Raw genomic sequence first — 144179 nt, 5'->3', positions numbered from 1 at the left:
TGCAACTTTTTTCATCACAAAAGTTAAATAGTGCAAATTCATCATTTTTGGCAAAAAAGTGACAAAGTTGAATTTTGAGTGGGGACTTGGAAAAAATTTCAACTTTCTTCATCCAAAAAGTTAAAAAGTGCAAATTCATATATTTTGGCAAAAAAATTACAAAGTTGAATTTTGATTGAGGGCTTGGAAAAAAATGTTACTTTTTTCATCCAAAAAGTTTAAAAGTGCAAATTCATATTTTTTGGCAAAAAATTGACAAAGTCCAATTTTGAGTGGGAACTTAGAAAACAAATTCAACTTTTTTCATCCAAAAGAGAAAAAAATCCAAATTCAATTTCTTTCTCCAAAAAAGTGACAAATTCCCATTCTGAGAGGGGACTTGGAAGACTGTTTGACTTTTTCCAAAAGTTGAATCATTTTCTAAGTCCCATCTCATTCGGAGATGGGACTTAGAAAATAATTCAACTTTTGTCTAAGTTGACATGTTTGCCGGTTTCCATGTCAGAATGGGAGATTTTGAATTTTTGGATGAAATGATCAACTTAGTGAAAAAGTGTAAGTTCATAGTTTTTCTTCAAAAAAGTGACTAAGTCCCATTCTGAGTTGGAACTTAAAAAAAAATGACAACTTTTTTCATCACAAAAGTTAAATATTGAAAATTCATAATTTTTGGCAAAAAAGTTACAAAGTTGAATTTTGAGTGGGGACTTGGAAAAAATTTCAACTTTCTTCATCCAAAAAGTTAAAAAGTGCAAATTCATATATTTTGGCAAAAAAATGACAAAGTTGAATTTTGATTGAGGACTTGGAATTTTTTTTAACTTTTTTCATCCAAAAAGTTTAAAAGTGCAAATTCATATTTTTTGGCAAAAAATTGACAAAGTCCAATTTTGAGTGGGAACTTAGAAAAAAAAATCAACTTTTTTCATCCAAAAGAGAAAAAAATCCAAATTCAATTTCTTTCTCCAAAAAAGTGACAAATTCCCATTCTGAGAGGGGACTTGGAAGACTGTTTGATTTTTTCCAAAAGTTGAATCATTTTCTAAGTCCCATCTCATTCGGAGATGGGACTTAGAAAGAATTCAACTTTTGTCTGAGTTGACATGTTTGCCGGTTTCCATGTCAGAATGGGATATTTTGAATTTTTGGATGAAATGATCAACTTAGTGAAAAAGTGTAAGTTCATAGTTTTCTTTCAAAAAAGTGACTAAGTCCCATTCTGAGTGGGGACTTAGAAACAAAAGTCAACTTTTTTCACACAAAAAGTGAAAAAGTGCAAATTCATCATTTTTGTCAAAAAAGTGACAAAGTCCCCTTCTGAGTTGGAACTTGGAAAAAATGTCAACTTTTTTCATCCAAAAAGTTAAATAGTTCAAATTCATATTTTTTGGGCAAAAAAGTGACCAAAGTCGAATTTTGAGTGGGGACTTGGAATTTTTTTAAACTTTTTTCATCCAAAAAGTTCAAAAGTGCAAATTCATCATTTTTGGCAAAAAAGTGACAAAGTCAAAATTTGAGTGGGGACTTGGAAAAAAATTTCAACTTTTTTCATGCAAAAAGTTAAAAAGTGCAAATCATCATTTTTTGTCAAACATTTGACAAAGTCCCATTCTGAGTGAGAACTTAGAAAAAAAATCAACTTTTTTCATCCAAAAAGTTAAAAACTGCAAATTCATCATTTTTGGCAAAAAAGTGACAAAGATGAATTTTGAGTGGGGACTTGGAAAAAAAATTAACTTTTTTATCCAAAAAGTTAAAAAGTGCAAATTCATCATTTTGTGGCAAAGAAAAGTGTCAAAGTTGAATTTTGAGTTGGGACTTGGAAAAAAAATTCAACATTTTTCATCCAAAAAGTTAAAAACTGCAAATTCATAATTTTTGGATAAACAGTAAAAAGTCGAATTTTGAGTGGGGACTTGGAAAAAAAATTAACATTTTTATCCAAAAAGTTCAAAAGTGCAAATTCATCATTTTTGGCAAAATAGTGAGAAAGTCAAATTTTGAGTGGGGACTTAGAAAAAAGTTCAACTTTTTTCATCCAAAAAGTTAAAAAGTGCAAATTCATCATTTTTTTGTCAATAATTTGACAAAGTACCATTCAGAATCTGAACTTAGAAAAAATTTAAACTTTTTTCATCCAAAAAGTTAAAAGTGCAAATTCATATATTTTGGCAAAAAAGTGACATAGTCGAATTTTGAGTGGGGACTTGGAAAAAAATGTAACTTTTTTCATCCAAAAAGTTTAAAAGTGCAAATTCATATTTTTTGGCAAAAAATTGACAAAGTCCAATTTTGAGTGGAACTTAGAAAAAAAATGCAGCTTTTTTCATCCAAAAAAGAAAGAAAATCCAAATTCAATTACTTTCTCCAAAAAAGTGACAAATTCCCATTCTGAGTGGGGACTTGGAAGACTGTTTGACTTTTTCCAAAAGTTGAATCGTTTTCTAAGTCCCATCTAAGGATATTATGACTTTTGGGATGAAATGATCAACTTAGTGAAAAAGTGTAAATTCATAGTTTTCTTCAAAAAAGTGACTAAGTCCCATTCTGAGTGGGAACTTAGAAAAAAAATCAACTTTTTTCATTTAAAAAGTGAAAAAGTGCCAATTTATCTTTTTTGGCTAAAAAGTGTCAAAGTTGAATTTTGAGTGAGGACTTAAAAAAAAATGTCAACATTTTTCATCCAAAAAGTGAAAAAGTGCAAATTCATGATTTTTGGCATAAAAATGACATAGTCCCATTTTTAGTTGGGACTTATAAAAAAATTCATCTTATTTGAGGCTTAGAAAATAATTCAAATGTTGTCTAAGATGACATGTTTGCCGGTTTCCATGTCAGAATGGGACATTTTAACTTTTTAGATGAAAAGATTAACTCAGTGAAAAAGTGCAAATTCATAGTTTTCTTCACGAAAGTGACAAAGTCCCATTCTTAGTGGGAACTTAGAAATAATTTCAACTTTTTTCATCCAAAAAGAGAAAAAGTGCAAAATCATAATTTTTGGCAAAAAAGCGACAAAGTCCCATTATGAGTGGGGACTTAGAAAAAATGTCAACTTTTTTCGTCCCAAAAGTATAAAAATACAAATTCATAATTTAAGTAAAAAAGTGACAAAGTACCATTCTGATTAGGGACTTAGAACAAATATCAACATTTTTCATCCAAAAAGTGAAAAAGTACAAATGTATCACTTTTGGCAAAATAAATTAAAGTCTCATTTTGAGTGGGGACTTGGAACAAATGTAAACCTTTTTTCATCAAAAAAGTGAAAAAGAGCAAATTCATAATTTTTTAGGAAAAAAGTGACAAAGTACCATTCTGAGTGGGACTTGGAAAAAATGTCAACTTTTTTCATCCAAAAAAGTGAAAAAGTGAAGATTGTTCGTTTTTGGCAAACATGTGACAAAGTTCCATTATGATTGGGGACTTAGAAATAAATTCAACTTTTTTCATCCAAAAAGTGAAAAAATCCAAATTAAATTTGCTTCTTCAAAAAAGTGACAAATTCCCATTCTGAGTGGGGGCATGGAAGAACCTTTGACTTTTTCAAAAGTTGAATTTTTTTTTAAGTCTCATTTCTTTCTGAGATGGGACTTAGAAAATAATTCTTGTAAAAGTTGACATGTTTGCTGGCTCCCATGTCAGAATTGGACAATTTGTCTTTTTTGAAGAAAGGATCAACATTTTTGACCCAAAGAGTGAAAAAGTGCAAATTCATAATGTTCTTTAACAAATTGACAAAGTCTCATTCTGAGTGGGGACTTGAAAAAAAAATCTACTTTTTTCATCCGAAAAGTGACAAAGTCCAATTTGAACTTTTTTCTTCAAAAACGTGATAAAGCCCCATTCAGATTGACAACTTAGACAAAATTTCAACTTTTTTCTTCCAAAAAGTGGAAAAGTCCAAATATAACTTTTTTCTTCAAAAAGTGATAAGGTCACATTCAGAGTGGGAACTTAGACAAAATTTCAACTTTTTTCATCCAAAAAGTGAAAAAGTCCAAATATAACTTTTTTCTTCAAAAAGTGACAAATTCCCATTCTGAGTGGGGACATGGAAGAACCTTTGACTTTTTCAAAAGTTGAATTTTTTTTAAAGTCTCATTTCTTTCTGAGATGGGACTTAGAAAATCATTCTTGTAAAAGTTGACATGTTTGCTGGCTCCCATGTCAGAATTGGACAATTTGACTTTTTTGAAGAAAGGATCAACATTTTTGACCCAAAGAGTGAAAAAGTGCAAATTCATAATGTTCTTTAACAAATTGACAAAGTCTCATTCTGAGTGGGGACTTGAAAAAAAAATCTACTTTTTTCATCCGAAAAGTGACAATTCCAATTTGAACTTTTTTTCTTCAAAAACGTGATAAAGCCCCATTCAGATTGGGAACTTAGACAAAATTTCTACTTTTTTCTTCCAAAAAGTGGAAGAGTCCAAATATAACTTTTTTCTTCAAAAAGTGATAAGGTCACATTCAGAGTGGGGACTTGAAAAAAAAATCTACTTTTTTCATCCGAAAAGTGACAAAGTCCAATTTGAACTTTTTTCGTCAAAAAAGTGATAAAGTCCCATTCAGATTGGGAACTTAGATAAAATTTCAACTTTTTTCATCCAAAAAGTGAAAAAGTCCAAATATAACTTTTTTCTTCAAAAAGTGATAAGGTCACATTCAGAGTGGGGACTTACATTTTTTAAAACTCTTTTCATCTAAAAGGTGACAAAGTTTAAATTTACATTTTTTCTTCACAAAAGGGACAAAGTCCCACTCTGAGTGGTGACTTAGCAATAAATTCACATTATATTATAGGCCCTCGCAAGGTATTACATGTAGTCTCACACATTACCTGTGGTAGACAAGAGTTTTGGTGTTGGCCAGCCACTGAGACAAATAATGGGAGCAGGATTTCACTGTGATGGTACTTTTTAGGACCTATTGAGAAGGACTGTATATTGCTATGCCCCCTATAATTGTGTACATATTTGTAACTTTATAAATGTGTGATTGGTTGTTGCCAGCTCAAGCACAATTCATTACGCTTGAATTGAATATAGTGTCAAGTCATTATGAAAGGGTAAAGGCCTTATCAATTCTCTGGGAAAAGTTATTACAAATTAGTTAGCTGCGAACTGTCTATAATGAAAAGTTAAGCCAAAGCAAATAGGCCTTTCTTATTGTGAGAAGCATATGTTAAAAGTAATACATGTTTAAGGATGAATTGTATGACACTGTCCTAAAGCCTACAGGTAGCTATTTTGTTACCTGAAATCTCACAGATTACTGAGATTGACGTAGTAACAAGGATGTTGATGACCCATTTGAACAAACTAAAGGGACAGACAATGTGTCCTATGGTGATCCTTATTGGACTCCATTAGTGGGGATTTTTGCAAATAGATCTCTACTATGTTAAACATTAAAAGGATATGTACTGACAAAAACCAAGAGATTTGAATCCTACATACTGCATGTTCACATGCAAATAGTACCCATGCCTGCAGACTGAACATTACATGTACAGGTATCTATGCACACTTGTACCATCACACCTACAAGCACCCACAGATGCAGACCTTCCTTTACTATTGTGATCATACCAATAAATGTTGCGTTAGTTGTTTGAAAGTGCTTTTTGCCAGGAGGAGGCATGCAAAAAACTACAAATAAAACTGGTAGAGCCACCAACAATGGGCAATTGAGTACAATATGTAAATGTATATATATCCTACTGGCGGTCACTAGTAGATAGTTATAGTTAGATCTGCTTTTCCATAGATGGAGCATTTTTTGGTTTACTAATAACTTTGGCCCCATTAGATGAATCTTCACGAAGCTTCTGAAGAAGAAAATTCATGTATCTCAGCTCCTTCCTGGAAAGTTTCAGGATGATCCGTCATGGGGAGTGTGTTAATGCATTTTCCATAGATTTATTTAGACACGGCTACAGCAAAAACTGCTGAACGGAATTAAGACAAATTCAGCAGGATGCTAGAACTTGGTCCTCAGTTTGTACTTTTTGTGATTTGATGTAAATCCATTTAGTAGTTTTTGAGAAATTAAGGGTAAAAAATAATTGTATATTTGGACAGTTGAGCTCATGAGAGTCCCACTCGCCTCCTACGAGAGAGTAATTTAAAAAAAATGAAGCCCTGTGATTAGTTAAGAAGTCCTATCTGCATGCCATAACCCACCCACAAACGGAGACAGCTGGCTTACTGCCTTGAAGAGGCAACATGTCAGACTCATACGTCATCAGCCATGGAGGGTGTCACCGATGGGCCCCAGGTGTTGTTGCAGGTGGAGACCACTGTGCCATCAGAGTCAGAAGTGGTATCAGAGGAACTTTCAGATCACAAGGCCCCAAAGGGGTCATAGAGATGTTGTAGTACCCCCCTCTACTACCTGTGTGAGTTTTGAGCTGCCTGTTCTGAAGTTGGAGTAGATCGAGGCTTGCGTGGTCAGCACCATTGCAGTTGCGGTGTGAGCCAATCCTCAGGGTTGCAAGGTGGTATGGGCCTTTCCACCAGGCCCTTCACATGTAGCCAGGTCCAGGAGTACTTGGGAGTCAGGAAAAAATGAGTGCGGTCTTCACATGTGATGCAGACTTTGGTACTCAACAGGAGAGCATATTTAAGTCCAAGATGGTAGCTGAGTCTTCACTGCTGCATATGAGGTGCTTCGGTGCTGCACCTCCATGATGTGATCCGGGTGTGCTGTGAATTCACAGTTTTCGAAGCACCAGGGACCTTTCGCCCTTAAAAGATGGAGGATCAAGACCCATATTTATACTTTTTTAGCGCCACATTTGTGCCGCTTTTTGATGCAAAAGCGGCACAAACCAACAAAATACAATTGTATTTTGTAAGTTTGCGTCGCTTTTGCATCAGAAAACATCGCAAATGCCACGCTAAAAAAGTATAAATAGGGGCCCAAGTCTCTGCCCCTGTAATTAAGAACCCGGACAACCACTGTGCATGGGGCTCGGCACGGCAGGTGATGTGCTCACTCAATGGAGAACAATTTTGGTATCCTGCCAGCCAACACTGTGTCTGACAGCCATTGTTCCAGGTAGAGTTCTATGCTGGGGCCCTTGGTACATTCCAGGAAGCCCAAAAAGTTTACATTATTACACTGAGAGCAGCCCTTGGTGTCCTCCGCTCTGCATTGCAAGGATAAAATATCGGCCTTCATCTACTTTACTTGGGACTGTAGATCCTGCACAGTGGAACACATACCAGTCAAGGTGGATTCAGTGTCTTCAACCCATTCCACCAACTTACAGTGGTACGCGCAGAGCAGTCCAACATCCAGGAACACCAAATCAATCTTGGACTCCAACGCAGTCTCGGTATTCAGTATAGCCAGCAAGATATGTAATGTTGGTCTAAAGTAGCCTCCAGATAGCATAGAGCACCATCGCCCTCCACTGCCACATCACCAATGGCCTGAAGTTGCTCACCCATTGGGGCAGGGTTCTTGCTCATATTGGGCTTCACCATGATAAAGCAGTTGTGTGGGACTCGGGCACTATGCAGTTGAAGCTCCCTCTATCATAGGAGGCAGACATACAGACTCCTATGGGGTCAGTAAGCTGCATTGGGGGCCTCATGGGCGCTCGGTCAAGTAATGCCACCTCAGGTGCAAGGCACTGTCAACAGGTGGGGGCCACTCATCCCCAGCCACCCCAGTGTCACAGGCCGCAAGGCAGAGGTCCCCCACCACAAATAAGGGCCATTGGGCCTCAGGAGACCAGACGATCATCCCAACATCTAGCAAAGCATCACCATCCAGGGATCAGTGGGCCTCCCCAACCCCGCTCCCCTCAGACAGCAGTTCAAGGGCAGCAAGTAAGAGGAGGGATCCCTCCAAGTAACCAGTAACATAGGGCTCCCAGGGACCCCCAATAGGGAATTCATTTGCTGTCCCTGGCAGGCCCTCTTCTGTATCCCATCTACTAGGCACAACATCCTTGCGGGGGCGTCCACTCACCAGGCCCTGCGACTGCTCCAATAACATTGCAGGAGGCCTCTCTTGTCAGGGCGCCACTTTGCAATAAATGGGTCCCCCTGGCCTAATCACTCGGCTCCCCCCTTGGGTCTGCAGCCCTGAGCACCACCTCGATCATCCTCAGCTGCAATCTCCTCTGCCCCACAGGTGCTGCAGACCACCCTGTGTCATTGCTGGGGCTTGCACCCCTCAACGGCAATTCTGGCCCAGCCAATGGTGCACATTCCTTATGCGATCCGCCACTGCTAGAGACCAGGGGTGCACCTCAGTCGGGAGCCAGGTCCCTCAGAGTAACTGTTTTCCGTGGGTACCCACTGTGCCAGCGGGATCTACCAAGGTGGTCTTCAGCCCCCGGGCTACATGCCACTCCCAATGCTGCTCAGCAGCTGTGGTCCAGCACCAGCCCTCGCTGCCACTCAAGGGGACCTTCACGGGCCCATGGGCAACGCCGATGGCAACAGGTGCCACCAGATGTTGAGGAGGAAAATCAGGCATACCCACCAGCCTTCGTGAGGTCCTGAGGACCCAGAATAACAATGGATTAGAGAAGGCTTGTATGGAGCTAAGGCAAAGACATCTGCCTCAGCTGCCATCTTACCTATGCTCCCATGTCTTTTTGAAATATAAACATGAAGTTTATGGAAAGATACATACAAAGACTATGAAAACTATGTTGGGAACGTTTCTGTATATGTGAGTTAAAAAAACTAAGAAGTTGAACATTCTCAGAACAAAGATTGTTGGAGTGGTTAGTGTCTATGTAAATATTTGTATTTTAAATAAACTGTAGAAATGCATTGAAAAACCTAAAGTTAAAGTAATGTTACACTTAGGTGTAATAAAAATATCTGTTTTCCACTTTTAAAAACCTGGGAAATTCACTGAAAAAACAATGGTTAAAGTAACATTATAGTTAGGTGAATCTGTCAGTGACAATGTCAATGTTTTGAAGTAAATAAAAACTCAGAAATTCACCATTTATAGTTAACAGCTCTAACTATAACTTGCATCCTTCCATGCACTGCTTATTATCTCACATATGACATCACTCATGACGTGTTCTATGGCATTATTTAGGATATCACTGATGACATCACAAATTACATCCATGAACTCCACTGATGACATCTCAAATTACATCATCCAATCAGTGTGCTAGTTTGTTTAACAACAAACTATTACAATAGTAATTTTCTACCTAATTTTGTACAGCCTAGGCCCAGCTAATGGTTATAAGTGTGTACAAAATGCATGTACACTACACCTAATGTGGAGGTATTGAGCATGTTATAAGTCTTTGCATTGAAGAGTAACTCTGTGTGCAAAGAACAGTGAGATGTGTTCATTATGGTCTACAAAACATTTTGCTCTGCAGAAAAATTTTCCAACAGGAAAAACACTTTACGTAGTAGATAATAACTTCTAAAAACATCCTTGAGCTCTTAGAAAGAATTGTGCCAGGATAATAATTTTATTTATACTAGAAGAGTGTATGCACCAGATACTAATCTATGTATGTTTGCTTGTTTTGCTTCAGAAGATTGTCTATTTTGAGATATACAGTATAGAGTAAGAAAGGTGCAGGAAGCATGATCTTTAGCACCTTCAGATCTTTTTTGTTGACAAGTATTGTGTGCTGACAACTGTTGCACACAATGTACACTGTTTTTAGTAGATTGTTTGAATACTCTGTGGTGTATTTCCCATGAAAATTTCAGTGTTTACGAACAGTGTGGTATAGACTCAACCCTGTTCATGGGCTAAATACTATTTACAGTACTCAGTTCTCTAATGATTTGAACTTTATTTCTTAATCTAGCAACTGTGTGTATCTGAAGCTTGATACAGATAAAACCTGTCCCAAGTAGGGCAGTTGTTTTGAAATTGGTCTTACTATTTTAGCTTTCTTTGACCAGTTGTATAGATATTAAACAACTTGTGAAATAAGGATTTCCAAAATATATCTGTGGTTGATTGATAATGTGAACAATCCTTCATGTCAAGTACATGCCATAAGGGCAATGCTGCACATGATTGCTTTCAACATCTAAGGAATTTGTTTCTGTGTTTGTAGAAATTATGCCTGATCTTGTCCTGAGCTATTTTGTACTAACTACCAGACCTGTAATTTTATAGTAATGTATGCAATTATATGCATGAAAATGAAGTTTGGATGATGTCATCAGTGATGTCATTCGAGGTGTCACCAGTGATGTCATACATGCTGTCATAGAAATGTAATGAGGGATGTCATATGTGAGGTGTTAAGCACTGCATGGTGGGGGTGCAAGTTATAGTTAGTGCTCCTAACTAAACTTGGTGAATTTCTGTGGGGTTTTTACTTTAAAATGTTAACATTGTCACAGAGAAACTCACCTAACTATAACTTTATGTTAACCTTTATTTTTTGTGTGAATTTCTGTTTTTTAAAAATTGAAAACATTTATTTTTATTTTATTACACCTAACTATAACATTACTTTAACCTTAGGTTTTTACAGTAAATATATATATATATTTTTTCAGAAAACAAGATTCTCTTTCTGTTTTAGCAAGAGAAAACCGCACTCTGTCGTTGTGCCAAAAATACCTTAACTTTTAATACATTAGTGAGATCATAAACAAACAAACAAACAGGTATCCCCTGATGCGTTTTGGTCTCACCGGACCTTGTTCACAGGTGTTCACGCAGATCAGGACATCTTTTCTTTCATATATATATATATATATATATATAATGTTTGAAATGGCCTTCTCTGCAAGGTCTCTCCCCCAAATGTTTGCCTTTCTCCCTCTACTTTTTGCTGAAATCATGTCTCTTGGCTTTAGAACTGTGTGCTTTACCACTGCTAACCAGAGCTAAAATACTTGTACTCACTCCCCTAAACATGGTCTGATTGGTGTATACATAACTGGCCTATTTAATTTACTTATAAGTCCCTAGTAAGTGCACTACGTGTGCTCAGGGCCTGTAAATTAAATGCCTGCAGTGGGCCTGCAGTACTTATTGTGCCACCAATTAGGTGGCACTTTAAAACATGTCCCAGGCCTGCGATTGCAGCCTGAATGCAATGTTACACTGCCATGCTGACATGGCATTTAAAACCCATTGCCAAGCTTTAAACTCCTCTTTTATTACATATAAGTCACCCCTAAGGTAGGTCCTAGTTAGGCCATAGGGCAGGGTTCTATGTAATTAAAAGATAGAAATGCTGAAAAGTAGACAACCACACTCCTTTGTAATCCTGAGGTAATTCTAGTTGTAAACACCTAGCCACAGTTGTTTGGGTGCACCAGGGTGTCATCCTCTGATCGTGGGCATAAATCAGAAATGAATTAGTGCCACTCTCCTTGGTTGGGAGTAGTGTCCCCTTTATGCACTCTGCCGAAAAGGTTCAATCTCAGTCCAGCAGATTGCCCCCATTTCTTGTGTAATTCTTCCAATGTATAATAAATGTTTCTGCATCAAAGTTCAAAGTAGAAGTTTAGTTAATTCTTTTATTGATGAACAACAATACTCTTTTCAGGAAAAACGATATTGTAACATCACATTATATAGCCATATCATTTCATCCATCTTGTTTATTCATCCCAGTGCACTTCGGGCTTAGTCCTTCATTAGGGGAAGGGCTTTCTAAAGACATGGTAAAACAACCAAAAACAACACATATTTCTGAAACTGGAGCACACACCACAATTATGAAACTGGAAACATTATGAAACTACATATACAACCTTGTGTGTTTAAATAAGTCAGTTCTAATATTGAGGGATATACATTCTTCCTCATGTTATGCATTGCTAAACATGCTGTTACTGTCTGTGAACCCAACCTACTACATAAATACAACCTGAGTGTATTGATAATAAATGAGTGACAATGTTCAGGGATGTGAATGATGCCTCATACTGAACCTGCTGTTAATCCTGCCTGTGACGTCAAACATCAACATGGGTCATCACGCTTTCTAATGTGCGTAAGAAATGCAAAAGAAGCATCCATGTCATGCCTCCCATTTAAACATCGTGGCTCCAGAAAACACACATGAATTTGATTAACAAATACTGCAATAGTGAAACATGCTTTCCAAATTTCACCCTGATGGAACGTGATTTTGTCAGTGAAGCCGACTGTCAACGTAGATTGTCACGCTTAGGTGAAGGACCACACTCACATCATGCATCCCATTTAAAAAGCCTTAATGGAACATGGCTCCAAAAGCCGATCATCAACCTGAAAGTCTCTTGTCAGCGAAGCTAATGCCGCACATTAGTGGAGCATGCTTAACAAATTTTGCTCCAATCAAATGTGGCTATATTGAAGTTAGTAACATGCATAATATGTTTCCTTACATCTAAGTGAATGTGCCAAATATCACACATAATGTTTAAACCATCCAATGCAAAATCAAAACTATTAGCCATGAATTTTTCTTACCTGCCAATAGAGTACATTGGCTTATAAGGTCTTTTAAGGTGTTTATAGTTACCACCTTCTTGTTGGTTTTTAAAAACCATTAGTATACATGTAAAGCGGACATCTGTAGGGCGTTTTTGAAACCAGTGCGCGCCATGTTGGAGTGGAGCATGGCAAAAAAACATTTCATGACTAGTTATGTTTAGGGCATGGATGGTATTAGTAGGGAGGGAGATCCTTCCCCATTCCATTGGTGATTACCCCTGCACGGGGAATCACCAATGGAATGGCCCGGAGGAAGGGGCCAAGGCAATAAAAGGGTACGGCGTGTGGCGTACGGCAGTCCGACAGCAAATGAAATGCGTGAGAGTCTTCTGTTCTAGAGGCATTGTGTTTTCCCGCATCAGAAGGACCGCTGTTCACGTACAAGTCGCTGAAGAGGGCATTCACAACCCATTTTGAGCCTTTAGCCAACCCAGACTATGAACGTTTCCTACTACGTCAGGCTCGACACTTCCAGAGGAAACGGTAGACAGGTTCTATGCGAGATTGCAGGAACTAGCGAGCACCTGTACCCTACCAGATGCTGAGGATGAAATTAGGGCCCAGTTCATACAAGGCTGCTACTCCATCAAACTTTGTGAGAACATCTTACAAGTCCCGGGGATGTCGATGGCCAACATGCTCACGCTGGGGAGATCTAAGGAGCTATCGAAGGCTCGGGCAGCTCACATGGAGGCCGCCCTGCAAAAAACAATCAAGACAGAACCGGTGAATGTGGTCACCGTGACATCAGGCGATCGGAAGAAGTCACAAGCGAAACCAGGAGTACAGTCACGAGCATGCTACATGTGTGGTGGGTCCTACGCCCATCAAGGGCAGTGCCCAGCCCAAGGGAAACGGTGTGCAAAGTTACATCATTTTGCCAAGGTATGTCGATCAGCCTCATCTAAAAAGACGACTCAGCGTAAGACAGTGCAGGCGGCCCAAATACATACCTCGAACAAAGCTGAGGGGGACATGGATGACGATGAGTGAGAAGTGTCATAGGGGGTTATTCTAACTTTGGAGGAGTGTTAATCCGTCCCAAAAGTGACGGTAAAGTGACGGATATACCACCAATCATATTACGAGTTCCATAGGATATAATGGACTCGTAATACGGCTGGTGGTAAATCCGTCACTTTTCCGTCACTTTTGGGACGGATTAACACCTCCTCCAAAGTTAGAATAACCCCCATAGTGTCATACATGTCATACATGCCATGCAACCTGGAGGCAAGCTCAAGACACGAATCCCCAAATGCAGCATAATAGTGGGAGGCAAGCCAGTGACAGCATTAATAGACACGGGAGCTTCCATCAATATCACGGCCCTATGGGTGCTGAAGAACTTGCAATTGAAACCGCCCCTCCTTCCCACGACCATGAAAGTATTTGCATTTGGGTTGCCCACTCCGCTCCCTCTGGCGGGAGTGTTCACGACGGACGTTCAGCACGACAATCAGACGATCAGGACCAATATCTACATCACCAGGATGGGTCCGGCATGCTGGTGAGTTGCCGAACAGGCGAACTGTTGGGACTGGTGTCATTCACATCCAGTGTTCATCCAGAAAATATTGAGAGCTTGATAGCAGAGTATGCTAAGCTGTTCAAGGGAATAGGATGCCTGAAATGAAGGTCCATACGTCTTCATATTGACAAGTCCATACAGCCTGTGGCCCTGAAACACCGCCGGGTTGCTTTCCATCTGTGTTTCAAAGTAGGGGAGGAATTACCCAAACTGGAGACCGCAGGTATAATCGAGAAGCCGATTGTGGTCACCTGAAAGCCCAAGCAGCCTGGTGAAGTGAGAATTTGTGTGGACATGAGACTCCCCAATGCAGCAATCCGGCGGGAACGTCATCTAACACCAACCATTGATGGCATTGTGACAGAAGTGAGTGGATCCAAGTGGTTCTCAAAGATGGATCTGAAGGCAGGCTATCACCGAATCATGCTTGACCCGGAGTCCCGGGCAATCACCACATTCTCGATGCACGTGGGGATCAGGAGGTACACACGTCTCAGCTTTGGAATCTCCAGTGCTGCAGAGGTCTTTCAGGACACGATATTATTAGGGGCGGGATCCTTCCCCGTCCATGCCGTGATTACCCCTGTGCGGGAAATCGCCAATAGAATGGCCCGGAGGAAGGGGGCGAGGCAATAAAAGGGGACGGCGCGTGGTGCGCGGCAGTCCGACAGCAAATGAAATGCGTGCGAGTCTTCTTTTCTAGAGGCATTGTGTTTTCCAACTTCAGCCCAACTGGGAGAACACAACAACGACTCATAAATTTTTCTTACCTGTTAAAAGCGTATATCGGCTTACATGAGGTTGTTTGTTGTGTTTGTAGTTACCGCCATCTAGTTGGTTTTTAAAGACCATTAGTATACCTGGGAAATAGTGCACGCCATGTTGGAGTGGAGTACGACAGAAAACCAGTTTGTGACTCGAGTGGTCTTTACCAACCAAATCTGTTATCTGAACAGAGTCTAGCATGCTAGTGTAATGATCCGGTCCTAATTAAAAAAATGGTCCCTGCAATCCCTGGACCGGTTTATGTCTCCCATGCTTCTTGTTGCCAAGATACATTCACAAAACAATCACAGAACAGTGCTCAGCATGTAATCTAGACTATGTAATCAAACACATGGCAAAACAGTACCTAATCCCATGGCATAATATTGAAAAATAGGTTGCATCTCATGTTAAGACAGAGCCCTAAATCTTGGTTTAAACTACATAGTCCCAACTCAGTCTATCAGTCTATTTATTATAAATTGGAAGAATTGCACTAGAAACGGGGGCAATCTGCTGGACTAAGATTTACCCTTTTCGAAGTAGTGCACATGGGGGACGCTACTCCTGACCAGGGGGAGCACAACTAATTCATTTCTAATCAAAAGGTAGGATATGTAATTCTAGGTTCTGCATGTCCTGTTAGTAAAAAACTCCCAAATTTGTTGAGGCCTACCTCTGCAGCTCAGTTCAAAACTGTATTACATTGTACCCCTAAAGCTTATTGTTCAATACCTCACTCGAACACAGGTGAAAGTCCTGTGGCTTTGATGTTCAGGTGAGCAATTACAACCAAGTTACCTCAATGTACCAACAAGAGAGAAGGAAGTGAGTACTCGATTCGTACAAGGGACTTGGTTAACAAGCAGAAAATGAAAGCCTACGTGGACTGGAGGCACCATGCAAAGAATATCAGTTTTCAGAGAGGAGATTTAGTGATAGCCTAACATGTGATGCAGAACCTTTCCATGTGGTGTCTACCAAGGGACACATGGTAACTGCCCAGAGCCCTGGAAAGTCTGTTACCATAGACTCTTTTCACTTTAGGACTTTGATTTATCAGTTTTCAAATCGAGATGGTGAAGGAAAGACTGAACCTGAGAACTCAGTGACTATTGTCACATTTTAACCGTCTTCAAAAATCTCTCACACTAAAGCTTCCAGAAACCAGATCAGGTTGACTGATCAAAGTACCAAGAAGGCTGATTGAAGAGATGTAGTTTACATGGTTATATATATATATATATATATATATATATATATATATATATGTATTCCATCACAAATGCCACCATAGCGGGTGCTGTTGACGTTATAAATCACAAAACAATGCTCCAAAGGAACTTACAGCACTCATCGGGTTTCCAAATTGCAATTTATTCATGCCAGCAGACGCGTTTCAGTAAGAACTGCCTTTCTCAATGCCGGTTTTTCAAATAGAAAGAATCTCCTTCCTACTCTCATTTAAAATGTCTTTCAGTTATTCCCGTGATGAACAGATCATTGTCAGTGAAAGCGGACTGTTATTTCCTCCTTGCGTCCCTTATCAGCTTCCTGCCATCTTGTCATGATTGAAAAGATGTGAGTCATTCACTGCACCTGATGGCTTTCTTCATAGCTTTAGTCGATATTATCCTCAAAGTTTATACAAACCACCAGGTGCAAATATTTCAATACATACGGCTGATAAGTAGTTCGTAGCAACATCACAGAAGTAATTCTATCATAAACTGACCTTTGTTCCCCTCGTTCAAACCGCAATTTGCCATTTTAGGTTTTTCTGCACATTGCAAGTACAAGTTTAGTAACAAGCACTTCCATTATAGTAATGTTGACACAGTGTCAGCAGTTGCATTTCTCCTTCTGAGGCCGCGGTGGTTCTGGCTGCCTTTATTTAAATATTCCATCACAAATGCCACCATAAGGCTGCTGAACTCTTGTCTGAACGGGTGCTGTTGACGTGAAGGGTAGCTCTCACGTTATAAATCACAAAACAATGCTCCAAAGGAACTTACAGCACTCATCGGGTTTCCAAATTGCAATTTATTCATGCCAGCAGACGCTTTTCAGCAAGAACTGCCTTTCTCAATGCCGGTTTTTCAAATAGAAAGAATCTCCTTCCTAATCTCATTTAAAATGTCTTTCAGTTATTCCCGTGATGAACAGATCATTGTCAGTGAAAGCGGACTGTTATTTCCTCCTTGCGTCCCTTATCAGCTTCCTGCCATCTTGTCATGATTGAAAAGATGTGAGTCATTCACTGCACCTCATGGCTTTCTTCATAGCTTTAGTCGATATTGTCCTCAAAGTTATATATATACAGATTTTGTAAACAATTGTAATTTATTTAACAGAGGGGAAGATACAGGGCCTGATTCACAGAGGTAAACTTAGACCAAATGTCTAAGTTTAGACCTTAAATCTAACTTTACCTGTATTAAAGATAAACTTTTGGTTTAAGTCACATATCGGGCCCGTAGTGTCTTGCAAGTTTTATGACAAACACCTTTGGCTCCAAACAAACTCTATAGAACATAGTTGTTAGAGCGCAATGTAATGAGAGGTTGATTTAGAATATTGAGTTTGCAGTTACGTGTAAAAGAAGAAAGACGTGTAATATTCAGCTCTGTGTGTGACGGATACCTGTCCTGGGGAGGATGTTACAGTCTTGTTTGGAGCCAGGGCATGAAGAGAGAACCTCTGTGCACTTCAAAGACCTCTTTGAAGTCGCCCCCACTTCAAAGGCATCACTGAGTATAAGAACTAGACTTCTGACCCTTCCAACTCAGTACACTTGTGGACCTGTAGATGCTCTTCCAGGAAGAAGGACTGCTGTGCTGCTACAAGGACTGCAACTCTGCTGGATTGTTGCTCTGGAATAATTGTTTTCTTTATGTGCTTACATGTTACCTGCTGCACTCCTTTCCTGGGTTAAAAGGACTGGACCCACAGCACTTGAACCTAGAACCAGAGTCAATCCAAGGGCTTGCTAGCATGCCTCCTGTTTTCTGGGACACAAAAAACTTCGAACTCCTCACCTACAGCACCTGGACCCTACCAACTGTAAGTCTTGCCCTGCCAAGTGGTGTCAATCCAGTCCTGGACCCTTGGAAGTGGGTATAAGGTGCTGCTATAATCAAAATCGATTCATCTACACCATTGTGCTACTTGAAACCGGCATATCTCCATCGACGCATCGCCGCTGCTGTGAGAATTGAGGACATTGCATCACCATTGGCCCATAACCTGAATTTCCAATACATCTTCAACCTTCCATGGCTCAGAACTGTCGGAGGCAGCATGTTCTGGTTGGCTGGGCCCCAGCCAGACAGTAACCACCATTCCCATCAGGAATGGGTGATTACGCTCGCTGTATAACCTGCACTCCCCCTTGGGTAGCATGGTACTGAGCAGTCAGGCTTATCACATAGGCAATGTGTAAAGCATTGGCACAGCACTCTCACACAATAAATACACTGAGCATCACAAAAGAGACTTTACTTGTGTGGTAGGCAAACAAAGTTTTTGATCAACACACACATTAATTAACACAACATAAACACCATGACTTCTGGGCACAAATCAAACTTGGCAATATTACTAGCAGTACTAAGCCCAACCACGTTAAAATGACATCAGTAGCATGTGTAGTTGGGAGAAATCCTACATCACTCCCTAGCACCCTTATGCGGTGTGATACGTTGTCAGAACTAGGCCCACCATGGAAATTAATACAATGCAATTTCACGCAGTTATAGGTTGCAATCCAGAACATAACAATATCAGCAATATGTGCACACAGATAATGACAACACTTTTAGCAGCACCATGGGCCAAGGCCATACGGGTAGAACCAATGTCTACATAGTATCCACTTGGCAAGGGAATCAACATGTAAAGCAGCATTGCTAGTCAATGTAATCACTAGTAGGCGGTCTTCAAGCAAGCATTCCCACATGCAAATATTTAACTAGCACCACCATGCGGTGCTATGGATATCAGGCAGGTCCGAATGGAACACACCTAGGCACACACTCAAGCAGCACTGTAATGTGGTGCAACTGATATCCAGCAGGTCAATTGGTAGCACAATGTAGACCCCGTGGCTCAAACCCTCCTCCACCCTCTGTCTCACACTGACTACCCCACACCCACAAATTAGAAAGAGATCTCCCCCCTCCTTGAGATTAGTCAGCTCTGGGCCATAGTCACACTTAGTGGAGGTCCCATGGAAGAAGGTGAGGGGGGCTTGGTAGCATGTCTGATTAGGAGGCAGTTGACAACAAAAGGGGCTTGGTCACCGCTCAGAAAGATCACCCACAGGATGTGGAGCAGAAGTGTCTGTGGGCAATAGTTTGTTAAATTAACGGATTCAATAACGTGGAGAGGGCAGGTCATTTGCTGCACAGAGGGCAAAATAAGAATGATCAATGGAGGGGGGAATGTAAAAGGGGAGCCTCTTGGAAGGTAGAGGCTTCCCGTCAGGTACACTTTGATCAGAGTTGCACCCAGGCAAGCCGGGCACAACATCTGGTGCACGATAATCCGAGTCGCACCAGAAAATTCTGGTTTCACACCCAACACTAAGTTGAAATTCCATACCTCCCTAGAAATGAGGCACAATGACAGGTGCGCTTTGATATGAGTCGTACCAGACAGTTCTGATCACTTACGATGAAGAGTTACCAATCCTGTGACTCCCAGGAAATGAGGCACAATACCTGGTGGGCATTGATATGAGTCACATCAGACAGTTCCAATCACACACAATTGAAGAGATGCAAATTCAGGACCTCCCTGAAAATGAGGCACAATGCCTGGTGCATGTCGATACGGGCCGCACCAGATGATTCCAGTCAAACACACAGGCACAAGTTCAGTAGTGCTGCATGAGGCAGAATGAGGCACTACTATGGTTACACCACTATCTCCGACGGTCGCAACCTGTTAATCGGACACTGCACACAATGAGCCTGCAGTCAGCATGACGCACAAGAGAGATGTGGCACGATCGACAGAGCGGGCCATGCAGGGTCCCACAACCAGTGAATCTGCTCACCACCAACAACACGCTTATGTGTGCTGAGGCCCCATGATGCAGGGGCCATACTCTTTAGATACGGGCAATGCTTTTCGGGGCCCCGCTCTAGGCAATCCTACCTCCAGGCACTATTCTTAGTTTTACTTTCACCCTGTGCTTCCAGTTGTAATCCAGCAGACAATGTGGGCACTTATGAGGGCACTGCTCTCCTGGTGTCATAAGCAGACATTGTGGGTCCCTCACAGGAGGTCTTTGATGTCCCTGAGACCTCCAAAAGAGAACAGAAGGAAAGCCAACAAGCCCTTGGAGAGCACACTTCAGGGTGCCACATAGCAGTATGCAGTCAGCTCAGGCCAGCTATGATAAAGGAAGCGTGCACGTTCCCATCCAAGGGCAGTAATCCCCCTTGTGCACAAAATTCCTCTGGCAGTAAGCACCACGTGGTCCAAGGTCTCTGGTCCCATGTCCCTGCAAGAGCATCTCTACCCTGCTGTAGTATGGCACCAATAGTTATAGTGTGGTGTACCCTTGAAGTTGAGGGTGGTTCAAAGGTTCTCTGTTTAAACCAGAGATGTCTACCCTAAATTTCAGTTGTGTCTGGCATAAGGCCATGGAACACAGATCTTAATCTTTCGTGGGCCATGATCCCAGAGGCCAAGTGTCAAAACCTCTCCCTCCAATCTATCAAGCCAGGCCCTCAAATGGCAGAGCTCTGTTGTTCTAGTTGCGTGACGATTGTTTACAGCTGTTGCTGGGGAATCGGTGTCAACTGGAGTCATGCAAAAAGGCACACAATGAAGTTTAGCGCACAGAAATGCCCACTTTCTAGAAGTAGCATTTCTAAGCTATTAATGACAAAACCACTCTTACGATAGGAAGGGGTACACTACTGAGAATCCAATGATAGGGAACATTATTTACTATTGCACTTGGGAGTGATTTCAATCATTTCCTCATGTTAGCATATGGGGAGATAAACCCTAAGAGATAGTGAAAACACATTAGAAACACCCTTGGGGGAAGTGTGCACACACTAGCCTTCAATGGTAGGCTGAACATAAGTTAAAACACTATTGTGCAAGCGTGCATATAGTGGCCTGCAATGGCAGGCTGGACACATGTTAAAACACCGTTGTGCAAGCGCGCACACACTGGCCTGCAATGCAAGGCTCAGCCCATGTTTGAAAACACCATTGTGCAAGCACGCACATAGTGCTTAACACCACTTCCTAACATATGTAGGAAGGGCGCACGCACTTTCACTATACTTGCAGTGGGAAAGTGCCCAGGGCACTAAGGCCACTAAAAGAGGAACAGCAATCCTTATGGAAAGAGCCTATCTCCTAGGTAGGGAAAACCCATGTTGGGGTTCTTCACTACAAGGGCATGGAACACCCACGTGTACCTGCCCTGCCTTCCACCTACCACCTGCTCTGCCTTTCAGGGGGTGCTCTAGTGGTAGTGTAAGGCCCAGTCAGGATTGGCCAAGAAGTGAGAATTGCCTCCCTAAGTGCAAGTGCAACTGCGCCTCCACAAGCCTGCAATGGCAGGCCTGATACCCATTTGACAGGCCATTCTGGTGGGTGCCACACTTAGTGCAGCGTCCTACTAGTAGCCAGGGCTGTACCCACCCCAGGTATGTGGTATTCTTTCTACAGGGATGTCCTGGGTACAACACTTCAACCAATCACATAAGCATCCCTTCCTGGCATGCGTAGGAAGGGCATGCACCCTTGCCCCACTGTAGTACAGTGGGAAAGTGCAGAGAGTCATAAGGCCACGCAAAGAGAGTCAGTAAAAAAAACTGGGAGGAAAAAGCAAAATGTTACAGGGCAATCCCCTAAGAATGGCCATGTCCAACAAGAACCAACGCATCATCTACCTCCAAAGGATCGATGATGATGCATCGCCCCCTGCTCTTCGTATCGCCTTCGGTGTCGATGCAAGCAAGGTACTTCTTCTGTGGGCCTAGGCTGGTCCCTGTATCCAACCCATGCTCCATCGCGGTCAGCCTGACTTTTCAGACTTGAACTGCTCCAATGCAAGCAGATAGCCCTGTTTTACACTTTATGCATTTAAGCACTACATTTCAGTTTTTTTTTTTTTAAATTCATACCTTGAGTTCTACATGTTGGATTTTTGTTGTTTTGGTCTTGTATTTTTCTAACCAGGTGTGGTACCTTTTTGTGTGGTGTTTTCACTGTTTTACTGTTTCAAGTGTTGCACAAATACTTTACACATTGGCCCTCATTACAACCCTGGCGGTCGGTGTTAAAGTGGCGGTAATACCGCCAACAGGCCGGCGGTAATAAAAATGTGATCACGACCACGGCGGAAACCGCCAAAACATACAGCCACTTTAACACACCGCCGGCCACGGCGGTAGCAACAAACTCCGTGGCGGTCATCGCCAACAGACAGGTGGAAGACAATGTACCGCCCAATCACTCACCTCTCGACAATCAACGAAGAACCAGGAGGCCATGGAGCCTGAGCTGCAGGTCCTGCTGATGCTGGTCTACCTCCTCATACATGAGTAATATCAAAGGCGGCAGCGATGACCATGGTGAGTACTGCACCTAGCACACAGGGGAGGGGGAGGAAAAAGAGAGTGACACACCTGCAACATGCAACACCTCCACCCTCACCCTCACCCACAACACCGTACACACAAACACATGCAACAACAGAACATTTACACCCTGTTACCTCCTAGAAGAACAAAAGGAATTGATTTAAATCAGTGATATTTTGAAATATGCAGATATACTTAATGAATATAGAAAACAGTATATACAAATATTTACAATATATACAGAAGGCCGTACACTGTTGTTGTAATTTAGTTGTAATATTTTAAGGTAGCAACATGTAATTACATATAGGCAGATTTTGTTAGATTAGAGGTTATGACATATTTAAATACAAGTGATACGTTCCCCCCCCACCTTCCCTTTAGAATGGAATGTTCTGACTGTTAGGTAGAGGAGTTCACAATAGAATGTTGGGAGAGAGAGCTGAGAGAAGAGGAGATGTGAAGAGCTGATGAGGAGAAGTGGAGATGAAAATAAAGCGTGATTCTAAAGAACCATTGATCTTTTTTCATTATAACACTGGCGACGATTGGAGTGCGAAAGGGGGCACTTTCATCTCTACCCCTTGTGCTGCATCCTCATCAAAGTGACCACCATTTACTTAAGGTACTGTTATTCTTAATTAAATGACTGGATAATCTAGGAGTCATAAGGATCATCCCGTTTATTCAACAAGTACTTTACTACAAAATACAGCTATGCAGATAGCACTATTACTGATTTTTCAAGTCTTAAAATATTAAGCATAGTGTTGACAAAACAAAACGAAACCTGATATTGGAATATAAAGCACACATTCTGAACCTTTTCTGAGAGGAAAGGTCAAGAAGACACAATCAATCACATGACAGATATTCCTGGAAGGATAGGAAAATAAACGTGTCTTTTACCAGCATTATTTCATGAGAGCGACCTTTTCTGAGAGGGAAGGTCAAGAAAATCAATCTATCACACACAAGTATTTCATCTATGAGGATCTATTTTTAAATAACACAAGTTAATCGCAAAATGAATGCACAAGAAAATAAACGGGTCTTTTTCTGATGACATTTTATGAAAGGCAGCTCTATTCGTATTATATTTAACTGTGTGGAAGCGCGCACAATTACATGAGGAGCATATCTCATTAACTTTTAATCCACAAGAGGTTGTACTTTGCGAATTACCTCAGCTTTAGTGGAGTTTTTGAAACGGTTGAGGATCATCTGTACTTCGGTTTCAAATGCAGTTTCACTGAATTGTCTTACTCCAGCAATTCGACCTTCATATTGTTGTGACGCTGACAGGCACAGCATGAACGTTTAAGAAGCATTGGTAATGATATTAGCCTGTTGGTGGTAACGCTGACAGGCACAGCTCTTTCCTGCTTGTGGCATTGTGGGAAATTTACTGTTCTCAGGGCTTTTCCTCTAAATCGGCCTACTGTTCTCAGGGTTTTTCCTCTAAATCGGCCTACTGTTCTCAGGGCTTTTCCTCTAAATCGGCTGCAACACTAGACTGTGCATTTTCTTTAATGTCTTCATAAATATGCATTCAACTGTTACTATTTAGATTTAATAACATGTGATGATTGCTATATTTATTTTCTAACTTTTTAATGTTTATAGTTGCACTTTGAGAATACACTTGATAGTACATAGTAATTGCTATATTTTATACATACATAACTATTTAAATCACACTATCCTTTAGAAATGGCTGCAGCGGGCATGTCCCAGTCAATTCCATTTTTAAATGAAACTGGAGAACCTAACATCCCATGGAAAGAATGGTTCAAAATGTTTTAATCATATTTAATTGCCATTGGTGGAGATAAATTCAACCCACTCAGGAAACAACACATATTGTTACACAATTTAGGGACGCACGGCAGAAAAATTTATGATACGTTACCTGAACCTGATTTTCCAGATGGACAAGTACAGGATGATTATGTCACCACATATATGAAATTCGAAAAACAGTTTGGAGACAGAGTAAATGTGGTCTTAGAACGTCATAAATTTTTGTGTCGTTCCCAAGGCAAACAAGAGAGTGTGACTAATTACGTTGCTGCTCTAAGGGGATTGAGTACATTATGTAACTTTGGGAATCTTAATGACTCACTAATTCGAGACCAAATAGTCCGTTGTACTAGTAATGTAAAAATTCAGGAAAAATTACTACAAAAACAACCTGATCTGCAGGAAGCAGTGGAAATAGCAAAATCCATTGAGCACACACAGCTATGTTTACAAGAAATCAGATCTCCTTCTGCTTCTTCTGATCAAGTTGCAGAGATTAAGGTAAATGCAGAAGAAGAAAAAGTTATGAAAATTAAAACTGGAGGTAAACAACCTATAAAAACCACTAATCCTACAACAGGATTAAAATGTTACCGCTGTGGGAGCAGCACTCATTTGGCGAACTCTACCTTTTGTCAAGCCAGGACAGCCATATGTAGAAAATGTAATAAAAAAGGCCATTTTGCCAGAGTGTGTAGGGAGGTGTCTAAATTTGATAAACAATATGAGCATAAAAAGGTAGATGATTCTCAAGAAGTTAAAAAGATAATACTGCAGGTTAAAAAGGAACAGGAAAATTCTTTTCAATATCCTCAGTGTAATATTTCCCTTGATGGCAGTCCAGTAACAGTTTTCGCTGACTCTTGCTCACCCTTTACAATCATAAATGAACTGGATTTTAAAGGTATTGGTAAAGAAATGTCCGCCAGATTGTCAAAACCAGACAGTAATCCCAAGGGTTATAACAAAGACCCCATCCCTCTTAAAGGGATGTTCAAGGCTTTAATATCATTTAAGGGTCGTACCACTGTAGGGAAAGTTTATGTAGTTGAAAAAGGATCCAGTTTACTGGGTTGGCAGCATCAGAAGGAGTTGGGAATCAAACTGGACCCTAATAATCTGGAACAAGTGCTGCTCATGGACAAAAATAACTCTAATGAGTTGATTTTCCAGGAATTTCCTGAGATTTTTACTGAAAAGTTAGGTCTACTGGCAGGCTTCCAACATAAAATTAAATTAAAACCTAAGGCTAAACCGATAGTACATAAAACTAGACAAATTCCACACTTACTTAGAGACCCTCTTAAAAAGGAATTTAAGAGACTAGAATCTCTAGGAATTATTCAACCAATTGAGAGTTCAGAATGGTTATCTCCCATCGTAAATGCTGAGAAACAAAATTGTGACGACATTAGGGTGTGCATTGATTTGAGAGATTTGAACAGAAACATTTGGGTGGAAAGACATCTACTTCCTGTTATTCATTAAATATTAAGCACCATGGGGGAGGCAGCATGTTTTTCCGTGCTGGATCTCTCCAGCGCATACCACCAGGTTGAACTTCACCCAGATTCCAAATGGCTCACAGCTTTCACTACACCCCTAGGATCGTATATGTTCAATAGAATGCCATTCAGGCTTGCATCAGCTGCGGCCGTATTTCAAAAAATCATGCAACGTGTTTTGGAAGATACCCCTAAGACTCTATATTTTCAGGATGACATTTTAATATATGGAGCAAATGTAGAGGAACATGATACAAACTTAAAAAAGGTACTTAGTAAACTAAAAATGGTGGGTTTGACATTGAGAAAGGATAAGTGTCAAATTAGAGTAGATTCAGTTGATTATTTAGGGCACACTATTTCTAAAGATGGGTTCAAACCTAAAACTTCACTAGTGGAAGCTGTTAAGAAGGCAGAGGCACCAAAAAACAAGGAAGAATTACAATCTTTTCTAGGCCTTGCTGAGTATATGACAAAATATGTCAAGGGATTCTCAGAGATATCATATGACCTAAGAGAGTTACTAAGAAACCACACACCTTACAAATGGATAGAATGTCATGAATCTGCATTTCAAAGGATTAAACAAGCCATTGTAACAGCACCATTCCTGGGTACTTTCAATCATGAAAGGAAGACTATTCTTACAACTGACGCGAGCAAAAAAGGTTTGGGAGCCACTTTATCCCAAGTGGTTGATGGTAAAGAGAGAATTGTAGCATTTGCTTCTAGGGCTTTAAATAAGGCAGAATCCAATTACTCAGTAATTGAAAGAGAAGCTCTGGCTTGTTTCTGGGCTATAAGACATTTTAAATTCTTCCTTTGGGGTACACAATTTACTTTATGTACAGACCACAAACCACTAGTTTATGTTTTCTCTACAAAAAGTTTCTACAACTGTACACCTAGAATTGCTAGATGGATTTTAGGCCTGGAGAGCTTTTGTTTTAAGATTGAGTACCTACTGAGTAATAATAATTGTGCTGCGGATTTTCTATCTAGAGTACCGTTGACTATAAATGAAGACTATGAGACCCCGGAATACCCAGTAATGGTTGTTTGTACTCTGGCTATCAGTGAAGAAGAATGGAAGTTGGCTGACCATAAGGATGAATCCCTATCCTTATTGAGAACATTAGCGAAGGAGGGATGGCCGGAATTTAGGAGGGATCTGGACGAAACACTAAAAAACTATTGGGAGGTTAGACATGAAATAAATGAAAACGGAAATTTTGTTTTGAAGAAATGATAAGATAATACCACCGGCAGGCTTGATACACAAAATTATCAATCTGGCTCATGAAGGTCATTTAGGCAGGAGCCTCACAAAAGCTCGTGTTAGAGAAAGATATTGGTTTCCTAATATGGACTCTATGATAGAAAATGAAGTTAAAAATTGCATTAAATGTGCGTGCAGTGACAAAACTAAAAATATTCGTAAAACTCCTATATATCCTGTGGCGCTACCAGACAAGCCTTGGACAAAATTGGCATTAGACATCATAGGGCCTATCAACATGAAAGGTGTTGTGAAACGTTTTGCTTTAGTACTGATTGATTATTACTCGCATTGGATTAATGTAAAAATGGTAAGCCAAATCACCACTGAATCAGTTATAAATTTCCTTAAAGATGCTTTTGCTATGGAAGGAATACCCGCCACCTTGATCACTGACAATGGAGTTCAATTAACTTCATCAAAAATGAAAGATTTTCTTAACTCTTTAAACATACACCACCTCACTACAGCGCTATATTGTCCCAGGGCAAACGGTTTAGTCGAAAGGACCAACCGCATGATTAAAGAGTGCATCCAGTTAGCTAGTGTAAACCAAATAATCATTGAAAATGCTATTCGAGACATGTTATTCTACTCCAAATTCAGTTACAAAAATTTATCCATTTTCTGCTCTAAAGGGCAGGAAACTAAGTACCAAATTCTTCCCTTCATGGTTAGGTGGAGGAGGAAAAAGTGATGCCATAACTCCACAATTCAGACTTAGAATAGAAAATCATCAAAACAATTACAAAAAAAGATACAATACTAAACATGGTACTAAACAACAACAGTGGAAAGTGGGGGATAAGGTTTATGTTAAAAATCCTGTAAGGGGTTTTTGTCCGAATATGCGAGGCACTAAATTTTCCGGTCCTTTTGATATTGCCAAAGTGAAAAACAATGTGGTTACGTTAACAAATGGTCAGTGTTGGAGTATGGACAGGATTGTCCAACAGCCATCAGCCCTCGTGAGGAGTGAAGGAAATTCCATGGAGAATGGCGAGAGTGAGGAGATTCAGCAGAGACGTGACGTCGGTACAGAGAGTACCAATAGAACTTCTTTTAAAACATCGATGTAGTGTATGTCAAATTATCTATTGAATGTATATATTTAAGACATCAATGTAGGTATGTCAAATTATTATTGAATGTATATATTTTTTATCACTTTGTATATATTGTGTGTGGAAGGGAAGATGTGTTGTAATTTAGTTGTAATATTTTAAGGTAGCAACATGTAATTACATATAGGCAAATTTTGTTAGATTAGAGGTTATGACATATTTAAATACAAGTGGTACGTTCCCCCCCCACCTTCCCTTTAGAATGGAATGTTCTGACTGTTAGGTAGAGGAGTTCACAATAGAATGTTGGGAGAGAGAGCTGAGAGAAGAGGAGATGTGAAGAGCTGATGAGGAGAAGTGGAGATGAAAATAAAGCGTGATTCTAAAGAACCATTGATCTTTTTTCATTATAACAACTGTCCTTTGCAAATGTCCGTGGCCCACTGGGCCAAAAATCATGGGCCAAGCCCACACTTGACTCCTGTCTCAATACGGAGAGAACACTGCAGGGGCATCAGGTCGTAAACACACAGGCACCTCATTGGGACAGGGAAAGGGGGGCACCTCAGCCGGAAGATGGGACAATACCACTGCTCCTGGATGGGGCTCCTTGCCCACAGCGATATCCTGGGGAGTGTAAGGCCACAGTCTCTCAAGTCTCCCAAGTGGGTGGTTTTCCCACTTCCTGGCCCTGGGGAGTGCAAAGCCACAGTCTCTCAAGTCTCTCAAGTGGGTGGTTTGCCCACTGCTTGGTCCTGGGGAGTGCAAGGCCACAGTCTCTCAAGTGGGTGGTTTGCCCATTGCTTTGTCCTGGGGAGTGCAAAGCCACAGCCTCTCAAGTCTGTCAAGTGGGTGGTTTGCCCACTGCTTGGTCCTGGGGAGGGCAAGGTTACAGTCTCTCTACTGGGTGGCTTCTCAACTGGTTCTGGAGGGGGCTTTGTGCCCAGTGTGCTTCATCCTGCCAAGGATTGGGTGAGTGGATGCATTTCTCCACTGGTTCTGGAGGGGGCTTTGTGCCCAGTCTGCTTCATCCTGTCAAGGATTGGGTGAGTGGATGCATTTTTCAACTGGTTCTGGAGGGGGCTTTGTGCCCAGTGATGCAGCACTTGGGGTGTGGCAGTTCACATTCTCCCACCTGGGTGTCTGAGGCATGAGATTTGCAGGGAGCAGGTTGCATGATACTCCATGGAGGCTGGGCCAAACTCCATCCTGCGGCAACTAAGGCAGCAAACTAGTGGTAGTGCTGGTGCTGGTGGGGGTGCTTTCAGTGGTGGTGGGAGGCTCCAGGCCATCTGCTGCAGGCTCGGATGGCTGCCCACTGTGGATGCTGCTGCTGACAGTTGTTGTGGCAGTGGCGGGGCAGGTGGCGGTGCTTGCGGTGGTGCCTGCGCCAGGGATGCTGGTGTGCTGGCTGTGGTGCAGGTGCTGGTAGTAGTGGAGGGAGGCACAAGCCCATCTCCTGCATCCTCGGATGGCTGACCACTGGGGATGCTGCTGCTGACAGTTGTTGTGGCAGCAGCGGGGCAGGTGGCGGTACAGGTGGCGGTGCTTATGGCAGTGCTTGTGGTGGTGCTTGCCGCTGTACAGGTGGCGGGGCTGTCGGTTCTGATGGTGGGCACCAGGTCCTCACCTGGAGCCTCTGAGGTCTGAAGTGCCTTGCCTTGGCTTTTGTGTCCCTTCCTCACCTTGCCAGATGCTGCTGGGACCTTGGCACAGGCAGCTGGAGTTTTGGAGGAGGCCTTGCTGGGTGGGTCGTGCTCCTTGGCAGTCCTGCATGCTGTCCCCTTCTTCACCTTGGCAGGTGGAAGAACGGGTTGGTCCTTTGCAGGGGAAGGACGGTGGAAGGTGTAGGGAAGAGGTCAATGTTAGCCACAGTTTGTTAGACACACTGGGACGGGAAGATGGAGAGGGTTTGGGTGTGGAAGAAGAGGGAGTGATTGTAGGATGTGTCAGTCTGCTGAGTTTGGGTGAAGGTGCATGGGCTGGATGCTGTTGTGAGGTGGATGGCTGTTGGGTGGGTGGGTGCTTGCAATTTTGTTCTTTGAGAGGAGGGGTCACAGACACACTGGGAGAGGACACGGGGGATGTGTGCATGGTTGTGGGGGTGGTGACTGCTCGTGAGGGCTGTGTTGTGATGGGCTTGCTGGTGATGGATGTAGTGGATGAAGATGTAGTGCATGTAGGTGTGAGTAGAGACGTTACTGGGAGGGAGGTGGACGATGAGGAGGAGGGGGACACAGTGGAGGCAGTGGATGTTGGTGTGTTTGCATGGGCATGGTGCTTGTGTGAGTTCCTGTGAGATGAAGTATGGTGCTTATGTTTGCCTGAGCCACTTTTGTGTGGTGATTTGGGTGAATGCTGGTCTGAAGGTGTGCTTGGGATAGGCTGAGGTTGAGGGGATTGAGTCTAGGTAGAGGAAGTTAGAGGGGAGAGGCTAGGCTAGACACAGGGACAAGGGCTGCCATCAGGGAGAAGGCCAGAGCCTGAAATGCTCTCTGTTGGGCCGCCACGCCAGAATGAATGCCCTCCAGGTATGCATTTGTTTGTTGCAAATGCCTTTCGACACCCTGGATGGCATTCAGAATGGTTGACTTCCCAACAGTGAGGGATCTCAGGAGGTCAATAGCCTCATCACTGAGGGCAGCAGGGTTGACTGGGCAGGGCCTGAGGTGCCTGGGGCAAAGGAGATGCCCAGCCTCCTGTGTGAGTGGGCATAGGAAACACGCTGAGGGGCTGTTGGGAGGGCGGTGCTGGTAGGGTTGGTGGTGGCTGTACCTGTTGTTGGGGTGGGCACAGAGATGTCCTCCACTGCCAGGGAGCTTCCATCTGAGGAGGAGTCGCTGTCTGTAGTCTCACCTCCTGTCCCTGTCGTGGTGCTCTCCTCGCCCCCTCCGTCCCACTGGTGCCTTCACCCTTGTTGGATTCGGCCTCCAGGCCCATGTGGGATGCAGTTCCCTCCATCGCTGGTGCCTCTGCTCCTCTGCCAAATGATGCTAATGCACACAAGGACAGGGTGACACAACAAAAAGGGAGGGGAAGAGACAGAGGATACACTTGGTCAATGCCAGCAACAACACCACTGTTGGCCTACACTACACACAGGGATCTGCCCTATGCACTAGGCCATGCCCAACCATTTACTGAGACAGTCACCAGCCCATGCGGTACAATGCCTAACGCCAGCATCTGCACACCAGATACACACAGGACCCTGCCCAGTGGTAGATAGCCACTTACACCATTTGGGTAGGAGTGCTCCAGAGCCTGCCCAACACGGGGCCTACCCTGCCATGACCACCCTGGCCTAGGGGCAACCACAGCCCACATCCCCCACCCAGCTACCTCCTAATGCACTCAAAGTCATCGTTCAGAATCTGTACTCACCCCCTTGTGGCTGCTGTGATGCCCTTAAGCACCCATCCAACTCCGAATAGGCCACCGCCAGGATGCGGAACATCAGGGGGGTCATGGTGCTATGTGCACCCCTTCCAAGTTGGGAGGCCGGCCTCAGCTGGGCCCCCGCCATCTTCTTTGACCAGCGGCGCAGGTCCTCCCATCTCTTGAGGCAGTGGGTGCTCCGACTGTGAAAGACCCCCAGGGTCCGCACCTCCTTGGCGATGGCACGCCAAATACCCTTCTTCTGGTGGGCGCTGACCTGGAGGGATAATACAGCAGAAAAGGAAATTACTCACCCATCCGGACCATCATACTCATTGCCCACCAGTTCCCACCCATGCCCTGACGCACATACACTGACCACCTTAAATGCTGCACTCTGGCCAGGATGCCTCAGCACCCCCCAACATGTGGCTTACATCCAGAGCACTCCAAACATTCATGGCCCACGCATCATGCTCACAGTGTACTCACCTGTTTGTCTGGAGGACCGTAGAGTAATGTGTACTGGGGTAGGACCCCATCCAGCAGTTTCTCCAACTCCGCCGCAGTGAAGGCAGGGGCCCTTTCCCCAGACACATGAGCCATTGTCGCTTCCAGACACAGGTCACAGCAGCACTTGCAGTGTAGGTCCTCTCCTGTTGAAGGTCAGGTAGCAAGTGAGTGAATAGTTAGAAAATGTCAGTCACGTCCGCTGCGGTGCGTACCGTCACCACCGGCGTACATCACTATTGGACCCTGGAACCTATAGGGCCTAATAATAACCAATGTAAAGTTGCTTGGCGGTCATCGACCGCCTACCGCGACGGCACACAACGCCAGCGCAATTACCTCATTTCCACTTGTCCCTCCTCACAGGTCAGGCAGCCGCCATTTCAGGGGGGTACAGGGCATGGCACCTAAGTGCATCACAGCAGACATTGGCACATCAACTGAATCTTGAGTTCAAATACTTCTTCGGTAAAGTAAATTAATCAACAGTAGTGCAATAGATGTGGAAATACGACCCTCTGCTCACCGTTCTCTTCCATAGGCTTAAACCGCTGTGGCAGAATATGAGATAGAGGCATCCTCCGGTGTACAGACCCCTGGTGGACCTTGCGACAATGGAGGACAGACACATTATCATCAGATACAGCCTTGATCGTGCCACAATCCTGGAACTGTGTGCCCAAATGGAGCCAGACCTGATGTCAGCTATCAACCAGCCCACAGGAATCCCCCCTCTAGTGCAGGTCCTGTCAATGCTCCATTTCCTGGCAAGTGGTTCCTTCCAAACAACAGTGGCCATGGCATCAGGGATGTCTCAGCCATTGTTCTCCAATGTGTTGACCAGAGTGTTGTCTGCTCTGCTGAAACACATGCGCAGCTACATCGTGTTCCCCCAATTGTAGGATTTGGCCACAGTGAAGGCTGACTTTTATGCCCTGGGACATATCCCCAACATCATTGGTGCCATTGATGATACACATGTAGCATTTGTCCCCCCCAGGAGAAACGAACAGGTTTACAGGAATAGAAAAAGCTATCACTCGATGAATCTGCAGATGGTGTTTGGCGGACCAGTACATCTCCCATGTGAATGCCAAATATCCTGGCTCTGTGCATAACGCCTTTATATTGAGGAATAGCAGCATCCCATATGTGATGGGCCAACTCCAGAGGCTTATAGGTGAGCCAAAGGTCCCCACCGAGTATATTTTGCTGTCTGGGTATTGGATTGCCCCTAAGGGTTAGTGTGTGTCTAACAGTTGTCATCCTATATTTACAGGTGACTCTGGTTACCCCAACCTCTCATGGCTACTGACCCCAGTGAGGAATCCCAGGACAAGGGCAGAGGAGCGTTACAATGAGGCACATGGGCGTACAAGGAGGATTATAGAAAGGACCTTTGGCCTCCTGAAGGCCAGGTTCTGGTGCCTCCATCTGACAGGTGGATCCCTGTACTACTCACCCAAGAAGGTGTAGCAGATCATCGTGGCATGCTGTATGTTGCACAACCTGGCCTTAAGACGCCAGGTGCCTTTTCTGCAGGAGGATGTGCCTGGAGAGGGTCTTGTGGCAGCAGTGGAGTCTGTGGACAGTGACAAAGAGGAGGCAGAGGAAGAAGATCTGGACAACAGAACAAACATAATACAGCGGTACTTCCAGTGACACACAGGTATGAGAATGTAACCCCACTTAACATTTCAGTAATCTGTTGGACATTGTACAAGGCAGCCTCTTACCCTATGTCTATGGCCACTGACTGTTCCCTTTGGATTCTCTATTTTCAGATCACTGTGCCCCATTCTGGCTCCTGCTATCTGTACTGCTGCCCAGCAAATGTCATCCTATAGTATATTTCACTGTACATATTTGTTAATGTTGTGCTAATACATTTGTGAATCATGAGACTGACTCCAGATTGGTATTTGTTTCAAGGGTGTTTATTTAGGTGCTAATAAGTATAGGGGTATGTGCAAGGGGCTGGGGTGCGGGTGGAGGAAAGTCCGTAGTAGAATCCAGTCTCTTGGTATCACAGGTGCATTGTCCAAGTGGGCATAGGAAGGGGAGCAATGGCAGTTCAAGGTGGACAGGGTAACAGAGTGGGACAGAAGGGTGACTATCAGGAGAGTCCTATTTCCTGGCGGGGGTCTTGGCAATGTTCTCTGTCTTCTGCCTGGATCACAGGGACCGTTTGCAGGGTGGTTCTCCTTCTGCAGGGGGTGGGGTGCTGGTGGCCTGTTGGTCCTGTGGCGGGGCCTCCTGTCCACTAGCGCCGGCGGAGGCGGAAGGCTGTTCCTCGGTTTGGCTAGTGTCAGGCACCCTTTGTTGTGCCACTGCCTCCCTCGTGGTCTTGCCCATGCCAGCCAGCACCCCTGCAATGGTGACCAGGATGGTGTATATTTTTGTTAGATAATCCCTGATCCCTATGTACTGTCCCTCCTGCATCCGCTGAGTCTCCTGCATCTTGGCTAGTATCTGGCCCATGGTCTCCTGGGAATGGTGGTATGCTCCCAGGGTGTTGGAGAGTGCCTTGTAGAGATTGGGTTCCTTGGGCCTGTCCTCCCCCTGTCGCACAGCAGTCCTCCCAGCTTCCCTGTTGTCCTGTGCCTCTGTCCCCTGAACTGTGTGCCCACTGCCACTGACCCCAGGTCCCTGATCGTCCTGGGTTTGTGGGGTTACTTGGGGTCCCTGTAGTGGTGGACACACTGCTAACTGATGTGTCCTGGGGACAGTGGCATGGGCCTGCTGGGCGGGTGCTGTGGTGGTGTTTCCTGAGGTGGGAGGCTCTGTGGTAGGTTGGGACTGTGGCAGGGGAATCAACTGTTCAGAGGCCCCTGATGGGCCAGGTTGGTCATCCTGATCCAGGCGTGCAGAGCTGCTGTCCTCACTGTGGACCTGTTCGGGGGGGACTGGATGTAGCTGCCACCTCCTCTCCGATGACGTTGAGTAGGAGTCCTGTTGGAATGCAAATGCATTGTTAATGTATCTGCATGAATGGGTGTGTTTCCATCTATGATTGTGATTTCCCTGTTGGCTTGCCTTTGTGTGAGTGGTGATTTTGTAGGCTGGGTGAGTCTCTCTATTGGGCATGCTGTGGTGATGGGTGTCCATGCAGGTCTGTGATGGATGTCCATGCATTGGTGTTGCATGCAGGGCTTGGTATTGGGATGGGTGGGTTGTGATAGTGGGGTATATGTGAGTTGATGGAGTGATGGGGTGAGGGTAGGGGTAGGAGTTTGTGATGGCATGCAAGGGGGTGATAGTGGTAAAGATTTGCCTTACCAGAGTCCAGTCCTCCTGCTACTCCTGTGAGGCTCTCAGGATGCATGATCTCCAAGACTTGCTACTCCTGTGTTGTTAGTTGTGGGGAAGGAGGTGGGGGTCCACCGCCAGTCCTCTGTACGGCTACCTGGTGTCTTGCAACCACGGAACGCACCTTCCCCCCTAGGTCATTCCATCTCTTCCTGATGTCATCCCTGGTTCTTGGGTGCTGTCCCACGGCGTTGACCCTGTCCACGATCCTCTGTCATAGCTCCATCTTCCTTGCAATGGACATCTGCTGCACCTGTGATCTGAAAAGCTGAGGCTCTACCCGGATGATTTCCTCCACCATTACCCTTAGGTCCTCCTCAGAAAACCTGGGGTGTCTTTGGGGTGCCAGGGATGTGGTGTGAGTGATATGTGTGAGGATGTGTGGGGTGATGTATGGGGTGATGTGTTGTGGTGTATGCTGTGATGTGCGTGAATGGTGTATGGGTGATGGTGTTCTGTGCCTCTGATTGGGTGGGAGCTCCTTGCTTGTCTCTCTGTGCTTGCTCTCTTTTTATTGCTGTAAGTAGTTGTGGCTAGTGTGTTTTATAGTGGCTTGGGTGTGTGGGTGTGGTGTGTGTATGTGTCAGGTTTGTGTATTTTGAATTGTCCAATGTGGTGTAGTTTTGTAAGTGTGTGTGTATTTTGAGCGCAGCGGCATGTACTGCCAATGATTTACCACGGTTGAAAGACCGCCGCAGTGATTCGTGGGTCGTGATACTGTGGGCGTATTCCTATTGGCGTAACGGTGTGGGTTTTGCTATTGCCATTTTATCACTGACCTTTGGTCTAGCAGACTTGTGTGGGTGTCTGTATAGTGATGGATTTCTATGTGTGGGTCATAATACCCGTGGTGGATTATCGCTGCGCTCACGGTATCTTGGTAGCCGTCAGCACAGCAGTAGGTGGCATTTACCGCCAGGGTTGTAATGAGGGCCATTGTCTCTTAAGTTAAGCGTGGCTGCTCTGTGCCAAGCAACCAGTGTGTTAGTTCATGTTAATTTGTGGTGTGTTTATGACTTACCCTGACTAGGATTGTGGTTCCTGCTTTTACAGGGTGCATACCTCTGGCAACCAGTAACCCAATTTCTAAATATACATGTATACTCACTGAAATGCCAAAAGCTAGAGAGATGTCCTGTTTACGTTCAGGTAATATTTACATTCGGATTTTACATGCACAAAACCATAGAAATTCATCAGTTATAGTTATACTTATCTCAAGGAACTATAACTCATGCTCTAAGGTAACTGTAACGTGCTCCCCCGCCATGCAGTTTTCAGATCAATAATTTTACAGCAAATTTTGCAATGATATTATCAATGATGTCATAGAAGATGCAATTACTGATGTAATATGTGGGGTAATTAGCAGTGCATGGCAATGGAGGGAGTTATAGTTACCTTAAGGCACGAGTTATAGATTCTTGATCTAAGTATAACTGTTGAATTTCTATGGTTGTATGTGTGTCAATTCTGAACCTAACTATAACATCCCTCAAACATTTGTTTTTTTAGTGAATTTCTGAGGTTTTTTTTATTTGTGGTCCCAAGGGCAGTGGGGGGACCCGCAGGCTCCCTGCATCAAAATGGGAATGCCCCTGGGACCCCAGCACCAGAGCTAAGGGGTCAGGGTATCCCTACACTGGCCCCGTTTTTTTTTTTTGTTTTTCTACATCTTTTTTCTGGGACTCGTCTGAAGCAGAGTCTCAACATGGCTGCCAACAATTCCTTGTTGAAGTGTTGGCAGCCAATCAGATCTCAGCATGAGTTCAGGAGGATTCACAGAGCCTTGAGCCCCTATATATACAAATTTGGATTTTCTTTAATTTCTCTAAAACTACAGAACGGATTTACATCAAATCACAAAAGTTGCTTTCCAGACCAGGCCCTAGCAAAATATGGTGTAATTCCATCCGGTGGTAGCCTTCACTATTGCTGTTCAAAATCCCTATGGAAAAATGAATGAGGAAAAGCATTTAGGGACCCCCACTTTTTCTCAGCCCCCGTTAGACAGATTACCCTGAAACTTTCTCAACAACGCATGAGAATCATATTTGTTTGGGCAATTTTGTGAAGATTCGTCAACTGTCACTGAAAATATAGGCAAGTAAAAAAACGCTTTTTACATAGAAACTAGGTCCTAACTATTACTACCTAGTAGCGATGGCCACCATTTATGTTATATATGTATATATATATTTACACTGAAAAAGCCAAAAGGTAAAGGGACATTATAGTTAGGTTTAGATTATACATGCACAAAATGATATAAAATCAGCTGTTTAAGTTAGAGTTGTTTAAAGTAACAATAAGTCTTGCCCTTGACATGCGCAGTTTAATCATCTATAATTTTACTGCAAATGTTACATTTTCAATGATGTCATAGAGTTTGTTATGAGTGATGTAATAGCTGGGGTAATTATCAGTGCAAATATGTTTTATTTGAACAATGCCTGAAACACTTAATGGAAAGAATTAATGCTGAGCTTTTAAATAAATGCAGTATGGTAGCTGCATATACCCAGCCTCAGAAGGGATAGGTTGATATATCTATATTTAATGGGAATATTCAAAGAACAGACATAATCACTTGGATGAATCAGTACTGTGTGGTTTCTTAAGGTGCTTGAGTGAGGGAAGCTGATGGTGTGAAGACAGGTGACTTGCAGCCATAGTCTGCGCCTGAGGCTTGCAATAAGTTCAATGTTGCAGGACCCCTCCCTGTCCCAAGCTCCAACTCTGCTAAACAAATCATAATGCTGCAGCTATCTTACAGTGTGGCATCCCACAGAATAAATCTGCTATGGGTGGTGCTAAGGGTGCCACTGGAGCGTGGCTGCAACGCTTAACCCTCCAGCAAAACTTAGGGCCTCATTAACAAGAATCTGATGCATTGTCATCGATGCACCAGATTTCTTGTGCTTCCTGCACATTCCTAATGGCGTCATGGATGCGCTGTATTTAAAATACAGAGCTCCATGGTGCCTGTTTTCACAAATGGGTCAGAAATGTTGATGCATGTGTTGGCGCTAAACTCACACATTGCTGGAGTAGTGTCGTTCAACTGACTCAACTCCAGCAATGCGAAGAGTATCACATAGGAAAAAGGCATGCATCAATTTTATGCCTGCTCTGGGCAGGCGGTAACATTTTGATGCAAAATGACGGAGTGAAATTCTGTAAATTTCACTGCAACAGTTCTGTGTGGCTTTTCCCACAGGAACACCCATCCTGCGTACATTATACCTGGCACAGGTATAATGTTACGCAGGACTTTACAAACTGATGCATTGAGCCCAATGCATCCGTTTGTAAATATTGAGAAGTGTAGTGCGCTGTTAGCACCACTGTTCCATCAAAAGTATGATGCAGTGGTGGCACAAAGGGCTTGTAAATGAGGCTTTTGGAGTCTGGGAGAATCTGATGTTCCAACTAAAGATGGTGACAACTTGGACAGATCATTTTCCTTGGCAAAATCAGACAAACATTGCAACAGTATCATTCATGTCTTTGTGGAATTTTGAAAGCATTACCCCTCAGTTCTGGATTCCATATTTAATAATAAAACAATGTATTTGGTTGCTGCTGGAGATTTACTGGCTGAGACTGACTACGCTTGCAAAGTTCTAGATATCTTTCTTCAAAGATTCTGTTGTCGCCGGAATGGGTATATAGTTAGGTAAGGAAGACAACATCCCCACTGATGAAATAGAGGCTGGAATGGATTTCTCATCTTATTTGAAATGGAAAGAAAAAGAGGATGACGATATACAGGAGTCTGAAGTGGACAGCAGCAACTCCAAAGTATTTGCTACTCAGGATGTTCAAGGTTATTTTAAAGCACTGTCAGAGAGGGATGATGCCTTTTTACAAGTGAAGATCAAAGGAAAAGCACTAAATCAGATTACCATAAGATTAGACAATGTATATAGTTATTTTCTTTTTGCTGATTCTCTTTTTAGGCAGCATTAATGCTAGATGTTAGATGATGGCATTACATGCTGTTTATTTATTTATTTCTTAAAGCTTCAAAATGCAAACATTATCTTCTTACAGGAGAGGGCTATACTTGAGGGTACACAAGATAAATTATTGCAGGATAGATGGGATTGTTGCATTTCTGTATGGTCATGCTTCAATTGAGATTGAAATGCAAAAGTTGGCATATTAGTTTAGAAACACAACTTTTACCATTCAAAAGGTAAGCAGTGTGTTTAAAGGAAGGGTGTTATGTATTGACAACACTTGAAATGGTCATGACACGCGTCTCACAAATGTACATTGTCCTACCTAACTTTAGTATAGTATAGAGACAACATACTGAATTGCTGTTAGGCAACACAAATTTCGACGTGTCATAGTCCTATGATAACTGAATGTGAAGTTACTTGATGAAACGTTTATTTGTCTGAAATTCATATATCACTATAGGACCGGCAATTATCTAAAATTGCATTCCTGTCAGTGGTGGGAAGACATCAAGGTCAATACACATTTCTTTTACATGGGGAAAGGATTAAGGTTGACAGTATTAGAAGGAACAGGCGTTTATCACTTCTATATAAAGCTGCAAAATCATTCCCGTCTCTTAAAACTTGGTTTTCCGTTGCAACCTGATATTTTGTTATACAAACAGAAACTTCCCTTGTTTCACCAAGAGTTTAGTCCTTCTCTGCATAGCTCAGCTTTTTAAACAAAATAAGAAATGCTCAAAGTTCTTTTCCTCAAAGGTAAAGCTGGGGGCACAAAAATAAAGGCAATTGTTGATTCCTACAAGTGTGCAGCTACAGTTGTCAGACGAGGGCAATAAAGACATAACTTTTGACATCTTACTACACAACATTGAGAGGGTAATGTGTGGTCTCCCAAAAGACAATGCCCCAGTTTCTAATTGCCTACTTGTTGAGTTTTATGTTACTTTCTGGAATGTTTTAGTTCTGACCTAAAGGAAGATTGCTTACACTCTTTAAGGGAAACCTCCCTTCCCAACCTCCTAAGAGGAGGCTGTATTAGACTGTTCTACAAAAAGAAATGGGACAAGTGCAATCTAGAGAACTGCAACCAATTAGCCTACTAAATGTAAATTTAAGATATTGACCAAAACCTTATTCTTCAAAATCAGACATGTGGTCTCTAATTTTGTTGATTCTGATCAAACTTGTGGTTTTTGTGCTCATAAAATCTCTGACAATCTGTGTTTGATTACAGAGGTTTTATCATATGTAAAAGACTATGGTCTATGTCTGTGTTCGTTTAATTTAGATCAAGAAAAAAACTTTTGCTACGTTAAACCACCCTTTCCTGTTTATGGTCCTGCGAAGGATGAACTTCAGCCCACATTTTGCTCATGAATTATATATAGGAACTGCTATAGCAGTGTTTTGTTACTTTTCATCCCCTTTCACATCTAATCAGCAGTAAGGCAGGGGTGTTCTTTGTCCCTTCTTTTGTTCATCATGGCAATTGAACTCTTGCTTCCTAAATCAAGGGCTCGCAAGTTAATCCAGTGGATTCCTGTTCCAATAGGCATGTGTTCAAGTGTTGTAGTATTGCAATCAATTCTTTTTTGCAGCTTCATCCATAGTTAACCTCACCAAAAGCGAATGCTTATCCATCCAGTTGAGGAAGCCAATTGTAAGTCAGGACTTAAAGTAGAACAAGACCATATTAAACTCCTTAGCTTCCCTTTGGGGAAAGTGGAGGTACTCACAATTGATTGGAATGTATGTCCAGGGTAAATAAAAAAATGCATTTTTGTCTGCTTTATGTGGCAGTAGTCTTCTCTATGCTCCATAGTTATTTTACCCAGATTCAGAGGTGTGCCTTTCAGTTTATCTAGGGACAGAAGCATGAAAGAGTTGCCTTGGTGAAAATATACCAACCTGTACAGCGAGTAGGTAAGGAAGTAAAAATGCTCCTAAGATTCGGCTTCACATTGTTTCCATTTTTGTAATATGATCAAGGGGAGTAATCTATCTTTTGTAATTTTTAGTTAAGTTTTATTGTGTGTAGAACTTTGGGTTTGGATGTATGAAGCACTATACCGTACACCGATTCCTTCCCTTTCTTTGTTCCCTTGCCCGGAAGTATATAACACAACACAACCTGTGTCAGATACCTATTGATTTGATCTCACCTAATTTAATTAAAAAGGCAATTACAGGTGAACAGTCACTTATACCTGTTAGGGTTTTTTTTTGCCAAATATCTGAAGAAATATGGCAAATGCTTAAGCGAGGTATCTTTATAATGCACACCATGATTTGGCATGGTCTGGTATACAAGGTTGCCTACCATTAGCTTTGTTTCAGAGGAAAAGCACTAGGTTGTCTCATTGCATTAAAAATGGGTGTCTCTCCAAATAATCTGCTGAGCACCTGTTATGGTCATGCATAATGGTGTAGAACCTTTTAGACTCTAGCTATGGCATGGGTTTCCACCCTTAATTCTGACACTGTTTTGACAAACATGATTGTGATTTTTTACATAATTAGATCAAGCTCTGATTGTTAGAATTTATGGATCATTGTTAATTGTATAATTGATTCACTGTGGGCATCTTGAAACCTCCTCGAATTTCAATGAGTGGATATCTTAGCCCCCATGATCTATGCACTTGCCCGCTTCTTGGTTCAAGACTACTTGTGCAATGACGTACTTAAATTAGACAGAGATGCTACATACTCTGATTAGGTCTGGGATGACCATGGATGAACCACTTATTTGGTAACTAATGATTTGTTGTTCCTGAAGCACATGATTTGTCTTCTTTTATTGATTGGAATTTTAAAAGATTTAACAGCTTTGACTCATTTAATATTTTTATGTAGTCATATATTTTTGAATTTGGTATTTAAATGCAAACATTTCTCTTGTTCAATCCAATAAACTTTTACATTTTTTGCTGTGTTTAATTATAATGATTGCTTTGTACACCTTGTGTTGAACTTAGCATTGTGTGTAGTTTTTTCCGTTGGTTTATAGTCGTGCCACCTGAAATACGGACTGACTAACATGTAATGTGTTTTTATACCATCAAAGCTTTTTGAAATTTAAAAAAATAGGATTGCGGGGACCCCTTGTGGTTGGTCTAATGGTTGTCTTACGTGGCTTGAGAAGTGTGAAAGAAAGACTATGATGCATTTAATGCTTTTTTAATACACATGCTTTGTTTAAAAGTCTATTGCTAAACATTACAATGCTCCTTATTAATGATGAATGCCTTTGAGTATGATTTTGGATTCTATTAGTTTTAATGTTTAAACATAAAATGTTTTATTAAGGTGGCCATCCCTTGACAAAGCCAATTGGTACCTCTGTGCATTCTGACTTTATGTCCTCATATGGTGTTGTTTACAATGGGGCAGTTGAAACATGGTTAAGGTATATGAAGGGTCTAGTCTCTGGAGTTTAATGGCAACATTGAGGTAATGAGGATCTCATGAGAACATTTTCAAAATTGAGTATGCAGTACAGAAGAATTACTGAATGCCTGCCAGTATGTGGCTAATTACTTTTAGCTATGTTTACTCATTTTCATCATAGAACATGTTATGCTGCCGATTTTAGATGTAACATCAACAATATGTAAGTCCTTTTTCTTTATTATGATTTTGTTGCATATGAACACATGATCACACTAAGTTAAGTTGTGAGGTCAATATTTGAGAATATGGCACAGTCATATACCATCTGAAATGGTTTATGTTTATTTGTATTAGTGTTTACTTTTACGTTGTATCAAATGCAAGATGGTCACTATATCTAGGTACTACACTACATTTACAACTTGCAAGTCCTTCCTTTATGTTGTTGTTTCACAATAGTGTTGCTTTAATTTCAAAGAAAGATACAGCTGTTTAGCCATGAGCACGTCAGCAAGAAATCAGAAACACATAGGGTGTTTAACTGCATTATGGTGAAATTGGTGGCTGGAGTTATGGAATAAAATCTTTGAACCCTGCTGAAGTGTGTGTTGTCTCTCTTTTGGATATTGTTAAGAAGAGAAGCGCTGTTTGGATTTACATGGGCTGCCTTGCACGAACACGACCACTGCAGGCGGGGCCCCGGGATGTGAGGCCTTTAGGAGTTCTATATATTGGGTAGTTTTAGTTAGGATTGTTTTATGGTAGACAATGCATTTTTTGTAGTTTGCTAATAATTTTGGCACCTTTTGAGGACTCTCTATGAAACTTTCCAAAAAAAAAGCAAAATCACTTCAGCTCCTTCTTGAAAAGTGTTAGGGTAATCCGTCAAGTGGGGCCTGAGGAAAAAAAGAGGTCTCAAAAGCAAAGTTCCCCTGCATTTTCCATAAGCATCCTTAAGCAGTGCTACTGCAATAATGGCTGAATGGAATTACATCAAATTTTTCAGGACACTCGATTTTGGTCCACAGAGTGTGTTTTTTATGATTTGATGTAAATCTGTTCACTAGTTTTTGAGAAATTAAGGTTAACAAATTATTGGATATCTGGACAGTTGGGTCCGAGGGACTCTCACAAGAGTCCCTCAAACCCAATTTTTTTTAAAATAGAGTGCTTTGATTGGCACAGGGAGCCTTTTTCCCTTGAGTTTCTTTGCTCCTGGGGGACTCAGACTCCAGCTGGAGTGAGTGCTCTGATTGTCTGCCAGCAACAGAAGAAAAATGTTGCCTGCAGCAATTACATGACTTAGGGACTTAGGCCCTCATTACAACCCAGGCGGTAAAATCCGCTGACGGCCATGCCGACGGCCGCCAACATACCGTGTCCGCATCGGAAATCCTCTACGTGTATTATGGCCCACACTCAGAAATCCTCCGCAAAACAGACACCCACACAAGTCCACCACACCAAAGGTCAGTGATAAATTGGCAGTACCAAAACCCACACCGTCACGCCAACAGGAATGCGCCCACACTATCACGACCCACGAATCAACGCATCGGTTATTCAACCACGGTAAACCATTGGCGGTACACACCGCCGCGCTCAAAATACACACACATTTACAAAACACAACCACATTGGACAATTCAAACTACACACACCTGATACACATACACACACCACACTCAATCCAATATAAAACACACACCCACATTACCCCCAACCCCTTACAACAACATTTTTGGAAGAAGCAGAGAGACAGAAAAGCAAAGACAATACCAGCATCCAAAGGCACACAACACCATCACTCATACACCATTCACGCACAAAACACCACACACCCCAACACATCACCCCACACATCACATCAACCATCAGCTCACACATCACTCACACCACATCATGGCACCTCAAAGACACCCCAGGTTTTCTGAGGAAGAGCTCAGGGTCATGGTGGAGGAAATCATCCGGGTAGAACCACAGCTATTCGGATCACAGGTGCAGCAGACATCCATTGCTAGGAAGATGGAGCTATGGAGGAGAATTGTTGACAGGGTCAATGCAGTTGGACAGCATCCAAGAATATGGGATGACATCAGGAAGAGGTGGAACGACCTATGGGGGAAGGTACGTTCCATGGTATCCAGACACCAGGTAGCCGTACAGAGGACTGGCGGTGGACCTCCACTTCCTCCCCCACAACTAACAACATGGGAGGAGCAAGTCTTGGCAATTATGCATCCTGAGGGCCTCGCAGGAGTATCAGGAGGACTGGACTCTGGTAAGTCAACTCTATACTATTATATCCCCCCACCCTCCCTGCATGCCATCACAAACCCCAACCCCTACCATCACACCCATCACTCCACCACCTCACATATACCCCACTATCACAACCCACACATCCCAATACCAAGCCTTGCATGTTACACCAATGCATGGACACCCATCAAAGACCTGCATGGACACCCATTACCAAAGCATGTCTAAGGTACAGACTCACCCAGGGTACACAATCACCACTCACACAAGGGCCAAGGCGATATTGCAAGCACAGTAGTAGAGGGAAACACACCCATTGCACAAGATGGCACACACAGATACAATAACAATGCATTTCCACCCCAATAGGACCCCTACACAACGTCACTAGACAGGAGGTGCCAGCCATATCCAGTCCCCCCACAGAAGAGCCCCACAGTGACAACAGCTCTGCACACCTGGATCAAGATGACCAGCCTGGCCCATCAGGGATAGTCGGTTCCCGTGCCACAGTCCCAAACCACCACAGAACCTCTCCCCTCAGGAAACACCACCACAGCACCCACCAAGCGGGCCCATGCCACTGTCCCTAGGACACGATAATCAGCAGTGTGTCCACCACTACACGGACCCCAGGCAAACCCACAAACACAGGACAATCAGGGACCTGGGGTCAGTGGCAGTGGGCACACGGTTCAGGGGACAGAGGCACAGGATAACAGGGAAGCTGGGAGGACTGCTGTGCGACAGGGGGAGGACAGGCCCAGGGAACCGACCCTCCACTAAGCACTCTTCAACATCATGGGAGCATACCACCATTCCCAGAAGACCATGGGCACGGTACTGGCCAAGTTTCAGGAGACCAAGCAGCTGCAGGAGGGACAATACCTGGGGATCAGGGAGGACCTGAAGTCCATTAACACCACCCTGGTCACCATTGCAGGGGTGCTTGCAGACATGGCCAACACCATGAGGGAGACAGAGGCATACCACGGGCCCCTGACACCAGCCCAAACGATGAACAGCCTTCCACATCTGCCGGTGCTAGTGGACAGGAGGTCCTGCCACAGGACCAACAGGCCACCAGCACCCCACCCCTTTCAGAAGGAGAAACACCCCGCAAACGGTCCCTGCGATCCAGGCAGAAGACAGAGAACATTGCCAAGACTCCCACCAGGATATAAGGCTCTCCTGATTGTCACCCTTCTGACCCACTGTGTCACCCTGTCCACCTTCAAATGCCATTGTTCTACTTCCTATACCCACTTGGACAATGCACCTGTGATACCAAGAGACTGGACTCTATCCTGGACATTCCTCCACCATCACCCCAGCCCCTTCCACATTCCCCTATACACATTAGCCCATAAATAAACACCCTTGAATCACAAAACAATTTCGAGTCAGTCTGTACTTTCACAAATGTATCATTATAACTTCTTCAACAAATATCAATGTTAATGTTCATTTGCACATACCAATGTATGACAGTTTTTGGGCAGCAGTAAACATAGCAGAAGGCAGAATGAGGTACCCAGATCTGTGAAATGGAAAGTCAAAGTGAACTGAGGTTAAGAGGCTGACTTATACAATGTCCAACAATAGTCAGATATGAGATGAGCAGTGCCAGTCTCTTACCTGCGTCTCACTGGAAGTACTGCATGATGATGTTGTTTCGGTTGTCAATATCTTCTTCCTCGGCCTCCTCTTCCTCACTGTCCACAGGCTCCACAGCTGCCACAATACCATCATCAGGCCCATCCTCCTGCAGGAAAGGCACCTGGCGTCGCAAAGTCAGGTTGTGCAACATGCAGCATGCCACGATTATCTGGCACACCTTCTTCGGTGAGTGGTATAGGGAGCCACCTGGTAGATGGAGGCACCGGAATCTGGCCTTCAGGAGGCCGAAAGTCCGCTCAATAATACACCTAGGCCCGTATTTATACTTTTTTTGCGCCGCATTTGCGTCGTTTTTTGACGCAAAAACGGCGCAAACTTGCAAAATACCATTGTATCTTGTAGGTTTGCGCCGTTTTGCGTCAAAAAGCGGCGAAAATGCGGCGCTAAAAAAAGTATAAATACGGGCCCTAGTTTGCCCATGTGCCTCCTTGTAGCATTCCTCTGCCCTTGTCCTGGCATTCCTCACTGGGGTCAGGAGCCATGAGAGGCTCGGGTAACCAGAGTCACCTGCAAATGTCGAGGGAAATCTGTTAGACACACACTAACCCTTAGGGACTACCCCATACCCAGACACCTATTCATACTATGTGGGGACCTTGGGCTCACCTATTAGCCAGAACCGGTGCCTCTGGAGTTGGCCCATCACATAAGGGATGCTGCTATTCCTCAAAATGTAGGTGTCATGCACAGAGCCAGGATACTTGGCATTCACATGGGAGATGTACTAGTCCACCAAGCACACCATCTGCACATTCATAGAATGGTAGCTTTTTCAATTTCTGTACACCTGTTCAGTTCTGCGGGGGGGACAAATGCCACATGTGTACCATCAATGGCACCAATGATGTTGCGGATATGTCCCAGGACATAGAAGTCAGCTTTCACTGTTGCCAAATCCTCCACCTGGGGGAATACGATGTAGCTGCGCATGTGTTTCAGCAGGGCAGACAACACTCTGGTCACCACGTTGGAGAACATTGGCTGAGACATCCCTGATGCCATGGCCACTGTAGTTTGAAAGGAGCCACTTGCCACAAAATAGAGCACTGACAGGACCTGCACTAGAGGGGTTATTCCTGTGGGATGGCGGATTGCTGACATCAGATCAGGCTCCAATTGGGCACACAGTTCTTGGATTGTGGCACGATCAAGTCTGTAGGTGATAATGATGTGTCTGTCTTCCATTGTTGACAGGTCCACCAGGGGTCTGTACACTGGAGGATGACACCATCTCATCATCTGCCCCAGTGGATGTGCCTTATGGAGGAAGATGGTGAGCAGGGGGTCATGTACCACATAGGTTGAACAAGTGTTTTTGCTGTAATGTGAGGTAATCAGTGTGTGGCGTTGTCTGTCCGTATTTCTGCCCAAATGTACTGTGACGCATTTAGGTGCCATTCCATGTGCCACCTTGAAATGGCGGCTGCCTGACCTGTAAGGAGGAACAAGGGGAAATGAGGTACCTGTGCTGGCGTGCAGCATCACGGTAGGTGGTCGAAGACCGCTGCGCAATTCAGCATTGGCTATCATTGGGCCCTGTGGGTTCCAGGTGCCAATGACGATGTAAGCCAGCTGTGACGGTACGCACCGCCGCGGACGTGACTGCCATTTTCTATCTGTTCACTCACTTGATACCTGACCTTCAACAGGAGAGGACCTGCACTGCAAGTGCTGCTGTGACCTCAGTCTGGAAGCGACAATGGCTCATGTGTCTGGGGAAAGGGCCCCTGCCTTCACTTCGGAGAAGTTGGAGAGACTAGTTGATGGGGTGCTCCCCCAGTACATGCTACTCTACGATCCTCCAGACAAACAGGTGAGTACACTGTGAGCATGATTAGTGGGCCATGAATGTATGGAGTGGTGTGGATGGAAGAAACCTGTGGGGGTGGGGGCTGAGGCCTGCATGTGAGGATGGTGAGCGTATGTGTGTCAGGGCATGGGTGGGAACTGGTGGGCAATGGGTATGACGAACCGGACGGGGGAGTAATTTCCTTTCATCCTATACCTTTCTTCTAGGTCAGCGCCCACCAGAAGAAGAGTATTTGGTGTGCCATCGCCAAGGAAGTGTGGAACCTGGGGGTCTATCATAGACAGAGCACCCACTGCCGCAAGAGATTAGAGGACCTGCGCCGCTGGAGCAAGAAGACGGCGGAGGCCCAGCTGGGGATGGCCTCCCAACGTGGAAGGGGTGCCTGTCGCACCATGACCCCCCTGATGATCCGGATCCTGGTGGTGGCATATCCGGAGTTGGATGGGCACTTGAGGGCATCACAGCAGCCACAAGGGGGTGTGTACAGACTTATTCAGCTGACTCTGCATGCTTTACGAGGTGTCTGGGTGGGGGATGTGGGTTCCCCTAGGCCAGGGCGAGCTTATTAGGGTAGGTCCCTTGTTAGGCAGGCTCTGTGGCACTCCAGCCCCAATAGTGGTAGTGGTCATCTACAACTAGTCAGCCTCCTGTGGGTTCCAGGTGCGCAGCAAATGGTGTTAAGCATAGTCCCCCATGGGCAGGTGATTTTATTACTAACTGCTAGTGCATGGCCTAGTGCATAGGGCTGCTCCCTGTGTGTTGTGTCCACCAACGATAGTGGAGTTGCTAGCACTGACCATTGTCTCCTCTGTCTTTCCCCCCTTCTTGTTTTGTCACCCTGTCCTTGTGTGCATTAGCACCATCTGGTGGAGGAGCAGAGGCACCGGCGACGGAGGGAGCTGCATCCCACATGGCCCAGGAGGGTAAATCCACCGACGGTGAAGGCACCAGTGGGATGGAGGGCGAGGGGAGCTCCACAACGGGGACAGGAGGGGACACCAGCGACAGCGACTCCTCCTCCGATGGAAGCTCCCTTGTGGTGGCGGGCACCTCTGTGCCCACAGCAACAACAGGTACAGCTGCCACCCCCCCCACCAGCACCGCCCTCCCAACAGCCCAACAGCCCCTCAGCGTGTTTCCCGTGCCCGCTCACCCAGGAGTGTGGGCATCTCCTTTGCCCCAGGCACCTCAGGCCCTGCCCCAGTCAGCCCAGCTGCCATCAGTGAGGAGGCTATTAACCTCCTGAGATCCCTCACTGTTGGGCTGTCAACCATTTTGAATGCCATCCAGGGTGTCGAGAGGCATTTGCAGCAAACAAATGCATACCTGCAGGGCATTCATTCTGGCGTGGCTGCCCAACCGAGAGCATTTCAGGCTCTGGCCTCAGCACTGCTGGCAGCCATTGTCCCTGTGTCCAGCCTCCCCCTTCAACTACCACTACCCAGACCCAATCCCCTGTACCTCAGCCTTTCCCAAGCATACCACCAGACCAGCATGCACACACATCAACACACAAAAGTGGACATGGAAAACATAAGCACCACACATCCTGGAGGCACTCACACAAGCACCATCTCCATGCAGACATACCAACATCCACTGTCTCCACTGTGTCCCCCTCCTCCACGTCCTCCTCCTCCCTCCCTCCCTGTCTCGTCTCCACTCACACCTGCATGCACTACATCCTCAGCCACTACCTCCATCACCAGCATGCCCATCACTACACACCACTCACGTGCCATCATCACCCCACTACCATTTACACGTCCCCTTTGTCCTCTCCCAGTGTGTCTGTGAGCCCTCCTCCCAAAGTACACAAACGCAGGCACACACCCACTCAACAGCCATCCACCTCCCAACAGCCTCTAACCCATGCAACTTCACCCAAACTCAGCAGACGTACGCCTCCTACAACCACTATCTCTTCCTCCACTCTCAAACCCCCTCCATCTTCCCATCCCAGTGTGTCCCAACAAATGTGCCTAGCTAACCTGGAGCTCTTCCCTTCACCTGCCCCCTGTCCTTCTCCTAGGGCCAGGATGTCTAGATCCCAGCCCAGCACCTCAGCCACCAAATCTGCATCCACTGTGGTCCCTGCTACTCCACTACGGTCAAAGGGGGCACCCATCAGAGATGCCAGTGTGCCACCAATGGAAAAGAAGGACCATCCTATTCCACCACCTGCAAAGCTCAAAACGGGCCTGGCTTCAAGCAGGGGACAGTCACACCACCTACCAAGCAAGCCCTCGCACAAACACAGAGTGGACAGTGCCAAGGTCCCTGCAGCGGCTGTCAAGATGGGGAAGGGCTGCAAGCTAAATGGCACATCACCTCTGGGCACGATTCACCTGGGGAGGGGCTGGTGACCACCAAATCATCAGGGATGGCAGCCACATGCACCCCAGTCACCACCGCCGCTCTGACCACCACCTGCCCCGTCACCTGCACCGTCACCTGCACACAACGTCAGTCTGCAGCATACTCCCCAAGGATCTGCCATCCGAGGCTGCCGGAGACGGTCTGGTGTCTCCATCCACCCCAACAGTCACTTCCACCATGGCCAGCACTGGCAGCATCTCTGCCACAGCCACCGTCGCCTGCACCACCATCAGCACCACCACGTGCACAGCCAATGCCACTCTGTCGGACGTCAGCCCCATCCCCAGTGTGCAGCCGTCAGAGCCTGCAGGTGACGTCCTGGACCCTGGACACGCCACTTGAGACACCACCTCCAGCACTGACACAAACCAGCAATTGGCAGCCTAAGTCGCCGCAGGATCGAGTGTGGTTCTGCCTCCATGGAGCATCATGCTACCTGTTCCGGTTACATCGCATGGCTGTGACACCCAGGTGAGACTAAGTCAGCATGCCACACCCCAGGTGCTGCATCACTGGGCACAAAGCCCCCTCCAGGACCAGTGGAGAAAAAATCCACTAACCCAGTCCTTGGCAGGATGAAGCACTCTGGGCACAAAGCCCCCTCCAGAACCAGTGGAGAAAAACATCCACTAACCAAGTCCTTGGCAGGATGAAGCACTCTGGGCACAAAGCCCCCTCCAGAACCAGTGGAAGATGCCACCCACTTGAGAGACTATGGCTTTGTACTCCCCAGGACGAAGCAGTGGGCAAACCACCCACTTGAGAGACTGTGGCTTTGCACTCCCCAGGACGAAGCAGTGGGCAAACCACCCACTTGAGAGACTGTGGCTTTGCACTCCCTAGGACCAAGCAGTGGGCAAACCACCCACTTGAGAGACTGTGGCTTTGTACTACCCAGGACCATGCAGTGGGCAAACTACCCACTTGAGAGACTGTGGCTTTGCACTCCCCAGTACCATGCAGTGGGCAAACCACCCACTTGAGAGACTTGAGAGACTGTGGCTTTGCACTCCCCAGGACCAGGCAGTGGGCATGGAGCCCCCTCAAGGAACAGTGGCGTCGTGCCATCATACGGCTGAGGTGCCCCCCTCCCTTCCCCCTAAGGTGCCTGATTTTTTTTTGCTGATGCCCCTGCAGTGTTCTCTCCGTTTTGAGGCAGGTGTCGTGTGGGCTTCGCCCATGCCTTTTGAGACCACTGGTCTACGGACACTTAATGGGGCAGTGTACGGACTTGTTTACTTGCTGTAAATATTTGTGTATACTCATTATTTACTGTTCTCTTGGGCTCTCTGATTGTTTGAATATTACACTCGTTAAACTCATTTTGTTTTGTCCTTGCGTTCTTCCAGGGGGGTGACGGGGTGTATCTGTGATGTTATTGGATATGTGTGTGTGTATTGTTGTGGGTGAGGGGTGGGGGTGCTAGGTGCAGTACTCACCATGTTCGTCACCGCCGCCCTTCGTACTCCTGGTAGATGAGAAGATACACCAACATTGGTAATACCTGTGTTTGGGCTCCATGGCGTCCTGGTTCCTCGTTGAGTGTCCTGAGGTGAGTGGTTTCCCTTCCATAGACTGTTTCCGCAGTGCTTTTGATGACGTTGGTACCACCCCGGAAAAGCTGGCGGATTGGTGCCTTGTAATAGAGTGGGCGGTACATTGTGTTCCGCCTGTCTGTTGGCGGTTACCGCCGTGGTGTTTGTTGCTACCCCCGTAGCGGACGGAGTGTTAAAGTGGCTGTCTGTGTTGCCGGTTTCCGCCATGGTCGTGATTCCATTTTTTTTACCGCTGGCCTGTTAACGGTATTACCGCCGCTTTATCACCGACCGCCAGGGTTGTAATGAGGGCCTTAGTCCCCTGCCCTGAAGTTTTTTTTAAATGATATATAAGGAGGCAGGTTAGAGATACTTTGATCCCCTAGGCGACATGAGAGGGACCCAGAGGGCCCCTCATCGCCAAAATACAAAAAATCTGCAATTTTTGCCGTGTTCCTGTGGAACTCACATGGGATCTCAGCAAAAAAAGAATATGGAGACTCTGGGCACGAGAAGGCTTAGTGAGGGTGGCCCCTGTGAGAGGACGATTTTGACAATCTGGTTCACCCAGATTTTTCACTTTTTGACCACCTGTTTCTTGACCATTTACTGTGAGGAGGCCTCCTAGTCACGGACACACCCACAGTAACCTCATGGTAAAATGGACTGTGCGTGTTTGCCGCCATGCTAAGGAAAAGCTGCTGTGGTGCAGCAAGAGTAGGAGACCCCGGGCTGGTTACACATGATCATGTGTGCACACACGTGTGCACCCATGTGCGGGCTGCACAGGGAGGATTCCTGGTATGTGCAGCACAAGAATGGCATTTAGGTAGCCTGGTGCAGAAGGAACTATGCAGAGTGGGTGGTGACCTGGAGTAGGCCTCGTGAGATGGGGTACACATGTGCGGGATAGTCAGTGTGCTTACTGTTGTTTTACTGTATGGACGCTCCAGTAAATGTCAACGTCAGTGTGCTTACTCTCTTTTCACTGTAGGAACACTCCATTAAATGTAAATGGGCATAACACAGATCCCCTATGGCCTACCGAGTCCAGAGTCACACCAATGTACACTGTAACCTGTATGCAAAGAATGATGCAGTAGGTTACTAAAGTATAGTTGTACAACTTATGGGTCATCTAGGAACGTCATCTTTCTGTGACTCAGTTCAGGATTAGGGTCAACTGCTGCTCTATCCAGCTGCCTGAGCAAGGCCTTGCATCAATCAGCCAGCTGTCAGCCCCTTCCAGGGAAGGCCCTGGAAGGAATGTTAGGGAGGAAGGGCTGAGTTTCAGAGCACATGTGACCCTGGCTCCTGAATGGCACCATTGTGAGCTATCCCAGAAGACTGTGCAGGGAGGAAGGGACAGGGGCAAGGAAGAGGCCAGAGGTGCAGGCCTGCTGGATACTTCCACCTCTATTTAAAAGGTCCTGCTCAGGTGAGAGCTGTCTCTCTTGGCTGTGCTTCACTGCTGGACATTGGGACTGCAGATGGGTGTCATGGGCAACTGGAAGGAAGAATCGCCCTGGCTCCCCCCGGGGGCAGGGACTCTGCCCCTTAACAAGTTCAGATCCAATGAGACGCATGCCAGGGCCAGGTAAGCTGGCCCTTTTACCCCCCTGTAGGAAGTTGGCTCTGTATGTACTATTTCAAAGTAAGGAATAGTATGCACAGAGTCCAAGGGTTCCCCTTAGAGGTAAGATAGTGGCAAAAAGAGATAGTACTAATGCTCTATTTTGTGGTAGTGTGGTCGAGCAGTAGGCTTATCAAAGGAGTAGTGTTAAGCATTTGTTGTACATACACACAGGCAATAAATGAGGAACACACACTCAGAGACAATTCCAGGCCAATAGGTTTTTATATATAAAAATATATTTTCTTAGTTTATTTTAAGAACCACAGGTTCAAATTCTACATGTAATACTTTGCATGAAAGGTATTGCAGGTAAGAGTACTTTAGGAACTTTGAATAATCACAATAGCATATATACTTTTCAAATAAAACACATATAGCTATTTTAAAACTAGACAGTGCAATTTTCACAGTTCCTAGGGGAGGTAAGTAATTGTTAGTTCTTGCAAATAAGTAAACCACCTACGGGGTTCAAGTTTGGGTCCAAGGTAGCCCACCGTTGGGGGTTCAGAGCAACTCCAAAGTTACCACACCAGCAGCTCAGGGCCGGTCAGGTGCAGAGTTCAAAGTGGTGCCCAAAACGCATAGGCTTCAATGGAGAAGGGGGTGCCCAGGTTCCAGTCTGCCAGCAGGTAAGTACCCGCGTCTTCGGAGGGCAGACCAGGGGGGTTTTGTAGGGCACCGGGGGGACACAAGTTAGCACAGAAGGTACACCCTCAGCAGCACGGGGCGGCCGGGTGCAGTGTGCAAACACACGTCGGGTTTTCAATTGGAATCAATGGGAGACCAAGGGGTCTCTTCAGCGATGCAGGCAGGCAAGGGGGGGGGCTCCTCAGGGTAGCCACCACCTGGGCACGGGAGAGGGCCTCCTGGGGGTCACTCCTGCACTGGAGTTCCGATCCTTCAGGTCCTGGGGGCTGCGGGTGCAGGGTCTTTTCCAGGCGTCGAGATCTGGGAGTCAGGCAGTCGCGGTCAGGGGGAGCCTCGGGATTCCCTCTGCAGGCGTCGCTGTGGGGGCTCAGGGGGGACAACTTTGGTTACTCACAGTCTCGGAGTCGCCGGAGGGTCCTCCCTGAAGTGTTGTTTCTCCACCAGTCGAGTCGGGGTCACCGGGTGCAGGGTTGCAAGTCTCACGCTTCTGGCGGGAAACGCTGTTGTCTTTAAGTTGCTCCTTGGGAAACAAAGTTGCAGTCTTGGGTGAACAGGGCCGCTGTTCTCTGGAGTTTCTTGGTCCTTTTAGAGCAGGGCAGTCCTCTGAGGATTCAGAGGTCGCTGGTCCTGGGGAAAGCGTCGCTGGAGCAGTTTTCTTCCGAAGGGGGGAGACAGGCCGGTAGAGCTGGGGCCAAGGCAGTTGGTGTCTCCGTCTTCTCTGCAGGGTTTTTCAGCTCAGCAGTCCTCTTCTTCTTAGGTTGCAGGAATCTGAGTTCCTAGGTTCTGGGGAGCCCTTAAATACTAAGTTTAAGGGCGTGTTTAGGTCTGGGGGGTTAGTAGCCAATGGCTACTAGCCCTGAGGATGGGTACACCCTCTTTGTGCCTCCTCCCAAGGGGAGGGGGTCACATTCCTATCCCTATTGGGGGAATCCTCCATCTGCAAGATGGAGGATTTCTAATAGTTAGAGTCACCTCAGCTCAGGACACCTTAGGGGCTGTCCTGACTGGCCAGTGACTCCTCCTTGTTATTCTCATTATTTCCTCCAGCCTTGCCGCCAAAAGTGGGGCCGTGGCCGGAGGGGGCGGGCAACTCCACTAGCTGGAATGCCCTGTGGTGCTGGAACAAAGGGGGTGAGCCTTTGAGGCTCACCGCCAGGTGTTACAGCTCCTGCCTGGGGGAGGTGATAGCATCTCCACCCAGTGCAGGCTTTGTTACTAGCCACAGAGTGACAAAGGCACTCTCCCCATGTGGCCAGCAACATGTCTCGAGTGTGGCAGGCTGCTAAAACCAGTCAGCCTACACGGGTATTTGGTTAAGGTTTCAGGGGGCACCTCTAAGGTGCCCTCTGGGGTGTATTTTTACAATAAAATGTACACTGGCATCAGTGTGCATTTATTGTGCTGAGAAGTTTGATACCAAACTTCCCAGTTTTCAGTGTAGCCATTATGGTGCTGTGGAGTTCGTGTTTGACAGACTCCCAGACCATATACTCTTATGGCTACCCTGCACTTACAGTGTCTAAGGTTTTGCTTAGACACTGTAGGGGCACAGTGCTCATGCACTGGTGCCCTCACCTATGGTATAGTGCACCCTGCCTTAGGGCTGTAAGGCCTGCTAGAGGGGTGACTTATCTATACTGCATAGGCAGTGTGAGGTTGGCATGGCACCCTGAGGGGAGTGCCATGTCGACTTACTCGTTTTGTCCTCACCAGCACACACAAGCTGGCAAGCAGTGTGTCTGTGCTGAGTGAGGGGTCCCCAGGGTGGCATAAGATATGCTGCAGCCCTTAGAGACCTCCCCTGGCATCAGGGCCCTTGGTACCAGGGGTACCAGTTACAAGGGACTTACCTGGATGCCAGGGTGTGCCAATTGTGAAAACAAAAGTACAGGTTAGGGAAAGAACACTGGTGCTGGGGCCTGGTTAGCAGGCCTCAGCACACTTTCAAATCAAAACATAGCATCAGCAAAGGCAAAAAGTCAGGGGGTAACCATGCCAAGGAGGCATTTCCTTACACCCCCTGAGGACTAGTTGGGGGAAAGACTGGGCTGGTGCAAGGAAAGCACGCTACCAAGAAGGAAAGGAGGGCCCCCAGATGAAAGGCTGGCGCAGGGAGTCCGTGGGTCAGGCTCCCTTCAATCTGGGTCCCATCTAGGAAAGTACTCCTGGTGGCAAGAGCTTGCCATCACGTGTGAAACAACACCAAGATCTGCAAAATCGGTCCTTGGGGGCCCGAGATATCAGGAGGAGAAGGTCCACAACCTTTTCCTGAGCCATCAGGAAAATGCGTGCGTGTCCGCCATGGCTCAAAACTTTGGCCCAGATGTGGGCCAGGGCCCGGGGGCTTTCCCCAACAAGGAGAGGAGCTGGGGAAGTGCCTTCACTATCCCCCTCTGAGGAAGCAGGGCCCTGGACCCCATCCTGGGGCCCCATGCTGCCGAAGTAAAGATCGGGAGTGCCCTTGTGCTCCCTGTGAAGAATGACTGTGGAGGGGGCCCCGGACCCCATCCTGGGGCCCCACTAAGAAGTCAACCTGGGGGACGCTGTCATAGTCCTTCATGAAGATGGCTGCCGGCAGTGGGAGGGGCCAGAGGCCAAATGTAAAGCTGGAGGAGCATCACGTAACCCCGTGAAGACTACCAAAAGGGGGGCTCTGGACCTCATCCCGGGGCGCCGTGCAGAAGGTGATGTCGGGGAAGCTGTTGCGCCCCCGTGAGCCCCCGTGAAGATTGTCCTGGGGTCCCAAACCCCATCCAGGCATCCCACACCAAACAAAATCCAGGGAGAGCCGTCACGCTCCCCCTGAAGATCTGGGTGGAGGTGGGGGCCCAGGACCCATCCCTGGGCCCACAGAACAGCATGAAAGCTGGGGGAGTGCCGCCATTCCAGCTCCCAGTGCTCGGCACTGGTGGGGAGGTGGGGAGGACCAGACTGCCAGTGAGAGTCTGGGCAGACGAAGAGTGGCTGCCAGCCCCTGCAGCAGGCGTGGAAGCCAGGGAGGGCAGCCAGGGGTGGGAGCTCCGAGTTGCCCCCCCAATGAGATTACACTACATGGAGGTGTACAGGTGGGACGGACACCCCTTGAACCCAAGGGCAGCCGGGGGTGGGCTCCCCACACTGCTCCAACAAAGCTGCATGGCAGGAGTGTACGGGTGGGACCGGACACCCCTCAGAAACAAAGAATAACATGGTGCGAGGCCACATAAAGTAAGGCAAAGCAGCTCTTCCCTGTATAGCCGGAGAGATGCTCACCACATATGCATTCTGGCCCACAATGCCTTGTGAGACCCAACGTCTCTATGAACCCAGTTGACAGCTCGTGGTGGACCCCTGAAGATGGGGCCACCACCAACCAAGTGTCCGTGGACAGAGGGAGCTGCAGGTGCAGCGCAGCCTCCTCCCCAATGCATAGTTTGTGACCCCACCCTAAGTTGGGTGGGAAAACAGAATTATTCTTGGAACATTTGTTCTTTGCTTGTAGGAGAGCACCCTTCTATGGGTGTAGGATGGTATTACACAATGTTAATCAGGAGTAATTTGAAAGTAATGTGCGAGCAATCTAAATGTAATCCTCATCTCCAAACTATTCCAACATGCCTCTACATGTTCCTTGTTCATGCTTACATGAGTAATGAGACTGACAGCCACCTATTCTCAAAGTAGATGTACTTTATTGCAAGATTTAGGTGCTCTCATTACAACTTACAGTCAAGTATTGCATTGGGATACCAGGAAATGTTTTGCTCTGTGGGATGTTGGATAATCTTTCCTCTCAGGGGAGACAAGAATGATTACACCATGTCATCCAAGAGTAATTCCATCAATATTTGTATATTTGTAAATTGTTGCCTAGTATTGAGTAGTGTGTGTGTAATAAATGTACTTTTACTTTATCAAAATAAAAAGTACAGACTGGACAATCATTTATTGAGTGTCATGCTTGTCGGCTTGTGATTGGGGATTGCTAGCCCACACATCTCCCTTGAGTAAGCCTTGGACTGCTCTGCAACGCTACCCTATGAGAGTCCTGTGTGATGTTATGTTCCCAGTAATGGTCGTGTGCAGACCCATTACTTGTGCAGGCCACTAAACTAATGACCCACCTTCCAACAGCCACCCATTATAATAACATGCAGCCCAGGGGATGGGGTACCTGGGAACTCATAAGGCTTGGGAAGGGGGGCGCTACAGCCTTCCTCTCCTTTTTATTATTTTTGGCCTGGAGTATGGGGTCCCCGGTGCCTGATACAACTTGGAGGGGTGCATAGCCTCCTCCCCTTTTTTATTGTACTTGGCCTCGAAAGATTGGGTCTCCAAAACCAATTAAAACTCAAGCAAGGGATTGCATGCTCCACTCCCATTGATATGTAAGTTTTGGCCCTGGGAATGGGATCTCTGGGGCCCGAAAGCCAAACCGTATGCAATGCACACCAAAGGTTGGCATCCTGAGGGGGGTTTGGTAGCATATCAAGCCCTGTGGCCAACTCTCCCGGTGTGCATGGTCAAGGACATGTAGAGATGATCATACAGTTGTATGAGGTGAGAGAAAAGTAATAGTCTGGGCAGAACCAAAGCCATTTTATATTTTAAATATATTGTTAAAAAAAGTCTATGCTATGCTTTCAAGCCACACCTACGAAGAGGGGTGTGGTGGAGGCGAAAGGCAGTGGAGAGAATAAGCAAGGTAAACAATACAGATGGGTGATTCACTGAAGTCAAAAACATGCCTGGCTTTGGCTGAGCTCTTGGAACCGCAAAATTAAAACAAGCTCAGATGATCTGTGGGTTCTGCCATCCATCTCTTATCTGAATAACAGAACCATCATTTTCTAGAAATCTACTTTCAGCTTGATTTAACTCATAATGGATCTCATTATGGCCCTGGCGGTCAGTGATAAAGTGGCGGCAATACCGCCAACAGGCCAGCGGTAACTACCACCAAATTATGACCATGGCGGAAAGATCTCCGATAGACAGCCAATGTACCACACCGACCGCCAGGGCAGAAACAACAGCCACCACGGCGGTAGCCGCCTACAGCCAGACAGAAGTCAATGTTCCGCCCACCATATTAAGACACTGCAAACTGCCACCTTTTCTGGGGAGGTACCAACGACATCAAAAGCCTGGCGGAAACTGAGCTCAGAAGGGAAAGGACTCACCACTAGAGACACAGGGGAGAACTATGCCGCCATGGAACCTGAACTGAATGTCTTCCCGATGATCTTCTATGTTCTGCTCCACCACGAACCCCAACACCGGCAAACACGGTGACGGTGAGTACAGCCGCCTAGCACACAAGGGAGGGGGGGAGGAAAACACGAGTGACACACACACGCACAACACACACCCCACACACACACCATACGCACAACCAGCTGCATTACAAAAACTATTTTACCCCGTTACTCGGCTGAATAATGCAAGGGCAAAACAATTTCGCAAAAGTGAATGTAATGAGATCAACACAGCATTAAAAATAAGTTAGGCAAGATAGTATATATAACCATATGTACAGAAAAAGGGACACAGCCCAGTCCACCATTTGCGTAGGCCACATGGCCATAGGCCAAAGTCCAAGGCCACACATGTCACTTGCTTCAACACGGAGATAACACTACAGGGGCATCAGTTTGTAAATAGTCAGGCCCTGTGCTTGATCCTGGAGAGTGCAAGGCCACAGTCTCTCAGGTGGGTGTCATACCCACAAGTTCTGGAGAGGGCAACCTGCCTTGTGCTTGATCCTGGGGAGTACAAGGCCACAGTCTCTCAGGTGGGTGTCTTGCCCACTGGTTTTGGAGGGGGCAGGCCACATACCAGCCCATAGAGGCAGGATTACATACCGTCCGCCGGCAGTGACGGCTGCACAGTGGTGCTGCTGCTGGTGGGGGAGGCTCCTGCCCATCCCCTGCAACCTCAGATGGCTGCACAGTGATGGTGCTGCTGGTGGGGGAGGCTCCTGCCCATCCCCTGCAACCTCGGATGGCTGCACAACTATGGTTGGTGGTGGGGGCTCCATCACAGTTCCTGGCCCAGGCTTCTTGGTCTTCCTGCCTACTGGTGCAGGCTCCTTTCCCATCTTGCCTGCTGGAGCCGCTTCCTGGGTCATCCTGCCTGCTGGAGCAGGCTCCTTTCCCTTCTTGCCTGCTGGGGGAGGCTCCTTTGTCTTCCTGCCTGCTGGAGCAGGCCCCTTTCCCTTTAGGCTGGCTAGTACAGGCTCCTTCCCCTTCAGGACATGTGGCCTGGGTCCCTTTCCACCACGAGTGGGTGTGGTAATGACTGGGCCCATGAACTGTGTGGCTGAGGTTCTTGGCTGGGTTCTTCCTACCCTGCCCATACGTGCAGGATGGGGGGAGGGGTGGGGTCAATGGTGGATAGGAACAGTTTTTTAGGGACATTGGGGTGGGAAGAGGGATAAGGAATGGGAGTCGAGGATGAGGGAGTGGTCGTTGGAGTTGTCTGCTGCTTTTGGGTGCAGGTGCACGGGCTGTATGCTGTTGTGAGGTGGATGGCTGTTGGGTGGCTGAGTGCTTGCATTTGTGTATTTTAGGGGGGCAGACACAGTGGGAGAGGACACAGGAGACGTGTGCATGGCTGTTGTGGAGGTGTCTGCCAGTGAGGTGTGTGTTCTGCTTGGTGTGGTGATGGTGGTAGTGGATGATGATGTAGTGCATGCACGTGTGTGAGTGTGGACCGAAGTGGGTGGGAGGTAGAGGATGAGGAGGAGGGGGAGACAGAGGAACTAGTGGATGTTGTTGTGTCTGTACCTGGATGGTGTTTGTGTGAGTGCCTGTGGGATTAGGTGTGGTGCTTGTGTTTGCCTGTGACACTCTTGGGTGTTGTCTTGTGTGCATGCTCATCTGTCTGTGTGCTTGGGATGGGCTGGGGTTGAGGGGAATGGGACTGGGCAGTGGAAGTTGGAGGGGGGGTGATAGAAACAGAGACAATGGCTGCCATCAGAGAGGAGGCCAGATCCTGAATTGATCTCTGTTGGGCAGCCAATCTAGTGTGAATGCCCTCCAGGAATGAATTAGATTGTTGCATCTGGGCTGCTAGACCCTGGATGGCATTCACACTGCTTGACTGCCCTACAGAGATGGATCTCAGGATGTCAATAGCCTCCTCACTCAGGGCAGCAGGGCTCACTGGGGCAGGGCCTGAGGTGTCTGGGGCGAAGGAGATGCCCACCCTCCTGGGTGAGCTGGCATGGGCAACTTGATGAGGGGCTGCTGGAAGGAAGGTGCTGCTACGGGGGTGGTGGTTGTACCTGTACCTGTAGCTGGGGTGGTCACAGACGTGTCTGCCATCACCAGGGAGCTTCCATCAGAGGAGGTACCAGTGTCAGAACTGTCCTCTCCAGTCTCCACCATGGTGCTCCCCTCGCTCTCCATCTCACTGATGCCCTCACCGTCAGTGGACTCTACCTCTTGGTTCCTGTGGGATGCAGCTCCCTCCGTCTCCAGTGCCTCTGTTCCTCCGCCAGATGATGCTAATGCACATAAGGACAGGATGACAAAACAAAAACGGGGGAAGAGACAAAGGATACACTTGATGGTTATACAGCACCCTCACACACAGGGAACAGCCCTAAGCAATATGCCATTGCACTACCAGAGAAATAGTTAGCTGCCAAGGCATGAGGAAGGGCACACACCGCCAAATGCAGCACACCTGGGATACCACCCTACCATGCGTAAGTTGTAATGATGGGCACTGTACTCACACCCTTGTGGCTGCTGTGATGCCCTCACGTGCCCATCCAGCTCAGGATAGGCCACTGCCACTATGCGGGCCATCAGGGGGGTCAGGGTTCAATGGGCACCCCTTCCTCGTTCAAAGGCCATCCCCAGCTGGGCCTCTGCCGTCTTCTGTGCCCACCGTCTTAGGTCATCCCACCGTTTCCAACAGTGGGTGCTCCGCCTGCCATAGACCCCCAGGGTCCGCACTGCCTTGGAGATGGCACGCCATATACCCTTCTTTTGATGGGCGCTGACCTGCAGAGGCAATAGACACAGGAAAATAGATTTAGGCAAACAGTCCTGCTGGTTAAACATAGAGCCCACCATACCCATTTCCATCACCATTTACACACACATGGCCCAGCACACAACCTGTATGCCGCCCAGAGGACATCCACCCACCCCCCTTACATGAGGCCTTCACACACACAACTCCATGCATTCATGCCACATGCATTGTGTCCACAGTGCACTCACCTGTTGGTCTGGAGGCCCATACAGCAGTCCGTACTGGTGTAGTTAATCCTAGTTTGTTTTAATTGGATAACAGGAGTTAGCTTAGCCATTGGCTTGCGGACTCGTGCCCCCGTCACCTAGTGACTTTTAACTTACTTAGCTTGCTCTGTCTTAGCCCATTTAATTATTTAATTATTTTAAGATGGCTGCCTTGTTTATAGTTAGGCAACTTATTATGATTTGCATTATCAGTGCCACCACATTAAGGCGTCAAAATCAAGTGACAAAGACAAACAAACTGTAGGTGTTCACATTTAGGGACTTTCACACTCTTCATGCTTTCAAGGGAATTGTTTATATTAATTGCCGCCCCTAGCATGCCGTTATCTATTGTTTGGGAACACACCTACGTCAGGGGTCCAAGTAGATCTGTATAAATACATCACACTTTAGACAGAAAATCAGAGGCATTTCGACCACAGGGCATCGCCACTATCGCTGGTATCGATGCTGCACGTTGTCTTGACGCTGACTCAGTCTTCGTGTTCCTGTGGAGTCTGAGATAGAGACCTCATTCCAAGGTAACGAGGGTTGGGGGCTCCTCTCATGGATATAGCATTGGCAGATTAGGTTTAACATACCCAGCTCTCCTTTAGGTAGGAGGTTAGGCCTATCATGATAGGGTATTGGGACATATTACACACTTTGGCCCTCATTACAACCCTGGCGGTAAATCCTGCTTTCTGCCGTGCTGAAGACCACCAACATACCGTTGCGGCAGCGGCAGAATTCTGCTACAGGTATTACGACCCACATCTCGGAATCCGCCACAATACAAACACCCACACAAGTCCGCCACACCGAAGGTCAGTGATAAACTGGCGTAACCAAAACCTACACCATCACACCAACAAGAATACACCCACACTATCAACCACGGTAGTCCATCGGTGGTACACACCGCCACGCTCAAAATACACACACATTTACAAAACACATTGGACAATTCAAAACACACCCACCTGATACACACACCACACCCACACACCCACAACACTATAAAATACACACCCACATTACCCACAAACCCTTACGAAGAACAATTTTGGAAGAAGCCCAGAGAGAGTGATTAGCAAACACAACACCAGCATCCACAGGCACACAACACCATTAATCATACAACATCCACGCACCTCAAACAACACACACCAACACATCACAACAGACAGCACCTCACACATCACCCACACCACATCATGGCACCTCAAAGACACCCCAGGTTTTCAGAGGAGGAGCTCAGGGTCATGGTGGAGGAAATCATCCGGGTAGAGCCACAGCTTTTCGGATCACAGGTGCAGCACACCTCCATTGCTAGGGAGATGGAGCTATGGCGGAGAATTGTCGACAGGGTCAACGCAGTGGGACAGCATCCAAAAACACGGGATGACATCAGGAAGAGGTGGAACGACCTACGGGGGAAGGTGCGTTCAGTGGTATCAAGACACCAGATTGCTGTACAGAGGACTGGCGGTGGACCCCCACCTCCTCCCCCACAACTAACAACATGGGAGGAGCAAGTCTTAGCAATAATGCATCCTGATGGCCTCACAGGAGTTGCAGGAGGACTGGACTCTGGTAAGTCATATCTTTACTACTATATCCCCCACCCCACCTGCATGCCATCACATACCCCCACCCTTACCCTCACTCCCATCACTCCATCATCTCACATATGTCCCACTATCACAACCCACACATCCCAATACCAAGGCCCTGCATGCAACACCTATGCATGGACCACCATTACCAAAGCATGTCCAGTACAGCTAACCACACAGACCCCAAACCAACTGTCACAAAAGGGCAAACACTATTATGCAAGCACAGGATTAGAGGGTACCCCACCCAATGCACAAGATGGCACACACAGATACTAAAACTATGCATTTACACCCCAACAGGACCCATAACCAACGTCACCGGACAGGAGGTGCCAGACATATCCAGTCCCCCCGCAGAAGAGGCCCACAATGATGACAGCAGCTCTGCACTCCTGAATCAAGATGACCAGCCCGGCCCATCAGGGACCGCTGGACAGTCGGTTCCCCTGCCACTATCACAAGCCACCACAGAACCTCCCCTCTCAGGAAACACCATCACAGCACCCTCCCAGCAGGGCCATCCCTCTGACCCCAGGACATGTCAATCAGCAGTATGTCCACTACTACAGGGAACCCAGGCAAACCCACCAACCCAAGAAAATCAGGGACCTAGGGTCAGTGGCCAGGAGACCATGGGCACGGTACTCGCCAAGTTTCAGGAGACTCAGCGGCTGCAGGAGGAACACTACCTTGGGATCAGGGAGGACTTCAAGTCTATCAACAACACCCTGGTCACCATTGCAGGGGTGCTGGCAGACCTTGTCAACACCATGAGGGACACAGTGGGGCACAAACGGGCCCCTGACACTTGCCTGGTTGATGAACAGCCCTCCACCTCTGCCGGCGCTAGTGGACAAGAGGCACTGCCACAGGACACCAGCACCCCACCCCCTGCAGAAGGAGAACCACCCCACAAACGGTCCCTGAGATCCAGGAACAAGACAGAGAACATTGCCAAGAACCCCACCAGGAAATAAGACCCTCCTGAATGTCACCCTTCTGTCCCACTTTGTCACCCTGTCCACCTTAAACTGCCATTGCTCCCCTTCCTATGCCCCATTGGACAATGCAACTGTGAGACCAAGAGACTGGACTCTGCCATGGACAATCCTCCACTATCACCCCAGCCCATTGCACACCCCCTCCACTTATTAGCACAGAAATAAACACCCTTGAACCATAAAACAATCTGGAGTCAGTCTGTGCTTTCACAAATGTGTAATTGCAACATCTCTGAAATATAGCAATGTACGTGTTCACATACCAATGTTACACACCTGTAGGCCAGCAGTAAACATAGCAGAGGGCACAAAGTGGGACCCAGATCTGTGAAATAGAAAGCAAAGGTGACAAGTCAGGGTCTATACACAGAGGTAAAAAGGCAGGTTTATGCTAGGTCCTACAATAGTATGAGATGTGGGAAGCAGTTCCATCCTCTTACCTGTGTCTCACTGGAAGTATTGCATGATGATGTTGTTTCGGTTGTCTACATCTTCTTCTTCTGCCTCCTCTTCTTCATTGTCCACAGGCTCCACAGCTGCCACAAGACCAACATCAGGCCCATCCTCCTGCAGAAAAGGCACCTGGCGTCGCAAAGCCAGGTTGTGCAACATACAGCAGGCCACGATGATCTGGCACACCTTCTTCGGTGAGCAGTATAGGGATCCACCTGTCAGATGGAGGCCGAAGGTGCTCTCAATAATACGCCTAGTTTGCCCATGTGCCTCATTGTAGCGTTCCTCTGCCCTTGTCCTGGCATTCCTCACTGGGGTCAGTAGCCATGACAGGTTGGGGTAACCAGAGTCACCTGCAAATATCGAGGGACAACTGTTAGACATGTTCCAAACATTAGGGAATCTCCCATACCTAGACAGCAAATGAAACTGTGTGGGGACTTTAGGCTCACCTATTAGCCACACACGGTGCCTCTGGAGTTGCCCCATCACATAAGGGATGCTGCTATTCCTCAAAATGTAAGCGTCATGCACTGAGCCTGGATACTTGGCATTCACATGGGAGATGTACTAGTCTGCCAAACACACCATCTGCACATTCATAGAACATTCATAGAATGGTAGCTTTTCCGGTTTCTGTACACCTGTTCATTCCTGCGGGGGGCAAATGCCACATGTGTACCATCAATGACACCAATGATGTTGGGGATATGTCCCAGCGCATAAAATTCACCTTTCACTGTGGGCAGATCCTCCACCTGAGGGAAAACGATGTAGCTGCGCATGTGTTTCAGGAGGGCAAATAACACTTTGGACAGCACATCAGAGAACATTGGCTGGGACATCCCTGATGCCATGGCTACTGTTGTTTGAAAAGACCCACTGGTCAAGAAATGGAGTACTGACAGGACCTGCACTAGAGGGGGTATTCCTGAGGGATGGCGGATTGCTGACATCAGGTCAGGCTCCAACTGGGCACACAGTTCCCGGATTGCTGCACGATCAAGTCTGTAAGTGATAACTATGTGTCTGTCTTCCATTGTCGACAGGTCCACCAGGGGGCTGTACACCGGAGGATGCCGCCATCTCATCACCTGCCCCAGCGGACGTGCCCTATGGAGGAGAACGGTGAGCAGAGGGTCATACAACACATATGTTTCACAAGGCTGTTTAGCACAAACGTTAAATTTTCTCTATGTGCCTTTGTTTGTCCGTATTCCTGGCCTAAATAGGTGTGATGCAGTTATTTGGCCTGCTATGTGGCTCCCTGAAATGGCAGCTGCCTGACCTGTAAGGTGGGACCAGGGGAAATGAGGTAACTGCACTGGCGTTGTACACCGTCGCAGTGGGCCATCGAGGACCGCAGCGCAATTCAGCATTGGTTATCATTGGGCCCTATGGGTCCCAGGAACCAATGACGATGTACGCCGGCGGTGACGGTACGCACCGCCGCGGACGTGACCGCCATTTTCTATCTGTTCACTCACTTGATACCTGACCTTCAACAGGAGAGGACCTACAATGCAAGTGCTGCTGTGACATGTGTCTGGAAGCAACAATGGCTACAGTGTCTGGGGAAAGGGCTCCTGCCTTCACTTCGGAGGAGTTGGACAGACTAGTGGATGGGGTCCTACCCCAGAACACGCAACTGTACGGTCCTCCAGACAGACAGGTGAGTAAACTGTGTGCATGGTGGATGGCACATGATTGTATGGAGTGTCGTGGATGGAAGAAACGGGGGGACAGGGCAGCATGTGAGGATGGTGTGTGTACATATTTCTGGGCCAGGGTGCGAGGTTTGTGGCCAATGTGTGAGAAGAAATGTACGGGGGAGTAACATCCATTTTTACTTCACTTTTCCTCTAGGTCACTGCCCACCAGAAGAAGAGTATTTGGCGTGCCATCGCCAAGGAAGTGCGGACCCTGGGGGTCTACCATAGACGGAGCACCCACTGACGGAAAAGATGGGAGGACCTGCGCCGCTGGACCAAGAAGACGGTGGAGGCCCAGCTGAGTATTGCCTCCCAACGGGTAAGGGGTGCCCATCGCACCATGACCCCCCTGATGTACCGGATCCTGGCGGTGGGATATCCGGAGTAGGATGGTCGTTTGAGGGCATCACAGCAGCCACCAGGGGGTGAGTACACTCTCATTCAGATGACTCTGCGCGCTTTACAAGGTGTCTGGGTGGGGGAGGTGGGCTGTGGGCTCCCCTAGGTTCCCCTAGCCCAGGACAGACGAGCAAAGGTAGATCCATTGATTTGCAGCCTCATTCCCGATCCAACCCCAAAGGTGGTATTTGCCCTCTACACCTATGCAGGCTCCTAGGGCTTCCAGCTGTGCATAAAATGATTCTCGACAGAGTCCCCTATGGGCATGTGCTTTTACCCTGCCCTGTCAGTGCATGGCTTAGTGCATAGGGCTGCTCCCTGTGTGTTGTGTCTGCCAACGGTAATGGTGTTGCAGGCATTGACCATGTGTCACTTCTGTCTTTCCCCCCACTTTTTGTTTTCTCATCCTGTCCTTGTGTGCATTAGCATCATCTGGCAGAGGAGCAGTGGCACGGAGCAGGAAGGAGCTGCATCCCACATGGCCCTGGAGGGTGAAGTAACGGAGTCAGAAGGCACCAGTGGGACGGAGGGTGAGGGGAGCTCCACGACGGGGACAGGAGCAGACACCAGCGACAGCGACTCCTCCTCCGATGGGAGCTCCCTTGCGGTGGCGGGCACCTCTGTGCCCACCGCATCAACAGGTACAGCCGCCACCCCCCCTACCAGCACCGCCCTCCCAACAGCCCCTCATCGAGTTTCCCATGCCCGCTCACCCAGGAGGGTGGGCATCTCCTTCGCCCCAGGCACCTCAGCCCCTGCCCCAGTCAGCCCTGCTGCCCTCAGTGAGGAGGCTATTGACCTCCTGAGATCCCTCACTGTTGGGCAATCAACCATTTTGAATGCCATCCAGGGTGTTGAGAGGAATTTGCAGCAAACAAATGCATACCTGGAGGGCATTCATTCTGGCGTGGCGGCCCAACAGAGAGCATTTCAGGCTCTGGCTTCAGCACTGCTGGCAGCCATTGTCCCTGTGTCCAGCATCTCCCCTTCAACTACCACTACCCAGACCCAATCCCCTGTACCTCAGCCTATCCCAAGCACACCATCAGACCAGCATGCACACACATCAACACACAAGAGTGGACATGGCAAACATAAGCACCACACATCCCGCAGGCACTCACACAAGCACCATCTCCATGCAGACACACCAACATCCACTGTCTCCACTGTGTCCCCCTCCTAGACATCATCCTCCTCCCTCCCTCCCTGTCTCGTCTCCACTCACACCTGCATGCACTACATCTTCAGCGACTACCTCCATCACCAGCACGCCCATCACCACACACCGCTCACGTGCAATCACCACCCCACTACCATTCACACATCCCCTTCTGTCAACCACAACATCAACCTGTACTGCAGTAGACACCACCACCTGCACCATCACCCGCACGTCTGCTGCCTCAGCAACAGTCCCCAGCATCCTTCCTAGTGGGCAGCCGTCCGAGGCTGCAGGAGACGTCCTGCTGTGTCCCTCAACAGGTGCAGACACATGCACCACCGCCAGCACCTCCACCACAGACACCGCCGCAACTACCGCCACCAGCCACGTGATGTGGTCAGACAGTGCCACCACAGCTGACATGGCAATCATCCCAGGAGACATCCTGGACTCTGCCAGCTTACATTAGGCATGACTCCCAGCACTTTTTGTACCTGCAGGTGGCAGGCGAAGTCGCAGCAGGGTGGAGTGTGTCTCTGCCTCCATGGAATATCATGCTACCTGTTCCCAGGCAATCTCGTGGACCACACACCCAGGTGAGGGAATGGGACCTGCCATACTGCATGTAAAGTACTCTGGGTACAAAGCCTCCTTCAGAACCAGTGGAGAAAGACATCCAGTACCTCAGTCCTTGGCAGGATGAAGCACTCCGGGCATTAAGCCCCCTCCTGAACCAGTGGATATTCACATCCGCTACCTCAGTCCTTGGCAGGATGAAGCACTATGGGCACAAAGCCCCCTCCAGAACCAGTGGAGAAAGACATCCACCACCTCAGTCCTTGGCAGGATGAAGCACTCTGGGCACAAAGCCCCCTCCAGAACCAGTGGAAACTGTTCTCCACTTGTGAGACTGTGGTGTAGCACTCCCCAGGATAAAGCAGTGGGCAAACCACCCACTGGAGAGACTTGAGAGACTGTGGCTTTGCACTCCCCAGTATTGAGCAGTGGGAAAACCACCCACTGGAGAGACTTGAGAGACTGTGGCTTTGCACTCCCCAGGATAAAGCAGTGGGCAAACCACCCACTGGAGAGACTTGAGGGACTGTGGCTTTGCACTCCCCAGGATAAAGCAGTGGGCAATCCACCCACTGGAGAGACTTGAGAGACTGTGGCTTTGCACTCCCCAGGATAAAGCAATGGGCAAACCACCCACTGGAGAGGCTTGAGAGACTGTGGCTTTGCACTCCCCAGGACCAATCAGTGGGCATGGAGCCCCCTCGTGGAGCAGTAGCGTCGTTGGTTCATCTGGCTGAGGTGCCCCCCCTCCCCCTGAGGTGGCTGTTTATTTTCCATCTGAGGCCCCCAGCAGTGTTCTCTCCATTTCGAGTCAGGTATCTTGTGTGGGCTTCACCCATGCATTGTGGGACACTGATCCACGGACAATAATTTCATTAGTATCCAGACTTGTGTAGTTGGTGTACATATTTGTATATACTGATATTTGAATTTGGCCTATCCGATATTTCAATGATAACACTTGTTACAATAATTTCATTTTGTCCTTGCGTTCTTCCAGGGGGTGACGGGGTGTATATGTAATGTTGCTGCATGTATTTGTGTGTATGGGGTTGTGGGTGAGGGTGGGGGTGTTGCGTGTGTGTGTCCCTCTCTTTTCCCTCCCTTGTTTGGTAGGTGCAGTACTCACCGTGGTTGCCGCCGGCGTCTTTGCTGCTCCTAATTCAAGAGGAGGTAGACCAGCATCGGCAGGACCTGTAACTCGGGCTCCATGGCGTCCTGGTTCCTCGTTGGGTGTCGAAAGGTGAGTGGTTTTCGTTCCAAGTACTGTTTCTGCCGTGCTTTTGATGGCATTGGGACCGTCCCGGAAAAGGTGGCGGATAATCGTGTTGTAATACAGTGGGTGGAACCTTATGTTCTGCTTGTCTGTTGGCGGTTACTGCTGCGGTGTTTGTTTCTACCGCCGTGGCAGTCGGAGTGTTAAAGTGGATGTCTATGTTGGTGGTTTCCGCCATGGTCGTGATTCCATTTTTTTTTCCGCCGGCCTGTTGCAGATATTACCGCTGTTTTAACACCGACCGCCAGGGTTGTAATGAGGCCCTTTATGTCTTTTCATGTTATTGCAAGATGGTGGGGGTCTTTGTAATAATGACTTTTGTCTTTACAATTCTGTTTCTTGCACTGTTCATTATCCTAATCATTGCAGACCATGCAACTTATCGCAGATTGCAGTTGTGTTAAATAAAAACTATTGAAACTTTAGTGCATCTTCGTTATTTCCTGTGTTTGGATGAGACATGATATATCTGTGAGAAAGGGGTATCTCCGTTTAACCACGACACTCCCTGAGATGTCATACTCTTGGGTGCATGCATAAAGTCTGCCATAAATCACCTTTTACTGTTTGGGTTTTTAATGAGGTGCTGCTAGTGAAGGGTTGGGACGACAGTTGCAACGTTGTAGGATAGGCATAGTCGCCTACAAACATAAGTACTGTCATCCTTAAACCAGCAGTCTTGCCTAGAGCAAGAGTCCAACAACGACATGGCGCCACCAACAATGGTGTTTAGGCACTAATTTATGGATACCCTGATTATCAATGTCTCACAGACAACAGGTACCCTAAGTACTATTAAACGGAGACGTCCGTGGTCTTTGAGGGAGATCCTCCTCAACTGAAAAGGTAACACCTGATTAGGCTGTAGGTTGTTCGATCTTGATCTCATAAAAGGACTTTACTCCCCATTTGGTGTTCCATTTCTGTGACCAATTTTATAAATATGGCTAACGCCATCGAAATTCCTGAGAATGCTAGACAAGCATTAACATGACACCTACTAGCGCGTGGCCTTACAGAAGAGGGTGGGGATGTTACTCTTATAATAGAAGTTAATGAAGCATACCAAACAGAAACATTTTACTGTTGGGTCACCTTTCCTGAGGTGAACCAAAGAACACATACATTCCACACATGCGAAATTGCAAATGTACCTCAACAGTACCAAGCATACCAGTATCATGAAATATCGCTCACATACTAAGAGAATCAGAACTGGTTTGAAGGCGCCCTACCACATGTATTACAAAGAGTGAGACTAGGTCCTTTAAGTAATGATGGACCAACGTGGCCTATGTTTGCCACATGCACACCTCACTCAGGCATACAAAATATGCCAATAGCAGATCTGCAAAAATTATATAATGAGTTAGTAACACTTTATAGACGACTAGTCCAGTTCGTAATGTGAAATTTGAACACAACACCAGCGCGTCCAGCTCCACCAGCACCTGGTGGATACCAATTGCCTACTGGGATTAATCCACAAACAGTGCATACTATCATGGGTAAAATACCCACAGAACGAGAGAAATTACCGTTCTGGATAGCCCAGAAAACACACCAGCTGGAAGCTGTGTTTCCCCATACTGGACAACAGGAAAAACAGACTTCTCCCAATGTGCTTGCCCTTCGGGATGGTTCCCTCAGTGGATGACTGAGCCACATGGGGTACAGTCTTCGCTGCTATATATATTACCACACCTGGTACCCAGACACTTGCCAATTTACCGGAAGTGTTAAAACAAATACAGAATGATCATGGGGCTGCACCAGCCTTAGATTTGGGGATTAAATTAATGCGTAACTTTGACGCAGTTTCCTCAATAATACTCTGTAACATTAAAGGGGAAGCGGTAGCACTGGCTATACATCAGCGTCTCCGAGAAACTCCAAAATTGTAACAGGAGAGACAGCTACCAAAAATCATTTCAAACACCTATACTAGTATAGGGTGGGATAGTTTGGGAGCCAAACCAAAGAAGTTGGAATTACAAAGTACCACCCTTTAGGAAGGTACAAAGCAGGCACAAGAGGGCTCTAAAAGCGCTGGGAAAAACAAAAAGAATTTAAGGATAGATGAAATAAGAGAGCTGATTCTCCACACCTGGAGAATTCAAAAGGAGATACAATCTCAGAAATAGGGAAAATATAAAAACTCCTGATAGATGTACTGATTCACGTCCCTCTCGTTCCTTCCAGGACGCACCGGATAGACGTAGCGAGAGAGGGGGCCATCCTGATCAACGTCCTGAATACGTGAAACAAAATAAGAGACGTAACACAGTCTACAGTCAAAAAAGAAGAAAAGACTCCTCAGCAGAAGCCACAGTTTAAAAAGAAAAAGGTGGCAGCACTATAAGTTAAAAATGCCAGTACACTTGAGAACATTGTTGAAGAACAAGACGTGGGCAGTGACACTGTTAGACAGTGCAGCAGAGGTCATGATATGTCACCAGAGTCCAAAAGATCATCTGGATGCGACAGCAACTAGCGATTTTATTGCAGTTGAGATTGCGGGTGGCCACGTTCTCCCACCTGACAGGGTTTATGATTTAAAAGTTCAAATACAGGGCGACGTAGAGCGCACCATTGGTGTGATATTCTGGGATGAACTTACTAGTGATATTCTGTTGGCAGCAAGAGACCGGCCACCTGAGCACGTCCGTAAGTTCCCACATGGGGAAGATATCATTTTGCCTTCTTTCTCTAATCTTGTTCCAGTAGCAGAAAAACAAGCCTATGCTGTTGAATGGGCTGTAGCGTAGGCACCTGCGTTATACCGCAATCCTGGTCTCCTTGTCATATAATTCCTTTTAGGTCTACACCCCAACTTCAGCCACAATATCCTGTTAAACATGAAGCAAAAGCTCCGGTGAGGGAGAGCCTCACTCAGCTCGAGTACCAGGGAGTAATTGAGCCCTGTACATCTGCAATGAATAACCCGTTATTCCCCGTTGCAAAGCCAGACCAATCCTACAGAATAGTCATAGATTACAGACATTTAAATAGTCATACACATACATATGCTATACAAAACTCACATAGCACGGTACTAATAAAAGATATAGGGGGTCATTCCGACCCCGGCGGGCGGCGGGCACCGCCCGCTGGGCGGAAACCGCCCAAAGACCGCACCGCGGTCAAATGACCGCGGGGGTCATTTCAACTTTCCCGCTGGGCCGGCGGGCGATCTCCAAAAGATCGCACGCCGGCCCAGCGGGAAAGCCTCTGCAAAGAGGAAGCCGGCTCCGGATGGAGCCGGCGGATTTGCAGGGGTGCGACGGGTGCAGTGGCACCCGTCGCGATTTTCACTGTCTGCTAAGCAGACAGTGAAAATCTTTGTGGGGTCCTGTTAGGGGGCCCCTGCACTGCCCATGCCAGTGGCATGGGCAGTGCAGGGGCCCCCAGGGGCCCAATGACACCCGTTCCCGCCAGCCTCTTCCTGGTGGTGTAAACCGCCAGGAACAGGCTGGCGGGAAGGGGGTCGGAATCCCCATGGCGGCGCTGCAAGCAGCGCCGCCATGGAGGATTCCCTGGGCCAAGGGAAAACCGTCGGGAAACCGCCGGTTCCCCTTTTCTGACCGCGGCTTTACCGCCACAGTCAGAATGGCCCGGGAAGCACCGCCAGCCTGTTGGCGGTGCTTCCTCTGCCCTCCACGGAATGAGGGCCATAGTGCGTAAAAATATAAAACAACATTAGATATTTCTAATTGGTTTTTCTGCCAGGACTTAGCATATGAAAGTCGGGACCTGAGTGCATTCTCATTTGGCTCACAAAACGCTTTTGACGTTTACCCCAAGGCTATAAGAACAGCCCAGGGCTATTCTCAGCCCGTGTAACAATAATATTACATAATATTGATCCTGAGGCGTTATCCTACGTGGATGAAATATATCTCACGGACGACGACCTCAACATTCATCTTGTAAGGGTCGATCGGATCATTTTGGGATTTGCAGACCTCGGTTACAAATTCAACTTTAAGAAAAGTAAGATTGCCTTTCTCAGTGTATTGTTCCTGGGATACGAGATATCGAACGAGGGGAAGAGCCTGGCCTGCACTTTCTACAGAAATGTGCACAATTGCACCCTCCTAACACTCCTAACACTCTCAAGAAACTACAGTCATTACTAGGTGTAGGAGGCTGGACTGGCTTGTAGTGAGTACCAAGGGGTACTTACACCTTGCACCAGGCCCAGGTATCCCTTATTAGTGTATAGGGTGTCTAGCAGCTTAGGCTGATAGATAATGGTAGCTTAGCAGAGCAGCTTAGGCTGAACTAGGAGACGAGTGAAGCTCCTACAGTACCACTAGTGTCATATGCACAATATCATAGGAAAACACAATACACAGATATACTAAAAATAAAGGTACTTTATTTTTATGACAATATGCCAAAGTGTCTCAGTGAGTACCCTCAGTATGAGAATAGCAAATATACACAAGATATATGTACACAATACCAAAAATATGCAGTATAGTATTAGAAAACAGTGCAAACAATGTATAGTTACAATAGGATGCAATGGGGACACATAGGGATAGGGGCAACACAAACCATATACTCCAAAAGTGGAATGCGAACCACGAATGGACCCCAAACCTATGTGACCTTGTAGAGGGTCACTGGGACTGTAAGAAAACAGTGAGGGTTAGAAAAATAGCCCACCCCAAGACCCTGAAAAGTGAGTGCAAAGTGCACTAAAGTTCCCCAAAGAGCACAGAAGTCGTGATAGGGGATTTCTGCAGGAAAGACCAAAACCAGCAATGCAACAATGATGGATTTCCAGACGAGGGTACCTGTGGAACAAGGGGACCAAGTCCAAAAGTCACGATCAAGTCGAGAGTGGGCAGATGCCCAGGAAATGCCAGCTGTGGGTGCAAAGAAGCTGCTACTACACAGTAGAAGCTGAGGATTCTGCAGGAACGACAAGGGCTAGAAACTTCCCCTTTGGAGGATGGATGCCCCACGCCGTGGAGAGTCGTGCAGAAGTATTTTCCTGAAGAAAGACCACAAACAAGCCTTGCTAGCTGCAAGTCATGCGGTTAGGGTTTTTGGATGCTGCTGTGGCCCAGGAGGGACCAGGATGTCGCCAATTGCGTCAGGGGACAGAGAGGGTGCCCAGCAAGACAAGAAGCCCTCTCAGAAGCAGGCAGCACCCGCAGAAGTGCCAGAACAGGCACTACGAAGAGGAGTGAAACGGTGCTCACCCGAAGTTGCACAAAGGATTCCCACGCCGCCGGAGGACAACTCAGGAGGTCGTGCAATGCAGGTTAGAGTGCCGTGGACCCAGGCTTGGCTGTGCACAAAGGATTTCTGCCGGAAGTGCACAGAGGCCGGAGTAGCTGCAAAAGACGCGGTTCCCAGCAATGCAGTCTGGCGTGGGGAGGCAAGGACTTACCTCTACCAAACTTGGACTGAAGAGTCACTGGACTGTGGGAGTCACTTGGACAGAGTTGCTGGATTCAAGGGACCTCGCTCATTGTGCTGAGAGGAGACCCATGGGACCGGTGATGCAGTTCTTTGGTGCCTGCGGTAGCAGGGGGACGATTCCGTTGACCCACGGGAGATTTCTTCGGAGCTTCTAGTGCAGAGAGGAGGCAGACTACCCCCACAGCATGCACCACCAGGAAAACAGTCGAGAAGGCGGCAGGATCAGCGTTACAGAGTTGCAGTAGTCATCTTCGCTACTTTGTTGCAGTTTTGCAGGCTTCCAGCGCGGTCAGCAGTCGATTCCTTGGCAGAAGTTGAAGAGAGAGATGCAGAGGAACTCTGATGAGCTCTTGCATTCGTTATCTAAGGAAATCCCCAAAGCAGAGACCCTAAATAGCCAGAAAAGAGGGTTTGGCTACTTAGGAGAGAAGATAGGCTAGCAACACCTGAAAGAGCCTATCAGAAGTAGTCTCTGACATCACCTGCTGGCCCTGGCCACTCAGAGCAGTCCAGTGTGCCAGCAGCACCTCTGTTTCTAAGATGGCAGAGGTCTGGAGCACACTGGAGGAGCTCTGGGCACCTCCCAGGGGAGGTGCAGGTCAGGGGAGTGGTCACTCCCCTTTCCTTTGTCCAGTTTCACGCCAGAGCAGGGCTGAGGGGTCCCTGAACCGGTGTAGACTGGCTTATGCAGAAATGGACACCATCTGTGCCCATGAAAGCATTTCCAGAGGCTGGGGGAGGCTACTATTCCCCTGCCTTAACACCTTTTTCCAAAGGGAGAGGGTGTAACACCCTCTCTCTGTCCTTTGTTCTGCCATCCTGGGCCAAGCCTGGCTGGACCCCAGGAGGGTAGAAACCTGTCTGAGGGGTTGGCAGCAGCAGCTGCAGTGAAACCCCTGAAAAGGCAGTTTGGCAGTACCCGGGTCTGTGCTACAGACCCGTGGGATCATGGGATTGTGCCAACAATGCCAGGATGGCATAGAGGGGGCAATTCCATGATCATAGACATGTTACATGGCCATATTCGGAGTTACCATTGTGAAGCTACACATAGGTATTGACCTATGTGTAGTGCATGCGTGTAATGGTGTCCCCGCACTCACAAAGTCCGGGGAATTTGCCCTGAACAATGTGGGGGCACCTTGGCTAGTGCCAGGGTGCCCACACACTAAGTAACTTAGCACCCAACCTTTACCAGGTAAAGGTTAGACATATAGGTGACTTATAAGTTACTTAAGTGCAGTGGTAAATGGCTGTGAAATAATGTGGACGTTATTTCACTCAGGCTGCAGTAGCAGGCCTGTGTAAGAATTGTCAGAGGTCCCTATGGGTGGCAAAAGAAATGCTGCAGCCCATAGGGATCTCCTGGAACCCCAATACCCTGGGTACCTCAGTACCATATACTAGGGAATTATAAGGGTGTTCCAGTATTCCAATGTAAATTGGTAAAATTGGTCTCTAGCCTGTTAGTGACAATTTGGAAAGAAATGAGAGAGCATAACCACTGAGGTCCTGATTAGCAGAGCCTCAGTGAGACAGTTAGGCACCACACAGGGAACACATACATATAGTTACACAAACTTATGAGCACTGGGGTCCTGGCTAGCAGGGTCCCAGTGACACATAACAAACATACTGAAAACATAGGGTTTTCACTATGAGCACTGGGCCCTGGCTAGCAGGATCCCAGTGAGACAGTGAAAACACCCTGACATACACTCACAAACAGGCCAAAAGTGGGGGTAACAAGGCTAGAAAGAGGCTACTTTCTCACACTAGGTTTCTTCAACTTTGGCAGAACATTCATTCCAGACTATGCACAGCATATCAAGCCACTTTATGACTTGATACTGCCAAACTTTTCTAGCAGACACTGGACAGCTGAACACACACGCATCCTTAGGGAATTGCAACAGGACATGCTAGAAGCTAAACACTTGCACACATGTGACAATAAAACAAATTTGGTCATCAGAATAATTGTTGGTGCCACTGGATTTACTTATGTCACCTTCAGTGAAGGTGACATAACAGAAGAGATTCTGACTGCAGTTCAAATGGCTGTCATAAAGGAGAGGCCACTCGCCCAAGGGAAACACATTACTGTCGTTACCCCGGTGCCGGCCTTGGAGGCTGTCACCAAAGCAAGTGTTCCCAATGCCAAAGCATTACATCCACATTGGATTCAGTGGGCAACGTCTCTGACCGCCACTGATGTTGATTACATCTTTGATCCAAAACTTCAGACACAAGAGTTTCTCCAGTATGAACAGGAGTACCCCGCTCCCCTAAATATCTTGCCACTTGGCAGATATCATACTTTCATCTACACTGATGGTTAAGCACAACCAGCTTTAGGTACCAAACATCAATACACAGCCGCTTGCGCAGCCGTGAACGGTGTGATGGAAGATGGAGTCGTCCACCATCACAACACGTACACGCAGACCCTAGGGAACTGCACAGCTCAGTTGGCTGAACTTAAAGCTCTTATATTTGTGCTAGAACACACAGAGTCAGGAGGCCTGACTTTAACAGTCTGCAGCTCGTACTACTGAGTCCAGTCATACAATGATTATCTTAATCATTGAAATCTGAACGGGTTTAGAGATTCCAAAGGGAACACCATAAAACACAAAACATTGTGGTGGAGGGTGGCTGATCTTAAGGATAACCTACCGTGTGTCCATGTAGTACATACATTGGGCCATCAACTTGTAGCAGTGCACGTTATTGGCAACACTTTGGCTGATGAAGCAGCCAAATCTGCAGTAGCTACGGCTTCTGTGGCTGCAGTGACTCATTCACAGACGAGATTGGATAATGAAATACTGACTGCCTTGAAAGCTTTGGCTGAAGGCAAGTCCCTCCTCAAAGGATACCCTACAAATTATTCTTATCATATCAGTGCACAGAATGTTGCCTATGCAACAATTCCAGGGGTTGGAGATCAAGTGATCCCTAACGAAGACCAGAGATTAGCTCTAGTAAAAGCAGCGCATAAGGGAGTCGCTTCTGCACATGCTGGTATTTCGGCCACAATAACACTCTTACAGAAACGCTTCTGGTCTCCTGGTCTATGCAGACAGACAAAAAAGTACGTCCTTTGTTGTGACATTTGCCTCCCTTCTCAAATTGCTTGAAACATCTTGCAGTGGGCAGGTTCAAGCAACTAGGTGATAGCTATGTTAAGGAAGAGTGGGAGCTGCCCTTTGATTATAAATGTTTGAACAGCGAAACAGAGGTTTTTCTAAGCGGAAGCGAATGTGAGACTACTGTTAGTCATTCAATGATATGTAAGCAGGTGTCCCTTCACGGCCTTTGCAATGCGGGGGTCGCGTACTTGCCCTGTTTTTTGAAGGGTACTCCATCCCTTTGATTCAACCGATATTTCATGTACTTTCCAATGGAAGTTATGTGGTACTGAGCGATCAAAGTTGTTGTGGCATGCGACCAGGAATTGCCTACGCAATCTTGGTCTCGAAAGTCGTTACATGTTGCGGACATGTTTTATTCCCCCCACAGGAGAGATAAAAGTATCTGACATGTGGCCCCACATAGCAACTATTAGTGTAAATTCTGACAATATGTGTACCTGGACCATTGCGGTCCACTTCAACCTGATGGTGCATACAAATACATTTTAGTCGCTGTAGAATCTTGTTCTAGATACTTGTGGGTATGGCCGCAGCGGTCGGCTGACGCTCAAACTGTTATAAAAGACTTGCTGATCTTTATCAGTACATAATGCGGTTGCAGCATTCCATTCGGACCAGGGCCCTGCATTTGCCTCTAAGGCATTCAGGGACACCATGGGGAAGATGAGTGTTGAACTACATTACTCCTCACCATACCATCCAGAGGAAAATTTGGTCGTGGAGAGGCGGAACTGTGATCTAAAGCAGTCCTTAACAGCTCGAGTATTAGGTTCAGGCCGCAGTTGGCTTCATCACCTATATGGGGTCCAGAGAGCACTGAATAATCTGTCAAGACGGTCCTTGGGGGGAAGCACTCTTTATGAGGTTCTCTTTGGGATACCTATGCATGTCCCAGATCTTGATGGCTCTGGTTTGGTGGCAGCAGAAACACCATTTGACATAAATGAACGTCTCACTGTCTTACAGGAGCTTCAGCAATTTTGTGATGATAAATCATCTACCAGTGCTGCCACCTTAGGAATAAGAGATTTAGAAAAATCTTTGACTGGCTGGATTCCTAAAGTTGGGGATCTGGTTCATGAAAAGATCACTGTGATGAAGGAATTTGGTCCATCATACAGAGCACCTGTCCCGGTCTTGGGAATTCAAGGTACCAAAACTGTCGTCTTACCAACACTGTCTGGTTCCAGAACAAACAGATTAATTTCCATTGATGACGTCAAAGTTCACCATGTGGCCAATCCTTCACAGTAGACCAAGAGGTCCCTTGGGTAGTTCCCGAACCCCTCTCACTACCTAACAGGACATACCTCTACATAGTAGAATGAACAACACTACTACGGACTATGCAACAATGTCCACCGCTGTCACAGAGACCTCCTCGACCATGGGGAGGGCGGAAAACGAACTCTTGCTAGTTCCAATTACCACTTCAATCACAACACCTGTAGAAGATTGGGCTGTTTTTTACACTAACACTACACAGACTGATGACGCGGTCTACCATGAGCCTCCACGTGAAGTGGACCACTCTACGAGTAATGCACCGGCTCCAGCATTTGCAGAGACTGCCTCTGGCTATTTTGTAGAAATTTATGATTTTTCTTCAGACTCATCCACTATTATGATTGACAATGTTTCGAAAACACGTAAGCTGTATCAATGGCTTAAAAGGAACTATTTAATTTACCCATGAGACTATTTGTGGTTCTGGTTAACATTTACTGCATTATTTTTTTGGCTTGGTTTTGTGACTGTTTTCTTTTTGCTTATAAATGGTCATTACATTCCTGAACGCTCCTCTGTCGAGCCTGTGGATGAAGTCTTAACTCCATATCATTCCTCACATAAGGTCCGAAGAGACTTGTCCCTTGTGAACATTTACACAATACCGATGTCTGATGGGATTGTGTGGGACAATGTTCCCTTTGATATATACGGGCCTATCAGGTCATTAAAATTCCATATGTTCTCAAAATATCTATGACAGATGTGGTTACACCTGATGTTGTATCTGATGAATGGGATGTCCAAACAGTTGATACCATGCTAACTGAAATGAAGGACTATTCAGTATTTGAAATTGATGATGTGTATGAACATACAATGAATTATGGGAAATGTTCTGTTACAACAATTGGGGACATTACTAAACACACCGTACCACTAGACCCAGGCCAGTATTGAACTACACACAGTGGGAACACTGTTCAACACCACCAGTGGGGAGCCCAAAGCACTATTCAGATAAATTTACATATTTCACTGGACATGACACAAAAAATGCGGAGTCATATTATTTTTAGTTACCTCCGTCACTAATTAGGAAGATTTTACTAACAAACACGAAACTAATTTATTCAGATTCTTTTGTTTCCTGGCTTGCAGTTGAAGGTTACGAATACTGGAAGAACACTATTGACTTAAAAAGTGTATGGGGAACACGAGATTGGCAAATACAGGGTAAGGAAGCTTTATTTACAGCATGGCTGGTTCCTGTGCAAATGATCTTTTTAAATGAAACCATTCAACAGACATCCTGTCTGGGGTTAGCAAAAATTAAAGACATGAACACGCCCAGTATCCCCACACCGGCAAAGTTTAATGATTGGCAATAATTCCTTAATATCACAGAGAAAACGCTAGATGCAATGGTTAAGGCTGTTACCTATAATTCTTCACTTTCCAGTCCAGGCGGGTGGTTAATATGGCCAACAGACACCAATAGATGTCAAGTAAATTTTTTCAACTCTTCAGGGGGTTTTACAATTAGCAGGCCAGACCCTCGCTTTGTATCAGGTCAACACACAGGTATAGTTACAACATACAGTGTGGGTAAACTGTGCCAACAATGGGTACAGACTAACACGTTAGCCACAGTTAAAAAACATCTTAACACTCTTTCTGAAAATGTAGACTTGCAGGATTTTCTGCTAGGTCCTAGGAAACAGTGCTCTAAAAGGTTCCTGTATGCTATGTATGATCTGGAAACTTTCACAGATAGAAGTTGCTGCACATTTAAGGCAATTAGATAAGGAAAACTTAGAGAAGTCTTTAGCAGTTGTCGGCAACGGCATGAACACTCTGTCCAACAGGATTTATTCATTATCCAACATTGTGTCGTCTGCTACTGATATCATTCAGACAGACATGTCCCGTTTATATCATGGACAAACTCAGCTGCATTCCATGATGCAGCTAGGAAGGACACTACAGACACTGAAAAATGACCGCATTCCATGGAAGTATATTAACGGTAGTGAATTGTTCACTGCTTTTAATCTTTCCAAGGAACAGCAGACAATGGCTAAAAGGGAAGCTAGTTTCACTATGCTTCATATTGAAAAGTTAGATAAGTTGCCCTTCACTGTAGCAGAGTCCTTCAACAATTTGGATCCTACATGGCATAATTAATTTGCCCATTTCAACCTTTCGTTTCTCGAATTGCTTGAAACAACTTGCAGTGGGCAGGTTCGAGCAACTAGGTGGTAGCTATATTAAGGAAGAGAGGGAACTGCCCTTTGATTATAAATGTTAGAACGGCCAAACAGAGGTTTTTCTAAGCGGAAGAGAATGTGAGACTACTGTTAGTCATTCAATGATATGTAAGCAGGTGTCCCTTCACGGCCTTTGCAATGCAGGGGTAGTGTACTTGGCCTGTTTTCTGAAGGGTACTCGCATCCCTTTGATTCAACCAATATTTCATGTACTTTCCAATGGAAGTTATGTGGTACAGAGCAATCAAAGTTGTTGTGGCATGCGACCAGGAATTTCCGACGCAATCTTGGTCTAGAAAGTCGTTACGTGTTGCAGACATGTTTTATTCCCCCCCACACGAGAGATAAAAGTATCTGACATGTGGCCCCACATAGATACTATTAATGTAAATTATGACAAGCTGAGCAGACTAAAGGCGCTACTGTTTCAAAAACAGGTCGCATTGACATTGCTAGAGAGACTTATGCTCTCCAGATAGCGAGATCATCAGCCGAGATACAATCCCTATTAAATACCAACTTCCCCAAGCACTTTGGAGAACTGGTATCCAGAATATTCAATGCTTCAAGCACTGCTGGGATTGTCCATTTCTTTAAGCTGTCGGGTCTGGATTCGTGTCCATCTTCCAGACTGGTTTCGGAGTCATTCCATCAGCCGTCCATACATTCTTTTCAAGTGTGTTTGGTGGTTTTCCAATTATTTTGGCATTGATTGGCGGACTACTACTGCTATTTCTTCTGATTCGCAGTGGTTGTTTCTTTCCAGTTACGCAGAGCAATGGAGCCGCTCCCACCAACTCAACTGTGCCGTGAACGCATGGTTTGGACCTTCAATGCCTCCTTGCTGGTGGAATTGGAGCGGGATTGGTCGTTGTCATTTCGGCCATTTCTCTGGTGCGTACAACCAGTTTTCCACTGCATGTGGTGCCTCTTCGAACACCTGCCTATGGTGTGTCTTGCTGTTGCACCAGCATCTCCTGTTGACCAAGAACTGCTGATGTCCCTGATGAGGGTTCATTCACGGTCGTGCCCTTTGAGACTAAGGCTGCTCTGCGAGGCCACTTATAAGCCATCGGTTCTAATATCTACTATGGAAAATGGCACTGCTGCAGGTGGACCTGCACAAGAGACTGACACGCACTACTGCTCTGTGGATCCGTTTGCCCGCCTGGTGATCAATCTAACATTTGACGATGTGGACTCATTCTTGAGGTCCTTCATTGGTGACTTCTATAACACTCTTCGAGATCATGACTATAGCAAATAATTTGATGAATTGGCTTGCCATTCCCGATTCAAAGTCTGCATTCGAATTGCCTTTACTTTGGCCTGCTATGCTTGTCATGGTTGACATTTAATTTTTCTGTATGTATTTTTAACTAATATTTTTAATTACTAACTTTTTTAAAAAAAGTAAAACATTTGTAGCTAGTTTTTATGCTTTTAGCTTTTTAGTCCAGAGCAATTTTAGCATACGGATTCATTCACCTTCGGTGGCGTCTAGTTATGGCGTCCTACTTGTTACGGCAATGGGGAGGGTATAGTGAATCCTAGTTTGTTTTAATGGGATAACAGGATTTAGCTTAGCCATTGGCTTGTGGACTCGTGTCCCCGTCACCTAGTGACTTTTCACCTACTTAGCTTGCTCTGTCTTAGCCCATTTAATTATTTAATTATTTTAAGATGGCTGCCTTGTTTATAGTTAGGCCACATGTTATGATTTGCATTATCAGTGGCACTGCGTTAAGGCGTCAAAATCAAGTGACAAAGACAAACAAACTGTAGGTGTTCACAATTAGGGACTTTCCCTCTTCATGCTTTCGAGGGAATTGTTTATATTAATTGCCGCCCCAAGCATGCCTTTATCTACTGTTTGGGAACACACCTACGTCAGGGGTCCAAGTAGAACTGTATAAATACATCACACTTTAGACAGATAATCAGAGGGATTCTGACCAGAGGGCATCACCACCATCGCTGATATCGATGCTGCATGTCGTCTTGACGCTGACTCAGGCTTCGTGTTCCTGCGGAGTCTGAGATAGAGACCTCATTCCATGGTAACGAGGACTGGGGGTTCCTCTCATGGACATGGCATTGGCAGATTAGGTTTAACATACCCAGCACTCCTTTAGGTAGGAGGTGAGGCCTATCATGATAGGGTATTAGGACATATTACACACTTTGGCCCTCATTACAACCCGGGCGCTCAGTGTTAAAGCGTCGGTAATACTGCCAACAGGCGGCAGAAAAAAATGGGATTACTACTGTGGCGGAAACCGCCAACATAGACAGCCACTTTAACACTTCGACCGCCACAGCGGTACAAACAAACAGCGCAGCGAACACCGCCAACAGACAGGCAGGAGACAATGTACCGCCCACCCTATCACAACAGGCCAATCCGCCACCTTTTCCGGGGCGGAACCAACGCAAATAAAAACACGGCGGAAACAGTACACAGAAGGGAAAACACTGACCTCTCCACACCCCACGAGGGACCAGGATGCCATGGAGCCCGTATTGCAGATACTGCCGGCGATTGTCTACCTGCTCCTCTAGCAGGAGCTCCAACGACAGCGGCGACAACCACGGTGAGTACTGCACCCACAACACAGGGGAGGGGGGAGGGAAAAGAGAGTGACACACACACGCAACATGCACCACCCCCACCCTCACCCACAACACCAAACACAGAAAAACATGCTGCAACATTACATATACACCTCCTCACCCCCCTGGAAGAACACAAGGACAAAAGGAAATGATTTGAACGAACGTAATCATGTGAAATATCATTATCAAAATGCTAAATTCAGTATATACAATAATGTACACCAACTACACAAGTCCGGATAGTGCACCAATCATTGCCCGTGGACCACTGGGCCCAAAAGGCATGGGCAATGCCCACACTAGATACCTGACTCCAAACGGAGAGAACAATGGAGGGGCATCACATAGAAAATACACAGGCACCTCAGGGGGAGTGTGAGGGGGGCACCTCAGCCTGATGAACGCACAATGCCACTGCTCCACAAGGGGGCTCCATGCCCACAGTTTGGTCCTGGGGAGTGCAAAGCCACAGTCTCTCAAGTCTTTCCAGTGGGTGGTTTGCCCACTGCTTTATCCTGGGGAGTGCAAAGCCACAGTCTCTCAAGTCTCTCCAGTGGGTGGATTGCCCACTGCTGCATCCTGGGGAGTGCAAAGCCACAGTCTCTCTAGTGGATAACGGTCTCCACTGGTTCTGGAGGGGGCATGGTGCCTTGAGTGCTTCATCCTGGCAAGGACTGAAGTAGTGGATGCTTTTCTCCACTGGTTCTGGAGGGGGCATAGTGCCCAGAGTGCTTCATCCTGCCAAGGACTGAGGTAGTGGATTGGATACTCCACTGGTTCAGGAGGGGGCATGAAGCCCAGAGTGCTTCATCCTGTCAAGGACTGAGGTAGTGGATGCCTTTCTCCACTGGTTCTGGAGGGGGCATGGTGCCCAGAGTGCTTCATCCTGTCAAGGACTGAGGTAGTGGATGTGATACTCCACTGGTTCTGGAGGGGGCTTGGTGCACAGAGTGCTCCATGTGCAGTGTGGCCGGAACTATACACTCGCCTGGGTGTGTGTGCCACAAGATTGCCGAGGTACAGGTAGCATGATACGCCATGGAGGCCGAGACATACCCCACACTGCTGCGGCTTCGCATTCCATATGCAGGTGACAACTGTGATGAGAGTGATGCTTCATGGAAGCTGCCCAGGGTCCTGGAACTCACCACCAGCCTTGGACAACTGACCACTGGGGATGGTAGCCATATCTGCGGTGGTGCCACTGTCTGAGGACGTTGCGGGCCGCTGGCGGTGCCTGCAGCAGTGTCAGTAGCGGAGGTGCTGTCTGCGGCGTCTGTGGCGGCCGTTCTGGCGGTGGGGTCTGTGGCGGTGCAGGTGGCAGTGCAGCTGGCAGTGCAGGTGGCGGTGTTCTTCGCAGTGTTGGCGTCAACGTGGACAGAAGGTGTGACACTGGTCCCTCAGTCGGTGCCACCATGCCCTCTCCTGACCTGCCCTTCAGTTTTTGGCCCTTCCCCACCTTTGATGGTGGCGCAGCTTTCTTGCCACTACCCCTTTTGTTTTCCCTGACCCCTTTGTGGCAGGTGTTTTCGGCTTCTCCCTCCTGGATGTGGGCACCTTTTTCACCTTGGCAGGTGGTGGAATGTCCTTGCCCTCACTCCGTGGCACACTGGCAGCCCTGATGGTTGGCGCACTCCATGACCCCGCAGTTGCTGGCACCACTGTGCCTGGGGATGTGGTGGCTGAGGTGCTGGGCTGGGACCTGGAAAGTCTGGGCCTAGGGGAACGACGGGGGGGAGGTGTAGCAAAGAGGTCAATGTTAGCCAGGAAAAGTATTTTAGACACACTGGGACGGGTAGATGGAGGGGGTTTGGGAGTGGAGGAAGAGGTAGTGGTTGTAGGAGGTGTATGTCTGCTGAATTTGGGTGAAGGTGCATGGGCTGGAGGCTGTTGTGAGGTGGATGGCTGTTGGGTGGGTGTGTGCCTGCGTTTGTGTGCTTTGGGAGGAGGGCTCACAGACACACTGGTAGAGGACACTGGGGATGTGTGAATGGTAGTGGGGGTGGTGAGTGCACGTAAGCGGTGTGTGGTGATGGGTGTGCTGGTGATGGAGGTAGTGGCTGAAGATGTAGTGCATGCAGGTATGAGTGGAGACAAGACTGGGAGGGAGGAGGGAGACGTGGAGGAGGGGGACACAGTGGAGGCAGTGGATGTTGGATGTGTGCATGGGTATGATGCTTGTGTGAGTGCCTGTGAGATGTGTGGTGCTTATGTTTGCCTGAGACACTCTTGTGTGTTGGTGTGTGTGCATGCTGGTCTGATGGTGTGCTTGGGATAGGCTGAGGTACAGGGGATTGAGTCTGGGTGGAGGAGGTTGGAGGGGGGAGGCTGGACACAGGGACAATGGCTGCCATCAGTGCTGAGGCCAGAGCCTGAAATCCTCTCTGTTGGGCTGCCTGGCCAGAATGAATGCCCTCCAGGTATGCTTTTGTTTATTGCAAATGCCTGTCAACATCCTGGATGGCATTCAGAATGGTGGACTGCCCAACAGTGAGGGATCTCAGGAGGTCAATAGCCTCCTCACTGAGTGCAGCAGGGCTGACTGGGGCAGGGCCTGAGGTGCCTGGGGCGAAGGAGATGCCCACCCTCCTTGGTGAGCGGGCACAGGACACACGCTGAGGGGCTGCTGGGAGGGCTGTGCTGATGGGGGGGTGGCGGCTGTACCTGTTAATGCGGTAGGCACAGAGGTGCTTGCCACCGCAAGGGAGCTCCCATCAGAGGAGGAATCGCTGTTGCTGGTCTCTGCTCCTGTCCCTGCCGTGGAGCTCCCCTCACCCTCCGTCCCACTGGTGGCTTCAGACTCCGTTGTTTCGCCCTCCAGGGCCAAGTGGGATGCAGCTCCCTCCTGCTCCGGTGCCAATGCTCCTCCGCATGATGATGCTACTGCACACAAGAACAGGGAGACCACAAAAAGGGGGGGGAGACAGGAGAAAGACATGTTCAGTGAATGCAACACCACTACCGTTGGAGGACACAACAGACATAGCAGCCCTCTGCACTACGCCATGCACTTATAGTTCCTAGATTAATCACATGCCCATGGGGTACAAGGCCTAAGCCCAATTGCTGCACACCTGGAAGTCACAGGAGCCTGACTAGGTGTAGATGGCACTAACCACTAGTGGGGTTGGGGGGCCACAGAGCCTGCCTCACATGGGACCTTGCCTACCAAGATCGCCCTGGTCTAGGAGAACCCACTGCCCACCTCCCCCACCCAGAAACCTCGTAATGCATGCAGAGTCAGCTGAATGAGAGTGTACTCACTACCTTGTGGCTGTTGTGATGCCCTCAAGCACCCATCGAACTCTGGATACGCCACCGCCAGGATCCGGTACATCAGGGGTTCATGGTGCGATGGGCACCCCTCCCACATTGGGAGGCCATCCCAAGCGGGGCCTCTGCCGTCTTCTTGCTCCAGCGGCGCAGGTCCTCCCATCTTTTACGCAGTGGGTGCTCCGTTTGTGGTGGACCCCCAGGGTCTGGACGTCCTTGGTGATGGCACGCTAAATAGCCTTCTTCTGGTTGGCGCTGACCTAGAGGAATAGTACAGGGGGAAAGGAAAATCATTACCCGTCCGGACCATCATACTCATTGGCCCAGGTTCCCACCCTTGTCCTGACGCACATACACTCACCGTCCGCACATGCAGGCCTCATCCCCCCCATTTATCTTCCATCCACACCACTCCAAACAGGCATTGCCCATGCAGCATGCTCACAGTGTACTCACCTGTTTGTCTGGAGGACTGCACAGTTGTGTGTACTGGGGGAGGACCCTATCCACTAGTTTCTACTACTCCTCCCAAGTGAAGGCAGGGGCCCTTTCCCAGACACTGTAGCCATTGTTGCTTCCAGACACAGATCACAGCAGCACTTGCAGTGTAGGTCCTCTCCTGTTGAAGGTCAGGTATCAAGTGAGTGAACAGACAGAAAATGGCGGTCACATCCGCGGCGGTGCGTACGGTCACCGCCGGCGTACATCGTCATTGGCTCCTCGGACCCATAGGGCCCAATGTTAACCAATGCTGGATTGTGCCGCGGTCTTCGACCGCCCCCCACGACGGTGTACAACGCCAGCGCAGTTACATCATATCCCCTTGTCCCAACTTACAGGTCAGGCAGCCGCCATCTCAGTGGGCCACATGGCATTAATATTAACTGCGTCACACCAATGTAGGCCTTGAATACACACAGTTACAGGCACATTGCGGATTAATAAATGTGTGCAAATGACATTTTGTGATACCTCAGTGTTGCCTGACTCTCTGCTCGCTGTTCTCCTCCATGGGGCAAGCCTGCTGGGGCAGGTGATGAGATAGTGGCATCCTCCGGTGTACAGACCGCTGGTGGACCAGTCGATAATGGAAGAGAGACACATAATAGTCACCTACAGACTTGATCGTGCAACAATCCATGAACTGTGTACCCAGTTGGAGCCAGACCTGATGTCAGCTATTCGCCATCCCACAGGAATCTCCCCTCTCGTGCCGGTCCATACAGTACTCCATTTCCTTTCAAACAACAGTGGCCATTGCATCAGGGATGTCCCAGCCAATGTTCTCTAACATGTTGTCCAGAGTGTTGTCTGCCCTGCTGAAACACATGCGCAGCTACATCGTGTTCCCTCAGGTTGAGGAGTTGCCCACAGTGACAGGTAATTTCTATGCCCTGAGACATATCCCCAACATCATTGGTGCCATTGATGGGACACATGTGGCCTTGGTACTGTTAACGCGTCACTTTATGTCAATTTTATACACATTAGGACTCGTTTTAGGCCGATGAATCTTTTGACCCAGTGGTGAGACACCGTAGAACGAGATAACTGGTCAATATGTCAAGCAAAACATCAATGACATTATCAACATATATCACCACAATATACTTTACTTTGGATGAAGACATTTATTAAACTATCGGCGCAACCATGACCTTTCGGCCATGAATAACCACACCTTTATTGGAGTTTTGTGAATTTTATTCCCTATGGATTACAATCTAATAATAGAAGTGTCAATATTAAAACCAAGAAGCAAATGAGCAAAATCACAACACAACGGCTATGATAAGACTTCAATAATGCAAAGATCATAAACCTAAGAGAACCAACATAAGATATGTATAGATCAGAGTGCATAAGATATCATATACGCCTCAGTTCAGCATAGCACAATGTCAGTCACGTCTATTTGCGCCAGTCAAAGTGATCACCTAGCCTAACCACTGATTAGCATCGGCAAGTTGGACTTCATGCAAAAGAATTTTGAACACAAATTTGGAAAACATCTGACTAAGGTCTCTATCCAAAAATACAGCAGTTGGTACCTAGATAGGAAAAGCAAACAGACAAATTCCAATAGCATTGTCATAATTACCCTCCTCGGAATAAGTCAGCATACAGGATCAGTCTTCGTCTTCAGGACATCAGTTAGAACGCCGACAGACTATTTCATCTACGGACAGGGGACACTTCCCTCATAAGGAGGAGAAGTGTAAAATGGGCAGTCTATGGATGAAGATGGTTTTGTCTAAGTCTCAAATCACCAAACAGAGTGACAGAGTTTCTGGATGCAATCGATATCATTCCCTACCTAATATCCCAACTGTTCTGTGTCATGAGTTTTTATCCCTTTTTCCAAATACATTCCCCCAAAATTCTATTGGATAACCGCTATACCCCACTATCTTTAACCTATCAAATTATACATTAGGTAATCCTAATTGTCACCCCACAATAATTTATAACGTTTTGATTGGTCTTCATAATTGACGTCTTCGTAGGTGGCACATCCGGAGGGTGTCATCCTTTGGCACGTTCTTCAGGTCAAAAGTTCTCTTTTCCATGGCTAAACGTCCTTGAGTGTTTCTATGATTGTTGCAAAACGTATAAAACTTATACTAAGGCAGCTAATATGCGGATGGGAAACAGAAGGAATTAGCAACATAAAACAAAGAAAAGGAACAAATGCTGGGACATGGCCATTTACGAGTCAGCACACTGGAAAACAGAAAAATATGCTTTAATATGAGAGCTACACGGGTAAAACTTCAACTCACGCTAATTTAAGGCCTATGGTTCTAATACAAATGCAATCCTTGTAGGTGTTAGCATATTCAATTAATCATAATGCAAGCAATTATTTCTTACAGTTGACATTAGTTTATGTGCACAATAGTAACTTCACACTTATAATCATGTTAAGAATACACTTAAACAAATAATATTTCATGATCGGTTTTTGTATGCAGCTTTGTTAGGTATTTATATATAAGCATTTCACATCTAATATATGTAATATTTAAACCACGCTCTCTCAGTACCCCCCCGCAGGAGTGAACAGATGTACAGAAACCGGAAGAGCTACCATTCTATGAATGTGCGGATGGTGTGTTTGGCAGACAAGTACATCTCCCATGTGAATGCCAAATTTCCTGGCTCAGTGCATGGAGCTTACATTTTGAGGAATAGCAGCATCCCTTATGTGATGGGGCAACTCCAGAGGCACCATGTGTGGCTAATAGGTGAGGACAAGGACCCTATACAGTGTGAATAGGTGTCTGGGTATGGGGTTTTCTCTACGGGTTAGTGTGTGTCTAACAGTTGTCCCTCCATATTTGCAGGTGACTCTGGTTACCCCCAACCTGTCATGGCTACTGACCCCAGTGAGAAATCCCAAGACAAGGGCAGAGGAACGCTACAATGAAGCACACGGGCGAACTAGGAGGGTGATTGAACGCACCTTTGGCCTCCTGAAGGCCAAGTTCTGGTGCCTCCATATGACAGGTGGTTCTCTCTACTACTCACCAAAGAAGGTGTGCCTGATCATCGTGGCCTGCTGTATGCTGCACAACCTGGCTTTGCGACGCCAGGTGCCTTTTCTGCAGGAGGATGGGCCAGCTGGTGGTCTTGTGGCAGCTGTGGAGCCTGTGGACAGTGAAGAAGAGGATGCAGAAGAAGAGGATATCGACAACAGAAACAACATAATCATGCAATACTTCTAGTGAGACAAAGGTAAGAAGATGTCACTGCCTCCCCTATCTCATACTATTATTGGAGCTAGCATAAGTCTGTCATTTTCACTCAGTGTATGGACCCAGACTTGTCACTTTGCCTTTCCATTTCACAGATGTGGGTCCCACTTTGTGCCCTCTGCTATATTTCCTCCAGCCCCACAGCTGTGTTACATCGGTATGTGCAAAAGTAAATTGATATTGCTATATTCCATGGTTATTGCAATTACACGTTTGTGAAAGCACAGACTGACTGCAGATTGTTTTGTGATTGAAATGTGTTTATTTCTGTGCAAATAAGTGGAGGGGGTTGTAAAATCGGCAGGGGGGATGGTGGAGGAATGTCCATGGCAGAGTCCAGTCTATTTGTTTCACAGGTGCATTGTCCAAAGGGGCATAGGAAGTGGAGCAATGGCAGTTTAAGGATGGACAGGGTGACAAAGTGGGACAGAAGGGTGACATTCAGGGGGGTCTCATTTCCTGGCGGGGGTCTTGGCAATGTTCTCTGTCTTGTTCCTGGATCTCAGGGACCGTTTGAGGGGTGGTTCTCCATCTGCAGGGGGTGGGGTGCTGGTGTTGTGTTCCTGTGGCGGTGCCTCCTGTCCACTAGCGCCGGAGGAGGTGGAGGGCTGTTCATCATCCAGGCTAGTGTCAGGGGCCTCTTGTTGTGCCACTGTGTCCCTCCTGGTGTTGACAAGGTCTTGCAGCACCCCTGCAATGGTGGCTAGGGTGTTGCGTATGGACTTCAGGTCCTCCCTGATCCCCAGATAGTGTTCCTCCTGCAACCGCTGGGTCTCCTGAAACTTGGCCAGTATCGTTGCCATCGTCTCCTGGGAATGATGGTAAGCTCCCATGATGTTGGAGAGGGCCTCGTGGAGAGTGGGTTCCCTGGGCCTGTCCTCCCCCTGTCGCACAGCAGTCCTCCCAGCTTCCCTGTTTTCCTGAGCCTCTGTCCCCTGAACTGTGTGCCCACTGCCACTGCCCCCAGGTCCCTGATTTTCTTGGGATGGTGGGTTTGCCTGGGTTCCCTGTAGTGGTGGACACACTGCTGATTGACGTGTCCTGGGGACAGAGGGATGGGCCCGCTGGGTGGGTGCTGTGCCGGTGTTTCCTGAGGGGGAGGGTCTGTGGTGGCTTGTGCCAGTGTCAGGGGAACCGACTGTCCCGAGGTCCCTGATGGGCCGGGCTGGTCATCTTGATCCAGTTGTGCAGAGCTGCTGTCATCACTGTGGGTCTCTTCTGTGGGAGGAGTGGATATGTCTTGTACCTCCTGTCTGGTGACGTTGGGTTGGGGTCCTGCAGGGGTGTAAAGGCATGATTATTGCATCTGTGTGTGCCATTGTGTGCAATGGGTGAGTGACCTTGTACTCCAGTGCTTGCATTCTTGTCTTGGTCCTTGAGTAATATTTGGTTTGGGGTCTGTGTGGGTATCTGTAGTGGACATGCTTTGGTGATGAGTGTCCATGCTTTGGTGTTGCATGCAGGGCTTGGTATTGGGATGGGTGGGTTGTGATAGTGGGGCATATGTGAGGTATTGGAGTGATGGGGGTGAGGGTGAGGATGGGAGTGTGTGATAACATGCAGGTAGGGTGGGGGGGATGAGGTAGTAAAGAGTTGACTTACCAGAGTCCAGTCCTCCTGCTACTCTTGTGAGGCCCTCAGGATGCAGTATTGCCAAGACCTGCTCCTCCCATGTTGTTAGTTGTGAGTTGTGGGGGAGGAGGTGGGGGTCCACCGCCAGTCCTCTGTACAGCAATCTGGCGTCTGGAGACCACGGAACGCACCTTCCCACGTAGGTTGTTCCACCTCTTCCTGATGTCATCCCTAGTTCTTGGATGCTGTCCCACTGCGTTGACCCTGCTGACAATTCTGCACCATAGCTCCATCTTCCTTGCAATGGAGGTGTGCATCACCTGTGATCCGAATAGCTGTGGCTCTACCCGGTTGATTTCCTCCACCATGACACTGAGCTCCACCTCGTTGAGGTGCCATGATGTGGTGTGGGTGATGTGTGATGTGGTGTGTGTTGTTATGTGTGAGGGGATGCGTTGTGTGTTGTTTGAGGTGCGTGGTTGTTGTGTAAGTGATGGTGTTGTGTGTCTGTGGATGCTGGTGTTGTTGATGATGGTGTCTCTCTCTGGCGTGGTTTCAGAATTCTGGTAGTAAGGGTTTGTGGGTGATGTGGGTGTGTGCTTTATATTGGATTGGGTGTGTGGGTGTGGTGTGTGTATGTGTGTCAGGTGTGTGCATTTTGAATTGTCCAATGTGGTTGTGTTTTGTAAATGTGTGTGTATTTTGAGTGCGGCGGTGTGTACCGCCAATGGAATACCGCGGTTGAAAGACCGCTACGTGGATTCGTGGGTCGTGATAGTGTGGGCGTATTCCTGTTGGCGTGACGGTGGAGGTTTTGTTTTCACCAGTTTATCACTGACCTTTGGTGTGGCGGACTTGTGTGGGTGTCTGTATTATGGCAGATTCCAAGCTGTGGGTCGTAATAGCTGTAGCGGAATTCCGCAGCCGCAGCGGTATGTTGGTGGCCTTCTGCATGGCGGTAAGTGGCATTTACCACCAGGGTTGTAATGTGGGCCTTTATGTCTTTTCATGTTATTGCAAGTTGGTGGGGGTCTTTGTAATAATGAATCTTGTCTTTACAATTCTGTTTCTTGCACTGTTCATTATCCTAATCATTGCAGCCCATGCAACTTATCGCAGATTGCAGTTGTATTAATTAAAAATGATTGAAACTTTACTGCATCTTCGTTATTGCCTGTGTTTGGATGAGACATGATATATGGGGTAATCTCCGTTTAACCACAACACTCCCTGAGATGTCATACTCTTGAGTCCATGCGTAAAGGCTGCCACAAATCACCTTTTACTGTTTGGGTTTTTGGTTAGGTGCTGCTAGTGAGCCGGAAGGGTTGGGACGACAGTTGTGACTTGTTGTAGGATAGGCATAGTCGCCTACAAACATAAGTACTGGCCTCCTTAAACCAGCAGTCTTGTCTAGAGCAAGAGTCCAACTACGACACTGGCCCCCATTCACCAGTCTCTCCAACTCCTCCGAAGTGAAGGCTGGGGCCCTTTCTCCGGTCACACGGGCCATGGTATGTTCCAGACACACGTCACGGCAGCACATGCAGTGTAGGTCCTCTCCTATGGAAGGTCAGGTAGCAAGTGAGGAATCAGATAGAAAATGGCAGTCACGTCAACGGCGGTGCATACCGTCACCACCGGCATTGATCACCATCGGCCACTGTACCCCATAGGCTCAATTATTACCAATGAGGAGTTGCACAGCAGATCCCAACGCCTCCCGAAACGGCGCACAATGTCAGTGGAATTACCTAGCTTCCACCTGTTCATCCACACAGGACAGGCGGATGCCATATCGGGGGGGGGGCAGGCCCTGGAATAATGCTGTGTCACATGAGATATTAGGACATACTGGACAAATCACAATGACCCATTACAAGTTTACAGGATGCAATGTTCTGTTGTAGCTCCATTGTTCAGTTTGTGACCAGCTCCTCACTCTTGTGTCCCTTAGATTGCTACTGCTGCGGATGAATAGGAGATGGAGACTTGTCCCTGTGCACAGACCCCTGGTGGACCTGGCAACACTGGAGGACAGGCACATTATCCTCACCTATAGACTGGACAGGGCCGCAATCACAGAGGTGTGTGCCCAATTGGAGCCTGACTTGATATCTGCTATCCGTCACTGCACTGGGATCCCCCCTCTTGTGCAAGTGCTATCTGTACTCCATTTCCTGGCAACTGGTTCTTTACAAGTGACAGTGGGCTTGGCAGAAGGAATGTTACAGCCAATGTTCTCAATAGTGCTGACAAGAGTGTTGTCTGACCTGATTAAACACATGTGCAGCTACATTGTTTTCCCCCAGGTTGATGATTTGGCCACAGTGAAGACCGAGGTCTAAGCAATGGGACATATCCCCAACATAATTGGGGCGATTGATTGAACACATATTGCATTTGTCCTCGTCCCCCACCAGAATCAACAGATGTTCAAGAATCGGAAGAGTTTCCTCTCTATGAATGTACAGATGGTGTGCCTTGCGGGCCAGTACATCTCCCACGTCAATGCTAAGTATCATAGTTCAGTGCATGATGCCTTTGTCCTGAGGAATAGAAGCATCCAAAATGTGATGGGCCAACTACAGTGGCACAGGGTGTGGCTAATAGGTAAGCCCTGGTTCCCACCAAGTATATGTTGGGGTATTGGTATGGTGTGGGCCATATGGGATAGTATGTGGTTAAATGTTGTCCCTCAGTATTTCAGGTGACTCTGGCTACCCCAACCTATAATGGCTGCTGACCCCTGTGAGGAATGCCAGGACAAGGGCAGAAGAACATTACTATGAGGCACATAGTAATAACTCCATCTGCCTAGCTATCAATATCTCCTGCACCTGTGCTCCAACTAACCGTGGCTCTACCCTGATAATTTCCTCCACCATGACCCTCAGCTCCTCCTCTTTGAAACGGGGGTGTCTTTGTAGTGCCGTGGGTGTTGTGTGAGGTGTGTTGGTAAGGTGTGTTGGGTAATGTGTTGGGGTGTATGATGTGGGGTGTGTGAGTGGTGTATAGGTGTGAGTAGTGTGTGGCTCTAGTTGTCTCAGTAGTCTTGGTGTCTCTCTGCTTAGGGCCTCATTTGGATCTCGGCGGTCTTTTCGCAAGGCCCCCGAGGTACCGCCGTGCTGAAGACCGCCAGTGCAGACGGTTTTCCGCACAGCATATTAGGACTGCTGGCAGCCCTCTGCCCTTTTTTGGACGGAGAGCCACCAGCAGCCATACTGGCGGTTGGCGGTGAAGTGGAGGCTGCTCCCCCTTCACTGCCACGTCATCAGAACACCGCCCACCGAATCATGTCCCATGATTCGGTGTGGCGGTGTTCTGGTGACGGGGAGCTGGTGGCGGAGCAGCCCCCATGGATCCCGTTCCCTCCCGGAGGATCACCGGACCAGGTAAGGTGATCGTCCGTTAGGGCAGGGGGTAGAGGGGTGTTGTGTGCATGTATGGGGGTGTGCGAGTGAGTGTGTAGAGGGGGTGTGTGAGTGCGTGTATGCATGCAGGGGGTGTTGTGTGTATGGAAAATGTGTGCGTGTTTGTCTGTGTGTATGTCTGTGTGTATGTGTGCGTGTATGTGTAGTTGTGTGAGTGTACGTGTAGGGGGTGTGTGTGTGTCAATGTTGGGGGGATGGGGAGGGGGGACCTACCACCTTTGGGGGGTGGCAGGGGGGTCGTGGGTTTGGGGGGAGGACTCTGGGGAGGGGGAGGGGGTGGGGGGACCCCTATCAGTGCCAGGGAATGGATTCCCTGGCACTGATAGTGCCTACCGCCATGGATTTCATGGTTGGACAGTCCCCCATGAAATCCATGGCGGTATGCAGGGTTGTGATACCGCCAGTGGTGTAGTGGCGGCCGCCGGCCTGGAGACCGAAGTCTCCAGCCCAGCGGTCATTACCACCCTGGTGGTCGGAGTGGAGAAGAACGAGTTACTTACCTTCGGTAACGATTTTTCTGGTGGATACATTAGCTACCTGTGGATTCCTCACCTAATGAATACTCCCATGGCGCCAGCATTCAACGGAAATCTTCTTCCTAGTCTCTGCACGTCGACGAGGACGTCACTCTAGCCCACGCGACGCCGTCTGACGTCGTACAGGCAATAAGAGGTCCTCACCGACGTGCCGATGACAGTACCAACATTTTTTACGTGCATGAGAATAATAATAACCCAATGTAATGAAAGAGCAAAGCAACATCTCTTAATATTGTAAATCACACAACATTGCAATAAAATAGCTGTAGATTTAATATAACCTTCTTTTTTTTTTTTTTTTTTTTTTTTTAAACAAATAAATATATTTATACATACGAATCATGTATATACACAATATATATAGATTTATATATAAATATACACATATATACAAATATCATATATGCAAAATGTATTGCAACTTTGAAGACCAAAAGGAGCACACTCAAGGATTGCTTGGAGAGACCAAAAAGGCAACGGGGAGGCGGGTGGGACCGTGAGGAATCCACAGGTAGCTAATGTATCCACCAGAAAAATCGTTACCGAAGGTAAGTAACTCATTCTTCTGATGGATACAACTACCTGTGGATTCCTCACCTAATGAATAGAGTCCCAAAGCAGTACCACGCCCGGCGGTGGGTGCCTAAATGGTCAAACCAAGAAATCCTGCAGCACTGACCGTGCAAAATGACCGTCCCTTCTGACCTCAGAGTCCAAACAGTAATGTTTCACAAAAGTGTGAAGGGACGACCAAGTTGCGGCCTTGCAGATGTCGACCATAGGAACACCCCTGGCCAAGGCCGAAGAGGCCGTCTTAGCTCTGGTGGAGTGAGCTCTAATGCCCTCAGGCGGATCCTTCTTTGCCAAAGAGTAACAGATTTTAATGCAAAGAACAACCCACCTGGAGAGTGTTCTCTTGTGGACTGCCTTTCCTCTCCTCTTGCCCACGTATCCGACAAACAGCTGATCCTCCAGCCTGATATCCTTCATTCTGTCGATATAGAAGCTCAACGCCCTTTTTGGGTCCAGGCGATGTAGTCTTTCTTCCTCCTTTGAAGGATGAGGCGGAGGATAAAACGTGGACAAAGTGATTGTCTGAGCCAAATGGAAGGGTGAAACAACCTTCGGAAGGAAAGCAGCCTTGGTCCTCAACACCACCTTATCCCCATAAAACGTTATATAAGGGGGTTTAACCGATAAGGCCTGCAACTCACTCACTCTCCTTGCAGATGTTATAGCTACCAGGAATACTGTTTTAATAACCAAATACCTTAAGGGGCAAGAATGCATAGGCTCAAAAGGGGACCCCATAAGGAAAGTCAGGACCAAGGACAAATCCCATTGAGGCATAACGAATGGTTTTGGAGGATATTGATTCAGAAGACCTTTCAAGAATCTGAGAACAATAGGGGATTTAAATAACGATGGTTGGTCTGGAAGACAAATGAAGGCTGACAAGGCCGACAAATAACCCTTAATGGTAGCCACTGCACAACCTTTCTGCGCTAGAGACAGTGCAAAAGACAAAACATGTGACAGATGAGCATGTAAGGGATCAATCTGTCTCTCTCCACACCACATAACAAATTTAGACCACCTATTAGCGTAGATAGATTTAGTGGAGTGTCGCCTGGCCGCTAAGATAACATCCACTACATCAGGCGGGAGAGAGAAGGAACTCAGGTTGCCCCGTTCAATCTCCAAGCATGTAGGTGCAGACTCTGGAGGTTGGGGTGTAAAACCTGCCCCTGCGACTGCGAGAGGAGGTCTGCCCTGAGAGGGAGACAGAGCGGAGGGCACAGTGAGAGTTGGAGAAGGTCGGAGTACCATACCCTCCTTGGCCAATCCGGAGCTATTAAGATGACTTGGGCCCGGTCTTGGTGAATTTTCCTCAACACTCGAGGAATCAAGGGTATGGGGGGAAACGCGTAAAGCAACTGGTCGCACCAGGTTATCTGAAACGCGTCCCCCAACGCTCCCTGCATCGGATACTGGAGGCTGCAGAATAACGGGCAATGCGCGTTCTCTAGAGTGGCAAACAGATCTATCCGAGGAAACCCCCATATCTGGAAGATTAGACAGACCTGATCTGGATGGAGACGCCACTCGTGGTCTGCCGAGAATTGGCGACTGAGACTGTCCGCACGTACATTCAAGACCCCGGCCAGATGATTTGCCACCAAGCAAATCTGATGGTCCTTTGCCCAGGACCATAGCCGAAGAGCTTCTCTGCAGAGAAGGTACGACCCTACTCCTCCCTGTTTGTTTATGTACCACATCGTGGTAGTATTGTCCGTCAGGACCTGTACCGACTGACCACGAAGGGATGGGAGGAAGGCCTTGAGAGCCAGACGTACAGCCCGTAACTCCAACAGATTGATATGAAACACCTGTTCCTCTGGAGACCAAAGCCCTTTGATCTCCAGATCCCCCAGATGAGCTCCCCATCCTAGGGTGGAAGCATCCGTTATGACCGTGGCCACTGGTGGCGACTGCGCGAACGGCTTTCCCTGTGAAAGATTGTTGCCCGCAATCCACCACTTCAATTCCACAGCAGAATCTCTGGAGATCTTGACAGTACCTTCTAAATCTCCCTTGTGTTGAGACCACTGCCTTCGGAGGCACCACTGAAGAGCCCTCATGTGCCAGCGAGCATGCGTGACCAACAGAATGCAGGAGACGAACAGACCGAGCAGACGAAGGACCTTGAGGACTGGAACTACCGCTCCATTTCGAAACATTGGAACCAATTCCTGAATATCTTGAATCCGCTGAGGCGGAGGAAAGGCTCGACCCAATGTTGTATCCAGTACTGCCCCTATGAACAGGAGGCGCTGAGAGGGCTCCAGGTGAGATTTGGGCACGTTCACCGAAAAGCCCAGGTCGAACAACAACTGGGTTGTTGACTGCAGATGATGCGACACAAGCTCCGGGGACTTGGCTTTGATCAACCAGTCGTCCAAGTAAGGGAATACTGCTATCCCCTTCCTTCTGAGCTCCGCCGCAACCACTGACATCACCTTTGTGAAGACTCGAGGTGCTGAAGTAAGACCAAACGGGAGGACCGCAAACTGATAGTGCTGCGACCCTACCACAAACCGGAGATACTTCCTGTGCGACTTGAGTATCGGGATATGAAAGTAAGCATCCTGCAAGTCGACAGACACCATCCAATCTTCCTTGTTCAATGCCAAAAGCACCTGTGCTAGGGTCAGCATCTTGAACTTTTCCTGTTTGAGGAACCAATTCAAGATCCTCAGATCCAGGATTGGTCTCAACTGACCATCCTTTTTGGGAATCAGGAAGTATCTTGAGTAACAACCTCGACCCTTTTCCTGCTCTGGGACCAACTCTACCGCGCCCTTTGAAAGGAGGACTTGAACCTCCTGTTCTAGCAACAGGAGGTGTTCTTCTGAACAATAAGATGGGCGGGCGGGATGAGGGGCGGGAACTCCCGAAAGGGAAGGGCGTAGCCTTTCCCCACAATGCCGAGAACCCAAGTGTCCGTTGTGATAGACTTCCACTTGTGGAGAAAATGCTGTAATCTTCCCCCTACAGGAGAGGAGTGAGTGGGAAACGGTGGAAGCCTAAGGCTGCTTCCCCTGCTGCACCCCTCCAGAGGACGAGGAAGAGGCAGAATGCTGTTGAGAGGCTCCTCTGGTACGGGCCCCACCCCTCCCCCTCCCTCTAAATGACCTATAGGGGAGGGAAGAGGCGGGTTGCTGGAACCTCCCCCGAAAGGAAGAGGAAGAAGAGCCACGCCCAAATCCCCGAAACCTCCTGAAAAATCTAGAAGAGGCAGAGGAAGAAGGAGCTTGCAGTCCTAACGATTTGGCTGTGGCTCTGCTCTCCTTAAATCGTTCCAAGGCCGAATCTGCCTTGGCTCCAAACAGTCTGTCCCCATCAAACGGGAGGTCCAGCAGGGTCGACTGCACATCCGCAGAAAACCCTGAGTTTCGGAGCCAGGCCTGTCTTCTTGCCACCACAGCCGTGCCCATCGCCCTGGCCACCGAGTCGGTCGTGTCCAGCCCAGACTGTATAATCTGGGTCGCGGCAGCCTGGGCGTCCGAGACCACATCCAAGAGACCCTGGGGGAGCTCCGTAAATGAAGACGAAATATCATCCATCAGAGCATGGATGTACCTCCCCAGAATGCACGTTGCGTTGGTGGCCTTCAACGCCAAACTGCATGACGAAAATATTTTCTTGGACTGCGCATCCAGTTTCTTGGAGTCTCTGTCTCCAGGCACCGTCGGGAAGGAACCAGGCGCTGACTTTGAGGAACAGGAGGCTTGCACCACCAAGCTCTCCGGCGTAGGGTGTCTAGAGAGAAAGCCATGGTCAGATGGTGCAGCTCGATACCTCCTGGCCACAGGCCTATGAACGGCCGAGGAAGACACCGGCTTCTTCCACACCTCCAACACCGGATCCAGCAAAGCCTCATTAAATGGCAAGAGAGGCTCAGCTGCAGCAGAGGCCGGATGCAATACCTCTGTCAGCAAATTCTGCTTCGCCTCTGCCACCGGCAAAGGCAGGTCCAAAAAGCTTGCTGCCTTCCTCACCACAGCATGAAAGGAAGCAGCCTCCTCCGTATATTCCCCTGGAGATGAAAGGTCCCACTCAGGGGAAGTGTCCAGCCCACTGGCTGTATCCAGACCATGTAGTCCGTCTCCAGAGTCCTCAATCTCTCCCTCCTCTAAGACTCGCTGGTACTCCTGTTCTTCTAAAAGACGGAGAGCACGCCTCCTCGAATGAAGTCTCTCCTCGATACGCGGAGTCGACATGGCCTCCGCCGACGTCGAAGAACGGCGCCGATCTCCAGAAGCATCTGACGCCGCGTCCGGCGCCACAGGCAGCTTCGGCGCCGAGGTAGGAGCCGGAGGACGAGGTCTTGGAGCTGATGGACCAACTGGAGTCACCGGGCAAAATCCTGACTTCGACGGAAGGGCAACCTCCGGGGCCGAAACATCCGAAGCCACCGGAGCGGCCACCGACGCCGGCACCGGCGCCGAGCCCACATTCCCAAAAGGGAGAAAGGGCATAAAGGGTGCCGGCCGAAGAGGCGCAGGATCACCCAACGAAAAGGCCAAGGGCCCCGAAGGACCAGCCGGAGCAGCTCCTGGAGCCATCTGCTGAAAGATGGTAAACATCGCATTAAGAAACGCAGTACTATCGGCTCCAGGAGTGGGAAAAAACGGATACTGGGGTGCCTGGATCGAGGGCGACCCCGACGCCGGCCTCTACGCGTGCGACGCCGGAGAAAACACAAGAGGCTGCACCACCTCAATCACCGACGCCTGACCAGGCGAAGTCGGTGACGCCGGAGAGGGCAACGGCGTCGATGGATGCGGCGTGACCGTGGGGCTGACCTCCCAAGTCCTCCGACGCCGAGCCGAAGGTGACCTCGAACGAGACTCCTTGCTGGAATGACGTCGTGAGTCTCTACGGCGCCGGGAGTCTCGATGACGCCGGTGAGACCTTGGCGAAGAAGACTTCTTATGATGTTTCTCCTTCTTCTTTGACTTTGCCATGAATAACTTGGCCTCACGCTCTTTGAGGGCCTTCGGATTCATGTGTTGACATGAATCGCAAGTTGAGACGTTGTGGTCGGAGCTCAAACACCATAGACAGTCGGAGTGAGGATCTGTAACTGACATCTTGCCCCCACACTCTCGACAGGGCTTGAAACCCGACTTCCTCTGAGACATTATTACCGCAGAGAAGACTACGCAGCAGACAATACACTGTAACCACGAAGGTAACAGTAGCTCCCTCGAAGATAACCGTTTCGAATGCACGGAAAAAAGGGAACTGTCATCGGCACGTCGGCGAGGACCTCTTGTTGCCTGTATGACGTCAGACGGCGTCGCGTGGGCTAGAGTGACATCCTCGTCGACGTGCAGAGACTAGGAAGAAGATTTCCGTCGAATGCTGGCGCCATGGGAGTATTCATTAGGTGAGGAATCCACAGGTAGTTGTATCCATCAGAAGTGGCAGTTTTGCATTGCGGTCACCGCCATGCTTGTAGTTTCATTTTTTTTACCGCCCGCCTGTTTGTGGTATTACCGCCACTTCGCCACCAACCGCCAAGGTTGTAATGAGGGCCTTAGTCTGTCCAAACGGGCAGCCGTGCTGCGCTCCCTGCACCCTGCATGTGCCCTATCTGCCACCAGTTCCCTGACCAAGTTGTCTATGAAAGAGGTAAGGTTTGCCATGTTTGCGTTCATAGCAGTGAACTGGTTGTCCACATTAGCAAAACCCTGGGAGAGTGTGTTCTGCAGTCTGGTCAGGTTACGATTCATCAACCGCATGTGTCTGTTTTGCAGCTGGTGATTTTGCAGTAAGGATGCCTCCAGTCCCAACAATTGTTTGTCGATGACACCCTCCTCACTCACTGAATTCATTGGGAGTTGCCGTCTAGGCACAGAGCCAGCTGACCTATGTGGTCGACTATCTCTCATCATTGGCCCCGGTGTCACGTTGGCTGCCTCTAAACCAAGATCAGGATCATCCATGTCCTCTGGTGCATGTTGGACGGGTGGTGTTGTCATGCACTCTCCAGCAGTTTCTGTGGCAGCCTCCTCTTGTGTGTGTGTGTGGCTGGTTCATCTCCCTGCACAGTGGTGCTGTTGGTGGCTCCTTGTGGGAGACCTGTGGGAAACAGGGGAAACACTGTCAGTGCCTCACATATGTTTGATGCCTCAGAAGAACAATTTCTCTATATTTGGACTACTGTACTACATTGCCCATAATCCACTGTTCTATGGGTTGCAAAATGGGAAAGGCGCTAATCTGGAGGTGCATGCTTATGTGTACTCTGGTTGTGTGCATGGTGCATAGAGTGGTGTAAATACATTAATTTTGGTACTTACTTTTGGATGTTCTTGGAGCTGAACTGTCAAGGTCTCTAATACCAAGTACTGCCTCCGGCTCCAGAGTGGTCTCCACCATGGTTTTGATGGCTGTAGGGGGTGGTACTGTAAATGGGCCTCCTCCAGTGCCATGCATCTCCCTCATACGCTCAGCCACCCTTTCAGTGGACCTGGAGCGGAGGTGGTACCACCTATTGCGGACCTCATCTATTGTGCAGTGGCTGACTCCAATGGCATTAATCTTGTTGCGGATGTCCTGACAGATTTTTTTCTTTTGGCTGTCAGAAACATTCATTGCTGCCTTTCCAAACAACACATCATAGTGCAGGCAGCACTCCTCCATTAGCACCTTCAAAAACTTAAGTTTTCTTTTCCTGCCAGCACTGGGTGTCTCCTTGTCCTGAGATGCTATTGTTGCAGTAGCTCCTCTCAGCTGGGTGTGACTCTGCTGTTTGGGCTGGGTAGGCTCCTCCCTGTTCCATGGGGGTACTTCCTGGTTCTGATGTCATCACTCAGAACCAGGAAGTGGGTTTTTCACCATTTTATTTGCACCTGCGTGCAATTTGCGAGTCAGTCGCAATTTGCGACTCCGGACCACACCCTTGTGCAATTTGCGACCTTGCAAATTGTGAAGTCGCAAATAGCCACTTAACAAATTGCGAGGTCGCAAATTGCGGTGCGACTCCGCACCGAATCGCTATTTGGTATATTGATTTTTACATGCATCTCGTTTTGTGAGTCGGAAATAGCGATTCGCAAGGACTCGCTATTTCCGACTCGCTAATTTTTTTTTTCCTACATCTGGTCCCAAATCTCAAGAGAAGGAAATATAAATGGTCCTCTGAAATATGTCCTGAGGAAATAAAACTCAAAGAAGCCTGACTGCCTGATTTGTTTTAATTTTCTGGACTAAAGCACATATCAGAGCTCATTTGAAGCTCTGGAAAGAGGGGAAAGATATCTGATGATATCTGGTGATATATATAGTAACGGGGGCACAAAGGTACTGGTGAGCAAGACAATACAGTGGTGACAGTGGTGACAACTTGGGAGGAAGGCAAATATTAATAAGAGTTTAAAAGATGAGTTGGCAGAAGGAGAGGAAGAATCAGAATAACGAATGGTACATCGAAAATACTAAATGAATACATTTGTTCGTGCCATTCAAACCACTCTCTGCACACGCCCCATCTTACCTGAATCAGTTGTGACTGCTCACTAGCATCTACATATTTGTTTTTGCCCACGAGGAAGACTTTATGACAAACAGTGGAAAGCAGCCTTATCATTGCCTTGGATTGGATAAAGTATAATATAGGGCTGGGAGCTGTAACAAGTAGATGTGGAAATTCACAAACTCAGGCTCCAATAGCATAACGCAAGAGGAAGACAGGGGAAGCAACAAAGAAATGGAAGCGTAAAAGAGTAATATAAGTTGAATCAGTTGTATGACACATTTCCTTCCTTCAAAATGATAACAAAATAAAGGGCAAAACTTATCCTTGAAGAATCTTCCAAATTGGAGTGGTTATATGTTCCAAGTTTTTTACATAATCATCAAGTGCACCTTCATCCCGTGGGTCAGCTGATCCATTAGGAGGTGTTAGAAGCTCAGAAGGTACTCGTCATTGATACTCCCTTTGATGACCATAATGAATTTGAAGGGCTTAGAGAACTTGGAGGAACCTTTTTCCACACAAATCACCCACATGTATTACTAAAGGTTTAGGCTTGAGAAGGGCATTATAAAAACCCCTCCTCTCGTCCCGTCATGTCTCTACAGAACTTTTAACATTCACAACATTAGGTTGGGCACTGGCAAGTTTTCCGACAGGAAGTTTACATGTAGTACACCAGAGGCATGCATCCAAGGCTGGGCTTCTGCCATTTAAAAATAAGAAGGGTCTAACATGTGAAACAGAGTTGGGAGAAATCCTAAATACCCGCAACTTTCTTTGATGGCCAAAGATACAGGACTCTGACATCCCCAATGGACACTATGCGTTAAGTAATGGTTAAACCATTCTACTTGTCCATCACATTGAGGAATCAGAGAACCATTCTTATGTTGCATATGGTGTCTTTAGGAAATTCAATAATCTCTTTAGAAGTAAGTTGCACATCTCTGTTGATGAATAAGTTTTGTGGGAAACCTTTCTTACTAAAAAGGTCCATAAGAATCACTAGCAATTCATGTTTATTGACTCTCTCAATTAACTTACTTTTGGCCTTTCAGACTGCAATCAATAAAACTAAGGTGTATTGCGTATGCGTAGGAAGATTCTTAAGTAGCCCAGCAATATGAAGATCCAATATCTGCCAAGCAGAGTGGGGCCAGGAAACAGGCATCATGTGCATGGTCCAAGTCTTTAAGTTCTTATCACAACCCATGCACACTTAACACTTCCTACCTAAATGATCAGTGTCCACATCCATTCTTGGCCACAAGAACAATGTTCTGAGCACATTTTTCAAAGCTGACAAGCCCATATGTCCCTTGTGGCAAGCTTGGAGAATATTATTACAGATGCCAAGAAGGGGAACACATAATTCACTGTAGCAACAAAGCTATCACAAACATTTTGCTCTGATGAAACTTGAGCAGGTGAAAGTAACAAGTTTGACAAGGATTTGATTTAGGACTACCCCTCACCTACATACTTTATAAGTAAGGGTAACCCATTCATCGTTTGAGACTTCAGACTTCCACACTTCTTCAGATAACACTCCCTTTGCTGACTACACAGGTCATGTGAAATTGCAACAACATTGATCTCATTGTTTCCTGACTCATTCACACAGACGTCCAGTCAGGGTAGTTGTGGCAAACAATCTGCAGGTTGGTTGCTCTTCTACATAATATGCACAGTATAAAAAAATTATCTTGGAAACATATGTTGCAAAGCGTAGAAGATGCACTTTCCCCAGGGGATAATATGTGGATCAAGAGTTGATGGTCAATCAGCAAAATAAACTTATTTCTCCAAATAAAATGCCTAAAATGCTTATTGGCGCAAACATGCGCTAGAAATTCACACTCAATGAGAGCACACGCCCTCTCTGTGACACTGAATTTTGCTAAAGCAGGGAACTCAGTTAAAATTTGGTTTACAGTAACTCAAACCAACTCATCAGGGAAATCCCTGCTGTTATCAGGTCAATAGATCTTTGATTTTGATGAGATTAATCAGGATCTGTTCAATACAATATTTACAGTCTAATAACTAAGATCTATACTAGTTAATAGAGAGAATTTGGTATGAGTTAAAGGGTTTGAGTTCTCAAATCTTTTAGTAATTCATCTTATTAAAGTCACAATATAAAGCAGATTAGTTTCAATCTTTAGAATTTTAGTTCAAATTATCAATGACCAATAAGTAATCAATAAATCACAATACAATGCAATAAGCATGTTCCATGAAGGAAAGATCCCAGATTCTTAGGAACTGAGAATAAAAGGTGTCAGTGTCAGAAACCAGCAAAGGGTTCTGTTTTCAAGAGAAATCAATATAGCATTACGCTTTAACATCAAAGGGCAGCTCAATAGTTTAATATCAATCAAAGGAGAACTTTTCATGAAGAGAGGTCCAAGAAACTTGGTAGAGTCTCCAGCATGTATGGCATGGACAGTAAAGGGCAAACGAAAGGTGGGTAACCTACTCTAGAAACAAGCGTTATTATACACAGAAAAATTCAATGGTCCAACTCTTTTTGTTCTTCGTTCCTCAGTTGATCAATCAGATTTTGATGCGCCCAGGAAAACAGCTTCACTTCCTGTCTTCTCAAAGGAATACAGTAGTCCTCAGACAGCATCTTATCTTATGTCTTATTAAATAACTATTTCGTCTTGTTTCTCATTATTCATTCTCCTGTTATTGACTGCACCCTGTGTGTGAACCTTCATATCAGTCTTTCTAAATTACAAATCTATTCATTAGCTAACAGTAGTCTTTAAAGCAGAAACATCTATGAAACGGAAAGAAAACATTTAGCAAGATAACGTTTCCTTATGAAAAACAAGTTCTTTCAAAAGGTCAAGATCAAGCCTTGCACTGATTCCACAATTCTTTTAATTCAGTTAATTATAATATGGCAGTATCTCAGCATTTCAGGCCTAGCGTGTTTAAATACAGTTGCCTACAACAATTTTGCATTTAACATACATTTTAAGTAATGTTAGCTTTGCACATTAATTTAGCATTACTGTCTCAACATTTTTAAAATGCGCCATCAACATCATGGAAGCATAGGCCACCACCAATTCCTTTCCCCCTGATTTCTGGGAGAAGACAGCCCCTTAACCAGTGGTTGCCAACCTGTGTTCCGTGGACCCCTGGTGGTTCGCAAAGCCTCCTCAGGGGGTCTGCGACTATGTAGAAAATTGAATATTTTTAACAGATTAGGTCTCCAGCTTTCAGGAATGACTCAGTTCCAGATTCCAATCATGATTCAGTGGGGGTCCCCGGGTTCCAGTATTGGTAAAGTGGGGGTCCACAGAAGTCAAAAGGTTGGGAAACACTGCCCTAAACCATAGGAGTTGGCATCTACTACAACGACAAACAGTTTTTCCAAGGAAAAGGCTTTGAGATTGGATGCTAAGGCAATGTATTCAATTTTTATTTTTAAAAGCCTTCTATTGTCCATCGCCCTATACAAAGTCAACAGTTTTCTCAGTGGCTCAATAAGAGAAGGAAAATGCTTCACACATTCAGAATAATATTCAGACAACACACTAAATTACATCATTTTCTCTCTGCTATCTGTAGAGGGTAAATCCTTAATAGCATTAACTAAGGATTCAATTGGAACCACTCCTTCAGAGAGGATAGAATGCCCTTTTGAAAACCTTGAATTTTTTAGATGAAAGTGTTAAGGCCTTCTCCACTAACTGAGTATACTTTTTGCAAGATTTCTACATGCTGCTCCTTGTTTCTGGTAAAAAAAAAATACAGATTACAATCTTGAAAATACTTTACATTTTCTCCCAAGTCCTTGAAAAGATGAAACAAGTCTTATTGAAAGATAGTGCTGCTGATGCAAGACTCAATGGCATCCAGCAGTACTGGAATACTGTGAAGGGTTTCAAGAATGCTGTGATAGTTTTGGAATCTTCAGAAAGTTGTATTAGGTGACACATCTGTTTAAGATCCAAGGTGAGGACAACTGTTGCATTATGCAGTAGATCTAAAATGTTGTTTATTTTGGGGAAGAGATATTTTTTGATACATCGAAGAGCTCAAGGCTCAAAGGTCCATAAATACTCACAAGGTGCTACTTTTTTGACTAAAACAATTGCCCAAAATCTAATCCAAAGACTCAATCTCTTATGTAATTCTCTCCTTTTGAAGTTGTTTTGGTAACTTTAGAAGATCACTAAACGCAGAAAGGGGCACTCCCTTTAACTTTTCTCTCCCAGGTATTGTCTCCTTTATCTGAGTTTGATGCAGTGAAGAAAGCCTTCACGTTTCCCCTGGCCTTCATTGAGGACTGAGAAATGAATCTAAAATCTGAAAACTTATTCTGTTTACCTAACAGAGCGTTTGGTGTGACTTTCATAAGCTGTTCTGAGTAAACTGTATTAAGTCAACATTGAACCAAGTTATCTTAGAAGAATCCCATGTGATGTAACAATATTTATTCTAGCACATGTGCTGTTTGTGAGAAGCTCCATGTTGTAGAATCATGCAAGCTTTTCTAAATATAGCTGTTTGCAACTTTTTCATTTGGTTTACTTCTGATTGGTCTAGCCCACAAGAACCATGTATAACTGTAGTAAATGTATGAGATCCTTTGTTTAGAACCCAATAAAAGCCTGTTCTTCTAGGTGTGTAGAAAGAGAGCCTTTCCTACAGACTCTTGAAAGTGAATACTTGCTGAATTTCTCCTCAATGTTGACTTTTTATTTTGCTGATCTTTGATTGATTTCAGTGTATTAATTGAGGCTTTGCACACTGATTAATTGATTTTGACTATTTTAATAGATTCCTTTTTAAAACATTCTGAAAACAAAACCTTTCAGGCTTAAGTCTTCTCTGTCTGTCATTTTTGTAAGGCCAAATGGGTTCTACATGCTCAATTGCATTTGTAATCTACAATGCTTTAAACTGGTGTGCAGTTTAATTAAGAAGCACCAAAATCTGTAACAGGATTAAAACCGCTCTTGGTCCATCAGGTGGCAAAGGTTAGAGCTGTAGTGCGACATCAAGTTCAGGTAGCAGAGGCTGGTTCAATATGTTCAGCTCTGATTTGACTTGTATAGGTAAATTGTACCTGAAAGGCTGACAGCTGTACCTTTATGGTGCAGTAGATTTTGCCCCAGGTAAAATTGATTCCTGATCCCATCTACATTCCTGATTCTAGAAGACCATGCAGAGCGATGGCAGTTGTTCAAGAGTTCCTAAAGCAGCTTTTGTGAGTAGAAGCAGGGAAAAATATTGCATGTGCATTAGAGCTAGGAGGAGCTTGGTCCAAAGTGGTGCATGTTAGGACTTTTCGTTTGGAAGAGAGCCTGGTGTAATGATATGAGCAGACGATGCAGCTTTGTTTTGCAGATTTGTAGGGACAGTGATTGTCATTTTGATGTTTTTCCTTGACATTTGAAGGCACTATTTGAGACATAAGTAAAAGTGCTTGTGTCTGTGGGATTTCACTTATGCTTGCTGCACTTAATGAAATTGTAAGTTAAAGCTGTGGTTTAAGTTGGTGGACTCATCAAAGTCTGTGATCTTGAGATCTAGTTATCTTTGTTAAATTGTCTGCTAACAAGGTGAAGTGTGTACTATGAAGTGCTATCAGTCACATCAAGATAAGGACATAATATCAAACTAGTGTAGGTGTGTACTAATCTAGATCTATTTTATCCTATTCTACTCTATTTTAAATCTATATCTATTTTATTCTTTGGTGCATAGGAAAAGTAAGCTCGAGCAGGTTGGGAGTTTGCTGTTGTCTGATTGTGAGTGCCATAAAAAGCACAATCTGCATCTTTGAACTGTGATCTCCTTTCCGTTTAGGTGAGGCTGACAACATTTTTTTGCATAAGTTTGTTAGGTTTCGATTATTAACAATTTCTCTGTACTCTGTGCTGTCACGTCATCAGGTGTTGCATGGGACTAGGTCTGCTGGTGTACAGAGCTGTGCTGTGATCGGTTGACCTTTGAATTGGTCACACTGAGATTGGCTGAAAGTTCATAGAGCCTGCGCAGAAAATGGTTTATTGTTGCAGAGGTTCGCGTGAGGATTTGTTGCATTTAGTGTTTAAGAAAATATAGGCAATCTCCCTTTCACAGCCTTGAAGTATTTGTATAAGAAAGAAAAGTTGACGACCCATGGCCTGCATGCAACAGCAATGGTAGCTGAGAAACAGTTATACATGTGCATGTGGCTCAAACTATGGCATCAGTAGACTGCAAAAAGACAGGGAACTGTAGTTCCTGTTACATGGCACATTCCATATAGGAAAGTTGGAGAATCTGAGGAAGAGAATGTGTGAAATGAAACCCCATCCCACACCCACATAATTTGAGACTTTAAATATTTACGAACAGGTAGCTAACTTCGAACACCTTGAGAAACACAATTTGTAATCTCTTGTAGGCACAGAATAATGAGAGACAAAGGATCCAGCGTGAAGAAATGATTGATCCAGAGGGGAGAGCAGCAACAGTTCCCTCTGCAGAGGTGTGTACACGCCTGATATGCAAAGACAGCAGTGTTCCCCTGACACCAGCAAACCTAAGCACCTCCACTTCTGGCAACTCAAACATTTTCTTGATGCACATACTTATGAGCAGTTCACATGTAACAGTGATTTCAAGTAAGCCACAGACCCTAGTAACTGAAAGTATTCCTCTAGCACAGACTGCCCCAGAAAAAGAGTTCACTGAAGAACTCAAAACAGAAGGTACCACTGCAGCTGCAGTCCTCAAATCCTCATCACAGCCTAGTGGAAATAAGCACCAAGAGATTAATGTCATGCAATTGTAGAATGAGATTGAGGAGACTGTGGAGGGAAATCTAGGTATAGATTATTTGAAACACTATTGCAAGAGTACATTTGGTATATATGAGCAGGATGCACCTTGAGTTGTGCTTGAGGCATATGCCAAGATGGAAGCGTTGGTTGATGAGTGCGAATTTGATGTGTCACAAAGAAAAAAGCTACAAAAGAATTTCAGAATGACAGTGAGTGAAAAGGATCTAAAAGCAAGGAAATTGCTAGGCTTGAAAATGCATGTGAAGGAATTAGTGTACTCTATCAGATAATGGGGAGAGTTGGAAAAATTTATGGAGCAATGGTTAAAGAAGGAAAAATCACAGGTGAGAAAAAACAGCAGTGTCTGAGAGTGAGAACACTGGTGGGGCAGAAGTGAAGAAGTACTGTTTGAGGGAGGATCATGGAGGAGCATTCGGGCATTTCCCATGCAGTTGGGCAGATCTTTTTAAAGTTGAAAAATGGTCAAATGATAAACACAGGTAAATAGAATTGTGACTATCTTGAAGGTCTTGTGGGAAGATTTAGACATGTTCTTTGAGGTGGTGGTCCTGAGGAAACTGTGGATGGAATATAAGAGGGGCATCGACTGGTCAACCTAAAAGCTGGCAAGAGTACCAAATACCAATATCACCTTCTCCTGTAGTTAAGATTAAATATGACACAAAGATTGCACATTTGAAAACAAAGGTACCGCAGAAAGAGGTGAATTGGCCCAAAATTTTGAGGATGATGCATGAACCGAAAGAGTCACTGCTGAATTAGAGTGCTTTTATTTCAACTTTTGTTCTTGGTTTGCACCTGTAAGTAAGTGGTCAGATACCGCAAAATTGATGAATTGGTAAAATGTCTCAATAAGGTCCTTCAGTATGTGAAGTCCTGTAGTGGCACTCAGAAGCAAAGCAAATTGAAGGATAGATACCTGATTAACTAGACCAAGGTGGTGCGAGAGAATCAGTGATAATATATTCGGGTTTTGATCCTACTTTTGGTGTGAATTGAAACATAGAGGGAGTTGCTATTCAATATGTGCAAGGAAGAAATGTGGATCTGAAGGTAAGAGACAGAGAAAATGCCAGTGGTGCAAATATCCGGTCTTCGAAGAAAGTTACCCCCTGCCATGCCTGCAATAAGGTGGGCCACTGGAAGACAGAATGTACTGTTAATCCTGATAGAATGGAGTGTAACATACAGGTACAGAAAGTCATGCAACAAGATGGGGCAATACAGGCAGAAACCTCAATGCCAAAGGCTCCTACGCATAACATGCAGTACCACTGATATATGAGGACAAATGAGTTAAAAGCCCACATGGTACATTTGCAAATACACAATAGAGGTTCAAGCTTCCAGCCCCTTCTCAGAGTTCAGCAGAACCTCTCCATGTAGTGTGATTAATGATCATTCTTTTCAGGTCTCCACGATGTTTGAGAGTTCCATTGGACTTCATCAGTCGCAATGATGGTGCCAGGTGATCCCAAACCTGCCCCTTTCAGAAAAAGAGATCCAAGTTGTAAGTATTATGAATAAGCAGTGCACAAATTATCAGCCCCAGTCCTGAAAAAATAGGCTTAATTAGAGACAATCACCACGATGTGATTCAAATCCAGTGAACATACTAAGAAGGGATTTGGTATGTAAACTCACTTGTGTGACCTGCTGAATGCTGGAAGATGTAGAGGTGGAGACCCAGGCAGTTGATGCATGATATAAAATAAAGTTCCAAGAATCAGTGGTCCAGTTAACCCAGTCCACACAAAGGAAAATGTGCCCCTTAGTTTGCTCCACTGAGGGAAGAAGCATGAGATTATTACAGGAAAAGAAAATGGGCTGATCAAAAGTGCAAAACCTCAATGAGCACATTTTGACAAGATGCAGTCTTTCTATGATGCCCCAACACAAGCTCTCCCAGAAACAATACCTGGTATAACACCAATCACTGGAAGTATGATAGAACAGGACATTTTGAGGGAAATAATTGGGAGTACCTGTAACTCCCTGATAATGGCTCTTCAGAAATCAAATAAGAAATGGAGGATAGTGCAGGACCTATGGAAATTTAACAAAATTGTCATTCCATATTATTCAGTGGTAGCAAACCCTGCCATAATTCATTTTCAGATTTCCCTAGATGGGGAGTGGTTCATGGTCATAGATTTGTGTCAGGCTTTCTTTCCCATTTGCCTTTACAAGGATAGCCAATACATTTTAGGTTCAGATTGCAAGATAAGACTTTCATGTTCTGTAGCATTCCTCAAGGACATACAGAAAACTCCTCATTCTTTAATCAGATAGTGAAGGAAAATCTGGAAACCATACAGTTACCTTGCAGTTCAGCATAGGTGGAGGACATCAATGATCTGCTTTCAGCATCTGTGACCAAAGAAGCATTCAGACAGAACATGATTGCCCTCTTCAACCATATTTCTGAGAATGGGCACAAGGTTTTGACAAATTGCAGTGCTGTCAATAGGAAGTCCATTACGTAGGACAGCAAACTGAAAAAGAAGAGAGGAGGGTGTCACATGAGCGTTTCTCTATGGTCTTAAAAATGAGGTGCCCTGCCACACAGAGAGAGGTGAGAATATTTTTGCCACTGGATCCGCATTCCACTCCTTTGAGAGAAAGTCCCTACAGAGGCTCACCACAACAACATCAATGACCGGGTACCATTTGACGAAGAAAGCATGAACGCCTTCCTTGAACTCGGAAATGTACTTTGTATTGTGCCAGCTCTAGGAATGCCAGACTAAAATGTGGAGTTCACCTTGTACTGTCACTAACGTGATGGAGACACACTTTCTGTATTGGCACAGAGACATAAGGAGGGGAAGTGGCCAGTAGCATACTTTTCAGCTACACTTGGTCCAGTGGGTGCTGTATGTCCTGTTAGTTTGAGCATTCAGCAGAGTGAGGATATAGTGATGGGTCATCCCCTCATCATCATGGTCCTGCACTCATTTGAAAGCTTCATGACCCATACTCTAATGTACATATGACAAGTAGCCAACTCACAGGGTATGAACAGGTGATTTTGGCCCTAAGAATGTCTCACTGTGGTGTTGCAACATGTTAAATTCCGCAGCCCTTTTGCCCGTTCCTGAAGGTAATATCAACAAGTATGAGGTTGATCATAGTTGTGTTGATGTAACAAAGTTATGCACTAAGCCGACACATTCAGGATGTACCACCTGAAGAATCTGATCACATACTATTTTGTGGACAGTCTTCTTTAAGGACCAGGCATGGTCTTTTGAGAGCAGCATTTGCTGTGTGCACCACAAATGATGTTGTGGAAGCATCTTACTTATGCAATGTAATCTTCACACAAGTAGCCAAACTGATTGCTCTAACAAGGGAATGCTATGCGTCTGATGAGCTGAGGGTTACCATTTTTACTAACAACCACTATGGTTGGGCATGGCACATGACTTTGGGCAGCTGTGGTCACAGAGTGGTTTATTGTCCTCCCATGGTTCTCCCGTGGAATGCTCAATAGCCACTGGAAATAGATACACATATGAGATTGCCAAGTTCTGTACTCTTGACTCAAGCACATTTCATTTGGATCAGCCATGTAATGATGAAAATGAGACTGCCCCGAATATACTGTTAAATACTGTGCAGACTCTGAGTGCCCTCAAACAGTTGGCGTATTGAAAAAGAAAAATAGGACAGGGCAGGTTGTGTAAAGAATTCCACTGATATTTTCTTTTTAAATCTGATTTTATTTTGCTGGCTATGAATCAACATTTGCATGACCTCACCCAGGTTGGTCGAGAAGGGATGCTACAGACCTTCAAGTGCTAATGGCACAAGTCACATTTCTGTGTATGGCTGAAATGCTATGTCAAAGATGCATTGGTTGTCAGAAGATAAACACAAGAAGGAAGATTATTGTGGCCGTGGATCACATATGAAAATCAGATGGGCCTTTCAATCGTCTGCAAATCAACTTCTTTGAGATGCCCTGCTGTGACCAGCTGTGGTATATCCTAGTTGTCTCAAGGTGGGTTGAGATGTACCTGGCTAGGCAATGCAACAGTCTTACAGTAGCCAAACTGTGTTTGAGGGAGCTGATCCCGAGATTTGGCATGGCAGTTTATCTTGAATTCGATCAAGGCAATCACTTCAGGAATGAGGTGATGCAGGGGTTATGCACAGCCTTCAGACATCAACCAGAAATTCCACTATAGTTATAGGCCGGAAGCATCAGAAGTGGTAGAAATAGTAAATATAGTTGGATGCACTCTGGCTGGAACATATGAGCATTCTGAGCACTTCCTGCAAAGAACAGGATCTCTCCCTCCATGAGACACCGATGGGAAGGGCTTTGAGAATATCTTCTATTCCTGCTGCTGCATTTGTAAATATTATAGCTGTTATAGTTCTCGACAATGGCAAGATACTGGCTGAAGTGGTGCATTTTATCTCTCATCAGGTAACTTGGCCACTTCTTGCTGTGAGGTCGGACACCTGTCCAGACCTGAACCCAGGAAACTGGGTTCTCGTGAAGAAGCACATATGCAAGTCTTATTTGGAAAAGCGTTGGATGGGACCTCTTCAAGTAATCCTTGTGGCCAATACTGCTGTAAAATGTGCAGGCCTTCTGAATTGTATTCATGCCTCACACATGAAGCAAGTGAGATGTGTAAGAAGAGGTTGGGACAACAACTTTTGATTCTCCGAGTCCAGCTCGATTCCATGTTTTTGAGGCATCAGAGGAAGAAGGAGAAGAGGTTCAACCTGAGGGTCTGCTGCACTATCTGCCTGAGCAGCAGCCAGAGGAGTGCCTAAGTATAGCACCAGAGTCACCAGCTCAGACAGAAACATAGAGACCAGGAATGAAACACTGCATCTGCTGAGTCCCTTGAAGCAACAACCATGCACAGTCGGGAGAAGATGATAGTGTGGAAGCAAGACGTGTAAAGTCACACTCCAAAGGTGAAAATGTGCTTCATGAGGCAGATAGTATTAGTACTTCAAGGGAAAGAGTGCATTTCGAAGTTAAATGGCCAGGGAATGGAAATAAGCAAAGGACAGTGCTGACAAAATCAGCAAGGATAGACACCATTAAAGAGGAACAAGAGGTAGAAGAACAAGAAAACACAGAAAAAGTAGAGCTTAGTGATAGTGACTCTGAGCCACCAGAAATCAAGAGACGAAGAAGATTGAGAAACTCGAAAAAGAAGGACTGAGGCCCTGACTATACTTACTTTGTGAAGATTGATGAGCCTCCCTGAAAATAAGAGCTAGTAATCGAGGAGAAAAAGTAAACGCAAACTTTTTGAGGGTGCAGAAATTCACTGAAAGGCAGAAACTATTTTGAGACTATTGTACTGTAAGGCCAACAGTGAGAGAACTGTAGATCCCATAAACTTCCAGCTCAATGAGATGACAGTCACTGTAGATTTTGATGTAGCATAGAGACTCCAGAGTAGAGTATGGACTAAGCTAACAAAAGCTAGAAAGTTGAACAGATACCGAAGGTAGATGAGACAGATATTTTCTTTTCTGACTTGAACTACAGATAGATTAACATGCATTAAAAGTACAAGTACCTTGCAAACTGGTTATTGTAGCTTTGTTGATTGCTATAGTAATTCCTGGAGTTGGCCCGCTATTAGACATTTATCTTCTAGATAGAGATATCTTACCTAACGACAGAGTAAATCAAACACTAGTAAATAATAGATAAATGATAGAAGAGTGATTTTTTCATAAAGTTAATTCTGAAAGTATTTTTGGTTATGATGTTTGGTATCAAAGTTACATGAATATGTAAGGCTCATGCATGTAGAAAACTGTTTTGTCTCCTCTTATCTGCCTACCTCTGCAGAAAAAGGTTGAACATACTTTCAACTTCCTTTGTCCTTTGCGTTTGCATGCAATGTGTTTTTCTATATATTTTATCATCAAGGTACGATTAAACTGTTTTATTTCAACAATGAATTTTGGTTAGAGAAACCACTGGTTATGATTTCCTCAATTTTGCACATATGGCTGACACCCCCCACTTCCTGATTTTCAAAAACGTACAGATTGGTGAGTAGAAAGGAATACATAATTAAAACTTTTGACCCTTTGGCACGTTCCAACCTGACTAACTCAGTTGAAAGTGAGGTATCATGCAAAATTAGATTCAAAGTTAGATTTGGAAATGGCAAAGAGAGGTAAACTATGCATTCTTGGTGAGAGAGAAGGAAACAAGACTGTAGAAATGGTGGGTTGGAGTGAGTGTGATCAGAATTATTTGGTGAAGGACTCAGTATTAGCAGAACAGGAAACAAGTATAAGTGGAATATATTATGTGTGTGGAAAATCTGCTTATTTTCAGTTGCTGCATAAATGGATGGCAATTACTGTGCAGCATTAGTCGTTCCAAGGATGTACTATACAAATGTAAACAGAAGGAACAATACTTACCTTAGGAGGAGGAAGCATAGTTTTGAAGAGATACTGAGAGATATCTTTGGCACTTTCATATCTTATGTAAGAGTAGCTTAAATGATGCGAAGAGGAGCAAACTGCCCACCTTAGTTGTTAGACGTGCTACTAATACTGCAGGTGCACTAATAGTTAATAAAGAAAGGCTTGCTATGAGAGCTATGATAATGCAAACCAGGCTTGCATTAGACATGCTGCTTGCAAAGGAAGGTGAAGTACAAGGTACTTCTCTAAAGGGAATACTCTACTCACATTCCCAAGGTAGGTAACCAGATTGACAAGTATGCAAATAATATTACTAAGATCACTGATGAACTAAAGGAGGTAGAAGTGGCTGGCACCTGGGAGGGAATAGTGTCTCTAGATAGTTTCATTAGAAAAGGGTTTTCAAAGATAGGTGAATGGTTTGGAAATAATGAAGGAAGAATCCCTAAGTTTATTCGAATGTCCATAAAATAATATTAATTGGAGCAACATGAATCTTTTTCTTTCTTGGAGCCTTTGGATGTATTTCATTAATGAATGGGTCAAGTTGTGGAAAAAATAAGCTGTTCACAATGAGCAGAAATAAAAAGGAAAGAGTCAATGGTGAACAAGAGGAATTACAAAATCATGTGCATAATGAAATGAAGGAGTTGAAGGAATCCAGGCAAGAGAATCTGGTATGCAGTTCCTACTTTGGTAATAGGACTGCGTGTTCAGGGCAGCAGCACTTCCGAGTGTGGGAGACCGAGTTTACTTCACATTGTTGGTAGCTGTCGGCCTAACTCCCGGCTAGCTCACAGTGCCTCACCCAAACCTCCAAACCTGTTGGGCTAAGAGGTGATTACATTAACCTGAACATGACACATCGACTCCCCAGGGAAGGTGTGAAAACAGTTTGTACCCCCTTTGCTCAGTTACTCATGCATGCCAAAGCAATACACAAAGATGTGAGATACGTTTTCAATTAATTTATTGAAGCAATCACAATCTCATCCAAAAAACATGTGGTGAAATAATTAGGGAGATGAAACAAAGCAAGGTAATCAACATTACAATCAAGGTGAAGAAATAACTAACCCCATTATATTGTATGTGGTTCTAGATGTTCTAAAGAATCTATAGATTCCTACCTAACCTTATATCTAGGACTGAGAGCATTGTAGTTGTACGCCTCTGCCTGGCCCAATCTAAGGGATAATCCCGAACCCCATTCCTGGATAGAACATCAGGAATTAGCTAGTTGTATAGATATGAATATTCTCAGGAGGCTGGAAGATTAGTATCACCAAAACTGCAAGTCTTGCAGTACGCACCCTGGAATGCCCTCCACCGTACTTGGGCAGGTGGATGGTTTCTATACAAAACCATGCTACATTAGCTGATGTAATGTAATGTCTCATAAACAGGCAACACTAGGTAGCATATTGGACAAGCAATACTGATTAAATGTGGACAAAGGGCAGATTAAGCGAGAAGCATGCCCCTTGCCTTCCTAGAATAAAACAAATGATAAAATGTGTTAAAAAAGCTATAAACTAAAAGCAGCTTTGCCTGCCTGAATGAAACATGAATAAATATGAAATATAAAACTAGGCTAAAACAGGGTTGACCAATGTGGGTCCTAAATGGCTCTACACAATACCTTCTCCTTGGCAGTTGTGGAGTACAGATTCTAAAACTCAACTAAAATAGAAAATTAAAGATCTAAAAGTCCATAAAAATGTCCACCTTGACAAGCAGAGTGTGCCGAAAAAAGGAAAAAGGAAAAAGGAGTAGCCAATTAAAATATTAGAATTTAAAACAGGACCGAATTACAAGTCATCCGAGTCTAACATCAGAGCCTCAAAAATATTAGTTGAGATGGAATTCAAGAGGGACATACATAATCCAAGGTCTCAGGTGCATTCCACACCACAACCAAAGGAAGGACTACTGGAGCCATAGACTTCTTTTCCATGTAGGGTGGCTCATAGAAGGCATCATGAAGCAACTGTTTTCTCATAGAGCAACTCTAGGAATGAACCCTCCAAGGGAACATCATCAAATTCATGTCTACAGAAAGTACCCATTGCTGTACAAGACAGACTTCCAGTGCACTTTTGAAAGGGCACCACAAGAAATGGAAAACAGACTGCACACAGCAGAATACTGGCTGAAAAGACAATAACCAGTCTTTGTTCAGTTCCTCAAACAGTGATACTCCAAAGTACTATATCATGTGATCACCACACAGTTGGGTCGGGGGTAGCTCCAACAATCTTTAGGTTTGAGACAAGGCATCCATTGAGGAGTGTAAAGAGGAACAGCAAGTTACTGCCAATTAATGCCAACACAATGGTCTTCCGTGACATCCTTGGTGCATCAAAAAGTCAAAAATTACAACAAAAAGGTTGAAGCTAGTCAAAATTTGACTACGGGTAGCTCTTCTACAGATCTGCCCGTGGTGCAGAAAGAAAAGAACTGACGTCAGCATGCCTGGGTGGCGCTTATAAACGACAGAAACGTCATCACAGCAGCCATGATGCCAACTTCGCACACAGAGTTGACCAACGCATGGGTACTGCTCGAAGAAAAATCTCTGGATCAAGTCTAACGCCTGCGGGAAATTGTAAGGTAAGGAATCTGCAACTAGAATATGTCTCTACCAGATAAATTGTTACCGGAGGTAAGTAACTTGCTCATTAATGCCAACACAAGTGGTTACCTCCAAAAACACTTGAAATGAGAGTGAATTGCAGATGGTATTACTCTAAAATTAGTCTGGAATGTACTTACAAACCCAGACCCTATTACATTAAAAAGGTGCACAATCCTGCAGTGAAGAAACCATTAGGGATGCGGCCCACAAGTTCACCAAAGTGTCTCAGAAAGTTGGTATTTAAGAACAATTGTATCCCTGCTGATGACCTTGCTACTTGTAGGCCATAGGTTTTACAGGCAGATGTAAGAGCCACATGTTTTTTGAAACAATACTGTTTTCAACTTGCTCAGTTTGTCGAAATTGACACTGGAAGTAGCAACGTGATGCCAAAAATGTGCTACTTTTATCATACGTATGGGTGGAAATAGCAAATTTCCACACCATGTCACTATTTCGGAAACAGAAATCACATATGGGACACCTGCTCTCATCCCACAACAGCCTTCTTCACTCAGCATCAAGTAACTTCCATTTGAGAGTAACTGAAACAATGGGTGAATCAAGGGTACCATTCAAGTAGCAGGCTAAGTTAGCCACTGATGCATTACAGACTCCATGCATTGCCACCTGTTTACAAATCATGAATGGCTTACAGACATTTCACAATCGCTACTGGTAAGAAAAACTTCCTTTTCCCGATTCATGCACTTGTAATTGAAAGGTAAGTCACACACCTCATGAATAAAACTCTTCCTAAATGTTCAAACCTGCCAATTGGATAAAGTTTAAATCTTGAAGTGAATTGAAGGTCGAAATTGGCAGGGATATTATCTCATGTATTACCCACCCTGATGATGGTGTTTCAACTACTGTAAAAGACAACTTTTCTAATTTCGTATGTTATGTATAGTGTAACTTGCTTCTTTCTTGGCCATAGTCTGTTGTTTTCATATAAGGTTAAATGGTGCAAATACCTCTTTCAAGTTCACATGCTTCCAAGGCACGTCGTTCTCTTTGAGAACCTGTAGAGTCCAACTAAACTACACAATTGACCTAAGCTGTGAGTGGACAATCTGTTCATACCATTATCGACAACCGCTCAATCTTTTTCTAAGTTGGCCTTATCTATTTGCCTCAAACGAGCAGCAGCTTCAATTTGTGAAAGCTTCCATATTTAATTGTACATGGCATACAAGAATCTTTTGGAGAGTGGTTTCCTGGGATCTAATACAACATCTTGCAGATCTATGTCCTCAGAGAGAGAGAGGGGTGCTCTTTAACAGATGTCAAACTAGTGTTGCAATCATTGTTGACATAATTTACCCACACTATATGTGGTGACTATACACATATGTTTTTGGTGACATAACGAGGGTCCGGTCTGCTTGCTTTAAGACCCTGTCTAGAGTTAATAAAACATGCATGACAACCATTTGTGTCCAATGGCCACAATAACCACCATTCTGAACCATCCCATTGAGCTGTTCTTCTGTAAAATTCACAACATTTTGCCAATTAAAAGATTTTGTAATTGAGCGAATACTGGGCACATTCATATTTTTCACGTTTGCAACACCAAGATAAGTTGTTTGGTGAACAGTTTAATTCAGAAAGATAAATTGTAATGTCATTCAACATGCTATGAATGAGGCATCTATGCCTTGTACTTGCCAGTCTTTCCCCAGACCAATTTTAACTCAATTGTTTTTTTCCACTACTTGTAGTCCTGGTTGGGAAATTGGGAAACAGATTCATCTAATTATATCAATTTGGTATCAGTGACCAAGGTTTTTCTTGTTTTGTACCGCTGGCAATTTGAAATAATAAAACTCAGGATGAGTAACAGCATGTACATAAAAATAGGTTAATTTGACTACATATCTTTGGAACTCCCAACTGGTGGAGTTGGACAATGTTCCCATTGCTTGTAATAAAAAACTGTACATGGGGTACTAGCCCTGTGTAGGTAATGGTGTCCATAATAACGGCAGCAGAACATTTCACCATAGTTTGCAGTATTCATGTACGTCTTAACCTTCAAATGAAGTACAACATTTGAGCTCAAAGAGCATAGAATCAACTGTTTTCATATGCCAGTCATCAGGCCCATCACCAGGTATAATGATATAATTCATGGAAATTTTAAATACAAATGGAATTTGAATCATTTCCATAGGACCAAATGTATCATATGGTATTTTGTCACAATCAATCCAATCAGGATCTGGAATAGTAGAAATGTTAACATGGGACAAGTCTGTTTGCACTTTAAATCCTATCTACCAGTTCAAAAGCAGACTGTTAAGAAAGGTAATGCCCATGTATAAGCAAAAAGAAGACTGACAAATCCAATCAACAGGATGAAAGCAAAAAATGCTAGTGTAATCCACAGGTAGGACCATGAATGGATCAAAAAAGTATTTTTAAGCCAGTTGAAAAGCTAACCATATACTATGTAGGGATGGTGTTGTTCAGATGGAAAATAAGTTGTCTATGCCAACAAAATATCCAGAAGCACACTGTGCAAAAACAGGAGCTGGTGTAGGCGAAAGAGAACTGATAGACACTTCTAATGGAGGTTCATCATAAACAACTCCATCGACCTCTGATATAGTAAAGGACCATTGATTTATGTCTGGGACACAGCGGTTCGTCATAAACAACTCCATTGACCTGTGACATAGTAAAGGACCACTGATTTATGTCTGGGAAAATTCTTGTATTGGTAAATGGAATCAACAAAAATTCATTCTACTCCCACCCCTACCTTGTAGAAAAAATTTCAGTGTTGTTTAATGCTTGAAGAGGTATCTCAATAGTAAGAGGGGATAGGGGACTACCCACGATTCCATTCTACTGTGTAAGATTGGCCTCATGATACAACTTTACTTAATCATTGGAGACAAAACATTTGTCCTTACAACCAGCAAGCGGTAGTCGAATCACAGCTCTGGTACCTTGTATCCCAAGAACTGGCACCGTTGCTCGGTATGATGGGCTGAACTCCTTTTTCACAACAATCTTTTCATGAACCAGATCCCTAATTTTTGGAATCCAGCCTATAGAGTTTGTTGAATCTTCATTCCCAAAGTGGTGGGGTGTGTAGTAGAATGTTCATCTCACGACTGCTGTAATTCCTGTATGAAAGTGAGACAGTCACTTATGTCAAAAGGGGTTTCTGCTGCCACTGTGCCAGGGCAATCAAGATCTGGGACGTGCTTTGAAATGTCAAACAGGACATCATATGGGGTACGGCCTCCCAAAGATCTTCTAGGCAGATTAGTTAATGCTCTCTGGACCCCATAAGTGTGATGTAACCAACTACAATCTGAAACTAATACATTAGCTGTTAAAGATCGCTTCAAGTCCCAGTTTTTCCTTTCTATTATTGAATTTCGCTCAGGGGGGTATGGAGAAGAAAATGCACTGCTACACCCAATGTTCCCATGGTGTCCCTGTAAGCCTTAGAGGCAAAATCAGGGCCCTGGTCCAAATGGAATGCAGCAACTGCACATGTCCTGATAAATACTTGTATACTCTGCATTGGAATATAAATGTGATGTATATGCAATCGGTACTATGTCACCTTTGTTGACTATGACATAGGTAAAGTCAATATCACAGTGGATTTTCCAGATTTCCACATTTGTTTTGTTCTCACATGTGTGCAAATGTTTTACTTCAAGCCTGTCAGTCTGTAATGATCTGAGTATCTGTGTATGCTGTGGTGTTCAATGTTGGCTTCAGAAATCAGGATATCTCAAATCATAACGTGGTTTTATGCATTGCACAATAATCTGGTATGTGTGTTCTGTCAAAGTTAAAGAATCCTAACAAGTATTGAAGTTTTTTATGGTATTTGGTGGTTGTAGGTGTGCACAGTTCTCAAGGAAGTGGAGTGCCAGACTCTTGCACTCATTAAGAGGAATGCAACTTTTGTTGAATTTGTAGCCATGTTCGACAAATTCCAGCACAATACGATCAACCCTGGCCAAATGTTCTTAAGTCATCGTCCATCAGATAGATGTCATCTACATAGGACAATGCCTCAGAGTCAATATTGTGCAACATTGATGTTACACGGACTGTGGGCAGACCCGTACTGTTCTTTTACCCTTGGGGGAGTTGACGAAAGCGGCGCTGAGAGCCGAGCGAGGAAAAAGCAGTTAGATCCCTGCTTTCAGACACTATGGCCCTCATTACAACCCTGGCGGTTGGTGTAAAAGTGGCGGTAATACCGCCAACAGGCTGGTGGTATATACGGCCAAATTATGACCATGGCGGTGAGAACTCAGATAGACAGCCACTTTACCACACTGACCGCCAGGGCGGAAACAACAGCCACCACGGAGGTAGCTGCCTACAAACAGGCGGACGTCAATGTCCCGCCTACCATACCACAACCACACAATCCGCCACCTTTTCCGGGCCGGAACCAACGACATCAAAAGCCTGGCGGAAGCACTGCACAGAAGGGAAAGGACTCACCATTGGAGACACAGAGAACAACCACCCTGCCATGGAGCCCGAGCTGCATGTCTTCCCCATGCTCTTCTACGTCCTGCTCCACCACAAACACCAACAACAGACAAGATGAAGACGTGAGTACAGCTGCCTAGCACACTGGGGAGAGGGACACGCACCACACACATCCCCAACACCATACACACAATCAGCTGCAGTACTAAAACATATTTACCCCGTACCAGGGATGAATAATGCAAGGACAACAGGAACGTACTAAAAGTGAGTGTAAAAAGATCAACACAGTATAAATAATAAATATACAATGTAACAGATATATACAATTGTACAGTTCAAGGGACACTGCCCAATCCCCAGTGTGCGTGGGCCACAGGGCCACAGGCCAAAGTCCAAGGCCCCACTTGTACCTGCATCAACACGGAGAGAACACTACAGGGGCATCAGTAAGAAAATAGGCAGGCACCTCAGGGGGACAGGGGACAGGGGATGGGGGGCACCTCAGCCGGGAGATGGAACAAGGCCACTAGTTCTGGAGGGGGCCACATGCCCTGTGCTTGGTCCTGGGGAGTGCAAGGCCACAGTCTCTCAAGTGGGTGACTTGCCTACATGGTCCGGAGGGGGCAATATGCCCTGTGCTTGGTCCTTGGGAGTGCAAGGCCACAGTCTCTCAAGTGGGTGACTTGCCCACATGCTCTGGAGGGGGCAACATGCCCTGTGCTTGGTCCTCGGGAGTGCAAGACCACAGTCTCTCAAGTGGGTGACTTGCCCACATGCTCTGGTGGGGGCAACATGCCCTGTGCTCTTGATCCTGGGGAGGCTGGGGTTGGTGGGTGTCTTACCCACTGGTTCTGGAGGGGGCATTGTGCCCTGTGCTCTTGATCCTGAGGAGGCTGGGGTTGGTGGGTGTCTTACCCACTGGTTCTGGAGGGGGCATCGTGCCCTGTGCTCTCAATCGTGGGGAGTGCAAGGTCACCGTCTCTTAGGTGGGCGCCATACCCATTGGATCTGCAGGGGGAAGGCCGCACAGCAGCCCATGGAGGTAGGACTACATACCATCTGCCGGCGGTGATGGCTGCTCAGTGGTGGTAGTGGTGCTGCTGCTGCTGGTGGGGGGAGGCTCCAGCTTATCCCTTGCAGGCTCAGACAGCTGCCCACTGGTGGTGGTTATGCTGGTGCTGCTGGTGGGGGGAGGCTCCAGCCCATCCCCTGCAGCCTCGGATGGCTGCACAACCATGTTTGGTGGTGGGGGCTCGGTCAAAGTCACTGCCCCAGGCTCCTTGCCCTTCCTGGCAGCAGCTGGTGCTGGCTCCTTGCTCTTCCTGCCAGCAGATGGTGCTGACCCCTTGCTCTTCCTGCCAGCAGCTGTTGCTGGCTCCTTGTCCTTCCTGGCAGCAGCTGGTGATAGCTCGTTGCTCTTCCTGCCAGCAGCTGGGGCAGGCTCCTTGCCCTTCTGGCCAGCAGCTGGGGCAGGCTCCTTGCCCTTCCGGGCAGCAGCTGCGGCAGGCTCCTTGCCCTACTGGGTAGATGTGTGGTGCTTGTGTTTGCCCGTAAAACTCTTGTGTGCTGTCTTGTGTGCATGCTCGTCTGTCTGTGTGCTTGGGATAGGTTGTGGTTGACGGGAATGGGAATGGGAAGAGGAAATTGGAGGGTGGAAACAGGGACAATGGCTGCCATCAGAGAGGAGGCCAGAGCCCGGATTGATTCCCGTTGGGCCGCCAAGCTAGTGTGAATACCCACCAGAAATGCATTTGTCTGTTTCATCTGGGCTGCCAGCCCCCGAATGGCATTCACAATGGTTGACTGCCGTAAAGAGATAGACCTCAGGAGGTCAATAGTCTCCTCAGTCAGAGCAGCCAGGCTAGCTGGGGAAGGGCCTGAGGTGCCTGGGGCGAAGGAGATGCCCACCCTCCTGGGTGAGCGGGCACGGGCAACTCACTGAGGGGCTGCTGGGAAGGCGGTGCTGGTAGGGGGGTGGATGCTGTACCTGTAGCTGAGTGGTCACAGAGGTGTCGGCCATCACCAGGGAGCTTCCATCGGAGGAGGTATCTGTGAATGAACTGTCCCCTCCAGTCTCCGCCATGGTGCTCCCCACGTCCTTCATCCCACTGGTGCCCTCACCGTCGGTAGACTCTGCCTCCTGGGTCCTGTGGGATGCAGCTCCCTCCATCGCCAGTGCATTTACTCCTCTGTCAGATGATGCTAATGCACATAAGGACAGGGTGCCAAAACAAAAAGGGGGGGATAAAGGATACACTTGGTCAATGGCTGCACCAACACCACAGTTGGCGTACACAGCACCTTCACCACACAGGGAACAGCCCTACGCACTATTCATTGCACTACCAGTTATATTGCTAGCCACCAAGGCATGGGGAGGGGCACACACTGCCAAATGCAGCAAACCTGGAACCCACGCAGCCCTGACCAGTTGTGGATGCCTACGAGCTAGGTAGGAGGATTATCCCTTCAGGACCCTTGCCACCAGAGGACCTACTCTGCAATATCAGGCCTGGCCTAGGGGCACCTACTGACACACATCCCCTACCCGGATACCACCCTACCATGTGTAAGTTGTAATAATGGGAACTGTACTCACCCCCTTGTGGCTGCTGTGATTCTGTCATGTGCCTATCCAGCTCAGGATAGGCCACCGCCAGTATGCGGGCCATCAGTGGGTCAGGGTTCGACAGGCACCCTTTCCTCGTTGGGAGGCCATTCCCAGCTGGGCCTCCACCGTCTTCCGTGTCCAGCGTCTCAGGTCCTCCCACCGTTTCCCACAGTGGGTGCTCTGCCTGCCGTATACCCCCAGGGTCCGCACGCCCTTGGCGATGGCACGCCATATACCCTTCTTTTGATGGGCGCTGACCTGCAGAGGAAATACACACAGGAAAATGGTATCTGTCAGACAGTCCTGCCTGTTATACTTTTGGCCCACCATACCCCTTCACATCACCATTTACACACACATGGCCCAGCACACAACCTGCACGCCGCCCAGATGACATCCACCCACCCCCCTTACACGAGGCCTTCACACACACAACTCCATTGCATTCCTGCCACATACATTGTGCCCACAGTGTGCTCACCTCTTGGTCTAGAGGCCCATACAGCAGTCCGTACTGGCATAAGACCCCATCACCAGTCTCTCCGGTCACGCGAGCCATGGTAGGTTCCAGACACAGGTCACGGCAGTACATGCAGTGTAGGTCTTCTCCTAAGGAAGGTCAGGTAGCAAGTGAGGAATCAGATAGAAAATGGAGGTCACATCAGCGGCGGTGCATACCGTCACCACCGGCGTTGATCACCATTGGCCACTGTACCCTATAGGCCTAATTAAAACCAATGAGGAGTTGCACGGCGGTTCCCAACCGCCTTCCGCAACGGCACACAATGTCAATGGAATTACCTCACTTCCACCTGTCCATCCACACAGGACAGGCAGATGCCATTTCAGGGGGGAGGCCCTGGAATAATGCTGTGTCACAGGAGATATTATGACATACTGGACAAATCACAATTACCCATTACAATTTTACAGGATGCAATGTTCTGTTGTAGCTCCATTGTTCAGTTTGTGACTGGCTCCTCACTCTTGTGTCCCTTAGATTGCTACCGCTGCGGATGAATAGGAGATGGAGACATGCCCCTGTGTACAGACCCATGGTGGACCTGGCAACACTGGAGGACAGGCACATTATACTCACCTATAAACTGGACAGGGCCACAATCATAGAGGTGTGTGCCCAATTGGAGCCTGACTTGATAGCTGCTATCTGTCACCGCACTGGGATCCCCCCTCTTGTGCAAGTGCTATCTGTACTCCATTTCCTGGCAACTGGTTCTTTCCAAGTGACAGTGGACTTGGCCGAAGGAATGTCACAGCCAATGTTCTCAATAGTGCTGACAAGAGTGTTGTCTGCCCTGATTAAACACATGTGCAGTCACATTGTTTACCCCCAGGTTGATGATTTGGCCACAGTGAAGGCCGAGTTCTAAGCAATGGGACATATCCCCAACATAATTGGGGCGATTGATGGAACACATATTGCATTTGTCGCCCCCCCACCAGAATGAGCAGGTGTTCAAGAATCAGAAGAGTTTCCACTCTATGAATGTACAGATGGTGTGCCTTGTGGGACAGTACATCTACTACGTCAATGCTAAGTATCATGGGTCGGTGCATGATGCCTTTGTCCTGAGGAATAGCAGCATCCCAAATGTGATGGGCCAACTACAGTGGCACAGGGTGTGGCTAAGAGGTGAACCCTGGTTCCCACCCAGTATATGTTGGTGTATTGGTATGGTGTGGGCCTTTGGGATAGTATGTGGGTAAATTTTGTCCCTCATAATTTCAGGTGACTCTGGTTTACCCAACCTATCATGGCTGCTGTCCCCTGTGAGGAATGCCAGGATAAGGGCAGAAGAACATTATAATGAGGCACATCGGCGAACCAGAAGGATAATTAAAAGGACCTTTGGCCTCCTGAAGGCCAGGTTCCAGTGCCTCCATCTAAGAGGTGTATCCCTGTGCTACTCACCAAAGAAGGTCTGCCAGATAGTGGTGGCATGCTGCATGTTGCATAACCTGGCCCTCAGACACCATGTCTCATTCCTGCAGAAGGAGGCTGGAGCTGCCCTTGTGCCAGCAGTGGACCCTGTGGACAGTGAGGATGAGGAGGCAGAGGATGAGGATGAGGACAACAGAACATCTGTGATCAGACAATACTTCCAATGACTCACAAGTAGGACAGCGTTACTTTACATTTCAATGACATTTGTTTGAATTTGTGAGGCAATAGCATGCTGATATTTCCCACTTCTATGCCTACTTACTGTTCCCTCTGGCAATTCATTTTGCAGATGTTGGTGACCTCACATATACTCCTGGTGTGATCACTGCAGCCAGCTACAGGTCATTAATCTATGCTCATTTTCGGTACAGTTGATTTGCAATGTTTGTAACTGTTTCAATGAATACATATTTGATATACATGACATACTCCAAACTTCTTTTTTTCCAAGGGTGTTTATTGAAGTGCTTAAATATTGAGGGCAAGTACAATGTGATGGGGTGATGATGGAGGAAAGTCCAGTTAATTGTTCCAGTCTATTTGTAGCACAGGTGCGTGCATTGTCCAAGGGGATATAGGAAGGGGAACAATGGCAGTTTAAGGTGGACAGGGTGGGACACAAGGGTGACAATCAGGAGAATCTCATTTCCTGGCTGTGGTCTTGGCAAGTGTCTCAGGCTTCTGTCTGGATGGCAGGGAACGTTTGCGGGGTGGTTCACCTTCTGCAGGGGGAATGGTGCTGTTGGCCTGTGAGTCCTGTGGTGAGGCCTCCTGGCTACAAGCGGCAGTGGAAGTGGAAGGCTGTTCAGATGTCTGGCTAGTGGCAGGGGCTCACTGGTGTGAGACTGCCTCCCTCTTAATATTCACCATGTCGGCCAGCACCCCTGCTATGGAGATCAGGGTGTTGTTAATGGCCTGTAAGTCTTCCCTGACCCCTTGGTACTGTCCCTCCTGCAGCAGCCTGTTCTCCTGCAAATTGTCGAGGATCTGGCCCTTCGTGTCCTGGGAATGTTGATAGGCTCCCAGGATCTCTGCAAGTGCGTCCTGGAAAGTCGGTTCCCTGGGCCTGTCCTCCCCCTGGTACACAGCAGTCCTCCCAGTTTCCCTGTTGTCCTGTGCCTCTGTCCCCTGAAATGTGTGCCCAATGACACCAGGTCCCTGATTGTCTTGGGTATGAGGTGTGGCCTGGGATCCCTGTAGAGGTGGACACACTGCTGATTGACGTGTCCTGGGGACAGAGGTGTGGGTACGCTGGGGGGGTGCTGTGGTGGTGTTTCCTGATGGGGGAGGCTCTGTGGTGGTGTGTGACTGGGCCTGGGTAACCGGCTGTCCAGAGGTCCCTGATCGGCCAGGTAGGTCATCCAGATCCTAAAGACCAAAGTTGCTGTCATCACTGTGGGCTTCTTCAGTTGGGGGACTGGATAGTGCTGGCACCTCCTCTCCGCTGACATTGGCTGGGGTACTTGTGGGGATGTAAATGATGTGTTATGGTTTCTGTGTCTGACATATTGTGCATCAGTGGCTTGCCCTCTTTTGTTGGACTTGCCCTGGCAGCTTTCACTTGTGTACGCTGGTGTATGGTGGGATCATTAGTTCTCTATAGTGTGCATGCCTTAGTGATGAGTGCTCATGCAGGGCTGTGAGTGGCGTCCATGCATTTGTACAGCATGCAGGGTTTGGCATTGGGATGAGTGAGATGTGCTGGTGGGGTGTGTGGGATGGAGTGGAGTGATGGGAGTGAGGGTAGGGGTATGTGATGGCATGCAGGTTGGGGGTAGTAGTAGAAGAGAGTTGACTTACCAGAGTCCAGTCCTCCTCCTACTCTGGCCAGGCCCTCAGAATGCAGGATTGCCAAGACTTGCTCCTCCCATGCTGTTAGTTGTGGGGAAGGAGGTGGGGGTCCACCGCCAGTCCTCTGTACAGCGAGCTGGTGTCTTGCTGCAATGGAATGTACCTTCCCCCGCAATTCGTTCCACCTCTTCCTGATGTCATCCCTAGTTCTTGGGTGCTGTCCCACGGCATTGACCCTGTCCACGATTCTCCACCATAGCTCCATCTTCCTAGCTATCAATATCTGCTGTACCTGTGCTCCAAATAACTGTGGCTCTACCCTGATAATTTCCTCCACCCTGACCCTCAGCTCCTCCTCTTTGAAACAGGGGTGTCTTTGTGGTGCCATGGGTGTTGTGTGAGGTGTGTTGGTGAGGGTGTGGTGGGTAATGTGTTGGGGTGTGTGATGTGGGGTGCGTGAGTGGTGTGTAGGTGTGACTAGTGTGTGGCTCTAGCTGTCTCAGTGGTCTTGGTGTCTCTCTGGTGGCAATTGTTTGAAATGGTAAAGGGTTGTGGTTAATGTGGGTGTGTGTTTCATAGTGGTGTGGGTGTGGTATGTGTATGGGTGTCAGGTGTGTGTTATTTAAATTGTCCAATGTAGTGTTGTTTTGTATGTGGGTGTCCATTGTGAGCGCGGCGGTGTGTACCGCCAATGGTTTACCGGCGATGAATGTCCACAGTGGTGATTCGTGGGTCATAATGTGATGGGTGTTGTTCTGTTGGCGTAACGATGTGGGTTTTGATACCGCCACTTTATCACTGACCTTTGGTCTTGCAGATTTGTGTGTGTGGCTGAATTCTGACGGATTGGTGAATGTGTGTCATAATATGGTGAACGGATATCCGCTGCGGTAAGATGGCAGCCGTCAGCGTGGCGGTAAGCGGGATTTACCGTAAATGTCATAATGAGGGCCAGTGTGTTTTTATTTATCACAGTGTACTGATGTTGCTCCTCAGAGAATTAAAGACAAAGCATTAAAATTTGATGTTAAATGAGAGAAAGATATTCCTATTAATTGGCTGAATTTCGCAAGTAGAAAATCTTGGATCTGTCATAGCTTCCGTGTTTGACCAAAGTCTGTGATCATAGACAATTACCTTATTTTAATGTATCTTCTTTTCCTTTATTATCACACTTGAAAACACCTTATGATGCATCAATTCTGAATGTAGGTCCATATATAATATCAACTTACTTTATATGTAGAGTACACGAGAACAGACTTGCCACATAGCTCACTAATGGTATTGAAAAAAGACTGTGGGTGAGGGGCTCAAATGTTTTTACGTTCATGATTAGTAACTATCACTTCTATTAAATGCCACCCAATGTCATAAACAGATGTTTAAAGTGAAATGCCTCTTGTTAGAAATAGGGTCTCTAATTGGCAGAGGTATGCACCCTGTCCAAGTAGGGACCACAATCCTTGTCGAGGTAAGTCACAACACAGCCTAAATTATCCTGTACTCACCCTCTGGTAGCTTGGCACAGAGCAGGCAGACTTAACTTAGAAGGCAATGTGTAATGTATTTGTGCAATAGCTCATACATTAACACAGTGAAAACACCATAAAAAGTACTCCACACCAGTTTAGGAAAATAGATAATATTTATCAGAATAAAATAAGACCAAAGCAACAAAAATCCAATGTACACAAGTCAAGATATCACTTTTTAAAGGTTTAAATGAGTCTCAATCCTTAAGAATTAGTGGCTGTATCCTTTTAACATACGGTACCTGAGAAAAATAAAACGCAGAGGGGCAGCAGAGGAGGACATGCATCAAAAAGTTAAGTGATGCATTGTATCTTTCCACGCTGCAAGGCCATGTGTCGTTTTCCAGGAGCGCAGCCTTGGTTACTCATTGTGATGCTGGGATATTTTGATGCCTAGGGACGATGCGTGGAAAACTTGGAACGCGTTAAGTAGAGGCAACAGATGATGCGTTTATCCAACAGGCAATGCAGTGATTTTTCAGCCACAAAGCAGGAACTGCATCAATCCGGCAGGCATTGCATTGAATTTTGCAGGTGTTGTAGTGATTTTCTGATGCCCTGGATTTGCTCCTCTTTGGTGAAGTCTTTGATAGCCCTGAGACCCCAGAACAGGAGGCAAGTTCAATCCAAGCCATTAGAGAGCACTTGAGGAGGAAGGCATAATCCTTCCAGCAGAGTCCAGGGTCAGCAGACAGCAGGGTAACAAGCAGGCTAGCAGTTCTTTCAGCAAAGCAATCCAGATGCGTCCCTTGGGCAGCCAGGCAGTCTCTCTGACAGAGTCAAGTTGTAGGTTTAGAAGCATCTGATTTACATAGCACTGTACCCTATGGGTTACCTAGGGCCTACCTTAGGGGTGACTTATATGGAAAAAATGGGAATATAAGGCTTGGCAAGTTATTTTCAATGCCAAGTGGAAGTGGTGGTGGAACTGCATACAAAGGCCTTGCATTGGCAGACCTGAGACATGGTTAAGGGGATACTTATGTGGGTGGCACAATCAGTGCTGCAGGTGCACTAGTAGCATTTAATTTACAGGCCCTGGGCACAACTAGTGCACTTTACTAGGGACTTATAGGTAAATTAAATATGCCAGTTGGGTATGAGCCAAAGTTACCATGTTTAGGGGAGAGAGCACTTTAACACTGGTCAGCAGTGGCAAAGTGTGCAGAGTCCTAAAACTAGCAAAAATGAGATCAGAAAAATGGAGGGAGACAGGCAAAACATCGGGAAGAAACCACCCAAAGGCTATCAGGTCTAACTCCTCTGAATGCTAGAAAATGATATCCTTTTGAACTTTGAGGAGTCTTTTTCAAACATGATGTTTATTACACAATTTACATGCTAAAATGTTGACATCTCGGCTCATGGAGAGCTCTTAGAGCCCAGCCAGACTCTTGGCTCTGAACTAGCTTGCCTCTCTCTGCTAATTTTGCTTACTAGCCTACCTCTAGCAAACAAGGAGATCAATGAATGAGAACTAGACCTTCAGTTAATATTTTGGAAGAGAAAGTCATCATGCCAAAATATTTGGAAGTCATTTACCTTTTGTTTAATTCTAAATACTCCATATTTTTAAATTATCTATGTAAATGACTTGCATGTCAGAAATAGACTTGTTATAATCCTCATGCTGTGTTTTTACAGGATGTGTGTGATAAGGAATCAAATATCAAGAGAAGGAAATATACATGGTACTCCGAAATCTGTCCTGTGGGAATAAAACTCAAAGAAGTCTGACTGCCTGATTTTTTATCATTTTCTGGACTAAAGCACATATCAGAGCTCATTTGAAGCACTGGAAAGAGGTGAAAGATATCTGGTGATTTATATATTAATGGGAGCACAAAGGTACTGGTCAGCAAGACAATACAGTGGTGACTGTGGTGACAACTTGGGAGGAAGGCAAACATTAGTAAGAGTTGAAAAGATGAGTTGGCAGAAGGAGATGAAGAATCAGAATAGCGATTGGTACATCGAAAATACTAAATGAATACATTTGTTCGTGCCATGCAAACCACTCTACACATGCCCCACCTTACCTAACTCAGTTGTGACTTTCCACTAGCATCTACATATCTGTTTTTGCCCATGAGGAAGACTTTATGGCAAAAAGTGGAAAGCAGCCTTATCATTGCCTTGTCCGATAAAGTATAAAATAGGACTGAGAGCTGTAACAAGTAGATGTGGAAATTCACAAACTCAGGCTCCAATAGCATAACGCAAGAGGAAGACAGGGGAAGCAACAAAGAAATGGAAGCGTAAAAGAGTAATATAAGTTGAATCAGTTGTATGACACATTTCCTTTCTTCAAAATGATAACAAAATAAAGGGCAAAAGTTATCGATGAAGAATCTTCCAAAATGGAGTGGTTATATGTTCTGAGTTTTTTACACAATCATCAAGTGAACCTTCACCCCCTGGGTCAGCTGATCCATTAGGAAGTGTTAGAGGCTCAGAAGGTACTCGTCATTGATACTCCCTTTGATGAGCATAATTAATTTGAAGAGCTTAGAGAACTTGGAGGAATCTTTTTCCACACAAATCACCCACGTGTATTATCAAAGGTTTGGGCTTGAGACGGGCATTATATTGCCCCCTCCTCTCATCTTATCATGTCTCTACAGAAATTTCAATATTCACAACATTTGGTTGGGCACTGGCAAGTTTTCTGACAGCAAGTTTCCATGTAATACATCAGAGGCATACATCCAAGGCTGGGCGTCTGCCCTTTAAAAATAGGAAGGGTCTAACATGTGAAACAGAGCTGGGAGAAATCCTAAATATTCGCAACTTTCTTTGATGGCCAAAGATACAGGACTCTGACATCCACAATGGACACTATGCGTTAAGTAATGGTTAAACCATTCTACTTGTCCATCACATTGGGGAATAACAGTGAGCCATTCTTATGTTGCATGTGGTGTCTTTAGGAAATTCAATAATCTCTTTAGAAGTGAGTTGCACATCTCTGTTGATCAATAAGGTTTGTGGGAAACCTTTCTTACTAAAAATGTCCATAAGAATCACTAGCAATTCATGTTTACTGACTCTCTCAATTAACTTACTTTTGGCCTTTCAGACTGCAATCAATAAAACTAAGGTGGATTGCGTATGCATAGGAAGACTCTTAAGCAGCCCAGCGATATGAAGATCCAATATCTGCCAAGCAGAGTGGGGCCAGGAAACAGGCATCATGTGCATGGTCAAAGTCTTTAAGTTCTTATCACAACCCATGCACACTTCACACTTCCTACCTAAATGATCAGAGTCCACATCCATTCTTGGCCACCAGAACAATGTTCTGAGGACATTTTTCAAAGCTGACAAGCCCACATGTCCCTTGTGGCAGGCTTGGAGAATATTACTACACATGGCAAGAAGGGGAACACATAATTCACTGTAGCAGCAAAGCTATCACAAACATTTTGCTCTGATGAACGCTGAGCAGATGAAAGTAACAAGTTTGACAAGGATTGGATTGAGGACTACCCCTAACCTACATACTTTTTAAGTAAGGGTAACCCATTCATCGTTTGAGACTTCAGACTTCCACATTTCTTCAGATAACACTCCCTTTGCTGACTGCACAGGTCATTTAAAATTGCAACAACATTGATCTCATTGTTTCCTGACTCATTCACCCAGTCAGGGTAGTTGTGGCTAACAATCTGCAGGTTGGTTGCTCTTCTAGATAATATGCACAGTATCAAAAAAATATCTTGGAAACATATGTTGCAAAGCGTAGAAGAGGCACTTTCCCCAGGGGATAATATATGGGTCAAGGGTTGATGGTCAATCAGCAAAGTAAACTGCCTAAAATGCTTGTTGGAGCAAACATGCGCTAGAAATTCACACTCAATGAGAGCACACGTCCTCTCTGTGACACTGGAATTTGCTGAAGCAAGGAAATCAGTTAAAATTTGGTTTCCAGTAACTCAAACCCATTCAACAGGGAAATCCCTGCTGTTATCAGGTCAATAGATCTTTGACGTTGATGAGATTAATCAGGATCTGTTCAATGCAATATTTACATTCTAATAACTAAGATCTTTATTAGTTAATCGAGAGAGTTTGGTATGAGTTAAAGGGTTTTAGTTCTCAAATCTTTTAGTAATTCATCTTATTAAAGTCACAATATAAAGCAGATTAGTTTCAATCTTTAGATTTTTAGTTCAAATTATCAATAATCAATAAGTAATCAATAATCACAATAAAATGCAATAAGCATGTTCCATAAAGGAAAGATCCCAGATTCTTAGCAAATGAAAATAAAAGGTGTCAGTTTCAGAAACCAGCAAAGAGTTCTGTTTTCAAGAGAAATCAATATGGCATTACGCTTTAACATCAAAGGGCAGCTCAATAATTTAATATCAATCAAAGGAGAACTTCTCATGGAGAGAGGTTGAAGAAACTTTGTAGAGTCTCCAGCATGTATGGCATGGACAGCAAAGGGCAAAAGAAAAGTGGGTAACCTACTCTAGAAACATGCATTATTATACACAGAAAAATTCAATGTTCCAACACTTTTTTGTTCTTCTTTCCTCAGCTGATCAATCAGATTGTGATGCCCCGAGGGGAACAGCTTCACTTCCTGTCTTCTCACAGGAATATAGTAGTCCTCAGACAGCATCTTATCTTATGTCTTATTAAATAACAGTTTTGTCTCGTTTCTCATTATTCATTCTCCTGTTATTGACTGCACCCCTGTGTGTGAACCTTCATATCAGTGTTTCTAAATTACAAATCTATTCATTAGCTAACAGTAGTCTTTAAAGCAGAAACATCTAGGAAATTGAAAGAAAACATTTAGCGAGATAACCATTCCTTATGAAAAATAAGTTCTTTCAAAAGGTCAAGATCAAGCCTTGCACTGATTCTACAATTCTTTTAATTCAGTTAATTATAATATGGCAGTAACTCAGCATTTCAGGCCTAGCATGTTTAAATACAGTTGCCTACAATAATTTTGCATTTAACATACATTTTAAGTAATGTTAGCTTTGCACATTAATTAAGCATTACTGTCTCAACATTTTTAAAATCCACCCTCAACATCATGGAAACATAAGCCACCACCAATTCCTTTGCCCCTGATTTCTGGGAGAAGACAGCCTCTAAACCAGTGGTTGCCAACCTGTGGTCCGGGGACCCCTGGTGGTTCACAACTACTTAGAAAATTGAATAATTTTAACAGATTAGGTCTCCAGCTTTCAGGAATGACTCAGTTCCAGATTCCAACCATGATTCAGTGGAGGCCACCGGGTTCCAGTATTGGTAAAGTGGGGGTCCACAGAAGTCAAAAGGTTAGGAAACACTGCCCTAAACCATAGGAGCTGGCATCTACTACAACAACAAACAGTTTTTCCAAGGGAAAGGCTTTGAGATTGGATGCTAAGGCAATGTATTCATTTTTTATTTTTAAAAGCCTTCTATTGTCCATCACCCTATACAAAGTCAACAGTTTTCTCAGTGGCTCAATAAGAGAAGTAAAATGCTTCACACATTCAGAATAATATTCAGAAACACTTTACATTACATCATTTTCTCTCTGTTATTTGTAGAGCGTAAATCCTTAATAGCATTAACTAGTGATTCAGTTGGAACCACTCCTTCAGAGAGGATAGAATGCCGTTTTGAAAACCTTGAATTTTTTAGGTGAAAGTGTTAAGGCCTTCTCCACTAACTGAGTATAATTTATGCAAGATTTCTACATGCTGCTCCTTGTTTTTGGTAAAAAAAAAAAAAAAAACAGATTGCAATCTTGAAAACATTTCACATTTTCTCCCGAGTCCTTCAAATGTGAAACAAGTTTTATTGAAAGACAGTGCTGCTGATGCAAGACCAAATGGCATTCAGCAGTACTGGAATACTGTAAAGGGTGTTAAGAATGCTGTGATGGTTTTGGAATCTTCAGAAAGTTGTATTAGGTGATACATCTGTTTAAGATCCAAGGTGAGGGCAACTGTTGCATCATGCAGTAGATCTAAAATGTTGTTTGTTTTGGGGAAGAGATATTTGTTGATACATCGAAGAGCTCAAGGCTCAAAGGTCCATAAACAGTCACAAGGTGCTACTTTTTTCACTAAAACAATTGGCCAAAATCTAATCCAAAGACTCAATCCCTTTTGTAATTCTCTCCTTTTGAAGTTGTTCAAGTAACTTTAGAAGATCACTAAACGCAGAAAGGGGCACTCCCTTTAACTTGTCTCTTCCAGGTATTGTCTCCTTTATCTGAGTTTGATGCAGTGAAGAAAGCCTTCAAGTTTCCCCTGGCCTTCATTGAAGACTTTGAGAAATGAATCTAAAATATGAAAACTAGGATTCTTATTCTGTTTACCTAACAGAGGGTTTGGTGTGACTTTCACAAGCTGTTCTGAGTAAACTGTATTAAGTCAACATTGAACCAAGTTATCTTAGAACAATTCCACGTGATGTAACACTATTTATTCTAGCACATGTGGTGTTTGTGAGAAGCTCTATGTTGTAAAATTATGAGAGCTTTTCCAAAATATAGCTGTTTGCAACTTTTTCATTTGGTTTACTTCTGATTGGTTTAGCTCACAAGAACCATGTATAACTGTAGTAAATGTATGAGATCCTTTGTTTAGAACCCAATAAAAGCCTATTCTTCTAGGTGTGTAGAAAGAGAGCCTTTCCTACAGACTCTTGAAAGTGAATACTTGCTGAATTTCTCTTCCATTTTGACTTTTTATTTTGCTGATCTTTGATTGATTTCAACATATTAATTGAGGATTTGCACACTGATTAATTGATTTTGACAATTCTAATTAATTCCTTATGAAAACATTCTGAAAATAAAACCTTTTAGGCTGAAGTCTTCTCTGTCTGTCATTTTTGTAGGACCAAATGGGTTCTACATGCTAAATTGTATTTGTAATCTACAATGCTTTAAACTGGCGTGCAGTTTAATTAAGAAGCACCAAAATCTGTAACAGGATTAAAACCGCTCTTGGTCCATCAGTTGGCAAGGGTTAGAGCTGTAGTGCGACATCAAGTTCAGGTAGCAGAGGCTGACAGCTGTACCTTTATGGTTCAGTAGATTTTGCCCCAAGGTAATATTGACTCCTGATCCCATCTACATTCCTGATTCTAGAAGACCATGCAGAGTGATGGCAGTAGTTCCAGAGTTCCTAAAGCAGCTTTTGTGAGTATAAGCAGGGAAAAATATTGCATGTGCTTTAAAGCTAGGAGGAGCTTGGTCCAAAGTGGTGCATGTTAGGACTTTTCGTTTGGAAGAGAGCCTGATGTAATGATATAGCCAGATGATGCAGCTTTGTTTTGTAGATTTGTAGGGACCGTGATTGTCATTTTGAAGCTCTTCCTTGACTTTTGAAGGCACTATTTGAGACATAAGTAAGAGCGCTTGCAACTGTGGGATTTCACTTAAGATTGCTGCGCTTAATGAAATTGTAAGTTTAAGCTGCGGTTTAATTAGGTGTATTCATCAAAGTCTGTGATCTTGAGATCTAGATGTCTTTGATAAATTGTCTGCTAACAAGGTGAAGTGTATCTGTCACATCAGGATAAGGACGTAATACCAAACTAGTGTAGGTGTGTACTAATCTAGATCTATTTTATCCTATTCTATTCTATTTTAAATCTATATCTATTTTATTCTTTGGTGCATAGGAAAAGTAAGCTCAAGCAGGTTGGGAGTTTGCTGTTGTGTGATTGTGAGTGCCATAAAAAGCACAATCTGCATCTTTAAACTGTGATCTCCTTTCCATTTAGGTGGAGCTGACAACATTTGTTTTGCATAGGTTTGTTAGGTTTCGATTATTAACAATTTCTCTGTACTCTGTGCTGTCACGTCATCAGGTGTTGCATGGGGCTAGGTCTGCTGGTGTACAGAGCTGTGCTGTGATTGGTTGGATCCTACTATACCTCTTATATCAGATAGCGCTATATCAATAGAAACACAATACTCAGAGTTACTAAAAATAAAGGTACTTTATTTTAGTGACAATATGCCAAAAGTATCTCAGAGGATATACTACCTTAGGAGGTAAGTAAAATACACAGAATATGCACACAAACCAAAATCAGGTAAGTAAAACACTTAGAAAACTACTGCAAACTATGTAGAACACATTAGAATGCAATAGGAGACAATAGGCCTAGGGGCAACACAAACCATATACTCCAAAAGTGGAATGCGAACCACGAATGGACCCCAGGCCTAGTGTAGTGTGTAGAGGGTCACTGGGAGTGTAAGAAAACAGTAAGGGTGTCCAAGATACCCCACCCCAAGACCCTGAAAAGTAGGAGTAAAGTTACCCTACTACCCCAGAAGGACAGTAAAGTCGAGATAGGGGATTCTGCAAATACAACAACTGACTGCAAAGCACTGAAGACGGATTCCTGGACTTGACGACCTGCAAAGGAAGGGGATCAAGTCCAAGAGTCACACAAGTGTCTGGGGGGGCAGGAGCCCACTAAACCCCGGATGAAGGTGCAAAAGGGCTACCTCCGGGTGGAAGAAGCCAAAGATTCTGCAACAACGGAAGGAGCCAGGAACTTCTCCTTTGGGCAGAAGATGTCCCACGGTGTGCTGGAGGATGCAGAGTTGTTTCCACGCAGAAAGACCGCAAACAAGCCTTGCTAGCTACAAGAGTCGCTGTTAAAGATAATGGGTGCTGCCCAGGCCCAGGAAGGACCAGGAGGTCGCCCCTTGGAGGAGGAGACAGAGAGGGTGCTCAGCAAAAGAGAGAGCCCATGCAGAAGCAGGCAGCACCCACAGAAGCACTTGAACAGGCATTCAGGAAATCTGAGCACGGCGGTCGTCTCAACACAACAAAAGAGGATCCCACGAAGCCGGTGGTCAACTCAGCGAGTTGAGCAATGCAGGACAGAGTGCTGGGGACCTGGGCTGTGCTGTGCACGAAGGAATCCTTGCAAAAGTGCACAGAAGCCCTAGCAGCTGCAGATCATGCAGCACAGGATTACTGTCTGGCATGGGGGAGGCAAGGACTTACCTCCACAAAATTTGGACGGAAGGACCACTGGACTGTTGGGGTCACTTGGATCCAGCTCCTGTGTTCCAGGGACCACGCTCGTCAAGATGAGAGGGGACCCAGAGGACCGGTGATACAGAAGTTTGGTGCCTGTGTTAGCAGGGGGAAGATTGTGTCGACCCACTGGAGATTTCTTCTTGGTTTAGAGTGCAGGGTGAAGGCAGACAGCCCTCAGAGCAGGCACCACCAGGAAACAGTTGAGAAAGCTGGCAGGATTAGGCACTACTATGTTGTTGGTAGTCTTCTTGCTACTTTGTTGCAGTTTTCCAGGTGTCCTGGAGCAGTCAGCGGTCGATCCTTGACAGAAGTCGAAGAGAGAGATGCAGAGAAACTCTGGTGAGCTCTTGCATTCGTTATCTGACGAGAAACCCACAGGAGAGACCCTAAATAGCCTTTAGAGGAGGATTGGCTGCCTAACCAGGTAAGAGCCTATCAGGAGGGGTCTCTGACGTCACCTGCTGGCACTGGCCACTCAGAGGTCTCCATTGTGCCCTCACACCTCTGCATTCAAGATGGCAGAGGTCTGGGACACACTGGAGGAGGTCTGGGCACCAC

This window comes from Pleurodeles waltl, chromosome 1_1 (assembly GCF_031143425.1).
Source record: "Pleurodeles waltl isolate 20211129_DDA chromosome 1_1, aPleWal1.hap1.20221129, whole genome shotgun sequence".
Taxonomy (NCBI): domain Eukaryota; kingdom Metazoa; phylum Chordata; class Amphibia; order Caudata; family Salamandridae; genus Pleurodeles; species Pleurodeles waltl.
This window is presented reverse-complemented; position numbering follows the sequence as displayed.